The sequence below is a fragment of the Drosophila willistoni genome, unplaced genomic scaffold (genome assembly GCF_018902025.1).
Source record: "Drosophila willistoni isolate 14030-0811.24 unplaced genomic scaffold, UCI_dwil_1.1 Seg169, whole genome shotgun sequence".
NCBI lineage: Eukaryota > Metazoa > Arthropoda > Insecta > Diptera > Drosophilidae > Drosophila > Drosophila willistoni.
In genome coordinates, this window is record NW_025814128.1 from 5,441,673 (window position 1) to 5,585,851 (window position 144,179).

At 37.9% G+C, this 144,179-nt stretch overlaps 4 protein-coding genes across 7 annotated transcripts; 3 read left to right on the forward strand and 1 right to left on the reverse strand.

Moving 5' to 3' along the window:
- Nucleotides 1–31,513: 31,513 nt before the first annotated feature.
- Nucleotides 31,514–32,245, reverse strand: LOC124460947. The gene has a single exon (XM_047012533.1). It carries the CDS (start codon nucleotides 32,243–32,245, stop codon nucleotides 31,514–31,516), a length of 732 nt encoding a protein of 243 aa, XP_046868489.1.
- Nucleotides 32,246–42,288: 10,043 nt separating this feature from the next.
- LOC111519623 (serine/threonine-protein kinase haspin homolog) lies at nucleotides 42,289–43,819 on the forward strand. 3 transcript variants are annotated; one of them, XM_047012563.1, is made up of 4 exons: nucleotides 42,298–42,456; nucleotides 42,517–42,806; nucleotides 42,871–43,481; nucleotides 43,564–43,819. In XM_047012563.1, the coding sequence occupies exons 1-4, from the start codon at nucleotides 42,392–42,394 to the stop codon at nucleotides 43,603–43,605; spliced, it is 1,008 nt and encodes a 335-aa protein (XP_046868519.1). In that variant the 5' UTR covers nucleotides 42,298–42,391; the 3' UTR covers nucleotides 43,606–43,819. The 3 variants fall into 3 exon arrangements, with proteins under 3 accessions (XP_046868521.1, XP_046868520.1, XP_046868519.1); XM_047012565.1 differs by lacking the exon at nucleotides 43,564–43,819 and having other exon boundaries at nucleotides 42,289–42,456; nucleotides 42,517–42,810; nucleotides 42,874–42,925; XM_047012564.1 differs by lacking the exon at nucleotides 43,564–43,819 and having other exon boundaries at nucleotides 42,290–42,456; nucleotides 42,517–42,810; nucleotides 42,871–42,937.
- LOC6652663 (serine/threonine-protein kinase haspin homolog) lies at nucleotides 42,946–45,239 on the forward strand. The gene is made up of 4 exons (XM_023181276.1): nucleotides 42,946–42,999; nucleotides 44,381–44,584; nucleotides 44,647–44,942; nucleotides 44,993–45,239. The coding sequence occupies exons 3-4, from the start codon at nucleotides 44,650–44,652 to the stop codon at nucleotides 45,192–45,194; spliced, it is 495 nt and encodes a 164-aa protein (XP_023037044.1). The 5' UTR covers nucleotides 42,946–42,999; nucleotides 44,381–44,584; nucleotides 44,647–44,649; the 3' UTR covers nucleotides 45,195–45,239.
- A 367-nt stretch (nucleotides 45,240–45,606) lies between these two features.
- Nucleotides 45,607–97,363, forward strand: LOC26528752. 2 transcript variants are annotated; one of them, XM_047012560.1, is made up of 6 exons: nucleotides 45,607–45,721; nucleotides 88,014–88,237; nucleotides 88,298–88,409; nucleotides 88,467–88,622; nucleotides 88,685–88,852; nucleotides 97,010–97,363. In XM_047012560.1, exons 2-6 carry the CDS (start codon nucleotides 88,031–88,033, stop codon nucleotides 97,162–97,164), a joined length of 798 nt encoding a protein of 265 aa, XP_046868516.1. In that variant the 5' UTR covers nucleotides 45,607–45,721; nucleotides 88,014–88,030; the 3' UTR covers nucleotides 97,165–97,363. The 2 variants fall into 2 exon arrangements, with proteins under 2 accessions (XP_046868516.1, XP_046868515.1); XM_047012559.1 differs by lacking the exon at nucleotides 45,607–45,721 and adding an exon at nucleotides 86,267–86,533.
- The last annotated feature ends 46,816 nt before the right edge of the window (nucleotides 97,364–144,179 follow it).

Here is a 144,179-nt window from a genome sequence, read left to right on the forward strand (position 1 = left end):
GATACTGAAATCGCCTACCTGTCACCGGCACATCTTTTAATTGGCAGAACATATACAGCAGTTCCTGAAGACAGCTATTTGCAGATTCCGACTAATCGATTGAGCTACTGGCAGCATGTTCAAGCAATGCTTCAAGGATTTTGGAAGCGTTGGCATCAAGAATACTTGACATCGCTGCAACAGCGCCCAAAATGGACCACCAAGTTACCAAACATTGCGATCGGTAATCTTGTACTGATCAAGGACTCTAACGCGCCTCCATCGGCATGGCTCTTAGAACGGGTAACTCAGGTGTTCACAGGAGATGATGGCCTCGTTAGAGCGGTTCAGGTTCTCACCAAATCAGGAGAAGTCACTCGCCCTATCACAAAGATTGCAGCCCTACCGGGTTCAGAAACGGAGTTTCAGGGGGGGGCGGGATGTTGAGGAACCAATTGTCATATAACTTACATTGCTATACGCAGCAAGGCAAAGACTCATGAATGATCCTGCACATCTCACACTGCTTTTGTTTTTGTATTTTTTCTTAAGTTTTCTAGAATATACTGGCGCCAGTCTGGTATGCTCTGTCTCTGTCACTCTTTATAAACCTATATGACCTGCGTGGTTACGTAAGAATTGAAAATTTAGTAATAAGCAAGCAAACGAACGATCAAGACGTGTTCTGGCAGTGGCAGACACAGTTGAGTAACATTGAAGTAAATATAAAGTTAAGTTCTTATGAGATATTAAACACAGTGGTTTATTGTTCATCATCTTTATAAGAATTTATTTTTTTTGCTAGTGTACTCCATTCCATTGTTCAATGAAACAATTGAGCTTCTAGCGGTGCATGCGCAGCATCAATATGTCTGTTGTTCCCAGTATTGGGTGTGTTTCGCTGATACTCTTTATTACCCCATAGGGTAATGTGCTTAACACGATGCCCTTTTCGATTTTTGTACAACCGAATAAAACACAAAACTCTGGAATGTGTCAATGTATTCGTTTTCGAAATAATATATTGTAATAAATTCTCTATGCTTTTGCAATATTATCAATGAGTTTAACCTGAAATCTGGGTGCTTACTATAAATGTTTTCAATAATTTCTGTCATATAGTGTTTTGTCATATAGTGTTTTAATTGTTTTTAAATCCTGTCTAGATTATTGGCTCTGCTTATATATTTTTTCTTTATTAGTTTGTTATGTTTGAAGTAAAGGGTCAATAGAAATTGACGTACTGACACTATAGTTAGTATAAGCAGTAGCAGCCATAGTGAGTGTTTAAACTGTTTTAGACAGCGCCATCACACAGCAAATCAGTTTATGGCCAATTTACCGGCTGTTCGAGTGCGACAAGCCTTTCCATTCCATGGATGCGATTATGCTGGACCTATCTTGTTGAAGGTTCACAAGGGACGAAACCCCAGGAAGGAAAAGGGCTACATTTGCCTGTTTGTATGTATGGTTACTTCAGCTCTTCATCTGAAGTTATGAGCCGGGTTTTGAAAAACCTCAACATTTTTTCCATCCATGTCACTTTCGCAGTTTTTCAACACGATGTTTGGTACGCGAATATACAATGCGATTATTAACGTTGGTGTCTGTCCAAAAACTGCAGAACGTCTAACGAACATGATTTACACGGATCAAACTACTATTCAATACCGCATTTCAAAAATATTTGAGAATGACATAACTGGGCCAGGGGCACAACTACATATTAAGGAAATATGGTTTGTTTGAGTTAAAATGCAGTACAAAAATGTCTTATAGTAATATTTATAGGCTAAATTTATGAGCCCTTCAGTGGCGTGATCGATATTAATGTGATTTGATTGGCCCGAATTTTAATGCTGAATTAGCGTTCTGACGCTTTTGATTTTTAGGGGGACAATTTGTTGAGGAACCAATTGTCATTTAACTTACATTTCATTTAACTGTCCAAGGAATTCTGCAACAAATGCACAATCAACAGCAACAACTACAGCTCCAGATGCAGCGTCAAATGGAGCACCAGCAACTGCAGATGCAATGTCAAATGGAGCAGCAGCAACTATTGGTTGAGAGATTGCTCTCGCCACAGCAATATTCGTCTTCGTCAGGCTCACAGTCGGTTGCAACGCTGGCAACAAGACATTGTGAGTTACCCAAAATCAACATCAAGTCCTTCGGTGGAGATTACAAGGAATGGCATGAAAGCATTCAAGGACCTGTTTGAGAGTACGATTCATGGAAAGACAACACTGACGAATATCCAGAAGTTTCATCACTTGAAGTCATGCGTCATAGGAGAAGCAGCGATACTCATCCAGCATTTGCCTGTAGTGGATGCTAATTACGAGGTTGCATGGAAATCGTTGAGTGATCGCTACGAAAACCCCTGTTATTTGGTGAATTTGCTGATACATTCACCGCCTTGCCAAAAGCTGTTGGGCAAAACTTATCATCGCTACGCGCTCTGACTTGCGGAGCCAGTGATGTTATTCGGGCTTTAGACGCTTCAGGACACACGGGCCCTGACTGTTGGCTCATATACTTGCTCATCAACAAGGTTGATGAGACTACCCGACGTGAATGGATCGACAAAAGCCAGGATATTGAAAATCCTACCGTTGAAGAGTTGATCATGTAACGATCAAACCGAGGGATGAAAAAGGAAAGGAAAAGGAAAAATCTTGACTGTCAAGCAACGTTACACCTTTGCGAAGGAGAAATATATGTGTTTTCATTGTTTGAGGACTGGAAAGGGAGTAAGCGCTTGTGGCTCGAAGTCTTCCTGCAAGTATTGAAAGCGCAGCCATCATTCTATGCTGCATTCTGAAGGCTATTCTACACACCATAATAGCGCAGAGGAGCACCAAGGCAACTCAGGCCAGGCTTCTGAGGAGGCACCAGTGGCATCAGCGATAGCAACGATTAATGTTACCAGACCCAGTAATCCGAATGGCCAACGAAGAAGCACTCTACCTACTGCATTGGTACACGTAAATTCTTAAGGAGCTTTGCTTACGTGCCGTATTTTATTGGATAGCGCCTCAGACTTGTCATTCATTCGTTGGGGCTTGCACGTTCGCCATTTCGATTTGCCAGAGGTTTCTGCTCTCTTCAGATGATGTCTCGTGTGTCGAGTCATTGCATCGATATTAAAGCTCACATTTTAGGAAAGATCACCTCACCATTGGCACGTGAAAATATTGATGCTTTATTACTGTCGGTATTTAATGGATACCGAATGGCTGACCCTGACTTCAGAACTAACGCTTCAATCGACATTTTGCTGGGCAATGATTACATATGGTTAGTTCTCACCGGTGAGAAGTTATGCGATGGTCAAGGGCACCCTATTGCAGTTAAGACCATATTTGGATGGGTAATCACATCGGTGTACACTACAAGATTGCAAACATCATCTACGTCATTGCTGACTACGGTTAATATAGATGGATAGATGGTAGGAACAAAACCCAAAATTTGCGGATACATTTCAAGGAGCGAGATCGCGCTTTCTCGCAGTCGAGCGTCGTCTATATTTTAAGCTTGAAGTTAAAATATTCTCAGTTTATGAGAGAGTATATCCAGCTGGGTCACATTAAGGAAGTAGCTGCAGACAAAGCCACAAACGTATGTAAGAAGTCATTCTATATGCCACACCATCCAGTCATAGGTGCCAAGCCGCAGCTTACGTGCAGGTGCTGTTCGATGGATCATTTCAAGATCGGGATGGACGATCTCTTAACGACGCACTTCACATTTGCCCATGTATACAATGCAAACTCTTCAACGTTTGTCTGCGTTTTCAAATTCACAGATTCGTAATTTCTGCGGACATCGTCAAAACGTTCAGACAGATTTTGGTGGCCCCTGACCATCAGAATTTTCAACGAATCCTTTGGAGAGAAGACCCTGAGGAACCATTGAAGCATTACAAGTTGACCACAGTCACCTATGGCACGGCATGTGCACCGTTTCTGGCAGTTAGAGTGCTGAAACAACTGGCAACTAATCACGAAGACGAGTATCCAAGGGCGGCTAGGATACTTTTGGAGGATTTCTACGTTGATGACGTACTGACAGGAGCCATGAATGAAGCTCATGGATGGAGCTCACGGGCACAATTGGAGCTAAGCAAATGGGTCTCGAATAGTAAACGAATTGCCAGCAACGAGGGAAATGAAATCGATTTCTCAAGGATGGCAGCAAAGGTGCTTGGGCTGCCTTGGCGTCCTGGAGAAGACGTCCTAACATATAAGTGTTGTCTGACACGGCACGCATCTTTGAACAGCAGAACTTGAGTTCAAAACCAAAATCTTGAGAACCATTTCCAAGGATATTGAGGACTCCCCATTTGAGGTACTACTCGAAAGAACATCATCTTGGATCAGACTGGTTCTAGTGGTCGCATATGTATTCCGCTTCGTTCATCGAATCAAATCAAGCAAGTCTAAATATTCAGGCCTCCTAAAGTTCGATGAAATTACCAGAGCAAGGAAGTTTTGCCTACGATAGGCACAGGAAGCAGTCTTTGGAGCGACGATCAACTTTAAGCAAACTATCTCCCTTCGTTTACGAAGATCGAATTATAAGTGTGGGTGGACGTTTGGAAAAGTCGCAATGCACATGCCTGCACATGCCAAGCATCCAGTAGTTTTGCCGAAACACCATCGCCTCGTGGAATTGCTGCTGAAACATGAGCTGAAAAGTCTATCTTCATCCAGGAGTTTCAGCAATGTTTGTAATAATTCGCCAGAAATATTGGATCATTGGCGCACGAAAACTTATTCGACGTATCACACATGAGTGTTTAAACTGTTTTAGACAGCGCCATCACACAGCACATCAGTTTATGGCCAATTTACCGGCTGTTCGAGTGCGACAAGCCTTTCCATTTGAGCATACTGGTTGCGATTATGCCGGACCTATCTTGCTGAAGGTTCACAAGGGAAGAAACCCCAGGAAGGAAAAGGGCTACATTTGCCTGTTTGTATGTATGGTTACTTCAGCTCTGCATCTGGAGCTGGCCACTGATCTCAGCACGGACACCTTCTTGGCGGCATTAAAACGTTTTGTGGCTCGTCGTGGAAAATGCTCCCAAATGTATAGCGTTAACGGTCGTAACTTTGTTTGTACAGCTTCTCGCTTCACGCGAGCACAATGACGTCGTTTCGAAAGCCCTTGCGGATCAAGGTATCAAATGGAATTTTATTCCCCCATATTCACCCTACTGGGGTGTTAAGTGGGAGTCGGCAGTACGCTCGGTTAAGCTGCATTTGCGACGTGTAATAGAAACCAACGTCCTCACCTTTGAGCAGATGCACACACCTCTCTCGCAAATAGAATCTGTCGTTAATTCTCGACCATTGTGCGCAGCATCGGATACTGAAATCGCCTACCTGTCACCGGCACATCTTTTAATTGGCAGAACATATACAGCAGTTCCTGAAGACAGCTATTTGCAGATTCCGACTAATCGATTGAGCTACTGGCAGCATGTTCAAGCAATGCTTCAAGGATTTTGGAAGCGTTGGCATCAAGAATACTTGACATCGCTGCAACAGCGCCCAAAATGGACCACCAAGTTACCAAACATTGCGATCGGTAATCTTGTACTGATCAAGGACTCTAACGCGCCTCCATCGGCATGGCTCTTAGAACGGGTAACTCAGGTGTTCACAGGAGATGATGGCCTCGTTAGAGCGGTTCAGGTTCTCACCAAATCAGGAGAAGTCACTCGCCCTATCACAAAGATTGCAGCCCTACCGGGTTCAGAAACGGAGTTTCAGGGGGGGGCGGGATGTTGAGGAACCAATTGTCATATAACTTACATTGCTATACGCAGCAAGGCAAAGACTCATGAATGATCCTGCACATCTCACACTGCTTTTGTTTTTGTATTTTTTCTTAAGTTTTCTAGAATATACTGGCGCCAGTCTGGTATGCTCTGTCTCTGTCACTCTTTATAAACCTATATGACCTGCGTGGTTACGTAAGAATTGAAAATTTAGTAATAAGCAAGCAAACGAACGATCAAGACGTGTTCTGGCAGTGGCAGACACAGTTGAGTAACATTGAAGTAAATATAAAGTTAAGTTCTTATGAGATATTAAACACAGTGGTTTATTGTTCATCATCTTTATAAGAATTTATTTTTTTTGCTAGTGTACTCCATTCCATTGTTCAATGAAACAATTGAGCTTCTAGCGGTGCATGCGCAGCATCAATATGTCTGTTGTTCCCAGTATTGGGTGTGTTTCGCTGATACTCTTTATTACCCCATAGGGTAATGTGCTTAACACGATGCCCTTTTCGATTTTTGTACAACCGAATAAAACACAAAACTCTGGAATGTGTCAATGTATTCGTTTTCGAAATAATATATTGTAATAAATTCTCTATGCTTTTGCAATATTATCAATGAGTTTAACCTGAAATCTGGGTGCTTACTATAAATGTTTTCAATAATTTCTGTCATATAGTGTTTTGTCATATAGTGTTTTAATTGTTTTTAAATCCTGTCTAGATTATTGGCTCTGCTTATATATTTTTTCTTTATTAGTTTGTTATGTTTGAAGTAAAGGGTCAATAGAAATTGACGTACTGACACTATAGTTAGTATAAGCAGTAGCAGCCATAGTGAGTGTTTAAACTGTTTTAGACAGCGCCATCACACAGCAAATCAGTTTATGGCCAATTTACCGGCTGTTCGAGTGCGACAAGCCTTTCCATTTGAGCATACTGGATGCGATTATGCTGGACCTATCTTGTTGAAGGTTCACAAGGGACGAAACCCCAGGAAGGAAAAGGGCTACATTTGCCTGTTTGTATGTATGGTTACTTCAGCTCTTCATCTGAAGTTATGAGCCGGGTTTTGAAAAACCTCAACATTTTTTCCATCCATGTCACTTTCGCAGTTTTTCAACACGATGTTTGGTACGCGAATATACAATGCGATTATTAACGTTGGTGTCTGTCCAAAAACTGCAGAACGTCTAACGAACATGATTTACACGGATCAAACTACTATTCAATACCGCATTTCAAAAATATTTGAGAATGACATAACTGGGCCAGGGGCACAACTACATATTAAGAAAATATGGTTTGTTTGAGTTAAAATGCAGTACAAAAATGTCTTATAGTAATATTTATAGGCTAAATTTATGAGCCCTTCAGTGGCGTGATCGATATTAATGTGATTTGATTGGCCCGAATTTTAATGCTGAATTAGCAATCTGACGCTTTTGATTTTTAGGGGGACAATTTGTTGAGGAACCAATTGTCATTTAACTTACATTTCATTTAACTGTCCAAGGAATTCTGCAACAAATGCACAATCAACAGCAACAACTACAGCTCCAGATGCAGCGTCAAATGGAGCACCAGCAACTGCAGATGCAATGTCAAATGGAGCAGCAGCAACTATTGGTTGAGAGATTGCTCTCGCCACAGCAATATTCGTCTTCGTCAGGCTCACAGTCGGTTGCAACGCTGGCAACAAGACATTGTGAGTTACCCAAAATCAACATCAAGCCCTTCGGTGGAGATTACAAGGAATGGCATGAAAGCATTCAAGGACCTGTTTGAGAGTACGATTCATGGAAAGACAACACTGACGAATATCCAGAAGTTTCATCACTTGAAGTCATGCGTCATAGGAGAAGCAGCGATACTCATCCAGCATTTGCCTGTAGTGGATGCTAATTACGAGGTTGCATGGAAATCGTTGAGTGATCGCTACGAAAACCCCTGTTATTTGGTGAATTTGCTGATGGATACATTCACCGCCTTGCCAAAAGCTGTTGGGCAAAACTTATCATCGCTACGCGCTCTGACTTGCGGAGCCAGTGATGTTATTCGGGCTTTAGACGCTTCAGGACACACGGGCCCTGACTGTTGGCTCATATACTTGCTCATCAACAAGGTTGATGAGGCTACCCGACGTGAATGGATCGACAAAAGCCAGGATATTGAAAATCCTACCGTTGAAGAGTTGCTCAGGTTTTTGGACTCACGATGCGATCGCCTTGAGCTCAGTCAAGTTGCCGATCATGTAACGATCAAACCAAGGGATGAAAAAGGAAAGGAAAAGGAAAGCACGCACCATGCTTGCCATTACAGGTAATTGTATTAAATGTCATAGTACTGAGCACATACTGTCGGCTTGTCCTCAATTCCAGAGCTTGACTGTCAAGCATCGTTACACCTTTGCGAAGGAGAAACATGTGTGTGTTAATTGTTTGAGGACTGGACAGGGAGTAAGCGCTTGTGGCTCTAAGTCTTCCTGCAAGTATTGCAAGCGCAGCCATCATTCTATGCTGCATTCTGAAGGCTATTCTACACACCATAATAGCGCAGAGGAGCACCAAGGCAACTCAGGCCAGGCTTCTGCGGAGGCACCAGCGGCATCAGCGATAGCAACGATCAATGTTACCAGACCCAGTAATCCGAATTGCCAACGAAGAAGCACTCTACCTACTGCATTGGTACATGTGCGAAATTCTTAAGGAGCCTTGCTTACGTGCCGTATTTTATTGGATAGCGCCTCAGACTTGTCATTCATTCGTTGGGGCTTGCACGTTCGCCATTTCGATTTGCCAGAGGTTACTGCTCTCTTCAGATGATGTCTCGTGTGTCGAGTCATTGCATCGATATTAAAGCTCACATTTTAGGAAAGATCACCTCACCATTGGCACGTGAAAATATTGATGCTTCATCACTGTCGGTATTTAATGGATACCAAATGGCTGACCCTGACTTCAGAACTAACGCTTCAATCGACATTTTGCTGGGCAATGATTACATTTGGTTAGTTCTCACCGGTGAGAAGTTATGCGATGGTCAAGGGCACCCTATTGCAGTTAAGACCATATTTGGATGGGTAATTTCATTTCAAGGAGCGAGATCGCGCTTTCTCGCAGTCGAGCGTCGTCTAATGAAGGATTCCAGCTTGAAGTTAAAATATACTCAGTTTATGAGAGAGTATATCCAGCTGGGTCACATTAAGGAAGTAGCTGCAGACAAAGCCACAAACGTATGTAAGAAGTCATTCTATATGCCACACCATCCAGTCATAGGTGCCAAGCCGCAGCTTACGTGCAGGTGCTGTTCGATGGATCATTTCAAGATCGGGATGGACGATCTCTTAACGACGCACTTCACATTTGCCCATGTATACAATGCAAACTCTTCAACGTTTGTCTGCGTTTTCAAATTCACAGATTCGTAATTTCTGCGGACATCGTCAAAACGTTCAGACAGATTTTGGTGGCCCCTGACCATCAGAATTTTCAACGAATCCTTTGGAGAGAAGACCCTGAGGAACCATTGAAGCATTACAGGTTGACCACAGTCACCTATGGCACGGCATGTGCACCGTTTCTGGCAGTTAGAGTGCTGAAACAACTGGCAACTAATCACGAAGACGAGTATCCAAGGGCGGCTAGGATACTTTTAGAGGATTTCTACGTTGATAAAGTACTGACAGGAGCCATGAATGAACAGGAGCTCACGGGCACAATTGGAGCTAAGCAAATGGGTCTCGAATAGTAAACGAATTGCCAGCAACGAGGGAAATGAAATCGATTTCTCAAGGATGGCAGCAAAGGTGCTTGGGCTGCCTTGGCGTCCTGGAGAAGACGTCCTAACATATAAGTGTTGTCTGACACGGCACGCATCTTTGAACAGCAGAACTTGAGTTCAAAACCAAAATCTTGAGAACCATTTCCAAGGATATTGAGGACTCCCCATTTGAGGTACTACTCGAAAGAACATCATCTTGGATCAGACTGGTTCTAGTGGTCGCATATGTATTCCGCTTTGTTCATCGAATCAAATCAAGCAAGTCTAAATATTCAGGCCTCCTAAAGTTCGATGAAATTACCAGAGCAAGGAAGTTTTGCCTACGATAAGCACAGGAAGCAGTCTTTGGAGCGACGATCAACTTTAAGCAAACTATCTCCCTTCGTTTACGAAGATCGAATTATACGTGTGGGTGGACGTTTGGAAAAGTCGCAATGCACATGCCTGCACATGCCAAGCATCCAGTAGTTTTGCCGAAACACCATCGCCTCGTGGAATTGCTGCTGAAACATGAGCTGAAAAGTCTATCTTCATCCAGGAGTTTCAGCAATGTTTGTAATAATTCGCCAGAAATATTGGATCATTGGCGCACGAAAACTTATTCGACGTATCACACATGAGTGTTTAAACTGTTTTAGACAGCGCCATCACACAGCACATCAGTTTATGGCCAATTTACCGGCTGTTCGAGTGCGACAAGCCTTTCCATTTGAGCATACTGGTTGCGATTATGCCGGACCTATCTTGCTGAAGGTTCACAAGGGAAGAAACCCCAGGAAGGAAAAGGGCTACATTTGCCTGTTTGTATGTATGGTTACTTCAGCTCTGCATCTGGAGCTGGCCACTGATCTCAGCACGGACACATTCTTGGCGGCATTAAAACGTTTTGTGGCTCGTCGTGGAAAATGCTCCCAAATGTATAGCGTTAACGGTCGTAACTTTGTTTGTACAGCTTCTCGCTTCACGCGAGCACAATGACGTCGTTTCGAAAGCCCTTGCGGATCAAGGTATCAAATGGAATTATATTCCCCCATATTCACCCTACTGGGGTGTTAAGTGGGAGTCGGCAGTACGCTCGGTTAAGCTGCATTTGCGACGTGTAATAGAAACCAACGTCCTCACCTTTGAGCAGATGCACACACCTCTCTCGCAAATAGAATCTGTCGTTAATTCTCGACCATTGTGCGCAGCATCGGATACTGAAATTGCCTACCTGTCACCGGCACATCTTTTAATTGGCAGAACATATACAGCAGTTCCTGAAGACAGCTATTTGCAGATTCCGACTAATCGATTGAGCTACTGGCAGCATGTTCAAGCAATGCTTCAAGGATTTTGGAAGCGTTGGCATCAAGAATACTTGACATCGCTGCAACAGCGCCCAAAATGGACCACCAAGTTACCAAACATTGCGATCGGTAATCTTGTACTGATCAAGGACTCTAACGCGCCTCCATCGGCATGGCTCTTAGAACGGGTAACTCAGGTGTTCACAGGAGATGATGGCCTTGTTAGAGCGGTTCAGGTTCTCACCAAATCCAGAGAAGTCACTCGCCCTATCACAAAGATTGCAGCCCTACCGGGTTCAGAAACGGAGTTTCAGGGGGGGGCGGGATGTTGAGGAACCAATTGTCATATAACTTACATTGCTATACGCAGCAAGGCAAAGACTCATGAATGATCCTGCACATCTCACACTGCTTTTGTTTTTGTATTTTTTCTTAAGTTTTCTAGAATATACTGGCGCCAGTCTGGTATGCTCTGTCTCTGTCACTCTTTATAAACCTATATGACCTGCGTGGTTACGTAAGAATTGAAAATTTAGTAATAAGCAAGCAAACGAACGATCAAGACGTGTTCTGGCAGTGGCAGACACAGTTGAGTAACATTGAAGTAAATATAAAGTTAAGTTCTTATGAGATATTAAACACAGTGGTTTATTGTTCATCATCTTTATAAGAATTTATTTTTTTTGCTAGTGTACTCCATTCCATTGTTCAATGAAACAATTGAGCTTCTAGCGGTGCATGCGCAGCATCAATATGTCTGTTGTTCCCAGTATTGGGTGTGTTTCGCTGATACTCTTTATTACCCCATAGGGTAATGTGCTTAACACGATGCCCTTTTCGATTTTTGTACAACCGAATAAAACACAAAACTCTGGAATGTGTCAATGTATTCGTTTTTAAAATAATATATTGTAATAAATTCTCTATGCTTTTGCAATATTATCAATGAGTTTAACCTGAAATCTTGGTGCTTACTATAAATGTTTTCAATAATTTCTGTCATATAGTGTTTTGTCATATAGTGTTTTAATTGTTTTTAAATCCTGTCTAGATTATTGGCTCTGCTCATATATCTTTTCTTTATTAGTTTGTTATGTTTGACGTAAAGGGTCAATAGAAATTGACGTACTGACACTATAGTTAGTATAAGCAGTAGCAGCCATAGTGAGTGTTTAAACTGTTTTAGACAGCGCCATCACACAGCAAATCAGTTTATGGCCAATTTACCGGCTGTTCGAGTGCGACAAGCCTTTCCATTTGAGCATACTGGATGCGATTATGCTGGACCTATCTTGTCGAAGGTTCACAAGGGACGAAACCCCAGGAAGGAAAAGGGCTACATTTGCCTGTTTGTATGTATGGTTACTTCAGCTCTTCATCTGGAGCTGGCCACTGATCTCAGCACCGACACATTCTTGGCGGCATTAAAACGTTTTATGGCTCGTCGTGGGAAATGCTCCCAAATGTATAGCGATAACGGTCGTAACTTTGTTTGTACAGCTTCTCGCTTCACGCGAGCACAATGACGTCGTTTCGAAAGCCCTTGCGGATCAAGGTATCAAATGGAATTTTATTCCCCCATATTCACCCTACTGGGGTGTTAAGTGGGAGTCGGCAGTACGCTCGGTTAAGCTGCATTTGCGACGTGTAATAGAAACCAACGTCCTCACCTTTGAGCAGATGCAGACACCTCTCTCGCAAATAGAATCTGTCGTAAATTCTCGACCATTGTGCGCAGCATCGGATACTGAAATTGCCTACCTGTCACCGGCACATCTTTTAATTGGCAGAACATATACAGCAGTTCCTGAAGACAGCTATTTGCAGATTCCGACCAATCGATTGAGCTACTGGCAGCATGTTCAAGCAATGCTTCAAGGATTTTGGAAGCGTTGGCATCAAGAATACTTGACATCGCTACAACACCGCCCGAAATGGACCACCAAGTTACCAAACATTGCGATCGGTAATCTTGTACTGATCAAGGACTCTAACGCGCCTCCATCGGCATGGCTCTTAGGACGGGTAACTCAGGTGTTCGCACGAGATGATGGCTTCGTCAGAGCGGTTCAAGTCACTCGCCCTATCACGAAGATTGCAGCGCTACCGGGTTCAGAAACTGAGCTTCTCACAATGCTTTCGTTTTTGTATTTTTTATAAGTTTTCTGGAATATACTGGCGCCAGTCTGGTATGCTCTGTCTCTGTCACTCTTTATAAACCTATATGACCTGCGTGGTTACGTAAGAATTGAAAATTTAGTAATAAGCAAGCAAACGAACGATCAAGACGTGTTCTGGCAGTGGCAGACACAGTTGAGTAACATTGAAGTAAATATAAAGTTAAGTTCTTATGAGATATTAAACACAGTGGTTTATTGTTCATCATCTTTATAAGAATTTATTTTTTTTGCTAGTGTACTCCATTCCATTGTTCAATGAAACAATTGAGCTTCTAGCGGTGCATGCGCAGCATCAATATGTCTGTTGTTCCCAGTATTGGGTGTGTTTCGCTGATACTCTTTATTACCCCATAGGGTAATGTGCTTAACACGATGCCCTTTTCGATTTTTGTACAACCGAATAAAACACAAAACTCTGGAATGTGTCAATGTATTCGTTTTCGAAATAATATATTGTAATAAATTCTCTATGCTTTTGCAATATTATCAATGAGTTTAACCTGAAATCTGGGTGCTTACTATAAATGTTTTCAATAATTTCTGTCATATAGTGTTTTGTCATATAGTGTTTTAATTGTTTTTAAATCCTGTCTAGATTATTGGCTCTGCTTATATATTTTTTCTTTATTAGTTTGTTATGTTTGAAGTAAAGGGTCAATAGAAATTGACGTACTGACACTATAGTTAGTATAAGCAGTAGCAGCCATAGTGAGTGTTTAAACTGTTTTAGACAGCGCCATCACACAGCAAATCAGTTTATGGCCAATTTACCGGCTGTTCGAGTGCGACAAGCCTTTCCATTTGAGCATACTGGATGCGATTATGCTGGACCTATCTTGTTGAAGGTTCACAAGGGACGAAACCCCAGGAAGGAAAAGGGCTACATTTGCCTGTTTGTATGTATGGTTACTTCAGCTCTTCATCTGAAGTTATGAGCCGGGTTTTGAAAAACCTCAACATTTTTTCCATCCATGTCACTTTCGCAGTTTTTCAACACGATGTTTGGTACGCGAATATACAATGCGATTATTAACGTTGGTGTCTGTCCAAAAACTGCAGAACGTCTAACGAACATGATTTACACGGATCAAACTACTATTCAATACCGCATTTCAAAAATATTTGAGAATGACATAACTGGGCCAGGGGCACAACTACATATTAAGAAAATATGGTTTGTTTGAGTTAAAATGCAGTACAAAAATGTCTTATAGTAATATTTATAGGCTAAATTTATGAGCCCTTCAGTGGCGTGATCGATATTAATGTGATTTGATTGGCCCGAATTTTAATGCTGAATTAGCGTTCTGACGCTTTTGATTTTTAGGGGGACAATTTGTTGAGGAACCAATTGTCATTTAACTTACATTTCATTTAACTGTCCAAGGAATTCTGCAACAAATGCACAATCAACAGCAACAACTACAGCTCCAGATGAAGCGTCAAATGGAGCACCAGCAACTGCAGATGCAATGTCAAATGGAGCAGCAGCAACTATTGGTTGAGAGATTGCTCTCGCCACAGCAATATTCGTCTTCGTCAGGCTCACAGTCGGTTGCAACGCTGGCAACAAGACATTGTGAGTTACCCAAAATCAACATCAAGCCCTTCGGTGGAGATTACAAGGAATGGCATGAAAGCATTCAAGGACCTGTTTGAGAGTACGATTCATGGAAAGACAACACTGACGAATATCCAGAAGTTTCATCACTTGAAGTCATGCGTAATGATCGCTACGTAAACCCCTGTTATTTGGTGAATTTGCTGATGGATACATTCACCGCCTTGCCAAAAGCTGTTGGGCAAAACTCATCATCGCTACGCGATCTGACTTGCGGAGCCAGTGATGTTATTCGGGCTTTAGACGCTTCAGGACACACGGGCCCTGACTGTTGGCTCATATACTTGCTCATCAACAAGGTTGATGATGCTACCCGACGTGAATGGATCGACAAAAGCCAGGATATTGAAAATCCTACCGTTGAAGAGTTGATCATGTAACGATCAAACCGAGGGATGAAAAAGGAAAGGAAAAGGAAAACACGCACCATGCTTGCCATTACAGGTAATTGTATTAAATGTCATAGTACTGAGCACATACTGTCGGCTTGTCCTCAATTCCAGAGCTTGACTGACAAGCAACGTTACACCTTTGCGAAGGAGAAATATATGTGTTTTCATTGTTTGAGGACTGGAAAGGGAGTAAGCGCTTGTGGCTCGAAGTCTTCCTGCAAGTATTGAAAGCGCAGGGTTTTGAAAAACCTCAACATTTTTTCCTCAGTTCCGGGAAATGAAAAATTAAGAAGTTTAACATTTAAATATTAACCTAACGCAACTTTTTTCCAAAGAAAGTATCAAGAAATTCACTGAAAATAAGAAAATATGAAAGGAATGTCACACGAATTGTTGTGATTTTAATAGTTTATTTATTATGAACGCCTTCAATGGCAAAAACAATGAAAAACACAAAAGAAACTGGCCTCCAATGGCCATAAATGATTACGATTTTTATTCTTCGTCGTCCATGTCACTTTCGCAGTTTTTCAACACGATGTTTGGTACGCGAAGATACAATGCGATTATTAACGTTGGTGTCTGTCCAAAAACTGCAGAACGTCTAACGAACATGATTTACACGGATCAAACTACTATTCAATACCGCATTTCAAAAATATTTGAGAATGACATAACTGGGCCAGGGGCACAACTACATATTAAGAAAATATGGTTTGTTTGAGTTAAAATGCAGTACAAAAATGTCTTATAGTAATATTTATAGGCTAAATTTATGAGCCCTTCAGTGGCGTGATCGATATTAATGTGATTTGATTGGCCCGAATTTTAATGCTGAATTAGCGTTCTGACGCTTTTGATTTTTAGGGGGACAATTTGTTGAGGAACCAATTGTCATTTAACTTACATTTCATTTAACTGTCCAAGGAATTCTGCAACAAATGCACAATCAACAGCAACAACTACAGCTCCAGATGAAGCGTCAAATGGAGCACCAGCAACTGCAGATGCAATGTCAAATGGAGCAGCAGCAACTATTGGTTGAGAGATTGCTCTCGCCACAGCAATATTCGTCTTCGTCAGGCTCACAGTCGGTTGCAACGCTGGCAACAAGACATTGTGAGTTACCCAAAATCAACATCAAGCCCTTCGGTGGAGATTACAAGGAATGGCATGAAAGCATTCAAGGACCTGTTTGAGAGTACGATTCATGGAAAGACAACACTGACGAATATCCAGAAGTTTCATCATTTGAAGTCATGCGTCATAGGAGAAGCAGCGATACTCATCCAGCATTTGCCTGTAGTGAATGCTAATTACGAGGTTGCATGGAAATCGTTGAGTGATCGCTACGAAAACCCCTGTTATTTGGTGAATTTGCTGATGGATACATTCACCGCCTTGCCAAAGGCTGTTGGGCAAAACTCATCATCACTACGCGCTCTGACTTGCGGAACCAGTGACGTTATTCGGGCTTTAGACGCTTCAGGACAAACGGGCCCTGACTGTTGGCTCATATACTTGCTCATCAACAAGGTTGATGAGACTACCCGACGTGAATGGATCGACAAAAGCCAGGATATTGAAAATCCTACCGTTGAAGAGTTGATCATGTAACGATCAAACCGAGGGATGAAAAAGGAAAGGAAAAGGAAAAATCTTGACTGTCAAGCAACGTTACACCTTTGCGAAGGAGAAATATATGTGTTTTCATTGTTTGAGGACTGGAAAGGGAGTAAGCGCTTGTGGCTCGAAGTCTTCCTGCAAGTATTGAAAGCGCAGCCATCATTCTATGCTGCATTCTGAAGGCTATTCTACACACCATAATAGCGCAGAGGAGCACCAAGGCAACTCAGGCCAGGCTTCTGAGGAGGCACCAGTGGCATCAGCGATAGCAACGATTAATGTTACCAGACCCAGTAATCCGAATGGCCAACGAAGAAGCACTCTACCTACTGCATTGGTACACGTAAATTCTTAAGGAGCTTTGCTTACGTGCCGTATTTTATTGGATAGCGCCTCAGACTTGTCATTCATTCGTTGGGGCTTGCACGTTCGCCATTTCGATTTGCCAGAGGTTTCTGCTCTCTTCAGATGATGTCTCGTGTGTCGAGTCATTGCATCGATATTAAAGCTCACATTTTAGGAAAGATCACCTCACCATTGGCACGTGAAAATATTGATGCTTTATTACTGTCGGTATTTAATGGATACCGAATGGCTGACCCTGACTTCAGAACTAACGCTTCAATCGACATTTTGCTGGGCAATGATTACATATGGTTAGTTCTCACCGGTGAGAAGTTATGCGATGGTCAAGGGCACCCTATTGCAGTTAAGACCATATTTGGATGGGTAATCACATCGGTGTACACTACAAGATTGCAAACATCATCTATGTCATTGCTGACTACGGTTAATATAGATGGATAGATGGTAGGAACAAAACCCAAAATTTGCGGATACATTTCAAGGAGCGAGATCGCGCTTTCTCGCAGTCGAGCGTCGTCTATATTTTAAGCTTGAAGTTAAAATATTCTCAGTTTATGAGAGAGTATATCCAGCTGGGTCACATTAAGGAAGTAGCTGCAGACAAAGCCACAAACGTATGTAAGAAGTCATTCTATATGCCACACCATCCAGTCATAGGTGCCAAGCCGCAGCTTACGTGCAGGTGCTGTTCGATGGATCATTTCAAGATCGGGATGGACGATCTCTTAACGACGCACTTCACATTTGCCCATGTATACAATGCAAACTCTTCAACGTTTGTCTGCGTTTTCAAATTCACAGATTCGTAATTTCTGCGGACATCGTCAAAACGTTCAGACAGATTTTGGTGGCCCCTGACCATCAGAATTTTCAACGAATCCTTTGGAGAGAAGACCCTGAGGAACCATTGAAGCATTACAAGTTGACCACAGTCACCTATGGCACGGCATGTGCACCGTTTCTGGCAGTTAGAGTGCTGAAACAACTGGCAACTAATCACGAAGACGAGTATCCAAGGGCGGCTAGGATACTTTTGGAGGATTTCTACGTTGATGACGTACTGACAGGAGCCATGAATGAAGCTCATGGATGGAAAAATTTATAGGTTATTGGGTATTGACGTTGAATATGTGTCTCCTCCATCCTAAAGAAAAAATAGCCTGTCCTCAGGCGGATACATTGGGATATAGAGAGTGGTTTTTCTCAGCTGTTAAGATTGTAGTATCAATTTTGTTTATAATTTGGGACTCAATTTTTTCAACAATTGGGGTTTCGATTATTTCTGTGGGAGCACGATTGTTATTTGATCGAAAATGCTTAATTATTAATTCTTATGGCATTGCCTTAAACTCATAGATTAAGTATGTAATCAAACTTATTATAGTAAGTATAAAAGTGGTTAATGTAATAGTTTGAAATGCAGTATAATATTTCGTATGTTCGTTAATTATCTCTTTTGTTTGGATAAAGGAAATAGGTTCTAGCCTGGTGATATTGTTTGTTACATAAATGCTTTGGATATAGTCAAGCAATGAATTTATTATTGATATTTCGTTTAATTGTAAGGCACAATCGTAAATTTTTATTATGGTTTTGCCTTCTGTTATTAAGTCGTTGTTTACGCAATTTTGATTAAGTTTAGTTTTTGGTGAATTCCATGTTACAATTATGTTTGGTTCAATGTAATTAGTTTGAAAATTCTTATATGTTTAAGTGTATTTACAAGTGGTTGGGATTTGATTTAAAATGCCTGTTATACATTCGTTAGTTTCTATTTATTTTGTATTTTTATTGAACAAAGTGTTGTTGTTAAAATAGTTTTATCGTATGAATTTTCTGTCAAAATATTTTTATTTTCATCTGGATAAGAAGTATCTAAAAGATAGGAGTTTTTATTATTTCTTGAGTAATGTTTGAAATGATAAATATCTCGGTTGAATTCGCTTTAAGCCAGGTGGATGTTTTTGTATTCAATAGTTTTTCAGAATTAACATGACATAATTGATTATGTTCGTCTTTATCGTCCTGATCAAGAGTAGTAAAAAGATATTTGTATATTGAAACAATTCCGTTAATTAGTCCTCGTTTGCTACGTTTTACAATTTGTATTCCATTAATTTCCCTACTTAGTTTTTCTGTTAAGTATTGAATATGGATTATGTCTTTAAATTCCTGTGCTTGTTGCATTAAATTGTTATATGTAATGTCTATTGGCGTTAAATTCACTTTTAACTAATGATATTCAAAGTTTGTCGGTAAGTCCATTGTTCCTGTCTTAAATATTAAGTAACCGTTCGGTGCTTTTACTGGGTTTATGTCAATGGATTGACTGCATGTTGATTTTTATACCATACACCCACTGGTTTATCTCCCGGAATTTGTTACCTTATGCAATTAAATTTGGCACACTTAAATTTAATACTAATATCTAGCAAAATACCAAATTTGATCAAAATCGGACAAAAAACAGTCGAGTTATGCATATAAACATTTTTCCATAAGGCCGGAGTTGGCCGTTGGCTGGTGGGGGCGCTATTGTGCTCGTATGACTGAGTGAGCGAGAAACTAAGATATGCTTGTAAGAAGCATGTGAAAATGCATTTGGTTAATACAGTTGAAATATTTGCTTTACTGGTGTATGGTATACCTAAGTCGGCGAGACGACTTACTTACTTCATTTTAATGTTAAGAATAGCATAATGCACAAAAAAGTCATCTTGAGTTGTTGACCTGTAATACATCAATTGTCGTATTTGCTTTTTTTAACTTTCTTTTTCTTTTTGTATTTCGATTTGTAGTGTGTGACCTTTTGTCCTCTTTCTTTCTTCAAAATGTTTCTCATCTACCTGATTTATTTCTCCTGTCTTTTTGAATGGATTTTTGGTTTTTGACTTTACTAATGGTGCTTGTTTAATCGATTTCGAAGTCGTGTCTATTTTTATTTAAATTGTTTATTTGATATATTTCATACGTTTGGGTATTATAGTCGGGTGATCCTGCATAGATAAAAATGTCCGCTGGTGTTCGGTTAATTGTTTTATGTTTCGTCTTATGGTTGTATATGTAGAGAATTTTTTCAAATTTGATTAATTTATCTTCGATGTCATTTATAATTTCTAACTTTACATTTCCTTCTTGTAGACAATTTTTTAGTGCTATACACAGAGATGCTGAATCTTTGTCTGATTTTATTTCAATTGGTTTGCCCATTTCAGTGAATACTTTCATAATTGCTCTCTTGGCTTCTAACCAATCTCTAGATTTATTGTAAATTGTCGATCATGTAAAAGTCCATGACGTATTTTTCTCTGATATTAAAAGTTTCTGGTGTTATTTGAAAAGTTAGTTTTGTATTTCTATTTTCTGTGTATGCGATATTGCATACTGAGCATTCGTTAATAATGTTTTGTAATAGATTTTGAAAATCGGGGTAATAATATTTATCTTTAAACAAAGTAATCGTTTTTTCGATTCCTGGATGTTATTTGCGTTCGATCGTATTATTTCAATAAAGACTTGTTGAAATATGGGATAATCTTGTTCATTATGTTATTTTTATGTTTAATTTATAAAAATAGGTTGATGTTTCTGCATTGTCTTCTGAACCTCTAATGAATTCTAATTGCCTGTTGAAGTAATTAATGGGTTTTTCTAATATTGGAATGTAATTTCCATTATCTTCATGAGCACTATGTATTGTAGCTGCTGTCAGTTGATCCTAAAAAGTTTTCATCTGTTTTAATTCTGGAAAGGGCATCTGCTACGTGATTTTCTTTGCCGGGTAAATATTTAATTTTGTAATCAAACTCATTTAGTTTTATTCTCTATCGTTGAAGTTTCCTATTTGGTTCTTTTATACTGCTGAGCCATACTAAAGGCTTAGTCGCTTAGACTTTCGAACTTTCTACCGAAAAGTTATGGTCTGAAATACTTTGTTGACCATACAATTGCTAGTAATTCTTTTTCTATAGCTGAATAATTGATCTCATGTTCGTTCAACGTTCTGCTTGCGTAAGAAATAGATCTATGGTCCAGCGAGATAAACGCACCTAAAGCTATATAGCTAGCGTCGGTTAGGAAAAAAGGTTTTTTAAAATCGGGGTCGTTCATAAGAAGATATTTTAATTTTTCAAAGGATGAAATATAATGTGGGTCGTTTATGTTAATTTAACTCCTTTTTTTAAACCAAGAGTTAAAGGTTTTCCAATATGTGCAATGTTTGGTATGAATTTCCGGAAGAATCCGCATAAACCTAAGAATGATTTTAATTCTTATGGGGTTTTAGGGATCGGAAAATTTTGAATTGCTTTGATTTTATTTGGGTTAGGTTTTATACTTTCTGTTGTTATTATATGACCAAGGAATTCAGTTTCTTTTTTCATAAATTCGCATTCGTCGAGTTAGAGTTTAAGATTAGCTTCTCTTAGATTGTTAAATACCTTTCTGAGTGATAGTATGTGTTCCTCCAATGAAGTGGAGTACACTATTATGTCATCCATATAAACAAAACAATCCTTATAAATAAGGTCTTCCAAAAGATTATTCATGCATCTTTGGAATGTTGCCGGGGCATTTTTAAGACCAAATGGCATACGTGTGTATTCGTAATGGACATGTTTAGTTGAGAAGGCTGTTTTTGCAATAGATTCAGGATTCTTTTGAATTTGATGAAATCCCTTAGCTAAATCAATGGTGGTAAAATATTGGCATTTTCCCAGTTTGTCGAGAATTTCATCCATGACTGGAATTGTGAATTTGTCATCTATTGTGACTTCATATGACTAATCTGAATTTTTGTTTGTTGGAAGCATCTCCTTTTTTTAGAACGATCCAAATGGGTGAACAGTAGGGTGAGTTCGATTTTCGAATGATACCCTCTTCGATCATTTCATTTATTTGTTTGTTGATTTCTATATAAAATGTTTGGGGATATTTGTATGGACGTTTATAAATTGGGTAATCATATTTTGTATAAATAGAGTGTTTTATTGTACTTGTGAAAGTCAAATTTTCACCTTCGCGGTACTGAATGTCACTGAATTCGTACAATACTTTTTTAAGTTTTTGTGTTTCTTCGTTGTTTAAATGGTCAAGTCTATACTCATTGCTTTCTATTATTTAATCGCAATTTTATTTATTTATTATTTATTTATTTCAATCGCAAAATTTGTGTCTGGGTCCCCCTCTGTAGGTGGGTCCAAACATTCTATGTTATGTTCTTCTTCTATTTCTTCAATATCTCTGAAATAAAATGTATAGTTTTCTAGTTTTGCGTATTCTTCTTCATAATTTACTTGGGCTTTACAAGCTTTTAGGAAATTTATGCCTATCAACATGTCGCATTTCCGAGGCATTCTGATGAAAATTTTCTGATGTGTCCATTTTGCTTATTCCACTATTACTTTCTATTTACCTTTTTCTAGGCTGGTTTGCTTCATTATCTTTTGGATACTTATTTTGCTGTTGAGGCTGTTGTTGATTTATTGGATTTTTAGCCCTGTCAATATTTAATTTTTGTTGGAATTCTTGGAAAAGTTGTTGGTTTTGTGTTGTATCGGATTGTTTTGTTTAATACGGAGTTGTACCTACTATTCGGTACTATTTAGTAATATTTATAGGCTAAATTTGTGAGCACTTTAGTGGCGTGATCGATATTGATGCGATTTGATTGGCCCGAATATTAATGCTGAATTAGCGGATGTTTACTTTAAAGTTATAAATTTTAGGGAGCGAAAGTTATTGGGTACAATTGGAGACAACAGCACGCAGTCCAGGCGTGTAAAAAGATGTCACCCTCTTGACCTGCCGTTCAGTCCAGAGCCGTACATAGCGTCGAAACGAAAAAGGCCCGATGCAGCTGCAAGTCCGATTTGTTTAAATAATTTTCTGATATTTATGTGACTGCTAAAAATGTTTAATTTATGTTCATGCCAATGTATTCAATTCTTGACAAAAAATTTAACTTTGCTGTACCCTGTCATGTTAGTGGCAACACTGAAATAAATGAGTATAAATATATGTAAGATATAGTTCGATTACGACCTTTTCGAAATTTAAGTTAAACCTTGCATTTAAGCTGGCTCGAGGTCAATCTTCAAAATGAAGATCATTTCAAAAGCAACACAAAAAAGTGAGCAGGTTGTCTGTAGAGCTATTTCAAGAACCACAAAGTTCTATCAGCAGCACACTTAGTTAAACACTATCTTCCAAAAAAAAAAAAAGTTATTTCAAAGGCAACTCAAGACTATAAGAAAATCGCGATCTTTAAGACGACTAAAAATGGTTTGCGAAGTATCACCACGGTGCATGTATCAGAAAGCTGAGAAATATAAGAGCAAGAAATATATAAGCTAAAGTCGCAAATAAACTAAACACCTAAGGGCAGATCAATCGGCACTACACTTGAGCACACAGATTCGACTTGACAGCAATGAGTACTGCACCGCCACGACGACCAACACGATCAGGTCTATAAGAAATAAAGTTGTTAAAACGGAGGAGTTGAGTCAAGTTTCAGAAAAGATAATATATCAGCCGAAAAGGTTTGTCTGTCACAGAATACTTTCGAGAACTTAGTAAGAAGTGCTTATTGTGTGCGAACTCGTATACAACTAAGACCTCAGGCCAAAAATTAGGGTCTACCATAGCTGAGAAATACTCATCTGGTACAGTAATTTTAAAAAAGGAATTTTCGCGATGCCTAGAAAAGTTAAACTTTTGTATTAATACCTTAGCAGGGCATATTTTACTACATACGTTTCAGAAGTATCTGTAGCAAGCCTGAAGATAAATAATTGTTTGCGATGAGGCACTACAGTTACTGGAGATGTAGGCCAATTGGAGTCCACAAGTAATTGGGAACAAGCATAATCCAGAATTGATAAGAATTCCCGTAAGGGATATATTGAGGTACACCTGGAATCCTACTGGGTACTTCAATGTAAAAAATATCTAAGAAGCTAACATCGGCTATGCTTATAAGATATATACTCTTGCAGTCCATGGTAACAATATTTTTACATATCAAAATGCAACTCAATTCTTTTATACACAAACAAAACATTTAAATTATTACTCTTTTTACTACAATTTTGTCTTCTTCCCTCATTTCCTAAGCAAACCACGACACGCATACACATAGAGTTTATGTAGCGTTAAGTCTGATGTTTTACATCCAACACTACCACATGAGTAAATTTCATAGCGATACTCCAATTGCTTCACCTTCTTTTCGTATATGACTATATGATATTGTGGTCCTATCCATGAGATTTTCATATTTGATCTGACAGGTAATAAAAAGCACAGAACCAATTTCAGCCCTATAGCTTTTAAAATGGCTAAGTAAAACGCATATGCACCGACGGACATGGCTATATCGACTCAGCTTGTCATACTGATCAAGAATATATATACTTCATGGGGTCGGAAACGTCTGCTTCTGTGCGTTACAAGCACCTTATCAATTTTATAATAACCTCTGCAAGACCTTGCAAGGGCTTAAGAATACACAGTACAAAGATAATTATCGATAAAAAAACAATAATTACAAATAAAACAAAGAGACATCTATCGCGCAGAGCCCAAAGAAGAGAGAACACAAAAAAAACACCAGAGGGCTAACTTCGACCACGCCGAAGTTTGTATTACCGTGCTAGTTTCGTTTGTTAATCTTTCATAACCTATCATCAACGTCAATGTGGAAAATGTTAATTTAAACAGTCAAATGTTCGCAAGAGAACAGCCTAAAAGGCTGGAGCAATCTGGGTATGTAGCATTTTATCTTATATTAATCATTTTAATAAAAAGTCAAGTCATTTTTATCAAAAGTAACGAAGTTATTGATATCACTTGTAGAAAATGTTAAGGTTGTGACGTGGGACAGCTCCAAAAAAGTTCGCGAGTCGAATATATATCACGAGCCCTCTAACCAAACAATTAAACGCCGGTTTTGTGTTGTATTGCGCTATATTCAGTTGCACAATTTGCGGTTCAAATCGATCGGTTAGATCGGTTGGCTGAAATCTTTATTTCAATGTTAATTCAAATTTCTCACATGTTTTTATATTATCTTACATTTGTGTTTTTCTCTCCTTTTCACGTCTTTCCTGCTTGCCTAATTTTCTGTGACTAGCGCGCCGTCATAGCGGGCCGCCGCTCTGTCACCAGTGCAAGCAAAGACAAAGTAAATTCTAACTGTTCTTCTTTGAATGAGAGAGAATAAAAACCAGGGGCGCGTTGGGTAAGCCTTTCTACTGCCGCGGGGCGGCAATTAAGCCTGCGCCGCAAAATTCCCCACCCCGTAATTCACCAGCGTCTTCGTGCGGTGGATTACTCTCCAAATTCAGTACGCCCAGCTTCACTGTTGGTCGCGTCACAATTGCATCTACTGTGCGATGAACGTCGATCACTCTTCCCTTTGGCCACGTATTACGTTTAGCGGCATCGTCTACAATTATCACCACGTCACCAACTGCTATCGGCTTGAGCTGCGGTTGGAACCATTTCGTGCGCCTTGTGATTGTAGGTAGATACTCTCTTAGCCACCTCTTCCAGAAACGGCCGGCAATTTGGCTGGCAACACGATACCCTTTTGCAAGTTGCGGACCAGACTGTTCCAGTGAACCGCTCTCACGTAGGCCACTACAACTGCCTTTTAGAAAATGGTTCGGCGTTAATGCTTCCGATTCGGCGCTTTCTAAAGGCACATAGGTCAGAGGCCTTGAATTCAAAATTTGCTCAACGTCAGCAAACGCTCCTCTTAACACCTCTTCCTTCAGGCCGGCCTTTGGCAGTATTTCTGAAAGTATAGATCTAGTAGAACGTACCAGTCGCTCCCAAACGCCGCCCATGTGCGGTGAACTGGGAGGGTTAAACTTGAACTCCAACGTTGGATACTGCTGCTCCACAGCTGAAGTTGATATCCGTTCTATGTGCTCCTTCGATACGTGGCTGGCTCCTCTAAAATTTGTACCATTGTCCGATAGTATGCAGCGCGGCACCCCTCTTCTGGCTACAAACGCCTTCAATACGCAGAGGAATGAGTCAGTTGACAGTGATACAGCAATTTCTAGGTGTACCGCTCGGGTCGTAAGGCATGTGAATAACACGCCCCATCTCTTCTCGTGTCTGCGGCCCACTGCGATTTCAAATGGGCCGAAGCAGTGCACTCCAGTAAAGGTGAATGGTTGTGTGTGCGGCGATAACCTCTCCTTTGTCACTCCTAACTCGTCCAGGTAAGGAGTGCACTTAAATAGCTTAGTTTCCTATTTGTTATGCCATGTCCTTGGTTTAAGCATCTGATCTCTTCTGGAAACTCCTCTTCTTGGCATGCACGAATAAAAACTGCATCGGTTTCCACATCGCGGTTAATAGCCAAAATGTTCCTCAGTTGTTCTCCGCAAGACCTCTTACATATGCCTTGCAAAAAGTTTAGAATTCGCCTTTGTACCGCCCGTAGCTTTTCCAACGTTCCGAATCGTTCCGGATCAGGTGTGATGCAAGCCAAACTAGAATTCCCTTTGACTTTCTCCTACTTTCACTCGTCTTGCTCGGGCTCTGCTCTATGCTAGGCCATTGTGTCTCTTGTTCATACAAGAATCTCGGGCCAACAAACCACCTTGAATTCCCGGTCATGTCTGACATACTGTTACTGAGAGTTCTGGTTCGATGAATTTCGTCAGCCGTAAACCTAAAACAGCAGCCATCAGTTCCATTCGTGGTATTGAGACTGGCTTCAAGGGGGCCACTCGTGTTTTAGACGCTACCAGGGAACATTGGACTATTCCATCCACTTCTGCTTGCAGGTACACAAGCGCTGCATAAGCGTTGATGCTGGCGTCCACAAACGTGTGAAGTTGTACTCGTCTTGCACAACAAACCTTCGGCATGCACCTTGAAATGCTCACTTCACCCAAATTTTCCAGTCTTCTTGGTCCTTTTCCTGAAGAGACTCATCCCAATCCGTTCCTGCTCGCCAGATATTCTGCAAAATAATTTTAACACGAACAGTGAAAAAGCCAAGCAATCCAAGTGGGTCAAAAATTGACATAACCACACTTAACACAGTTCTTTTCGTCGGATAGTCTTTTGATGCTCTTTCCATCAAATTCGGCTTGACTACATACGTAAGTTGATCTGTCACGGGCAACCACCAAATGCCTTAAACCTTATCTTGCGTTTTTTCAAAGAATCCCACCTCCCTAGGCACTTCTCCATCCTGGTTTTTGAGCGCTCTCACTACACTCGCAAAATTCGAGGTCCAGCGCCTCATGTTGAATCCAGCCTCCAAGTGAATTCTCTGCACCTCCATGGCGAACTCCGTCATCTCGACTTCGGTGTTTGTCGACTCGAGCCAGTCGTCGACAAACGTGTTTCTACAAATGGCCGCAACAGCACTTGGAGATTCTTTTCTGAACCGCTCTGCGTTGCGATTCTTTATGTAATTAGCTAAGGCCGGCGAGCAGGAAACCCCGAATGTCATAACCTGCATCACGTACGTTTCTGCCGCTTTTCCACTGCGCCATAGAAACTTCTGAGCCGTCTGGTCCTCTGGGCGCACTCTTTTTTGGTGAAACATCTCACTTATGTCACCAACCACTGCTACTGGTCGCTCATGAAAACGTATTAGCGCGCCAACTAGAGATGCCAGTATATCCGGGCCCTTTAGCAAAACGTCGTTCAATGACGTGCCTTTGACTTTCGCAGCTGTATCCCAGACCAGCCTTGTCTTGTTCTTGTTTGGGTTAGTGACTGTGAATATAGGCAGAAACCATGAACTTTTACCCTTATTTAGCTCACTTTGTGTTAATCTCCGGATGTATCCCATTTCTTCATAGATTTGCATAGTGTCCAACATTAAGCTTCTAAGGTCGATGTCCTTTGCCATTTTCGCTTCTAAACACTGAAGACGCCTCATGGCCATTGAGTATGAATCCGGTAGATCTACTTTGTCGAACCTCCATAACAGTCCAGTTTGCCAAAGTTTGTCAATCGGGCAATAACTTGTGGTCGCCTCCATAATCTGCAACGCGCGCTCGTCGTATTTCGATCTTAATGGCTTGCTTGGCACACGTGTTCCCGAGGACTCCATAGCAAAGTATTCTTTCATTGACGCATCCAAAGCGCGCATGCTGCTCGCTTCATTGCACTCACATATGTGCAGTATGTGTGAGGACGCTGGAGCGGCGTCGCTGTGCCGGCCATACACAGACCAGCCCAATCTACGGCGCGCCGCGACCACGTCGTCTCCTTCGGACTCTCGTATCTCCAAAGGCACACAAACTTTCAAATTATCCAGACCAATAATTAAGCTTGCTTTTACGTTACAATAACATAAATTTGGTAAATACTGTAGATGCTTTCTCGATGTTACTAGTTCGTCGGTAACTGTTTGCGTAGGCAAGTCAAGCTTACGTACCGTGCGCAAACTCTTGAGTTCAAATCGCGTCGCACCTTGACAGTTTCTTCAATCAAAGAGCAAGCGGCTCCCTCGTCCAGTAAGGCATATGTGGCTAAATTTGGCTTCCTTCCGTATAACATGATTGGCATATATCTGAATAAAGCCTTGCTTTTTATATCTCCATGGAATAAAATTGGTGGATGAACTGGTTTATCATCCACATTCGTCTGCCACTGCGATTTGCTTTCCTTGTAGTCCGCTGTCTCATGGATCAACGAGTGGTGTATCTGCCTGCACCCATCGAGACCACAACTTCGTTTACTTTTTGCAATTCCGTATCACGTGCTGATCAAAACAACAATAGCAGAGCCTCTTTTGCCGCACAAACTCCTTTCTCTGCTTTATGCTCATTTCTCAAAAGAGTCGACAGTCTGCAAGGTTATGACTCCCTGCACATTTGGGACACAACCGGATGCGTACTTCCTGCGTTTTCGGTTCCTGACTAGATCCACTTTGCAATTCGTTGTGCAGAAAAATTCGCTCTTTGGTACTCTTTGCTCCATCCTTAGCTAGAACTGTATACGGCGTAACCATTGAGGCACACATTGCAATGCCAAACAACCAATTGTCAAAAATAGACAAGTTAGCCACACATCCAAATAGAGTTATTCGGTGTCTTCCCCAATCGAGTTTCAATTCTCCCGGCAACTTCTCGACGAGCTCGCCTAGTAAAGCTGGATCATGCAGATACTCTTTAAGCCCAATTGCGACCAGTGTCGCGCAATAGTTCTGCACTGCCAAGGCTAGCTGAATAACCGAATCCAAATTATTTGAGCGTGCCGCTGGTTCTTCTCTTAGTTTCATTTGTATGCTCGAGTGAATAATCTCCGGTCTTTCGTAAAGCATCCGTAACGTACCGATTGCATACGGCACCATCTCTGGACACATTAGCTTTCCTCGAACGGCATCCAAAGCCGCTCTTTTTAAGCACTTTTGGAGCCGAATAAGATTCTCTTCGTTACTAATTCCACATCTTTCAGTAGATTGTTCGTAGTGGCTTATAAACAACAACCACTCTTCTGGCTTACCGGAAAACACGGGTAAGTCTTTGTTCAGTACTTGGCGGGCCGCTATCTGTTCCGATGACAATAAAGTTTTCTTGTGTCCTAAATCCGTAGAGTGCACTCCAGGGCTTAACGTCAAGTGTCCGGTAGCCGGCAGTTGGCTTCCAGGTCCATGCTGCATTCCACCCGCGTTACTCATTTGTCCTTGGGTCCACAATCCGTTATGAAGATTAGCTGTATTGGCCAGAAACGGTAGACTCACTCCTTGAATAGTCGATTGCGCCAACGCAGGTACGGACCACGAAGCTGGATCAATTATACTGGGCCGTTTAATTGCCGTACCGATTCCTGCGTGACTCTCGAACATTCCATTAAGAATCGTTTGTTGCACTGACAAACCGTCGCCTCTGGATGGCGTTGACATCGTTGGTGTATCAGTTTCTCTGTCGCCTGAGACCGCTCCATTCTCAGTCGCCTCAGCGCCGTCTTCCTGACTCTCAGCGCTAAGTTGAACTGGTACTCTATCACTGTTGCTCATTGCATATGTTGCGTAACAATGAGGTTATGTTTGCCTGTTTGCACGGGTTCACCATATCCCTCTCTTTTCCTCTCTCAGCGAGCCGGCATGTAGTCTTCTGCCGCGGTCGCTCTCACGAAGGAAGCTTCTGGAAGATTTCACGTTCACTATCTCCCTCTCTCTTCCTCTCTCAGCGAGCCGGCATGTAATCGTCTGCCGCGGTCGCTCTCACGAAGGAAGCTTCTGGAAGATTCCACTGGAAGATTCTGGAGCCAAAGAAATAAATATTTCAGGATGTAGAAAATGTTCAGGTTGTGACGTGGGACAGCTCCAAAAAAGTTCGCGAGTCGAACATATATCACGAGCCCTCTAACCAAACAATTAAACGCCGGTTTTGTGTTGTATTGCGCTATATTCAGTTGCACAATTTGCGGGGCAAATCGATCGGTTAGATCGGTTGGCTGAAATCTTTATTTTAATGTTAATTCAAATTTCTCACATGTTTTTATATTATCTTACATTTGTGTTTTTCTCTCCTTTTCACGTCTTTCCTGCTTGCCTAATTTTCTGTGACTAGCGCGCCGTCATAACGGGCCGCCGCTCTGTCACCAGTGCAAGCAAAGACAAAGTAAATTCTAACTGTTCTTCTTCGAATGAGAGAGAATAAAAACCAGGGGCGCGTTGGGTAAGCCTTTCTACTGCCTCGGGGCGGCAATTAAGCCTGCACCGCAACATCACTGTTATTGACCGATCGTTCCTATGGAAGCTATATGATATAGTTATCCGATCTTGATCAAATTTGGTACAGTCATTAATATAAAAAGCAAACTAACATTTATTTTCACGACAATTGCACAAAAACTAATCAAGTTATTGAGATATGTCGTTGTGCAGTATATACATAAGTTAACAAACAATCTAAAGAACTGCCCCCGCACTAAGCCTTAGAACAGTCTGTGCAGCTGGTTGCAGTGACGAGTTCCATATAAACACAAATACAGTAGCGGACAAAAAAATCCGGACAGTCAAAAAAATGTTCGTTTCGTAAATTTTTAAAAATTGTGTTTATTGTTTCCAAAAATTTTTTATTAAACTTATTAAATAAATGTATTTGCTAACCAAAACAAATATTTTTTAGATTCCAGTAATGTTTTTTTTATAGAAAAAGTCTTAAAGTAAAATTATTGATAATATTTCAAAAGCTAAGGAACACAAACATATATTTTTATTTTTATATTTAAGTGATGTTGATTCATAAATTAACTTTGCTGGTTCGTTTTGTATAAAAAAAATAGGTTTGCGTTTTATTCCATGTGTTGGTCTCTGTTGACAATAAGCAATTAACTAACTCAACATACATTTCTCGTTTTCACCACACGCTTCATATTGCATCAGCCAAAAACGGTGTGACCATGCAACTTAAAGTTAAAAATAATAAAATAAAAAGAACGTTTACATTCAAATAGAATTAAGTTTAAGAGTTCAGCATCCGTTCCTCAACATACCGCCGGGCCCTGAAACAATGTTTCTAAAACTGGCAGGGGAGCCACCTTGGTTATGGGACGGGTGATCTCTCCTGTAGCTGTCTTTAACTTAAGTGCTCGTACTAGACCGTCTGGGCCAGGAATCGTCTCGATAATGCGGGCCAGGATCCATGAAGCCGGAGGAGTATGAGAATCCTTTACTACTACGAGATCATCAGGCTTCGGGTTTGCCGATTTCATTAACCATTTTGGCCTCTGCTGCAACGACGTAAGGTACTCAAGATGCCACCTTTTCCAAAAGCCTTGCAACATGGCCTGAGATTGCTGCCAGTAATCCAATCGGTTTGCCGGCACTTGGTCCAAATCTCCATCTGGCACTGTGGTGTAAGGACGGCCGATCAGCATGTGAGCGGGCGAAAGATATCCAACGTCTGTATCGGAAGTGGCACAAAGAGGCCTTGAGTTGATCACCGCTTCCACCTGTGTTAACAACGTATGCATTTGTTCGAATGTAAGAACGGCGTGGCCGATTACTCGGTGTAAATGAAGCTTCACAGAGCGCACAGCCGATTCCCATTTGCCTCCCCAGTGAGGGGCATGTGGCGGTATGAACTTCCAGTTGATGCCTTCGATCGATAACGCCTCTGCTATCTTGTTATTGTACAGCTGGGATTGAACTAATTGTTCCATTTCGTTAAGACTTCTTTTGACTCCCACGAAATTTCGTCCATTGTCGCTGAACATCGTCACACATTTGCCTCGCCGTGAAATGAAAGTAACTTTACGAATCAGATTTCTGGCTCCCATTATCCAGAAACGTTGACGAACTATGACAAAGAGGGCCGAAACTCCTGGGTGTAGATTATGTTGATGCTCGTGTTCCAAAATCAGGTGAGATATGCGATGCTTCCTCGGCAAGATAAGCGGATGCTTGGCTGAATATGATAACTCTGAATTATTGAGGCGACCTCCTACACGTAGAAGCCCACTGTCATCTAGAATCGGCGTCAGGGTACACAGCTTCTAGCCTTTTGATACGCATCCTTCATTTCGTAGCGCTTTTCGTTCCTTTCGTTGCTGCAAACATGGGTTCCTGGCTGCCTTGTACTCGTCACAGGTTACAGCGAAAGGGGTTTTTCATGGGGGTTTTTCATGTGTTGGATGAATCGTAAAATGTATGCCACAATGCGCACAAGTCTCGGCCAGGAAGAAACACGACCAATGAGTTCTTCGAGGGAAGATGACTCGTTCCTGGTTTCCGCGAGAGTAACTAATACTGTAGCCTTCAACTCTTTTCGGTACTCGTCATCTGAAATTAAGTTAGAGATTTGTATATCATCTTCGTTACCTAAGTTAAGATGTGTCTCAGCCAGCCAGTCGGGACCCTTCCACCAGAGAGTAAACGGGAGTAGGTCCTCAGCCAGCATTCCTCTAGAAGCGCAGTCTGCAGGGTTCTACTTGGTATTAACATGGCGCCACGAGTCCCTTGGTATTACTTCCAATATTTCGGCAGTACGATTGCCAATGAACGTCTTCAAACTAGCTGGCAAGTGATTCAGCCATGCCAACACAATTGTCGATTCACACCAAGCATATACGGTGCTTTCTAGATCCTTCCAAGCTAACTTGATTGATGCGATCAGCCGACTTAGCAGAAGTGCGCCACATAGTTCCAAACGAGGGAGCGATTGCTGCTTAAGTGGAGCGACCCGTGTTTTCGCCGCAATCAGTGAAACCTCTATGCTGCCATCCTGGTTCACGATCCGAGAGTATACGACTGCTGCGTATGCTTTTATTGAGGCGTCTGAGAAGGCGTGTAACTCTATTCGTTTGCCGACATACCCAATATGACGCCGTATCTTTAACTGCCTTATGTTGTTAATGTCTTCGCGATACTTACGCCATCGGTCTGCCAGCTTAGTTGGAAGCGGTGAATCCCAATCCAGATTAAAAAGCCAGAGCTCTTGGAAAAGGATCTTGAATTGAACAATGACCGGCGCCAGTAGACCAAGCGGGTCAAATATGCGTGATACGTCTGATAATACTTGTCTTTTTGAACTTTCTATGCATTCGCTCAACCTTATACCATATGTGAAGATGTCAGACTTTAGTTCCCAATGTATTCCTAATACCTTGACGGAGGAGGCATCTCCAGTCACACTTGTCGATGCTGCTATTTCTAAACGACCGATTTCGTAGGTATTGGATACCCATTTCCCAAGCTCCAGCTGTGCGCTACCTAATAGTTGAATAAGTTCATCCTTGTTACGTATAAGTTGGTGTTCCGTGTTTGCTCCGGTCAGGACATCGTCCACATAGAAATCTTCCAATAGAATCTTGGCAGCTGTTGGATATTTATACTTTAGATCAATGGCAAGTTGTTCTAACACACGTGCGGCTAAATACGGTGCACAGGCTGTTCCATAGGTTACAGTACAAAGCTGGTAATGTTGCAGCTCTTCAGTTGGGTTTTCTCTCCATACAATTCGTTGATAATTTCGGTAATTTTCAGAAATCCATATTTGCCTAAACATTTTAATAATGTCTGCGCAAAAAACAAACTTATAAAGTCGAAAGCGCACGGCCGGGTCGACTTCATCCTTTGGCAATAGAGTGCTTATCTTACCTAAGACATGAGCTGTAATATCTAGTGTATGCTTCGAGAACCTTGATTTAAAATGTACTGCGCTGACCCCTCTTGTAGTATCGGCCTTGATTGACGAAATTCCTGAGACGAGTATTCCAGATGGTGAGCGTAAGAGGCCCAGTGACCGCATGCAATGCTCCGATATGTATGATAGTTCTGATCCACTATCAAAGAGAAAACGACAAGTGGTGTATGATCCCTTTGAATTTAATGCCAAAACTAGAGCTGTGGGCAATACACTCCTTGGTTTCCCTCGCGGCTGTAGATTTACTGCAGAACGTGCTAAATAACTCTGTGATTCTATAGATTGGACTTCCTTTACTTGCTTAGTTTCGGCAATCATGGCTACTGTAGGATTAATGCTCTTTTCTTCGACTTGGCGATGTAACAGCGTGTGGTGTTTGTCCTGACAATGTTTGCATCTATACTTGGATTCACATCTTGAAATACCATGGTCAGGCCTTAGACAACTGAAACACAAACGTTTCTCCTATGCAAATGAGTAGCCAGGAACTGGTCACAGTTGTATACATTATGCTCTTTAGACTCACATTTAAGACACCCTCTTGAGTCTGTGGAAATCAGTATCCGAGTATATTTCTTAACGTTTGAATGGGCGACTTGTTCGCAGCGGCTTAATTCTAAAACTCTGCATCAATTTTATCCAGTAGAAAATAGATCACCCAGCAGTCGCGATTAGTTTGGCCAAGTGCATCTAGGCCACGTACAACTTCACTCGCCCCATCGGCAATCTTTCGTAGAACGGATACATCTGTCACCCTTGTTAATGGTAAACGTCTAAAATTATCCAAAAGCGAGTTAACGACATGACGAGGTCGATCATAACGTTCCATTAGGCCTGCCCAAGCCGTCTCGTACGCCGCTCCTGTTAACGGCAAATGATTTATTAAACTTGCAGCCTCATCACAGAGAAAAGACTTGAGATATTGAAACTTCTGAGCTTTATCCAGATTCACCCTGTTGTGAATGGTACTCTCGTATAAATCCTTGATGTGTAATTTGGGCAGCTGGACCTGTCCCCCTAACTCCGAACAGGCAGCTCCACTTACTGTCATGCTTTCATAAAACTCCCGTTGAAGTTCCATCTGCTTGTGTAGTATCTTGTGTAGTAACTTGAGTAGAATAGCTTATCCCAACAGAATCCAAATCCGGCTCGAAGGACCAAATTTATGTTGATTCATAAATTAACTTTGCTGGTTCGTTTTGTATAAAAAAAATAGGTTTGCGTTTTATTCCATGTGTTGGTCTCTGTTGACAATAAGCAATTAACTAACTCAACATACATTTCTCGTTTTTACCAAACGCTTCATATTGCATCAGCCAAAAACGGTATGACCATGCAACTTAAAGTTAAAAATAATAAAATAAAATGATCGTTTACATTCAAATAAAATTAAGTTTAAGAGTTCAGCATCCGTTCCTCAACAAGTGAGTTACAAATTATTTGAAATTATTATTTTTTTAATATTTGTCTAGATTTCGACCTTATTGAAGTTAATCAAAAAATTTGTTTGAGCGGGGCTTCAGGTCAATCTTACTGATTTATTTGTAAGACTTTAAATCATAGGCAGCACAAAAGGTGAGCAGGTTGTCTGTATAGCTATTTCAAGAACCACCAAGTTCTATCATCAGCAGACTTCGCTAAAGAATCCACAATTGTAATGGCCATACCATATCTTCAACACTAAAACTAGTTGGGAATTACATTGCCAACTAAATGAAGCGAAAAAAGAACGGCAAAGCTTGCAACTGCAGATTCCACCTTTTTTGTGTGCATACCCATGGGCGCCAGCTGAATTAGTGTAAAGGGCTTCGCCTTAACCAACTAATCGTCGCTCCCAAATATTTTGTAATAGTATATTGTACTATATGCAAAAAAGAGGGTTTTTTACAGCAAGTGTAAAACGGCGGGCCTTCCGTTTTTGGTATTTGTCTCGATTTCGACCTTATTGAAGTTAATCAAAATTATTATAAAATATTATTTTTTTAATTGAATATTATTCTACTTAAAAAATTAGGTTTCATTATTTTGATGGACCTCCTTTGTTTTTTATTACCGTCATTATTCGTTTTGGAAGTGAATCCACTAGATTTTGAATTGTTTTTTAGGGTTTTTTGGCAAGGAGCAGAATCGTCCTGAAAAATGATATCATCGGCATATGAAAGATGCTCCTCAATTGACGGTAGAAGATGCTCGTCCAAAATTTGTTGGTAGTTTTCGGCGTTTACTGTTCCATCAATTACGTATGGCCATACCATCGGAACCAAAAAGAGTTTATTTTGGACTCATCTGAAAATATCACGTTTCTTCAATTTTTTAAGGTCCAAGATTCGTGCTCTTTAGCCCATTGTAGCCGTTTTTTGCGCATTTGAGCGGTCAAAACCGGTTTTTGTGCTGGTCTGCGCGCATTAAGTCCTGCATCCTGAAGCCATCTTCGTACTGTTCGAGTGCTAATATCTACTCCTTCCGACTGAACAAACTCCAATCTAATATCTTCTGCAGTTTTGAATCGATTGGCCATGCTTAAGCGCTTCAGAATACGGTCTTCCTGGTCAATCGTAAAATGTATGCCACAATGCGCACAAGTCTCGGCCAGGAAGAAACACGACCAATGAGTTCTTCGAGGGAAGATGACTCGTTCCTGGTTTCCGCGAGAGTAACTAATACTGTAGCCTTCAACTCTTTTCGGTACTCGTCATCTGAAATTAAGTTAGAGATTTGTATATCATCTTCGTTACCTAAGTTAAGATGTGTCTCAGCCAGCCAGTCGGGACCCTTCCACCAGAGAGTAAACGGGAGTAGGTCCTCAGCCAGCATTCCTCTAGAAGCGCAGTCTGCAGGGTTCTACTTGGTATTAACATGGCGCCACGAGTCCCTTGGTATTACTTCCAATATTTCGGCAGTACGATTGCCAATGAACGTCTTCAAACTAGCTGGCAAGTGATTCAGCCATGCCAACACAATTGTCGATTCACACCAAGCATATACGGTGCTTTCTAGATCCTTCCAAGCTAACTTGATTGATGCGATCAGCCGACTTAGCAGAAGTGCGCCACATAGTTCCAAACGAGGGAGCGATTGCTGCTTAAGTGGAGCGACCCGTGTTTTCGCCGCAATCAGTGAAACCTCTATGCTGCCATCCTGGTTCACGATCCGAGAGTATACGACTGCTGCGTATGCTTTTATTGAGGCGTCTGAGAAGGCGTGTAACTCTATTCGTTTGCCGACATACCCAATATGACGCCGTATCTTTAACTGCCTTATGTTGTTAATGTCTTCGCGATACTTACGCCATCGGTCTGCCAGCTTAGTTGGAAGCGGTGAATCCCAATCCAGATTAAAAAGCCAGAGCTCTTGGAAAAGGATCTTGAATTGAACAATGACCGGCGCCAGTAGACCAAGCGGGTCAAATATGCGTGATACGTCTGATAATACTTGTCTTTTTGAACTTTCTATGCATTCGCTCAACCTTATACCATATGTGAAGATGTCAGACTTTAGTTCCCAATGTATTCCTAATACCTTGACGGAGGAGGCATCTCCAGTCACACTTGTCGATGCTGCTATTTCTAAACGACCGATTTCGTAGGTATTGGATACCCATTTCCCAAGCTCCAGCTGTGCGCTACCTAATAGTTGAATAAGTTCATCCTTGTTACGTATAAGTTGGTGTTCCGTGTTTGCTCCGGTCAGGACATCGTCCACATAGAAATCTTCCAATAGAATCTTGGCAGCTGTTGGATATTTATACTTTAGATCAATGGCAAGTTGTTCTAACACACGTGCGGCTAAATACGGTGCACAGGCTGTTCCATAGGTTACAGTACAAAGCTGGTAATGTTGCAGCTCTTCAGTTGGGTTTTCTCTCCATACAATTCGTTGATAATTTCGGTAATTTTCAGAAATCCATATTTGCCTAAACATTTTAATAATGTCTGCGCAAAAAACAAACTTATAAAGTCGAAAGCGCACGGCCGGGTCGACTTCATCCTTTGGCAATAGAGTGCTTATCTTACCTAAGACATGAGCTGTAATATCTAGTGTATGCTTCGAGAACCTTGATTTAAAATGTACTGCGCTGACCCCTCTTGTAGTATCGGCCTTGATTGACGAAATTCCTGAGACGAGTATTCCAGATGGTGAGCGTAAGAGGCCCAGTGACCGCATGCAATGCTCCGATATGTATGATAGTTCTGATCCACTATCAAAGAGAAAACGACAAGTGGTGTATGATCCCTTTGAATTTAATGCCAAAACTAGAGCTGTGGGCAATACACTCCTTGGTTTCCCTCGCGGCTGTAGATTTACTGCAGAACGTGCTAAATAACTCTGTGATTCTATAGATTGGACTTCCTTTACTTGCTTAGTTTCGGCAATCATGGCTACTGTAGGATTAATGCTCTTTTCTTCGACTTGGGATGTAACAGCGTGTGGTGTTTGTCCTGACAATGTTTGCATCTATACTTGGATTCACATCTTGAAATACCATGGTCAGGCCTTAGACAACTGAAACACAAACGTTTCTCCTATGCAAATGAGTAGCCAGGAACTGGTCACAGTTGTATACATTATGCTCTTTAGACTCACATTTAAGACACCCTCTTGAGTCTGTGGAAATCAGTATCCGAGTATATTTCTTAACGTTTGAATGGGCGACTTGTTCGCAGCGGCTTAATTCTAAAACTCTGCATCAATTTTATCCAGTAGAAAATAGATCACCCAGCAGTCGCGATTAGTTTGGCCAAGTGCATCTAGGCCACGTACAACTTCACTCGCCCCATCGGCAATCTTTCGTAGAACGGATACATCTGTCACCCTTGTTAATGGTAAACGTCTAAAATTATCCAAAAGCGAGTTAACGACATGACGAGGTCGATCATAACGTTCCATTAGGCCTGCCCAAGCCGTCTCGTACGCCGCTCCTGTTAACGGCAAATGATTTATTAAACTTGCAGCCTCATCACAGAGAAAAGACTTGAGATATTGAAACTTCTGAGCTTTATCCAGATTCAGATTCAGATTCAGATTCACCCTGTTGTGAATGGTACTCTCGTATAAATCCTTGATGTGTAATTTGGGCAGCTGGACCTGTCCCCCTAACTCCGAACAGGCAGCTCCACTTACTGTCATGCTTTCATAAAACTCCCGTTGAAGTTCCATCTGCTTGTGTAGTATCTTGTGTAGTAACTTGAGTAGAATAGCTTATCCCAACAGAATCCAAATCCGGCTCGAAGGACCAAATTTATGTTGATTCATAAATTAACTTTGCTGGTTCGTTTTGTATAAAAAAAATAGGTTTGCGTTTTATTCCATGTGTTGGTCTCTGTTGACAATAAGCAATTAACTAACTCAACATACATTTCTCGTTTTTACCAAACGCTTCATATTGCATCAGCCAAAAACGGTATGACCATGCAACTTAAAGTTAAAAATAATAAAATAAAATGATCGTTTACATTCAAATAAAATTAAGTTTAAGAGTTCAGCATCCGTTCCTCAACAAGTGAGTTACAAATTATTTGAAATTATTATTTTTTTAATATTTGTCTAGATTTCGACCTTATTGAAGTTAATCAAAAAATTTGTTTGAGCGGGGCTTCAGGTCAATCTTACTGATTTATTTGTAAGACTTTAAATCATAGGCAGCACAAAAGGTGAGCAGGTTGTCTGTATAGCTATTTCAAGAACCACCAAGTTCTATCATCAGCAGACTTCGCTAAAGAATCCACAATTGTAATGGCCATACCATATCTTCAACACTAAAACTAGTTGGGAATTACATTGCCAACTAAATGAAGCGAAAAAAGAACGGCAAAGCTTGCAACTGCAGATTCCACCTTTTTTGTGTGCATACCCATGGGCGCCAGCTGAATTAGTGTAAAGGGCTTCGCCTTAACCAACTAATCGTCGCTCCCAAATATTTTGTAATAGTATATTGTACTATATGCAAAAAAGAGGGTTTTTTACAGCAAGTGTAAAACGGCGGGCCTTCCGTTTTTGGTATTTGTCTCGATTTCGACCTTATTGAAGTTAATCAAAATTATTATAAAATATTATTTTTTTAATTGAATATTATTCTACTTAAAAAATTAGGTTTCATTATTTTGATGGACCTCCTTTGTTTTTTATTACCGTCATTATTCGTTTTGGAAGTGAATCCACTAGATTTTGAATTGTTTTTTAGGGTTTTTTGGCAAGGAGCAGAATCGTCCTGAAAAATGATATCATCGGCATATGAAAGATGCTCCTCAATTGACGGTAGAAGATGCTCGTCCAAAATTTGTTGGTAGTTTTCGGCGTTTACTGTTCCATCAATTACGTATGGCCATACCATCGGAACCAAAAAGAGTTTATTTTGGACTCATCTGAAAATATCACGGTTCTTCAATTTTTTAAGGTCCAAGATTCGTGCTCTTTAGCCCATTGTAGCCGTTTTTTGCGCATTTGAGCGGTCAAAACCGGTTTTTGTGCTGGTCTGCGCGCATTAAGTCCTGCATCCTGAAGCCATCTTCGTACTGTTCGAGTGCTAATATCTACTCCTTCCGACTGAACAAACTCCAATCTAATATCTTCTGCAGTTTTGAATCGATTGGCCATGCTTAAGCGCTTCAGAATACGGTCTTCCTGGTCAGTGGTCTTCTTCTTTCATCCTGTCACAGGATTTCGCTTCAGCGTTCCGGTTTTTTCCAAATTCTTTAAGAAATACCCGACAGAAGACTTACTAAACCCAACTTTAGCGCTTATATCGCGGAGGCTTAAATTTTCTGATCGTAAAGCCAATATGGTGCCTTTATCAGATTCACTCATTTTTGACATTTTTCACTTTTTATTTTTTTTTTCACTTCAAAATCTTAGATTACACCAAACTAGGCGGTATTTTAAAATTAAATACTTAGTTAGACAACGCGAAAAAAGATCCAAACCGATTGAACCTTATTTACATATTTTTCACCCGTTCAAAGTTAGCGTAAAGAGGCCATACGAAGTACGCTCACACAGTGTGTGCCCAAGAGCTCGTAGCATGACCATACGCCTTGCATATGTACTTTTTATGTATTTGGCTTGAGATTAAAATTCCCATTTATGTACTTAGGTTTCGTTTTCTTTTATTTCCTTAAATATATTCAGTTTTGTATAATCACTTAAACAATAACGACACATTTTTTCGGCACTTGGCCGTAAGCACATTTCATAATCTTTAATATATTGCTGAGCCACAAGGAGAGTGATCTAGATACTTAACCCTCTAATGCCCAAGAGTGTCTCAAGACACATATCGATACTTTATAAAATCATTGATACTGACCATTTTTTAAACCATTTTGAAGTTAATTTAAAATTAAAAAAAGTTTCAATTGTTTATTCCCAACTTTAATGAAATTCAAATTTTTCAAAATAGTTTGTGTTCATTGTTTGTTACATAATTTTATGACAATCGATAAAAAACTCACGAGCGTTAGAGGGTTAACCGTATATCGGCCTAATCTCCCTAATTCATTCCTTTTAGTTCGATTCCATCAACGGCTAAGCTAACGGGAACCAACACACCATCTTAATTTATACAAGCTTATAAAAGCAAATAAAATACCCCAAACACTAAAACACAAAAAACACGATTTAAAAAACGATTACATTTAAACTCTTTTTTGGAGTAGTTTTTAGTAATTATAATTAGAATTGTATTGTAGAAAGATTGTTAGTTAGCCATGTGGAGTTGTTGGTTTAATGTGTTAATTTTACACTAAAGCGTTAGCTATGTTTTATTTAAATGTGAATTTATCAGTCATCTTTATTCTTGAAGTATAGATTGGTTTAACCTATTGCATCACAAAAGTATATAATGATTTTCTGAGAGAAAGTGTTTCTGTATGTACACTGGCATAAACCTGTATATGTTCTATGGTTATTAAATCTTTTTATGTTATAACAAATTAAAAATTAGTTTTCGCATTATTTTTTACCATAAGACTGCCTTCGGCAGCTGTAAAACCAGATGTGCTAGGATGGGGGATGTTCACCAGTGGAAACCAGTGGAATTTCGGCACTGTGGATAGACGCTAGTAGGGGTTGGGTATTATTTATCATAAATTGTGGATGATGCTAAGTGGGAATGATATATAAGTTATAGATTTTTTTATCTCAAATATTATACCTTTAGTGACAAAGGTGTTTAAAAGGGTTTTTGAATATAGTCCAGAACTTATTTAAACTAAAACTCGGGATGGACAGTACTTTGTCAAGTAGCATATGGAAAGATTCTTTTGATAAATTGTTGGTTCCACAACCGTATGTATGAATATTTTTGTGCACACACTTCATTATTGTTATTTATTAATTTCTTTTCAGATTGCTTCGTGAGCTAAACATAATAAAAGAAAATGTTCGCGTATCTTATAATATTGATTCTAGTTTGGAGAACACCAATCCTAACATATCCTTAACAAATATTATTGAACCTTTAAAAATAAACGGACGATTTTGTGATAAAGTGGATAATCCCAACAAACCAGTCAAACCAATTTCGACTCCTTGTACTAAAGGTTACAGCACACACCTATTCCGCTGTTCACTGTCTCCTATAACAGGGTCGCAATTAAGCGTACTTAAAGCCTTTAATGCTAGTATTAATACTAATAGTGGGTAACATATAACGTTAATCTGCATTGAGTATACAACCTCTTTTAATACTCATTTTTCCAGAAGAGGAGCCTCAAATGCAAAATAGCAATTTCGAACCATTATTGTGGAGGCCAGAATATATGGAAACCAAATCGGGTGAAGCACGGCAAGGAAAAAGTAGTTTACTCATTTTACAGCCAGGAAAATGGCGTAAGTCTTTGCTTTCTTGGCGTCGTATACACACTAATGACGCTTTATCGGACTTGAAGCAATCCGTGAAATATCCAAGTGTGCACGAAAATAATAACACTGATCAGAAATTTCTATGTGGACGCAAAACTATTTCCAATAATTCTAGTATATCATCAATAGATTATGAGAAACAAGTACTGATGTATTGTCAACAGAGTAAGGCAATATGCTTTAATACCGAATATGCTTTTCCTAACATGAAAAGCGCCAGTAAAATTGGAGAAGGAGTTTTCGGCGAAGTGTTTAAATTCAACGGAAGAACAAAGCCCAAAAACGATGTAGTATTGAAAATAATACCCATTGAGGGAAAAACTGTAGTCAACGGGGAGACCCAAAAGACTTTTGAACAAATCTTGCCAGAAATTGTTATTACGAAAGAGATGTGTCGACTTCAATTTTGTGAACGTAATTCAACTTCGGGCTTTGTGAACATTCAAAACGTAAATAATTTCTTGAATTTTTGTTTTTAAGTAGTACTTGTATACATATTAGTAAAGGTAAAGTGCTATTTACCATTTACAGAAATGCAGAACACAGATGTTTGTAACGCAGAGAAACCAATGAGGGTAGGTTGGGTAGGACACTGCAGCATCTAACATTGCAGATCATTCTGCAATATTTTACCTCTGCAAAAGCTGACAAGTCAGTGTTGGGAGCTACAATTGGATATCCATGTAATATTATCCAAATATCCGCGGTTTTTTTTTTATTAACTTGTGTCAAAAAAATTCAGAATAAAAATGGAAGGTGCAATCTGCAATTTCTTTTTCTTTGCCAATTCTCGTTGCAAATCATTTGCATATATGTATGTACATACATACATCAGTGATCGGCATGCATACACAAACAGTTATTAGCGATGCGAGCAATGCCGAAGTAGTAGCAGAACGGAATTACATATATTGACTGTAACTTGTGCTCTATATATCCGATCTTTTTGAAATTTGGGGATATGATAATTAAAAATGGTTTTTGTCGGGTTTGAATATTCAACCTTTTTATTAAAATTCATTTAAGAAAGAAAACAGTAAAGATACGCCCTCAAAATTTATAGTACATCATCTCAATAGAATGATGAACTCAACGCTATAAATTAACACATCAAAATTTTTGACTAACATATGTACATATAAAAATCGGAAACCAGAATTTAACGTCAAAAATTTTTATGTAAACTCAAAACTTGTTTTTAAGGAAAATTTACAGCTCATCTTAATTTAATTAAACCTTGACTTAAAACACTATGAATTAGTTAAGTTTTACCTTAAACTTACTTTAACTCACAGTTCATTTATCCAACACATTTAATAACCCTAACAAATTGCACTTCGATTCGTAGGTATCGCTCGTAAAAGGTGCTTATCCACAATACTTAATAAATCTCTGGGAGAACTTCGATGAGGAAAAAGGTTCGGAAAATGATCACCCCAAAATCTTTAAGGAACAACAACTATTTGTTCTTTTGGAACTCAAGTTTGCAGGTGAAGATCTGTCGACATTTCGATTTACGAACGCAGAACAAGCGTATTATGCTTTTTTGCAGGTATAATTTCATGTCGGCTTTTTACAACTCGTTACTACATATTTTTAATATCCCCTCTTAAGATAATGACTACGTTGGCTGTTGGTGAAGTAGAATATAAGTTTGAGCATCGAGACTTACATTGGGGTAACATACTTATAAAGGCGGAAAGCATAAAAAAAATACCATTTAAACTAAATGGCAAGATCCTGACGATACCATCGAAGGGAATTAGAACTACCATTATTGATTATACTCTGTCAAGAATAACATTTGACCAATTTTGTTACTATAATGATCTCTCTAGTGATGAGGAACTATTCGAGGCAACTGGAGACGACCAATACGAAATATATCGCAAGATGCGCCAGGAACTTAAGTGAGTAGCAATAATCATCAATAATCGTGTTATAATAAATTTTATTGTAGAAACAATTGGACAACGTTTGCGCCTAAAACTAATGTACTATGGCTGTCTTATATAAACAAAAAAATGATCGATTGTGTGAAATATAAAAGTGTGAACACTAAAACTCATAAATTATATGTTGAAAAACTTAAAGCCCTACAAAGCATTATACTTACGTTCGAAAGTGCAGCTCATGGCGTTAGTTATGTGTTTGGTTACTAATACTTATAGATTAAATAAAGGTTTATAATAAATATTTATAATTTACTTTGATGTTATTATTTTGTTATTAATTCGGGCGGAATAAAGGAATAACAAAAAGCGGCTTTGAAAAAAGCTTTTTGAAGTATATTTATACAAGAACCAGTGTGTACATTTAAAGCTTTGCCTGGGTATTTGACACACTTGAGTTCAAAGGATATTTATATTTCAGTTCTTGGTACAATTTTCCGGGACAAAAAAGTGCAGCACTTGGACTAATTTTACACTTAATTAAAAACATCTTTAAAAAACAAACAGAAAAAAACAATAAATGAATTAAAATTAAAAAAAAAAACTATATACAACAAAAAACAAAAAATTAAGTTTTTTTTTAAAAATTATTGTGTAAATGTTCAATAATACTTAGTGAATGATATTTAACCATATAAAGATTTGATGATAATCAAAAAATACGTGGAAAGTTTAGTGCATAGTTAGGTGTCGGGTAAAACTACGCACAGCGGTAACCTGAGTCAGTGGTTAAAGTAGTTAGTACGGATATGTACACTGAAGAGCTAATATAAACAAATATATAATGAAATATAGTTTTTTCCCTTATTCCTTTGGTGTGTGCACACTTATACGTAGTACACACATGCATGCACATTTCCTGTTATAGAAGTTTATTCTGGCAACGTTTTCAAGCTTTAAAACATACAAGAACCAAAAATTGTTTTTCTTTCACTTATACCTAACTATTTTTTCGTAATCCAGATGTGCAGTTTAGTAGCTTGAAATTGTGTCTACAATAAAAAAGAAAAACTGCTAAAATCCAATATTAACAAGTTAGATCTGCTCATTTTGTATCCGAATTCTGCAGACCCATTTTCTAAACTCTTTGTCTTAATAGATATAATGTACATATACATACATATATCCATACATACATATGTATGTATATACAAATGTAAAAAATTATTTTTCTCATGACTAAGGCTACCTCCATGGAGCACATACATCTACATATTTATGTACATATGTACATATATGTATTTCTTTTGAGGTATTAATGTTTTTTAAGGGTTTTGTTGATATTGATAATGTTTCTGCAATGCATCGATTATTCAAGTTCACTATATGTACATATGTATCTACATACATACATATGTATGTATGTATGTATTTTTGGGCGCGTTCTTTTCATCCCTCTGGTATAAAAAGTTGAGTTCATGTATGTACATATATACATCCATATGTACATACATATGTAAATGCATAAAAATAAGTCGTTAAATTGTAGTTTATCGTTTATTCGTTGAATGCAAACATAAATTTGGACGAGTCGCATTTTTTAAGTACAAAGTAAGATTCAAACATTTCTTAATTAGGGCATATTTAACATACTTTTTCTTTTCGGCAGTGTAAGTATACAAACATGCGCAAATATAATACAATTGGGCAAATGAGGCCACTGCAACTGAGCATTAAATTGAAAGCTGTTTTTGTCGGAATCGGATCTGAGACCTGTTCGCCAAATTAGCCAAATTATTCGGTTTCAAATCGTTTGCCCTTGAATCTGTGGAAAAGATATTGCAAATTTTCTCATAATTTCAAGAAAATTCTGGCTTTTAAATATTTTTCCATTATTCTCCAATAAGTTGCGAAAAATATCTAGAAAAATATATACATATGTAATATTGATCCTTTTTTTATTGTATAAGATTTGTATTAGGCAATCGTAATACTAAGGTATTAAAACATGTAACAAACATCGGAATGGAATCGAACTGATCTCCTTTCTGAACGTTTTCAATCGAAATGCTTATACCACTTTTTATGAATATCAATAAACGACAAATGTTTTTCCATGTGAACTGCATGTTCAAAATTCAAAAAAAGTGTCGCTCCTATCTCAGGCGGTTCGATTGACCTTTATATCGATATTTTCGAATGCTATACTGAAAATTTTGTCATACACTAAAAAAATGTGCCCATTGCACGTTTATATGGAGCCGCGGCCAAAAATACTTCTAGTGGTGGTAGGATGATAAAATTTACTAAGGCTTACAAAAAATATTTAAATTTAGCGGCAAAAAGATGGAAGTGATTTATTGGAGCGCACGCCAGCCAAGCCCCGTATCCCACCCATAACCAAATAAATAAATTAAACAAAAAATATCAAAGAAGCTAACATCAGCTATGCCGAAGTTTATATACCCCTGCAGTCCTAGGTAATAATAATTTTACATGTTCAAAATTTGTTTTCTGCAACTCAATTCATCAATATACAAACAAAACAATTTTACTCTCTATTTTCCAATTTGTTCTTCTTCTTCCCTCATTCCCAAAGCAAAGCAACGCACGCATACACATACAGTTTATGTAGCGTTGCGTCTGTGTGTGTATGCATGTACTCTGTTGATGACGAAAGACGTAGTAGACAGCAAGCAGCGCTGCCGGCAGAGCTAGGAGCAGAGCCGATTCAAGTTTTGGGATCTGGGGTTTTATATTCGATATTATCACATATGTAAATTTCATAGCATACTCCAATTTTTATGAAAATGTTTCTTCTAGTTCTTCTAGGGCTATATGATATATGATATAGGTGTCCGATCCTGATGGTTTTCATACTTTATTTTTCCCCGGTAATAAAAAACCCCGAAAAAAATTTCAGCCCGATAGCTCTTAACACGGCTGAGTAAAACGCATATGCACAGACGGACGGACGGACATGGCTATACTCAGCTTCTCATGTTGATCAAGAATATATATACTTTATGGGGTCGGAACCGTCTCCTTCTGTGCGTTACAAACATCTGACCAATTTTATAAAACCCTCTGCAAGGTTAAAAAGATAACAATTTAGTTCTATGAAATTGAAGCAAAACTTATAATTATTATTAAAAATATTTATAACGAATCCTCCAATAAGCTATATACAGAGTCAAATAACTTTGAGTTATCTTTTTTTGGAACATTTCTCTGACCGGTTATAAATGGGTCGGACCGTAAAAGGAGTGAATGTATTATATCTGTGTTTGTAATAACGCATAACATTTTCCGGCTGTGATTAAGTCTACATTTTTTTAATTCTTTATTATTTGATTCTGCAGCTTCACGTTCAGTTTTTCACAAAAATCCTTTTGAACTTTATTTTTCTTTCCATGACTTTTTGTTTTGGTTCATTTCCTCTAGCTTGCCACATTTTAATGATGGACTTATAGGATATATGCAAAAAGTATTAAAAAAAACGTATTTTTGCATGAAGAGGCGAAAGACCAAATTCAAAATATTTCTTCAAAGCGACTTTATTTAAGCAAACGGGCAAAGAACATAAATTAAAAAATAATTTGAATTATTTAAAAATAATTATGGTTATTTAAACAACATAAATTAAATGACCATTGAAAATTGTAGACAAACACGATACATATGTATACATATGTAACAAAACACAGCCACACAATAACAAGACGACACAGAGGCTTCGCTGGGCAAATGAAACCTTGAAAAACAAGACGATGATGAGTTAGTATATTAAAGGATCGCAAGCACATCCGCAAATTTCCGCAAGTAACTTTAACACTTTTATTATCTTAAAACACAGATAAACAATGTGAAATTAAAGACTTTTTGGGGAAAATGGGGAAACACAAAAACATTCACAAAAACAGTACAAACATATAGGTTTCTTTAAACAATAATTATACGGGAGTTACAAAAAATAATTTAGATTTATTATTTTTTAGTAAAAAGTAAATACATTTAACTTGAAAATCCATTTTAAATAATTAATTTAGGAGCACTCAATCGTTTACCGCACAAATTGCAAGTTCACTTTGCTACAGATTAATGCCATTAAGCGTGCAGCTGTGCGTAAAATGGAAACACGTGTTCAAGCTTTTGGTTCTATTTTTAAAAAGAACCGTTAGAATTTCAGCAAAAACCAGTTTGCACTAGTTGAGAATGGACATTTATGAGATAAATAGTGTGCATTTTTTCCAATATTTTGTGATGATGTTTTCGAATTTTGGCCTATGGGCGGAACCACTGTGCATTGTAAGCAATGAATTTGCCATTCAGAACAAACAGAAAGAAACACAATTTAAATAAATTTTGCAATGGCTCATAAATTCCTGCCTAATCTGGCCAGAATGTTCGTTGCTGACTTTTATTTTGTCAAAGATCGATTTCGTATGACATTTTCGCCGACATCGAAATTAAGAGCATTAGTTACGTTTAAAAACAAAAAATTATCTGAATTTAATTTTAATGATCTTTCATTGTAAACAATACATAAACACTTACAATTATTTTATGTTTACATACATATGTATGTTTAATTTAGTTAAAACGTTACTGAAAGGATGCTTATAAGACATACATATGTACATATGCGGGTGCATGTTGTTGGGCATAAGGTTCATGGGCGTTAAGACACCCTTTTTGTGTGTCATAAAGCCCATGAGCGTAATGACACTTTTCATTTGTGTCATAGGATGCTATGACACGTTTGGACTGGACGTTAAGACACTATAAAAGGGCTTTAAAAATAAGAAAACAAAACAATTAAATTTTTGTAAAAATATTTTATTAAAAAACTTTAATATGATTCTCAACTATTTGTCTACAATATGGGCAGAGCAATAGAGAGTTAGCAGCTCGATTTTTTAAATTTGTGTGGCACTCAAAACATATCTTAAAGTGGTTCCAAGGCAAAAGTACCACATCTCTAGGCTTGTCAATACAAATGATGCATTCTAAAACATCTGTCATTTGGCTTAATTGCAAATTAATGTCAGTTTTCTCCTCCTCAGAATCTGGAGATAACTCTTCATTTTCGAAGCTGGTGTCCCACTTAATTAGGTCATTGTTTTCGTTCAAAAGACAACTAAAAAACTCTGTTACGGATATATTTTTACTCTCCAAATCCTTAAGGTCTTCAATTTTATTTGCTCTTTGCTTTTTGCACTTTGAGCAAAGAACGGATATATCGCCATCAATAGCGCTGGCTAGCGTAACGGACGATGCATAGTCCTCATCTCGAATAACTTCAAGAAATTTATGAAATCGGCCATGCTTCTTTAATTGTCTCGATAATACCGCGTTAAAGGATTCTAAAGAGCTAGTTGTTCGCATTCGTTTGAGAATATCATGCTTAGATTTTGGCAGTTCAAGCAATTGGTCTTTCAAAATGGATAAGCAACTTAATGTGCAGTTTCTCCACACTTTTGACACTCTTTATAAAAGATTTCGCGCACTCCTTTTCTTTTTAAGTTTCTTTGCTCACAATGGCTTTTTACATTATTGATTAGTTCGAGCTTTTTTATTAATTCTTGACGAGTCGAATGATTGTGGTTGTACTCGAGACTCATTTAGTACAAGCGCCAGCATTGGACAAGCTCACGGTCACATTACAGTTTTTAATGTAACAAATACATATAATAACCTCTTTTAACATGTTTTTCGAGGTAATGGTGTGTTCCCGAATCCTGCGCTCCAATAAATCCCATAGATGCTCTATGGGATTCAAGTCCGGTGATTGGGGGGGCGTAGGCAACTGCTTTTTAACATTATAGAGGAGACATAGCTTCACACTATGAGCTGTGTGCTTCGGATCATTATCCTGTTGAAAGTAAAAATCATCCGCAATCTGCAATTATTCGGCACTCTGCTTTAAATTCTACTCCAAAATAACCATATAGTCTTTGTGATCCATAGTAGAGTCGATAAAAGTAAGGTTTCCAACACCACCAACCGCCATACACCCCCAAACCATTACTCCTCCTCCACCATGTTTCACTGTTGGAACCAAATTTTCTTTCTCGAAGGCTGCTCCTCCTTTTCTCCATATCTTTTCTTCCCCTTGATGCCAAATATGCAGAACTTGCTCTCATCTGAAAATATGACTTTGTTCCAGAAGCTAGTCGGCTTGGTTATGTGCTCATTGGCGAGGTCCATACGCTTTACTTTGTTTGTCTTTGATATGTGGGGCTTCCTACGGGCAACTCTTCCATTATACCCCGCTCCCTTCCAAATGCGGCGAACAGTTTGATCGGACACTGTTTTGTTGAAGCGTTCCGCAACTTCAAGACGTCCTTGATGGGCAGTAATCCTTGGATTTGGAGGCACCAGCTGAACAATTCGCTTCTTCTCCCTCTCTGTCAGCAACGAAGGACGGCCAGATCGGGGCTTTGATGCTATAGAGCCTGTTGAAACGTAGTTGTTGTATACTCTCTGACAAGAGGAATGAGTTCTGCCTACTAATCGTCCGATTTCTCGCCAGGATTTGCCCTCCAAACGAAATTTTAAAATTAATTTGCGCTCTTCAACACAAATTTCTTTTCCTTTGGTCTCCATGATACAACGCGTGCCAAAAATTGAAAAAATGTGCTTGCAATTTTCCGAGAAAATATTTAACGAAAATAAGAAGCTGAAAAAGTTAACGGTAATCGCCATTCCCTCATTGTACGCAGAATTCTACGTATGTACGCAGACTTTTGGAAAGTCATTTTTTGTCTTTTTTTTTTTCTAATGGTTAAATTATGCTTAAGATTTTTGTTTTAATAAATGAAATAGTAGTAAATATTAAGTTTAATAATTAAAAAAACAAATAGAAAAAGAAAATATTCGGTATCTTGTTTATACTGAGCGCTTTTAATGGACAAACTTGAAATACAGAAATTTTCTTGGGTGTACGCAGAGATATGAGAGCAAGTGTATAACGCGAACTAGTCTTCGAAGTACTTTTAATTTTAAATATTTGTTGCTGGCTTGTGAGAACCAATAGCTTAGAATTTTTCCGAAAGCCAGCAACAAAATTATATTCATTGCTTTTTAAATGTGCTTTGCTTGAAAATTATTGAACAATTGGCGACAATTATTCCTAGCAAATGCGCCGAAAATGTGAAAAACACAAAAACAAATAAGATAAAATATGACACTGGGCGTTATGACATGTACCCACATATGCGTGTGTATACACGAGATATATGTAATATGCCTATTTAAAGTCGATAAATATTTAAAATATTTTAAGTTACTTACTATACAAATGTATAAAATAGTTTTTTTTTTTAAAATTAAAATAATTGCAGAACTTAAAAGTTATTTTGTTTTCTCGCTGCAGTTAGTAAAAAGTCTGCCTATGGCAGTTGTTAAATCAGCTGTTAGTGGTAATAGCTATTTCGCCGTTATCCACCGTAAATTGCATATAACATTTGAAAGCAATCTTTCGCTTTGACAATCACGTCTTTTATATGATTTGAGAAGTATAGATGTATGTAAACGTAATGAGTTTATTTCTAATAATCAAATGAAAAAGCTGCACAGAAAAAGTAAACGATGTCCCTCTCTCTGCCAAAAGTTTCCTGCAACAACCGCTGTCCTAAATCCAAGCGCATCTCATTCAAAAATAATTCGATGGAAGTTTATTCTATAAAGATTAATATTAACCAAAACTTGTAATTTAGCCTGCTTGAGGTCAATCTTCCAAAAGAAGATTATTTCAAAGATAGCACAAAAAGTTGAGCAGGTTGTCTTTTTTTGAATTTTTCCGAAAGCCAGCAACAAAATTATATTCATTGCTTTTTAAATGTGCTTTGCTTGAAGATTATTGAACAATTGGCGACAATTATTCCTAGCAAATGCGCCGAAAATGTGAAAAACACAAAAACAAATAAGATAAAATATGACACTGGGCGTTATGACATGTACCCACATATGCGTGTGTATACACGAGATATATGTAATATGCCTATTTAAAGTCGATAAATATTTAAAATATTTTAAGTTACTTACTATACAAATGTATAAAATAGTTTTTTTTTTTAAAATTAAAATAATTGCAGAACTTAAAAGTTATTTTGTTTTCTCGCTGCAGTTAGTAAAAAGTCTGCCTATGGCAGTTGTTAAATCAGCTGTTAGTGGTAATAGCTATTTCGCCGTTATCCACCGTAAATTGCATATAACATTTGAAAGCAATCTTTCGCTTTGACAATCACGTCTTTTATATGATTTGAGAAGTATAGATGTATGTAAACGTAATGAGTTTATTTCTAATAATCAAATGAAAAAGCTGCACAGAAAAAGTAAACGATGTCCCTCTCTCTGCCAAAAGTTTCCTGCAACAACCGCTGTCCTAAATCCAAGCGCATCTCATTCAAAAATAATTCGATGGAAGTTTATTCTATAAAGATTAATATTAACCAAAACTTGTAATTTAGCCTGCTTGAGGTCAATCTTCCAAAAGAAGATTATTTCAAAGATAGCACAAAAAGTTGAGCAGGTTGTCTTTATAGCTATTTCAAGAACCATCAAGTTCTATCATCAGCAGACTTGAAGCGAAAAAAGTTGGCAAAGCCTACAATACCGAAGACCACCTTTTTGTGCATACCCTTAGGCGCTATAAAAAATTAGTGTTAGAGCTTCGGCCTTAACAAACTAATATCACAATCTGTTATTTCATACACGGTATATTGTACCATTTAAAAAAATGGTAGCCGCGAAGCGACTGCATCACATCTAAGACCGCTAGTCTGGAGACGGGACGTATCACTCTGTGAACTTTTTTTCCATCGGACATTCTTACGCGTAGCTTACGAACATTCACCAGGTATCCAATCTGCTCAGCTGGTTGTGAGCGCAACATTTCTTGCGACGCACAAGAATCCGCAGGTATTCATGGACCTACCGCTTCCAGAACCGGACCTTCAGTAGTCGTGCCATTGTTTCCTGGTTTCGCACGGGTAGGCTACTCCTCACTCTCCGTGGGTGTATCAGGAATGTTGGACGCCCCTTTCAGCAGGTCGTTGGGCGCCAAATAAGTAGAATCGCTATGTTGTTAAGGTATCCATATTCCATAGGTATTCAGTCCATATTCTTTGTGTTCATGTTGCTGGCGACTGCATCGACGCACGAATTTGAGGACTCAAGTCATAGTCCTCAACAGTCGGTTGTACTCCGAAAATATCTAAATTTTTATAAATTTTTCGATAGCAACAACCAAGGCAAACTCACACGGTGACTCTTCGACATCGGCCGCTATCTCGATGACTGTCATGTCGTTAATTGATTGGGGCCACAAATCTTTCGGTTGCTGGAATTCAGGACCGCACATCCATCACGATCTCAGCTGAAGTCGGCTTGTCTTCTTGACCTCGTCGCCTCATCTTGTCTGTGGTAGTGCCGCGGACAATAGAATAGACCCAAACCTTCTAGCTGATGGCGCCAATTCCGTAAGGCGCTGTTGAGTTCCTTTGGTAATGGTTCATCCCATTAAAACATTCCTTCGCCAAATCTCGCATGGCGGTAATGGTAAAACAACTCAGGAACCCCATTGAGTCGAACGTCGACATGATTAAACTGGGGAATTGCCTCTTGGTAGGCACATCTTCTTTGATCCTCTGGTACTTTAAATAAAACCTAAATTCATCGGCTGCTGTCCATATAATGATAGTCTGACCGCACATGGGTCTGTTTGTCATGACCTGATGTATGGAACTTGGAGAACAGTCAGCTCCACATTAGCCTCTCGTTGTCTATCTCCATCCCGACACAGTAGATCTTTCGCTGATGTGAAACAGAACAGCAAGAAAAAGGCCTATAGTGCTGGGGTTCCTTTTATAACTTTGAGTTGAGTGACAAGTTTCCGACTTTGGTAGTTGCGTCAAAGACTAGCCGGATTTTCCCTGGATTATTCGGGTTCGTCACTGCGAAAAGCGGCAAGTACTAGAGTTTGCTGTCGCCAACTGCAGTGTCTTCTTTTCGCTCTACAAGTTGAGCGTATCATTTGTTTATGTAACCGTAATTATCTACGTCGATGTTTAGGGAAAGTCCTAGAAACATCACTTTCTAACCTGGTGAGGCAACATATGATCCTTGATTGGAGGTTTTCGAGGTGCTAGATGGCACGACAAGATAGTTGTGATCCACGTCTTGTCATGGTGGCGCCTTTTTATTATTAGTATTATTAGTATTATTAGTATTATTAGTATTATTAGTATTATTAGTATTATTAGTATTATTAGTATTATTAGTATTATTAGTATTATTAGTATTATTAGTATTATTAGTATTATTAGTATTATTAGTATTATTAGTATTATTAGTATTATTAGTATTATTAGTATTATTAGTATTATTAGTATTATTAGTATTATTAGTATTATTAGTATTATTAGTATTATTAGTATTATTAGTATTATTAGTATTATTAGTATTATTAGTATTATTAGTATTATTAGTATTATTAGTATTATTAGTATTATTAGTATTATTAGTATTATTAGTATTATTAGTATTATTAGTATTATTAGTATTATTAGTATTATTAGTATTATTAGTATTATTAGTATTATTAGTATTATTAGTATTATTAGTATTATTAGTATTATTAGTATTATTAGTATTATTAGTATTATTAGTATTATTAGTATTATTAGTATTATTAGTATTATTAGTATTATTAGTATTATTAGTATTATTAGTAGGGGAGTTATGACCCGGGTTTTGGAAAACCTCGAAATTTTGTCTTCAGTTCCGGAAAATTAAAAATTAAGAAGTTTAACATTTAAATATTAACCAAACGCAACTTTTTTCCAAAGAATGTATGTTTATTTGAGTTACTCAAAAAATTTTGGAACAGATTTAATTTGGATAACTTTTTTTAGGCCGAAGTTATGACCAGTTATGACTCACCTTAAGAAATTCACCGAAAATAAGAAAATATGAAAGGAATGTCACACCAATTGTTGTAATTTTATGGTTTATTTATTATGCAGGCCTTCAATGGCAAAAACAATGAAAAAAAAACAAAAGAAAATGGCTTCCAATGGCCATCAATGACAACGATTTTTATTCCTCGTCGTCCATGTGACTTTCGCAGTTTTTGCAAGTGAAATTACTTGCTTGCATATTAGCGCACTTTGAATGGTCGAAACTGGTCTCAACATGTAAATTTCCTTTCCTTGTTGTTAAACAACAACAAAAATGTTGGAATTTGACAATTTTACATAGTCCGAGTGCAAAAAAATGGGACATAACTGGGCACCCCAGCTAAGTCATAACCGGGCCTTTTTATAGTTCAAAGTTTATATCTATATTTTTTATAGACATAATCATAATCACATAAATTTTTATAGAATCACAAAATATACGGCAAATACAATACTTTGATGCATTGCACTCACCTTTTCACTGTTGATTTCACAAAATTTTGGTACTTTGAAAAAAATGGAAAAAAACTTTTTCGCACGATTTTCAACACGATGTTTGGTACGCGTATATACAATACGATTATTAACGTTGGGGTCTGTCCAAAAACTGCAGAACGTCTAACAAACATGATTTACAGGGCTCAAACTGTCATTCAATACCGCATTTCACAAATATTTGAGAATGTCACAACTGGGCCTGAGTCACAACTGTTACTCCCCTATTATTAGTATTATTAATATTTTTAGTAGTTCCAATAGTAACTAAGCAGTGTATGTCACCACATTCGATGTTGATTCGGCCTTGACTAGGACTGTGGGTTCAATAGTCCATCCAATAAAACTGCAAATATAACCCACTGTGGTCATTCTTTTCGCTTGTGCCGGAACCGCCGCTTAAATCCAAGCGCATCTCATTCAAAAGTAATTCATTAGAAGTTTTATTCTATAAAGATTAATATTAACAACCCTTCTTGGCCGCAAAAGTTTTAAATAAAAATACAAGATACTAACGGCTATAGCTAGACGAGTAAAGTCACTCCCGCTGCTAATTATTCGGTGATCAATTCCCGTCCGGCGACACTAGTATTAAATCAGTTTACAAAAACTCAGTTCTCAACTAACACGACTTTTACAACGTATTCGGTTGACAACTTTCCAATGACCACTCTATTATAAAGCAAACATTGATTGACTTTCCATACATACATCGATAAGTTTTTTCACATAACAATGTGCCTGTGTACAGTGGCTCCCTCGCATAGACGGACACTAGTTTTGTCATTCATAAAGCGTTATTGTTTCCTGAATAGGTCGGCCGGATATATATTTCTTACTATATTTACACTACATGGTCAAATATATCTAAACAATGACAAAAACCAACACAATTTTATTTGTTTTTTGGTCTCTTCAACTGACGCTTTCAACAAAATGGCTAAGGAATTTTTTAGTGTTCCAGAGTCGTCCTTGCAGTCAGAAAAAACTTTTGGTTAAGCTGGGAAAATCACCAATGTCTTGCTCACATAAACATATGACCATAATAGCGCTGCCATCAGCCAACGGCCATCGCCCGCCATATGGAAACTGGCATAACTTGCCTATTTTTAGTCCGATTTTGATTTATTTATATAAAATACTAGCAAACCCGGCGAACTTCGTAACGCCTAACAGTCAAAGAATTTCGTGTTACCTTTTAGCTTGAAACTTGCCATTTAAAATGGTGGCCTCAATCACGTTCTTCATTAATTTTTTAATAACCAATCGTGTGCCATTGCACAGCCGTGGTGGGTTCAAGTTACGGAGCAAAATCACCGGAGATCCTACTTTCAATTGTAAGTGGTGCGGTGGCATGCCTGGCAAATCCAAGGAATTGAAAAATTCTACTGGGTAATTTACAGCTTCGATAGTATTGCAAACTGTATCAACAGATTTGTATGACACAGAGTCTGTTGGCAACAATTGTTGTATCTTGAAATTTAATCCATGAACGTCCACATTTTTCGCTGCTAAAATGGCTCTTTCTGCCAGCCACTCAAGATTTATATATTGTGTGTGTACATCGGGAAATATACAGTCGATGAGACATCTTGCGAGTGGACGATTGTGCAAAAACCGGTTGGTAATTTTATTGATCCAGTATTTTCATGTACGGCAACTTTCCCATTGCCAATATCTAATAGCTGTTTCGAAAAAGTTTCGGCGGATGGATCCTGAAGCGTTTGAACGCGCATGTTCACATGCCCTGCCACGCTTCGCTGTGCCCGCTTTTGAAAAATTAAAATTGCGGTTGGTAATTTTATTGCTGAAATTCAAGTTAAACCCTTGAAGTAGATGTCTTTGGATATGTTGAACGTCTTATTACTATGTTAAATTCTATTTAACTCTATTGCTGAGTTGCAGTTAAGTATAAATTACAGTCTATTTGTTAAGCAGTATACATTTGAGTGATTTATAAATGAAAAACGAAAGCTGGCATACTACGAAAACATTCAATGTAAAAGTAATTTAGATGGATGGCAAAAGGTTGAGCAAAATCTTTTACTACTCTTAAAGCTTGGGTATAAAAAATAGATGTTGGCCGATTCTCAGTCCTACACGATCTGCATAAAAAATTTCGTGAGAATCGGTCGAGCCGTTTTGGAGTAGTTTGGTAACAAACACTACACACTCGAGAATTTTATATATATAGATTTACTAATACAAAATGTGCGCATTTACTAAGCAAATAGACATACAAAATATGGTGTCTCTAGCTAGAATAGTCTTTAAGAAAAACATTTTTTCAAATTGCGGAGGCGAAAAGGGGCGTGGCAAAAATTTTAAATAAACTTAAGCACTTTACATACTATTTGAATCTATATACCAAATTTGGTGGTTTTATCTTTCATAATCTCCGGGATCTAGGCGTTCATACGGACGAACAATCGGACAGACGGACATGGCTTAATGGACTCGGGTGTTGACACTGATCAAGAATATCTACACTTTATGGGGTTGAAAAAGCTTCTTTCTGCCTGTTACATACATTTTTGCGGCTTTAATATACTATTTCACCTTATGGGTGTATGGTGTTATAAATTAAAAAACTTTTTTATATATTTTTTGAAAGATACGGCTAACATTTGGAAAGGAGACCTGCCTGTTTCAATGTTCTATAAATACTTTGTTCATTAAAAATTAATTTAAAATACTATTATGAAAGTAATTTATTTTTGTTGTTGTTGTGTGTTTTAATACTAACAATATTATCTTTTTCTCTCTTCTTTTTCGTGTGCATAGTGCATTTAGCTTATGTGTTGATTTGTATACGCCTCTCCTTTTGAGTTACATATTCATTTCTAAATTTTTGTTTTTTGATTAATCAATTATATTAAATAATGTCTGTCTGCTGCAAATATAATTGCAACAATCGCAGCAAGACAAGTGAAGACTTTCTTTACTGTTGTCTGTGTGACACGTTTTAAATGTGCCGGTTCCCTTGTTGTAGTTCAAAGAGCAAAGATTTGTTTCGAGGCTTGATGCTAAAACTACATCTGAAGAAGTCATACATTGTGGTGGAAAACATCAGTTTTACCTATACTCGGCACATTTCGTCCGTCAAAAAAAGTATCTCTGAGATCTTTTTGGCCAAATATATAATAAAGATTTTTGGCCGGAACAACTTATTATAAAATATTAAAATATTCGGCTGTGCCGAAGTTTTTATACTCTTGCAGTTCTTGGCAATAATTATATTTAAAATAAAAATATTTTTGCATGTTCCAAAACTTTCAAGTATCATTCCCATTTTTTTTTCATCTTCTCCTTTGTATGTGTATATGCATGCACTGATTGGCACACATATGTAGCGTTACGACTGTATGTGTAAGTGTATGTTTTGCTACTTTGGTAACCGCGAGCAATAACGCAGCGTTTGAGTAGAGTCGATTTATATTGACTGTAACTTGTGTTATATACAACCGATCTTGTTCAAATTTGGTGATTTGATGATTTACATTAAAAACTCACACTTGTTTCATAGAGATACTTAATGATATACTGGTCCGATCCTGATAATCCGTCACATCTTCCACTTTCCCATCTACTTTAAAGGAACCATATATTACTTGTCTTCATAAAAAGGTAAGAAATTCGAAGCCTCGAATTTTAGGGGTATTTACAAATTGTCTTTCATACGTAAAGTATTTGAGAAAACATCTTAATTGCAACATTTTTGTACTTCTATTATTTCGTCATCCCAATATGGGCTTACGAAACGTGTGAGTACTTCGCACTTTGCATCCCCAGCCTTTTGCTCGATTGGATTCTAAGCGGGGTCAAAAAAAAAGCTTCTGCTCTCTGACGTGACGGTCGTGTTTTTGCATAGCTCCTGAGTTTTTATTAATATTTATTGTTGTTATTATTCTCTTAATTTTTAATTGTGTTTAGTTTGTTTACGCTTTCGCTGGTGTTGTTTGCTTGACAGCCTTGTGTTTTATTTCCATAATTCGCCAAATTAAATAGTTTAAACAGTTTTTTCTGTTTCGTGATTAGTGTTTGGTGCATTTAATTTTTTTGTCTTTTTATATTTCTCCCTCGTCATTGCTTCTGCAGTTGTTCCCCTCATCGCGCCATCATACCATCAGTGCTAGTGGTTTGGTTTTTCTTTCTGCTTTGTGCTTGTGCTTAGCTTCTCTCCCGCGTAATCACTTTTGTAAGGCCGCCTCTCAAAGCTCGGCTTATAACTGTTCTTGTACTCTCTCTTGTGCTGTGCACTCTAGCTGTCTCTTTATTTGTTTTATTTGTAATTATTGATTTTTTATCGATAATTATCTTTGTGCTGTGTATTTAAATTTTTCTATATATTCTTATATATACAAATTTATTTTTTTTTTTTGTCTTGGGTTTGTTTTGGATTTTCAATGGCTTGTTGTCTACCTACTTGCAAGCATTCTGATCGTTTTGATGATCAGTATAGAGCAATATCTTGTTCGCTTTGCGATAAACTTATTCACTTAAAATGTGATTTGTGGTTTTCTGGTTTGTATGTGTCTAAGCCTGAGCTTGGCTTAATGCGCTGGACTTGCCCATCTTGCCCATCTTCGTTTAAAGTTTCTTTCTTTAAACAAACTGGCCAAACAGTTGTCTAACGAGTGTGACTCTACACAATCTTCTTGTCCTTCTATATGCTCTTCTTTTCAGATTGAAGTATCCATTACAAACCCTCTTGTACCTCAATCTATCCCTCACGGGAACTCTGATCAATCACAGGATCATGCTGGCTCTCAATCACTTGCGGATCCGAATGCTCCCATCGCAAACAATTATTTATATCTAGGCTTGCTCCAGATACTCCTGAGTCGTCTGTGGCAGCTTACATTGCTAAGGTTTTAATTCAAAAGTTTAAGTTTTCTAGGCCTCGTGAAATCTCCTCTTTTAAAATTACAGTACCAAATGAGTATTTCTCAGCTATGGTTGACACCAGGGACCGTAACTGTTATAAGATAAATGTAAAAAAATCAATAATAATAATTATTTTGAAATTTTTCCCATTTAACTCAAAAATAACTCTTATTGTTGATTTTTAAAATAAAACTCAAGAATAACTTTTATTTTAGATTTTTATTTTTTCCCTCAACCCATAACTGTTATTTTTGAAAAAAAAATAAATAGAAATCATTTGTGATTTATATAAAAAAAAAAAAAATTATAAAAATCATTTAATGATCTCAAAAATAAAAATCATTGCGTGACTCAATTTGAATTATTAATAGGATTCTTATCAAACGATTGAAGTTGAAATTGGATATTTTAAAATTTTTTTCAGATTGGATGTGTATTTTTGCAATAAAAACTATTAATAATTCAAATTGTGTCACGCAATGATTTTTATTTTTGAGAAAAAAAAATAATTTTTGAGAAAAAAAAATAAATCTGTAAAAATAAATAAACATGTAAAATTATTATTACCAAGGACTGCAAGGGTATATAAACTTCGGCATAGCCGATGTTAGCTTCTTTGATATTTTTTATATAAATCACAAATGACTTTTATTTATTTTTTTTTTCAAAAATAACAGTTATGGGTTGAGGGAAAAAATAAAAATCAAAAATAAAAGTTATTCTTGAGTTTTATTTTAAAAATCAAAAATAAGAATTAAGATTGAGGGTTTTTGTAACAATTATTACATAGATGATTTTTTGGAAAATTTTTTGGGAAATAATAATTATTTTCGGTATCTGGTTGACACTGATTTCTGGCCAGAGGGCCTAGTTGTACACGAGTTTGCGCCCAATAAGCGCTCCCGTCGGTTGCCTGTCCACCTTCCTAATTTATCTTCTGCTTCAAAAAACTAATAACGTCTAGTCTTTGCATTCATTATCAAAATGTAAGAGGACTTCTTACCAAGCTCTCGAACCTGTTCTGTGATAGCCACACCTTTTCGGCTGACATATTAGCTTTCTCTGAAACTTGGCTTAACTCCTCTGTTTTGGATAATGAAATTCTTTCTAATAACTTTATTTCTTATAGGCTTGATCGTGTTGGTCGTCGTGGCGGTGGAGTACTCATTGCTGTTAACTCGAATCTGTGTTCAAGTGTTGTGCCGATTGATCTGCCCTTAGGTGTTGAGTTTATTTGCGTCGAAGTTACATGTTCCAACTTTAGTTTATATATTTCTTGTTCATATATTCCTCCAGCTTCTGATATCATGACCTATATGCACCATGCTGCTGCTTTGCAAACTATTTTTAATCGTCTTAAAGATCGTGATTTCCTTATAGTTTTAGGTGATTTCAACTTGCCTAATATTTCTTGGCTTCTTGTTGATAATCTATCTTTCTTAATTCCTTCATCTTAACATGTTTTTCTTGATAGCCTACTTGAATGTCCGCTATATCAGTTGAATTCTATCCTTAACTCTTCTAAAAGAATCCTTGATCTTGTTTTTGTCTCTGATCCCACTGTTAGTGCTGTATCCCGAACACAGCCCCTAGGGAAACCTGAAGATCGTTATCACCCTACCATTGAAGTTACTATTTCTTACAATTCCGTTACTCATTCATTATATAACATCGCAAATTCTCGTCGTAGATGTTTTCGTAAAACAAATTTCAATCTTCTTAATAGCCTTATTTTCTCTTTTGATTGGTCATTTCTATTTGAGTGCGGCAAAGTAGATTGTGCAAAGGAAAAATTTTTCTACTCTGCTCTTAATTCTCTAATTGATAAATGCGTTCCTTATGTGAATGTCTCTACCGTCTCCAGCGCGCCAGTCTGGTTCACACGTAGGCTCTCTAATCTCCGTAACATTAATCGAGATATTTTAAAAGATTTAAAAAAACTGGTTCGCGACTTGACTATGCAAATTACTGTATAGCCAAATCTCAATTTTGTCTTTTAAACACTCAATGCTACAATAACTATATCGTTCGCTGTAAGGTTAAATTTTATAAGAACCCCAAAAGATTTTACAACTTTGTTAATTCCAAAAGACGCTTTAATGTACTACCTTCCACCTTCAGACTTAATGACCCGACTGCTAATAATGATTCAGATATTGCAGATCTGTTTGCTAAATTCTTTCAGTCGACTTATTCTACTACTGTTTCGGATCCCACACCCTATCCCTTTTCAATCCCATATTTAAATTGTATGTTTTTTCCTAGTATTACTGAAGACTGTATTATCTCTAGCTTGTCATCTAAGACGTCTTTCTTCGTTCCCGGTCCTGATAATATACCTAGTTGCATCCTTAAAATGTGTTCGACTTCCCTATCTAAGTCTTTATCTCTGTTATTCTTTATATCGAGTGAGACTTGTAGCTTTCCCGATATTTGAAAGGAGTCTTTTATTATTCCGCTTTTTAAAAAGGGTAGCAAATCGGATGTTTCTAACTACCGTGGCAATACCAAAGATGTTTGAGAAAATTATTACGTCTTCCCTTCAACACCTATCCAGATCCACTATTTCTCCTTGTCAGCATGGCTTCATGAAAGGTCGTTCGTCGCTTACTAACCTTTTAGAATTGACTACCCTTGTACACCATGGCTTCCGTAAAAAGTGTCAAAATGATGTTATTTATACTGACTTTAGTAAGGCTTTCGATACGCTTGATCATTCTATGCTTCTCGCGAAACTTAACATAATGGGTTTTTCCCTAAAACTATTGGCTTGGTTAAAGTCGTATCTTATTGGCAGAACCCAAAAGGTGTCTTTTCGTTCCTCAATATCTAAAACTGTTCAAGTTACGTCAGGTGTACCCGAAGGCAGTCATCTGGGCCCACTGTTATTTACACTGTTTATAAATGATTTGCCTTTGGCCTTGGCTCATTCACGCGTGCTCATGTTTGCAGATGACGTCAAGATTTGTTATTCCTATAATGATCCTTCTTTCCAACAGTACTTGCAATCAGATCTCGATGCGTTCTGTGATTGGTGCCACGTTAATAAATTACACCTTAATGCCTCTAAGTGTTCTTTTATGACTTTCAGTCGTTTGTCTCCGTTCCTAGCTCATTACTCTATTAAGTCTGTTCTGTTAGATTGTGTACCATCGTTCCTTCTTGGCTTCATAAAACGTTGGGTCAAAGAATTTGATGATCCCTATGTAACAAAGGTTTTCTACACTTCGTTAGTTCGCCCTACTCTTGAATATTGCTCGCCAGTGTGGAACCTTTTTGTGTTCTTTGCCAATCTTTTAACAACCTTTCTCAACTAATTTCTCCTCATCTTTCTGTCACTTCTCCTCGCGCTATACTTTTTAATCATCTACAGCGAAACCAATGAAAATATTCTGGACGTGGATTGGCTGCAACTCATCCCTGACCACATCGGCTGTGAATCGGGGCATAGCTGGCACCTTATGCAAATAAAACACCTCCACCGGGTCGGGGATGTTTAGTTGTGTATATAGCTAAGATATCTTCTTCAGTTAATTACTATCTGTCTTTAGCTTAAGCTTTTTCGTCGACTGCTGTGTTAGTTGACGTAAATAAATAAATAAGCGTACACAAGGTCCACTTTCCAAGTGACCTCTGGAGTACCTCAGGGTAGTCATTTGTGTCCATTGCTATTCACTCTTTTTATAAAAGATCTTCCATTGGTAGTGACATATTCTCGTGCGGTTATGTACGCGGATCATGTTAAGCTATACCTTAGTCACAAAGACATATGTATTCTTGTCTGCTTCAATCCGATCTTAATAACCTTCAGAGTTGATTTGAGATGTACCTAATAATAATCATTAACGGATCCAAATGTAAGTTATGTTTTTTTATAAACGCACTCCATACTTAGCAACTAGTTATCTGAACGATACTCCCTTAGAGCGCTTAAATATTATTAATGACTTAGGTGTTCCTATTGACCAAAAATTAACTTTTAATCGTAATTTTTCCACTACTGTTATTAAAGCTATGAGTGTTCTATGTTTTTCTCATTAGTCAGTCTTATTTTAGAGTACTAAACCAGTTAAACCTACCTGTAGATATAGCAGAAATTTTATTCCTCTATCTTCAAAACACTGTATCTCTAACTACGCTTTGCATGAACCTATAGAACCGAGTTCTATGCTCTGATTACAATCTTTTTTAACTCGTCATCAGGTCAGAAGCATCTCTTTCTTTTCTGAAAACATTTGGCTCGTTATTCGCTGTAGTTATTTATATTTTAATTGTTTTTCTGTTTTTGAAGTGAAAACTTCTTTAGAATCGTTGGGAGTGATTTGAGACTCGATGAAACGAAAAAGCGACACTAAAAAGAGACATACATATAGATCTTATAGTATATGGCCTGCGAGAGAATGAGATGCGAAAATGAGATGAGTGCTTAACTACAGAACTCGACGGCAATTTACAAACGTCGAGGCTGGCTCTGTTGTTAGTGTGCTCGCTTGGCGATTGGGCGGCCGGGGTTCGACTCCCAGCTTGGTCGAAGTTTTTCATAATGCTTTTTATATATTTTGTGATACATTTTTATTTACTTTTTATACCCTTGCAGAGGGTATTGTAAAATTGGTCAGATGTTCGTAACGCACAGAAGGAGGCGTTTACGACCCCATAAAGTATATAAATTCTTGATCAGCATGAGAAGCTGAGTTGATATAGCCATGTCCGCAAAATTTTTTCTTCTAGAGCTATATGATATAGTGGTCCGATCCTAAGGATTTTCATACTTTATCTTACCCGGGTAATAAAAAACCCCAAAAAAAGATTTCATCCCGATAGCTCTTAAGACGGCTGAGTAAAACGCATACGCACAGACGGACGGACAGATGGACATGGCTATATCAACTCAGCTTCTCAGGTCGTAAACGCCTCCTTCTGTGCGTTACGAACATCTGACCAATTTTACAATACCCTCTGCAAGGGTATAAAAAGTAAATAAAAATGTATCACAAAATATATAATGAATGAATGCATAGCAACTAGAATCACTGTCTGTTCAGCTCTCTAAAGTGGGAGAAATATGTGCATGTGAAACCAGATTGAGCAATGGAAAAACAGTTTTAATTGTGGCAATTTATATTTCACCGAATCAATCAATAAATAGCATCACGGAATTCATTCATGAAAATTTAATAAAGTATACACCAGAAGTATCACGGATACTTAGAAAAGATTACGATAAAGTTCCAATGATTTTAAGTGGCGATTTGAACGTAAATTTTGCATTGGACACAGCGGTTCCTTTAATTGACTTTCTTAATACAATATTCAGTTTAAAAATGTGTAACAATCACACTGAATGAACAACACGATCAAAAACAACAATTGACGCGATATTTCAAAGATATGTTGACAACCTCGAAACCAAAGCATTTGTATCATATTTTAGCTATCATAAGCCACTCGTATCATTTGTTGAAATTGAAAACATTGAGGATGAATAATAATAAAATGAAGAAAATAAAATATGACCTTTATAGCAATATTATAATGAACTATAATTATCCCGCTCCTAATGCTGCTTTCGTCTCATTCTCTCTCAGTTTGTTTTACGGAAGGTTTCACTTCTATCGTGTCTAACCGTTAGACGCACTTTTTTTTATTTGTATTTGCTCATGCGTCCACGATCGGTCAGGCGGCAGGTGAACAAATCTGTGCTGCGGTTCGCTCGAAACAGGCTACTGGTTATCTTAACGCAACTGGATTACGATTTAACATATTTACTTTGGTATTATAACCATAAGCAAGCTTTTCCAACCCCATAAAGAATATACATGTAGGAACCGGTGATGAGGCACCGATAGACAAAAAGAGAACCAGAAGCGGTCATCGTTTCTGAAACCAGTTCATAGTGCTAAGCCAGCATAAAATAATAAAAGACGGTCACACTTGACTTTCAAGTTTGGAATGACAGCGAGCACACGTTTCGACACAGATCTGCAATCAGCTTTATTTTTGTAAAAGCCATAATATTAAATAGTAACACTAATATCATTGCCAATATAGAAACCGGATTATAAATAAATACCACAAATTGGGGGCTCACCCGGAATGGCAGATTAAAAGTGAAATAATTAATATTGTCTATTGAATTTCACAAATTCGTTAAAACTTGTGAAATTCTAAAAAGGAGGGAGACAGCAAGTGACGCTGCCTCATTCAAGTAAGAAGGAGCGAGATATCTGCAGTGAAAGCGTGGTATCGGCGAACAATAATTCGGCCGTCGAGGGAGACAGCAAGTGACGCTAACATAAGGCAATTGTAGAAGGAGTGAGAAAGCTAATCAGAAAGGTGGTTCTGGAATTTTTGGCAGCAGATTACTGAACATTCGTGAGAGGTTTGGCCACCATTAGGATACACCAGCAATCAAAAGGCAAGGCAGGAACGGATCGAAGTGCACAATGGAGAGCGCTAGAGAAGTGTACGGCGCTAGAGAGGATTATGGATACAACGATTCCGGTTGCAAGATTGATTCAAGGTTGCAAAATCGGTTCAAGGTTGCCACAACAGAGACTGTGTAAATTGCTGGAGAAGTGTACAGTAGTTTATCAGTGTTGGTGGCAACAACGTTTCGAGGCTGTGTTAACTGCTGGATAAGTATACAGCGGTTAGCCAGGGCTGGACCCAACGAAACTTGAAGTTTACAGAGACTAGCGTTGAGTTCTAGAAGTGAATTGCATTTGTGGTGGCGGTGGACAAAACCTGGTGGTAAACGCTGTGTTAGCTGCTGGAAAAGTATACACTGGTTAGCCAGGGTTGGAGAAAACGGATTTTGGAACTCTACTGAAACTAGCGTTGAGTTCTAGGAGTGAACTGCTTTGGTGGTGGCGGTGAACAACAGAGACGAGCGTGGAGGAGTGAACTGCGTTGGTGGCGGCGGCGTGGAAAAATTGGGCAGTGGCAACAATTCAAAGATTGGCAAGAAATTTTGATAACGTTGGTGAGAGAGGATTATAATTTTAAGTCCTTGTAACTGAGATGGAGCTTGCAGAGATTCTGGCTCTAAGCGTAGTTGCTTCTCAATCGAAATTATCCGAACTGGCGCTCTCTACAACTGGCAGAAAACGGGACTTGCAGAATGGTTTGCAGCAGGAAGATGAGGAGTCAGCCAGTAGTAATATCAAACGGGGGAGTAGAGATGGCAGCAGAAAACGTAGTTAGATCCGAGATGGTTTACTTTGAAAGATGTTGAGGACAGTGTGTCACAGTATTCTGGTTCAGATATTCCTAACATTGCTCAATGGATTGAAAAACTAGAATAATGTGCAACCACGGTACAATGGAATGAGTTACAGTTATTTGTGTATGGAAAACAGTAATTCTGTGTGGCGGCAAAATATTTCATAAGAAATGAGAGAAATATTAAAAATTGGAGTTGTTTGAAAACAGCTCATCGCTGAGTTTAGTGTAAGAATTTTTTCAGCTGTAGTTAAAAAAAATTTAAATCATCGCAAACAGAAGAAAGGCGAAACTTTAAATGAATATTTATACGCATTGATGGAAATTGCGAAGCCGGTAAACGTAATATTTCAGAGTTAAAGTTTCAAATCGAGGTTTTAAGAACAAGGCAACAAACAGATGTGAAAGAAAGGTATATGGTTCAAGTGAAGCACAGGTAGTACAGTCCCGAGTGAAGATAAAATTTTTCAGTCGAAAAATGAAGGCAATTGTGAAATTATCATTCATACGAGTTAGAAGTTCTAGCCATAATTGAAGCTCTAAGGAAGTGGCTAGTTTACATTCTTAGCCTACAGTTCACTATAGTTACAGACTGTAATGCCTTTACTATGACCATAAAAAAACAGGAAGTTCCCTTAGCCCGGTGGATCATTTTTTTTTACAAGATTTTAGTTACAGTCTAGAACATCGGTCAGGATCAAGGTTGAGGCATGTAGATGCTTTGAGTCGAGTCGCTTGTTATTCAATAACAGATAGTGTCATTCATCGTCTGAAAGAAGCTCAATTCGTTGATGATTGGACAAATGCTGTAAGAAGTTTAGTTGAAAAGGGCGCATATGAGAATTTCTATATTTTGAATGAGGCCTTGTTCAAAGATGCCAATAAGAAGTTAATCGTAGTACCCGAGCAGAATGAAATTATCTTACTTGCCCATAAACAAGGACATTTCTCAGCAAAGAAAACACAGTTATTGGTCAAAAAATCATATTTCATTTGCAAATTGAAAGAAAAAGTAACACGATTAATTGAGATTTGCGTACAGTGTATTATAACAAATGCGAAAATGGGTAGAAAAGAAGGGTTTCTGACATAAGGGAGATCAGACTCTACTTACATATAATGTTGATCATGTGGGTCCGATGGACCTAATTAAGAAGAAGTACAATCATTTGTTGGTAGTTGTCGCTGTTCGGAAAAACAAGCAAATATATTCGGTAACCCAGTGAGAGTAGTGACCGATAGGGTAACGGCGTTTACGTCACATTTGTTTGAACAGTAGTGTAAGGACAATAACATATAATATTTATAAATTACAACCGGTCATCCGCGCGGAGTCCAGCAACCTGGTATAAGCACATGCCTATTAGCCAAGGTGCAACAAATGATAAACAATACTGAGCCAAGAAGCACAAAAGTGAGTTCGTTTACTGACAGGTTTGGATATGAGAGTTCCTGAACATGCAGAGCTAAGAGAGCGTATTTTAGAATACATAGCGGAAGAGTTGAATGAGGACACAGTACATATGTTCTTGATCAGGATCAACAGCCAAGTCGATCTTGCCATGTCCGTCTGTCCGTCCGTCCCTTCGTCCGTCTGTATAAACACTCAAATCTCGGAGACTATAAGAGCTAGAGCAACCAAATTTTACATGTAGACTTGTGTATTTATTTATTTATTTACGTCAACTAATACAGCAGTCGTCAAATAAGCTTAAAATAAACAGATAACAAATAATTGAAAAAAAAGCTTGGTCTTATACGACACCAAACATCTCCGACCGGTGGAGGTGTTTTATTTGCACAAGGTTCCAGCTATGCCCCCATTCATAGCTAATGTGGTCAGGAAAAGCAATGCGATGCCTAAAATATATTTAGCGGTTTCGTTTTATATTAATGAAAAGTATAGAGCGAACTGAAAAGACAGAAAGATGAGGAGATATAAGGTGAGAAAGGTTGTTAAAAGATTGGCAAGAAGACGAAAAGGTTCGTGTAGAGAGTTGTTAGTGAGACATCTGTTAAGGTGAATAGGAAAAGTCTTCTGGTCCGACATGAGGAAACACAAAAATATAGAGTATCTGGTAAATTAGTAGAAATGACTTCGCCGTTGGTTAGCTAATGGAGAAAGAGAAGTGAAGAGAAATGCCAAATACGAGCCTATTGTTGAAAAGTAAAGGAGGATTAATGAGAAGAAGTCTGTCAGAATAAGAAGGTAGGCGAGGACTCGGGTCTTAATTAAGACCGCGGAACGCGAACTTAAGGAATTGCTTCTGAACCGATTCAATGCTAAGCTGGTGAACATTATATTGAGGGTTCTCAACATGAACACAGTATTCCAGAGCAGAGGGAACTAACGAAGTGTACAAAAGTGTACTTAATACAGTAATGTGCTAGGAACGGAGGTAAACGACTGAATGACATAAAAGAGAACTTTAAGGCATCAAGGTGTAATTTATTACGTACTTACTGATTGGAAGTACGGTTGGAGAGCAAGATAACAAAGGAATAACAAATCTTGACGTCATCCGCAAACTTGAGCACGCGTTTTGGGTTCTGCCAATAAGGTACGATTTTAATCACGCCAATAGTTTTGGGGAAAGGGGTATAATGTTAAGATTCGTTAGAATTTCAGAATGCTCAACCATATCGAAATTCTTACTATAGTCGGTATAAAAAACATCAGTTTGATACTTTTTACGGAAGCCAAGGGTAGTCGATTGTAAAAGGTTGGTAAGCGACGAACGACCCTTCATGAAGCCTTGCTGACAAGAAGAAATGGTGAATCTGTATAGATGTTAAAGGGAAGACGTAATAATTTTCTCAAGTAGCTTAGGTATTTCAGAAAGTTTGGCGATGCCACGGTAGCTATAAATATCCGATTTGTTGCCCTTTTTTTTAAGCTAAATAATAAAACCTCCTTCCAAACATCAGGAAAATTACAAGAATCACTCGATATAAAGAATAACCGAGATAAAGGCTTCGATAGTGAAATCGAACACATTTTAAGGATGCAACTTATCAGGCCCGGGTACACAGGAAGACGTTATAGATGATAAGCTAGAGATAATACAATCTTAAGTAATAATAGGAAAAACATTTCCAATTTAAATGTGGTATTGAGAAGGGACTGGATGTGGGAGAAGAAGCTGAAGGATTTTAGCAAACAGATTTGCAATTTCTGGATCATTATTAGCTGTCTGTCATTAAGTCGTAGGAAGGCAATAGGTTAGAGCGTAGTTTAAAAATAACAAAGTTGTAAAATCTTTTGGTTTTTTGATAGAATTCAACCCTACAGCGCACGATATAATTATTGTAGCTGTATTGTTTTTTTTAATCTTTTACAATATCGCGATTTATTGTTACGGAAATTAAATAGCCTGCGGGTGAACCAGACCGGCATACTGGAAATGGTACAGACATTTACATAAGGAACGCATTTGTCAGTTAGAGAATTAAGAGCAGAGTAGAAAAAATTAACTTCTCAATCTATATCACAGCACTCAAATAGAAATGACCAATCAAAAGAGGAAAAACATCTACGAATAGAAACTGGATATTATTGAATGAATTAATAACGGAATTGTAAGAAATAATAATAATAACTTCAGTGGTAGGGTGATAAGGATCTTCAGGCTTCGCAAGGGGCTGTGTTTGAGATAAAGAAATAACAGTAGGATCCGAGACAAAAACTAAATCAAGGATTTTTTAGTAAAGAAGTTAAGTAAAGAATTGAACAGGTAAAAAAAAAAACATGTTAAGACGAAAGAATTAAAGTTGGACCGAACTTGAATTGCGACAATAAATGTACGCTAGAGTCACACTCGTTAGACAGCTGTTTGGCTAGTTTGTTTAATAAACTATACTTTAAACAAAGATTCCTATACATACGGCTAAAATCTAGCTGCTGGCTGGCATAAGATGGGCAAGTGCAGCGCATTAAGCCAAGCTCAGGCTTAGACGCAGACAAACCTGAAAATTTTTCATAGTCGCGGCCGTTAAGGCCAGCATATCTTAAACCTTGAACTCCTTCGACCAGCGATTTATAAAGCAAAGAACACTCTTAGACCTACGAACAGTAGTCGATATATGCTGATTAAAACTAAGTTTGTGGTCTATTAAGACCCCCAAATCTTTTACAACCAAGGAAGTATTATTAATTCTTTCTAACGGCAAATTATTTAAAAAGTGACTCGTTATTTGGGGAGAACCTCTATAAAAAGACATAACTTTGCACTTAGAACAGTTTAGGGATAACAAGTTAGCACTACACCACCCCTGAAAAGCATTCAGGTCAGCTTGCAAGGTATGACGTGAGGGAGAGTCTACGATGCGATTAGCGATCGGCATCATCGGCATACATAAGAACTCTGGAATTTAAAAGAACGGTGGGGAGGTCATTAATAAAAATGGTGAATAGTAATGTGCCAAGGTGACTGCCCTGTGGGACTCCCGATTCAACACAAATGATCTTAGAAAGAGAGGACCTAAAAAGAACCCCCTGCCTCCTATTGCTTAGATATTGTGAAATCCAAGTAAGCAGAGCATCCGGAAAGCCAACTAAATTCAGCTTATGTAATAGTAAGGCATGGTTTACCGAATCGAAAGCCTTACTGAAATCCGTATATATAACATCAGATTGCTTTTGTTTCTTAAAAACTTGAATTACAAAAGATGTAAACTGTAAAAGGTTAGTTGTGGTAGACCTATTCTTGACAAACCCATGCTGGTATGGCGAAGAAATAGATTTACATAAATGCTGTATTTGAGACGTCATAATTTTCTCAAACAGTTTAGGTATCGCTGACAATTAAGAAATTCCTCTGTAATTAGTGACGTCGGATTTATTGACACATTTGTGAAGAGGTAAAATAAACGAATCCTTCCATATAGTTGGAAACTCGGACAGTGCAACGGACAACTCAAAAACCTTAAGTAGAGGCGAGCACAATGACTCCGCACAGAACCTCTGACCACAAGCGGGAATACCGTCTGAGCCCGGTGAGTATACCGGCTTAATCGTCATGAGTTCTTTAGCTATCGAACTTTGCGCTATAATAGAATTAAGAATGCAGTTGGATTTCATTATAGGATATGGATATGTCTGACTGGAGTTGTACTTAGTGGATATGTACGTAGTCGAGAAGAAGTTGCAAGTAATTATTATAGCATTCAGAATTAGAAACAATAAAATTCGATTTAGCAACCAAGTAACGAGAAAGATCCGATGATAGACCCGTGACTTTATACTTTTTGTAATACCTAGACTTAAGATTCTTCAGTTTTGACAGCCCCCGCGTAAACTATGGTGATTTTTGCGTCACCACAGGAGACACTAGGGGTACACAGTCATTAAAGATCGAGTCAACAGTGGTATAAAATAAAGAAATGGCGGAATTCATATCCGTACAAGTGTATAAATTAGTCCAATCGGTATTAAGAAAGGCATTGTTTAGTGCGACAAAGTCAGTCTTCCGAAAACATCGGGTGCGTACCGTAGGATCACACTCGGAGATGGGCTTGCGGCTGGGAAACTCAATTGATAACTCTAAAGATGAAAGAAAACTATCCTCTGGTAACACCATTGGACTAGTTCTAGATACTTTACAAACACTAGGATCAGAAGTAAAAATCAGATCCAGAAATCTGCCAGACGTATTAGAAATCGAATTCAGCTGGGCCAACGAAAGCTAAAGCAGACCATCAATAAAATCGTGACATCGAGGGCAGCAACGTTTTGCTACCATTAAGTGTTGACCAAGTCATAGTAGGCAGGTTAAAGTCCCCAAAGACAATTAATAAGTCTCTGTCAGAAAGTAGTTCAAGTATAAATTTAATAGAATCTAAGTGTAGTAAGTAGGTTGGTCATTCCGATTGGGGCGGAATGTAAGAACAGGTAACCAAAACGAAAAACCGGAAAAACGAGTAAAAGATACCTTAACGCATATAAATTCGATACTACTTGACAGGTATTGTTATCAGACCCGATGATAGGGCGGAATCTACAGCAATAAGAACTTCACCACCCCTACGATCAGTACGACCACGTGTAAAAATATTGAAATTAGAGCGTAAAAATGTGGCGTCAAAAACGTCAGATTTTAACCAAGTCTCAGTAAAGACAATTAGGTCAAAATCAAAAGACAGACTATCTACAAAGAGTTTAGTAAGATTAGCATTAAGGCCTCTGACATTCTGATAGCCGACATAGAAGGAAGTTGTTAGTTTTTTGATAGAGTAGAAGAAGGAATAGATAAGGAAGGTGTGGGAATAGATGAGGAAGAAAGAGGAATAGATGGTGAAGGAATCCTTGTTTGGCCCCGTGACTTCCTTTTTCTGGATGTAAATATGAGAATATGAGATAATTATGAGAAATAATAAATATAGATCAAAAAAAATTAGGAGCTATCAAAAACATTACCGTCACTTCAGAGAGCAGAAGCTTTTAAGTAGTATATAGAGATAATTTTCTTAAATAATATAACAGATAGAGACATTAAATTTAGTAGTCATACTGGCTTAATTTTGCCACGTCCACTTCCGCCCCGGCAAATTTGATTTTCTCGAAAACTGTCAAAGTTGTTAAATTTGGTATGTTTGGTGATTAGTAAGCGCGCAGATTATGAGATTTTAAATTTTTTGCCAAGCCCAATATTCCGCCTCCATATTTTGAAAAAAAAAACCGAATGTGAATAGGGATTCCCGGAGAGAAGGAAAAATAACCCAATCTTCATTCGTTGAATTCAAATTATGAACTGATTTTATTTACAAAAGTGTTGTGTATACCATGAACTCTTAAACTCTAGGAGGCGACAATTGTTCATAAAAACACTTATTCTAATGACCACGTTTTTCGGGGGTTGAAAATTGTTCATATTTCATGCTCAGCGTTGGCCACTCTATACCGCGCCGCTGTTAGAGTGTGGATGCATGTTTTGTTTGGTTTTAAGAAATAATTGTCATATGAATCTTAATGACTTGATTTTGTGTTATGTTTTTGTTTCGTTTTGTATATTTCTTGGTGCATCTGATTTGGTGAAGCCATTTCAGATGAACACGATGTTTAATCTTAAACATTCTGCAAAGGGCCGCCAAATGCGACGATTTGGATTCTTTTATTTTCATTAAGTTGTCTAAAAAAATTATTATTATTAATATTACCATTAGTAGCTATTGTTAAAGAAGCATAACCAGCTACATAATGGAAGTTTAACTCTAGCAAATCAATATTATGTTCCTTTTACGATTATAACCGACGTCCTTTTGTTTTCCTATTCTGCTGTATGGTTTACTCAATTGGCTTCTACTGAATTTTATATTATATTTGGCTTTTTATAATGCAGATTCGGACAATTTTATAACGGAATCTTTTTTGACAGTATTTTTTAGATAATCATTATCTAATTGACCCATTGCCTTCTGACTGTTGTCATTTTGTACTGGCTCTGGGATATACACTTTTTCTTTCGCACTTTTCACTTTACCTCCAATATGAGGTCCTGCCGGGGGCCATAAATATATTTCTTGAGTTTTGTTGTTGAGTTTGTTTTGGCATTATGTTGTATTTATTCTGACATTTACCTTTCTTGTTCTCCTAACGCTATTCAAAACCTGTGACATCTATTGTTGTTGCCACTACAGATTTATTCTGATTTGATTTGGTGCATCACGAGACGATCCAACCAAATTGAGTATTTTGCCCTAGTAGCTTATCAATTTTTGTAACTCCCCCTTTTGAGATTTGGGTATATACGTTTAACCTTATTATTATATCAGCCTTACCAGGTTTATTAAAAGAACGATCAGCTAGTACGTAGGATTGCCATTTTGACATATTAACGTTTACCCTTTTTAATGGAAGAGCTTTCATTAACTTTGGCAACACAATTGCCTCAACCTTAAGATGTCTTTTCCAGGGATTTCGCGTCTTTACATCTATTTTTACCTTATATATTGATTTTGTGGCTTTTATTGAGGACACGCCACTTATTTCTGTATTTTGTTTAATTTTAGGTAATTTTAATATTTGAGCGGCCTCTTCAGACAAAATGGTGCTCTGTGAACCACAATCATTAAGGGCTCTTATATCCCTCATGTACATTTTTTACTTGTATTACAGCTGTGGACAACAGTGTTGGTTGTGCCGTTACACAAGTATTAACTCTCTCCTGTTTTTCTTCAAAATTTAGTAAGGTATGGTGTCCCTTACTGCACAAAAAACAGACCATTTCATTAGTGCACACTTTATTGCTTGAATGGTTTAAGCATCTTGTGCAAAGCTGTACGTTTTTGGCTGTTTCCAAAGTATTCCTTGACATCAGATAGCTTTTGAATTGCCTTATTTTTCTAATCTGGCTGTCATACAATTGTAGAGCCTCGCCTTCAAATTTCCTTAGTAAGAATTGTGCCAATATGACGTCAACTTCATCGGACAAATTTGCTTTTATTTTAATTAAGTGCACTGACTGATTAACTATGTCAATCACTTCCTTAACATTTTTTGCGGATTCATTGTTGATCATCGGTAAATCAACGATCCGACTTAATTATTTGAAAAATTAACAGTTTCCAAGCGGCACTATAATTATCAGCTAAACCTAACAGTAAATGACCATGCTACCATGCTCCTTGCTTCGCCCTTTAACGCGGATTTTAAATAATTGCACTTAAGAGCCAGACTTAAATCCTCTCTTTTTTCAATTAATTTCGTAAATAATTCCACAAACAGATCCCATTCTCTAGGTTCTCCAGAAAATGTTGTATTTTTGGCAACACCGGCAGTTCGCCTCTCACGGTAACTACTACATATAGTGTATATACATATACACTAGTAAACTTTTTTTCGATATTAGGGCTTTGAATACGCCACACACCAACTCCGTAATTATTTTTTTTTTTTGATCGCCGCCGAAATTATTGCAGTTGCCCGACTGCATTGTGGACGGAAAGCCCGATTTTTGGCATAAAGTCTAAAAAATCATGGAACGATATGATGCCTTTTGTTATTTATTTAGAAACTACACACTTTAAGCTCAATATATCGATGAACTATAGATTAGTTGTTGCAGACCTGCATGAGAACCAGGGCCCCAAAGACAAGCATGTGCTCAGATCTTTGTTTACATTTGCAAGCTTTACAAATTTGCTTAAGTTTGAGGTGACTTATTTTAGAGAAAGTAAACATTAATAACATAATTACCTATGGAAAATACAGAGCCAGGTATGCTTAATATAAATTCCAGTTTAGAATTGTGTAGTATGTGTTCAATGTTGTTCATGTGTCTTATGTTGTAGTATATGTTTTTCTTAAAAACTAGACCCGAGTCCACGTGAATTATGGAGTAGAACTAATATGGGGCCACTTCCGGCCAAAAAGTAAATATGTGAAGTCATAAATAAAAGTACATACTTGTTCGAGGTAATAATCTTATTTGCGTCTTCTTGCATCCCTCTTTGCACATAACACATATTGCAGCCACTTTTGAATTCAGCAATGCACAGTTGCTTAATGTATGGCGCAACAACACAAACAAAAAAGAATCAATTTATGATTGGATTGTTGATCATATCGGCAGAAAAAATATAGACGATCAACAAATTGGTTCGATAAATAAAAAAGCTGCTACTATTCACGACTTCATTCGAAAAAATTGGCCGAAATGTCATAGAAGTGTGGCAAACAAAAAAAAAACATTCCGATTGGCTATTAATACCATCTTCAGTCAATAGGAATCCCTACAAACCACATACATTCCAAATAATGGAAGCCTCTATTCTGCCAGTAGGATGCCTGGGCGAAAATACGTCAGAAGCGCGAAATAAATATTATAAGAGCGATAGGCTCTCCCATGCTCGCCAGAATAGTCGAAAAAACAATTTGATGGATGTTTTTAACAGAGCAATCGATACATCCTCTGCTGTCGAGCATATTTTTGAACTAAAGATCGCAACACAACAAATCAAAAATATTACCTCCAGCTAATAACTGCTGCCTCTTAGAAAAACCCGCATTTAATTGTAGTGAAACCATTGACGGTTCAAAATATTATGCTAGCGATGAGGAGTCAGACTCAAATTATAGTCCATATATTTAAATGCTTGAGATTTCTAATAATGAGTATATTTAAATAATATTGTTATGTTTTGGATATTTTATTTTTGTTTATATTTTTTGTTATTAATATGTTTTTTAAAATAAATTTTGTAGTTTACTAAGAAACGCACATAATTAAAATTGAAAAATAGCTCATTAGCAAGATTACTTATATGGGCAGTCTGAGTGGGCGTGGTCGGATCCGTTTCAAATTTTAAAGGCTTACTATGTATGATATTAGTATCACCTGTACCAATCAACTCTCTATATTCAAAAGTTGACTTTATGCAAAAAAATCGGGCTTTCCGTCCACATTGCAATGTCTTTGTCGAATAAATTTTTGGCCGAAGCATATAATAGTGAAGTAATATACTGTTGAAGGGAAAACAACATCTTATACTAACACTATTCCTACCACATCAGCGTGTCAAAAAACTAGGTTCCTCCTTAAACCTGGATTATGGAAAAATCTTATAGCAACGGAGTAATGTGCTTATGATGCGGTACACCAACAATGCATATTCCGTTTATCCATAATCAGCATAACCTTGGCTTTTATGTAGGTACAAATTTATTAATAAATAAGCAATATCAAGCATTATAACTACCATGCACCCATAGGGTGAAATGGTATATTTTAGTCGACAAAATGTATGTAACAGGCAGAAGGAGGCATTTTCAACCCTATAAAGTATATATATACTTGATAAGGATTAACAGCCTAGTCTGTTTGTATGAACACGTAGATCCTGGAGGCTATAAGAGTCACCAAATTTAGAACTTAGACTCCTGTAATACCTACGGTGTTCAAGTGTATTTCAAATAAAATAAAAAAAATTAGATAAAACTGACATACTAGCTATAAACACTAAATTCGGAATGTGCACTGGCGTAGTACACGCGCAGATTTTGAATTTTTAAAAATTTTACTACGCCCACTTCCGCCCCCGAAATTCAAATAAAACTGATTTTCTCGAAAACTAACAAAGCTAGAACCACCAAATTTGTTATGTAGATTTGTTTAATATGCGCGCAGATTATTAATATTTAACACTTTTTCCGCCTTCTTTTGCCTCTAAAATCTAGGAAAAACAGATTCCCGGCTGCAACTTTTTGATTATCCAAACCAAATTCAGCACATCACCTACCAAATTTGATTAAAATCGGACTAGAAACATGAAAGATATACTCATAAACAAGTTTTGCTAGGCCGTCGATAAGTGTTTTTGTGGAACCGTGGGCGACATAGCTTATGCTTTTAAGGACATACATTTGTTGTTCAAAATTTAAAATACTTTTTCATACCGAAGTATACCGAAGTCGGCCAGTCGACTTACTTCATTATACCCTTGCAAAAATTCGTATATTAATTTTGGTCAGAAGTGTGCAACGCATAGAAGGAAGCATCTCCGAGCATATATATAGCATATAGCATCCGTCCGTCCGTCCCATACAAACGGCAAAGTCACAGTCCCTTAATAACTGTGCCGAATTTGATAAAGATCGGATAACTATATCATATAGTTCCCATAGGAAGGATCAGTGGAAAACAGTGACTTTGATCAATATCTTAGTTTTTCCTATGGTCAACTTAGTTTAATCCGTTTTTTCACAGACTTTGTCGACAAAATCTTAAATAACACAGGAAGAAGTATAAACTCTTTGAAGAAGTTGTAGATCTAGCAAAACTAAGATAAACAGCATCACACAAATTTTTAATTAAGCCCCAACTTTCGATTGCGAGCCAATTGAAAAGCTGAATTTTGTATTGAAATTGTAGACCTTTAGGCGAGACACTAGTTTGTACTAAAGAATTTTTTTCCTTGAACTACGAAAGAAAGTGAATTGAATCTCGTTTTGAATGACATATTGTTCATGCCGGCTAAAGATTAGACAGCTTTTTTTGCCTATCAATAAGGGACATTTGCAAACCATCTATTCTCCATCTTTTCCTTTTTCAAACGTATGAACCTTCCGATGGCTGCCCGTAAGGTAAAAGGGACGAAATCGCAGTTTTACCCAAAAATTTAAAATGGCGAACACCCAATGTATCTATCTCGCTCACTGTACAAACACATGAGCACTCTAGGGCCGCGGCGCGCTGCTGCTACTCGTTTATAGTGTTTATAGTCCTATTTTAATCAGTCTATTTCGTTTGGTAGGCTGGCAGAAATTAATAAGACAAATTAGTGTGCTCAATTTGATTACGATAGGCAAAAATTAGCGAAAGCCAATCGGGTTTTTTTTATAAATTATGGAGACGGAGACGGCAAAAATTTGGAATAATCATAAATTTGGCGACTTTAACTTCGTTAGCTTTCGAGAAAATCAGTTTTATTTAATTTGCAGGGGCTTAAGTAGCCGATGCGAAATTTTCACGCATACAAAATCTACGCCTTTACTACCCAAGTATATATACCAAATTTTGTGTCTCTAGCTAGTAAAGTCTTTGAGGCAATCATTTTTTTTATTTGCAGTGCGCACAGTTGTGCCCGGAGAGCGTTGCAAAAATCCATTTTTGCATGATCGCGTTTATATTTTATCGATGCAATCGATAGGGAATAGAGACTATGAATCCAAAAACTGTTTGAAATCGGTTGAGATTCATTGCTAGAGGCGCCTAAAGTTGTGACATATTTAGTAAATCGGAACAAATGATAATTTTTCAAAAAAATCACAACTTTAAAACTGTATATTAAGCGTTTTCAACAATCGATCTTGGATTTTGTTTCATATGAAAAGTATGTTCTTTATTATTTAATACATAGGTATAATACTTTATTAATAATACATTTTAATAATTACTTAAATCGTTATTGAACTAAAAGAGTTGAAAAAAATACACTAAATATTGGCTTTTTTTAACTTTGGTGGAACAGAACTAACAAGGATCAAGTAGTATCAATACCGGAATACATACACTAGGTAGGTGAAATATTTACTATGAGAAAATTTGCGACACCGCTTCGTAAGCCACAAAACTAGAGAAACATCGCCTCAAAATGCGCTGAAGGTATAAGGAAGAAGAAGAGCGCAGGCGTATTTGCCTGTGGTTTCTTTGTAATTAAATGATAACATTGCGTAATGCTGTTTTGTAAATACTAGCTGTTTATATATGTACATGCCTTTCTACAATGTTAGATTGCTAATTACCTGCTTTGGAAAACTGAAAAGGCAGGTAAATGACGTTTAAGTTATCAAAAAAAATACAAACCAAAAGTGAAAAACCTTTAAGTTAAGTTTGGTTGATGAAAAAGTATTAAACGAAATTACAAACACCTGTTCAATCTAGACAAAATAAAACCTTATCAACATTCTGGTAGTCTGTTTGGATCCACTTATTGCATCGCTGAGACACGTGCGATCACGAAAGGATTTGGAAAATAGCAACTATAGTCCCGAAATGTTGAGTTTATTCGATATTGATGTAATAATTGAAAATTATTTTGAAAAAAATCAGCCATCAATAGAAAATTTTTAAAATTAACCTAAAAAATTCCAAAAATTGTTATTTTTGATCGAATTAAAACGTTAAATATCAAAGAAGCTAACGTCGGCTATGCCGAAGTTTATATACCCTTGCAGTCCTTAGTAATAATAATTTGACATGTTCAAAATTTGTTTTCTGCAACTCAATTCATCAATATACAAACAAAACAATTTTACTCTCTATTTTACAATTATTTTACAATCACATATGTAAATTTCATAGCATACTCCGATTTTTATGAAAATGTTTCTTCTAGTTCTTCGTGAGCTATATGATATAGTGGTCCGATCCTGATGGTTTTCATACTTTATTTTTCCGGGGTAATAAAAAACCCCGAAAAAAAATTTCAGCCCGATAGCTCTTAAGACGGCTGAGTAAAACGCAGATGCACAGACGGACGGACGGACATGGCTATATCAACTCAGCTTCTCATACTGATCAAGAATATATATACTTTATGGGGTCGGAAACGTCTCCTTCTGTGCGTTACAAACATCTGACCAATTTTAAAATACCCTCTGCAAGGGTATAAAAAATGTTACATAGTCGTTTTAAACAATAAAAAATTCCATTTGTGATTGAAAAAAAAACGGGTTTCATTCCATTTTTAAAGGAAAAACATGCTTGGAAATGATTTCTGACTTTGACCTTGAATGTTACAGCGCCACAGACACCCATCACTCTTGGCACACATTCATTTTGAAACTTAAGGAATTCTTTATCACACGCTTTTCAAATTTTTTTTAGTCGCTTTACCGGTTTAGAAGCTATGATTTTTGCAATGTAAAATGCCAAAAGGCCCCACTGTACACTGTCGGTTATCTTTTCTGCTAATTTGCCCCTCGCTACCAGCGAGTCCAAAAATGAAATGTCTTTGATTTCTGCGATACCAACATTTCATATGGTATATTTTAAAAATAAACTGTCTTAAAAGCTCAAGAGATTTCTGCGAAACTGATAGTCTGCGAGATCTAGTTGTTCATACAGACAAACATACGGCTGTTGGTGCTGATAAGGAAAATACATACAAGTTAGGAGTTCTCATTTCCTTCATTGGTGGATTCTTACCATATCCTTCCTTGGGGATAAGGATTGGACTTTGGGAACTCTTTTTATAGTGACTTACAACACAACACTTGATTTAGAACGTTATAAGATTTTTATTTAGTTGTACTAGACATAACTAGTTCTACGTCTAAACTAATACTGCCCGCTCTGTCGAGCGTGGTTCCTTAAATATACCCTGAGATGCCCTAAAGGCGCTGGCCGCGGCGTCAGGCCGTTGGCAGCGGCGTTGGGATCGTCTCCCAAGTAGGTCGCCTCTTCCGGCGAATTCTGCTTATCGGCGATATTCAAAGAACGGCTAGGCTAGATGATACAAAAATGCTTATGCTAGGAAAGGGAAGCGAAGTGTCTAGTGTGACCCAACATGGGTCGTCTTGGTCACATATCTGCTTGGGTCGCACTAGGAAATATACTCTGCTTACTTGGCTAAGTGTGTTAATGTTTACAGGAAATGAAAGATGTGGGTTGCTTAGTTGACTAAAGTGAGAAGTGATATAGGTCGCGATGCACTTAGGTCATACGCGTGTGTGTTGTCTGTTAGTGTACCTAGAATGTATAGGGGTGTGTGTGTGGTCAAGGGCTAGTGTTACTTAGATTGAGGGAGGGTATTTCACCCGATACTCGTTCAGGCGTTTATGGTAGAGTGTGCCGATCGAGTCCCTTTGTAATGTGAGAGGCCGGGGTGCGGGGCATGGTTTGGCTTGTGAAGGGAAAGAGGCCTCGTGTGAGGATGGGTGTGCTAACTTACATATATACTTTATGGGGTCGGCGAAGCTTACATTTACCATGGTATAAAACACAACAAATTGTATATCTTCCTGAAACACACACATCCCAAAAACATGCAAAATTTGCTTTTTGTCTGTTTAGGATAGATCGCAAATAAAAATAAATATGTGTGAAAACCTCCCAAGTGAGCCACCTAAAAAACTTTTGCGTATTTTTTACTCAAAAGTACCTATTTCGATTCATATGAATAAAGGAAAACTTCATTTCGAAGATTCGAACTTGTACCGAAGTTACTAGCAGCAATACTTCGTTGCATGCTACTTTGAACACTTTTTTCTCCTTACTCGCTGCTTTTATCTAGAATTTTTTTTAGCCTGGCTGTTTATTAGGCAAATATCTAAAAAAAAGTGTTTTTGAAAAAAAAATTCCCCAGGTAACGCTGTCGAGTTTTTATTTTAAAATATTTTTTTTCCCGATTTTTAAAGGCACTTAAAAGTCAAGACCCCGGTTTTCGCCCAAAAAACCGAAGTATTTGTTGTTGTAAAAATAAAAAATATTCAAAAAAAAAAAAAAAAAAAACGACACCGTTACCTGAAGAAGTACTGTGCAAAATTTCAAAACGGTCCTCGACTTTGAAAATGGCAACTTTTCAGGAGAGCGCTGTAAAGTTTGGACACCCAAAAATCCAATATAAAACGGTAGCCCGACCTGCGTTCAACTGCCAATAACTTCAGAAGTTTTACTCGGACTGACCTAAAATTTTAATACACAATTCTTGACATGTTGTCCGTTCAGAAAAAAAATAAAAAATTTTAATACTACTGTTCCCAACCGTAATAAAAGATTAAAAAATTACTTTGTTTGGACAGCTTCAGAATAAATTACCCAACCTTGTGAAACCTTAGGAATCTCGGTATTACCCATATTTTGGCTCTTAAATCTCTTACGTCAGGTGCCCAAATAAACCAACTCAGCAATTCATCATTTCATACTTATATTCAATTCAAAGAAAAAAAGTGCATAGGCCTTTAAGATAAGAAGATAACATCGGATTTCGTATCCACTTATATAATAGCAGTAATTCGGTGAGAGTAATCGTACAAAAATGTGTGGGTAGTTTTATAAGTATAAATTTGATCTAAACTAAATTTTACGTTAGGCATTTATTTCAATTTGAAAAATGAAAAAAAACCAACTAACTCTGCGTCACGGCAAGCGGTTATATTTCGCCAATAGATTTTATGCGGCTATGCCGTACATACAGTTTGTAGAGTGCAATCCAGACAACAGGCCTGATGATGGGTGGAGCACTAGAGGCTGTTAAAATTATTAGGAAGAGTGGCACCAAAATACCAACTCGTTACCAACGTTATGACTTTTAGAACCTACTATATAGAAATTTCATTACAAATTTTACGCTTATAAATTTGAACACATGTTTATACGATACTTAAAGGAAAAAAAACGGCTGTTTGAGGGCCCACTACGGGCTTGAGGTGAGGTGGTGGTCATCAATGCTGGGTTTCGAATCTGCAGCAACGTCTTCCCACAAAAAATCTCCAGTCTTCGTTGCGAGGGGCTATCCCGTGTCCTAAGGTGAAACATCCACTCCAACGAGGGTTCGCCTAGGAATTAGGCTGGCTGGCTACGCTCCACACAATTATATGTATGCGCACTTATGGCCAAATAGCTCTCCAACAATTTATCCTCTGGTCAGTTCATGGACCGGGTCGACATTTAATTGGTCGTAGTCCCAAAAGTCCATGGATGGGGTCGTCGTCTGGCAATGGTCGCCTTATAGTGGCCAACACCGTGGACATGTGACATGTATGTATGTACATATGTGGCTGGACGAAACGGCTCACAATATTTATAGGAATATTTGAGTCATGTGTCCAAAACAAGAAAAATAAAGACACTATTCATTATAAAGTTACTCGACTTCAGGTTATTGTAGATACTTTTTATTTCGGAGGTCCACTTTTGGCATACATCATTTTATAATTCATTTAATACATCAATTACCCTTATAAGTGAAATTCTGGAGTATAAGTTTTTTTCGATCCCATAATGTAATGTAGCAGGAGAGACGTTCTCACTCGTTCTTGTGCTACTGTTTGATACCGGTACTTTTAATTAATCTCTGAGAGTCAGGTAAGTTTGGCGCGTCTGGCGTATTTATCAGTCGTTGCTTAGTGTTAATTGGACCAAGAGAAATATTGAGAAACAATTACTCTGTTAAAATTAAGAATAACTATAAATACAGTAAAGATCATAATAAAAACTACTACTACTTTAAATCGACAACAACACGAATTTCTGATTTATTCTGACATCGGTTGATATATGTAACGCCCAAAGTATATAGATTCTTGAAAGGCACAAGAAGTCATGTCAATACACAAATTTCAAAATTGTCCTAATTGGAGCATTATTTCAGCAACGTGGCTGCCTTAGAAATGATGGTCATAGTATAGAAAATTATTTGAATCATTTTTGTGAGAAAACATCCCAAATTTAAACAATTTGAGTATTTGAGAATAAGAGCTTATTCTTTAAAAATTTTAAAGAAATTTAAGGTTTTAAAATTGCCAACCTCATCGATCTGGGTCAACGCAAACTGCACGTTTTATATATCTCGGATTCAGCCAGATCGGATAAATATATGGTATAGCTTCCACACAAACGGCAAACAGTGATTTTCTAAATAATTATTTTTTAAGTCATTTTCATAGAAAGGCTGTATCAAATACGATTAAAATCGGATAACTAAACTATATAGCTGTCATATAAATAAACGATAAAATAACATGCTTCATGGACCGGATTACTACAGCCTAAGGTTGAAGGCTATTATTACACTTCTTATATAAAACCTTTTTTATTGTTGACGGCTATAGTAAGGCAAAATTAAGAAAAAAAAACTTGCAAGGGTATACAACGAGCGGCGCGGCCGAAGTTAACCCTGGCCCTATGGTTTATGTATAGACTTCTCCACCGCCGACCGCCAGACAAACACACCTTAGAAGAGTATAAGCCTCACCACTAAAATTAAAGTCGAATGTGGGAGTTAGGGTGAGAGTGCTACCCCTTTGAGTGGGATACAGTGCGGAACCTTATATCTCTTAGTAAAAAGAATCAGGTTCGTATTATCACGGGCCCATGAGAGCCAACCGCGAGAGAGTAAATAATTAGAGTACTTAATGTTGATTAAGCTTATTTTGTTCCAATAGGCAGTAGTTATGTTGCGGTTTTCTTGGTAAAGTTGAGTTAGTTGTCATTTAAATGATGCAGTGACGTGTAGATCTTTTTAAACGTCTTGATCAGGAACGAGAGTTTATCGCTCACTCTAATATCCCCTCTTTTATCATTCTTGGAGGAATTGGGCTCTTCTCCGTTGCTAATTGGGAAGTCATCTGTCCTCCAGAGTACGAGCAGCAGTTCCACTTAAACAGGGGACCGAGAGCTTCCACTGCACCACCGTTCGTTACCGGTCCCAGTTCGTGTTTTTGGAGTTTCTATGAGTGTTTTGAGTTATGTCTTGCTCGAAGCCAATCTCGAAGACGGATGGTCTGCTTAAACCTTCCTTTATCTTTCCCATAATGAGTGTTAGGTCTAGCACGTTATGAGGTAGGCCAATATATGCTGGGTCACTCCCCACATTAGCTACTATAGTGTTAGTTAAAAGAAGGAAATCACTTCATACAGCTGGTGACCATGAAAATTCGTTTGCTTTCTAGAATTACAACCGTGATGTCATCGGTGCTGTATTAGGAAACTAAACGCAACTTTTATCAGATGAGCTCCTGTCCTCCGTCGATAATAGCCGATGAATTGGCCGCATGCATTACCTTCCAATCTGAGATTGAAACATCAGGATTTTGATACATGTGAAGTGAAGTTGATTTGTTGTTCGGTACGATCCGAGGGAGAAGTAGATTCGCTTTGGTACTGCCGGAATGCTAGTTCCGCCCCATCAAATGTGGGTGGTGTCGTAACTGGAAGTGCTGTCGCTTCGAAGTTAGCATTGAAATTAGTCTTCTATCTATCCCTTTTTAGAGGATTCGGGCTCCACCGGCCCTGGGTGGGATGAGGGTTTACTGTTTTTTGCTCTAAAATTATAGTCATTTTTCTCTTTTCATTGAAAGATATATTTAAAAGCTTAATGCATTCAGTTGGTATACATTCCGCTATGGCCATAAAGCGCCAACGGAAGCGGCGTGATGAACAGAAAAGAGCCCGAGAGCGACGTTATAGTACTCAAAGCTCAGAAAGTGGTGAAACGTTTCATTCTCCAAGTGGATCCGTAAGACGTAGATATCACCATTCCAGTCACTCAGCTAGATCTGGACCTGGTATGCTCGACAGCCAGGTAAAAAAATTTACTTTGAAATCTATACAAATCAATATTAAAACTTCTTACTATTTCTAGGTTGTGACTAGCATTGGAATGTTGCACATTGGTATTGTGTTCATCGTTTTTGGAGTGTTTTTGTGTGGTGCTGGAATTGTCCCGGACGAAACAATGTCATGGAACGTGTTTAGTAAGCGTAGACAAGAAATATTTATTCATGACGCATTCTAATGTTTAAATTAAAAAGGCTCTAGCTCTGCGTGGTGGAATGAAGTTACTTGTACTGGGCTATTTTCTTTCGGATTAGGTCTGTTTTTATTAATTTTAAACTGTTTGATTAGTCGAAAGGAAGAAGAAGACCTTGAAGACTACGTACAGAGACAACTGACTAGATCTCGTTCTGGTATTATATAAATTTGATTGCCTATTACATTTTGAATTTAATTTCATCCCTTCTATTGCTAGGTCATCGCCTAGAAAGAGATATAGAGACTGGAGTTCTAACAACGCGACATACGCGAAAAGCAGTAGCCTTGCAAAAAAATGCACGCAATAACTCAAATACAGATGTAGCCGTTGTAGCTTGTGGTGTTGGTGAAAGTATTACAGATGGCTCGATTTCCGGTCGAAATGGTACGTGATGTTTTAATTTATTGGTCATGCCCAGTATAAACAGTATATTAAAACGATTTGATACTTTCTTCTGCTGCAGACAGTTTACCAAAAATACTCCGATACAAAAGTGTTTTTAATAAAAACTTTTTATTAAAAAATGTTTCTCCAATTGATCAAAGTAGTCAGCTCCTAACAAAACATTTGTGATAAGCTTAGTCCAAAAAAAAGAGTAAAAGAGTTTTTTCAAACTACGGGGCGTAAAGCGGCGTAAAGCGGCGTGACAAAATCTTTATACATACAAAATATGCGCATTTACTAACAAATATAATATTCCAAATTTAGTGCTTTTAGTTAGTATAGTGTTAAATTTGCGAGGACGGTAAGGGGCGTGGCAAAGATTTGAAATGCACTCGATAGCTGTACATACTACAAGATACTACATACCAAATTTGCTGGCTCTAGCTCTTATAGTGTCCGAGATCTGGGTGTTCATACGGACGGCCGGTCGGTCGGACGGACATGGTTAGATCGTCTCGGCTGTTGATGCTGATCAAGAATATATATACTTTAAAATTCCTTTTGCCTACATACATTTTGGTGACCTTAATATACCATTTCACCCTATGAGTGTATGGTATTAAAACAACATGCGAGGGTATAAAATTTTCGGCTTAGCTGACATTAGCAAGAAAGTTGGTTTTATTGACATTCAGGGGCATGGCAAATATTTGAAATATTCTTGATTTGCTTTTACAGTATCCCGTGAACCCACAGGGTGTCCGCCCATCTGTCTGTATAAACACCTTGATACAAAAATCCGTTTTGTAAACGGTTCAAGACTGAAGGCTTTAATTTTCTTATCTTCTCATGAGTACTATAAATAGTATAAGTATGTAAGCCAACACTTATGAAAGACAGGTGAGTTAAAATTTGCCCGTTTTGGTAAAATAGAACAAAATACAACAAAAAAACACTGTAATAGAACAGAGTATACTATTAGTACAATGTTATATTTTAAAAACATACATAAATATCAAAGAAGCAAACTTCGGATTTGTAGCTCTTAGCCATAATATTTTTACATGTTCCAAACTCTTTTCATGTGTGTCAACGCATAAGTGTTCTCTCTGTTCTGTTCTATTCTCCATCTTCATATTCGAGGGCAGTCGGATAAGCACTTAGCCTACAAATGGAAAACGAAAATTTTGGAGAAGTGTCGATTTATTTGTCAACATAGTCTTCTTTAAGGTTGATACACTTAATACAGAGATGCTGCAACTTTTTAAAGTTGAAAAATAATCTGAAAAAAAGTTTTCTCGAGTTATGAAAAATGGGCCTCTGTGGCGGCGATGTCTTCCTCACTCGAATCAAATTTCTGCCCGGCAAGTGACTTTTTAAAGTTTGGAAACAAAATGAACTCGCACGTGGCCAAATCTGGAGAATACGGTGGATATCGCAGCAGTTCGTAGCCCAATTCGACCAATTTGGCCATGGTGACTGCGGAGGTGTGAACCAAATGGAACCGTTTTTTCTTCAATTCAGCGTCGAATCGAGTCAATTCGAGAATAGTAGGCCCCTGTGACTGCTTTGCCTTTCTCCCACATAGGGCAGTCTTCGCATTCTTCGGAGAATATTCGCCTGGTGAAGTCCACTGTTTCGACTGTTATCCAGTGTTGTTGGACTTTTCGGGGCACCTGGACATGGCTCATCAAAAACCGAAACTCGCGACCACGTTGAAACTCGCTCGCTTCTACACGGAGTCAAAACAAAACCACAACTCGATTCGACTGAAATTTTGAGCTTTGTCGTCTATAAGATGGTTCTACACGATAATAAGCTTTTCTTGCCATAGTGACGCCACTGGGCTGTGAGACTAAATATTAATCGGACCACCCTCGTATATCACCCAGACTCACATAGTCCTAGCTTTTTTTTAGTTCAAAGATAATGGTTTAAAGATAAAAAGTACAAAGGACGAAAAGCATGTGATCGTCATCTACACCAGTTTTGATGGTGTGGGTGCTACTCCAAGAACTCCAAAAAGTTTGCAGTTGCCCTTCGATTTCGAACCTCATGCGCTGAAACATTTAATGATAATCATAATAGATGAAATATTCTGGTATGCCTTGTCTGCATAGGGTGCATTCACCACTTGCGCTACAAGACGGTATGTTGCCTCTACTTATCGTCTGTAAGACTTCATCTGTATCGCATGCGTTCATATTGGTCCATTCAGCATGGTAAATCTGACGAGATTCATCAATAGCAATCTTTGTGACTGTCTCGGCCCTCGTGTTTTGAGCATGATCACCCCAATTCTGCTGTTTTGGTACTTACATATTAGTACATGTAAGTTGTTCCCTGAAGCAGGTGTTGTATCTCATTGCTCTTGTTAAGTGGATTATGCAGGGGTCTAGCACAATTTTTGCCTGCTATACGATTTTTCGGCTGCTGAAACAAATTGCTTCCGTTTTTTGGTTTGCAGGTTTTAGCCCTGCATTTGCAAGTCACTGTTTAGCTACTTTAATCAAAAAAGCCGCCTTTTATTGCACCCAGCTTATAAAAGGCTTGGTATTACCAAGTTTAATCCTAATAGCTTTAAAAAGTGCATTCTTCATACGTACATCAAGAATATAAACGTTTACCCTCTGAATAGGGATTCCGGGAGAATAAAAATAATTTAATCTTTATTCGTTGAATTCAAATTATGAACTGATTTTATTTACAAAAGTATTGTGTACATAAATGAACTCCTAGATTCTAGGCGACAATTGTTCTTAAAAATACTTATTCAAATGACCCACGTTTTCGGGGGTTGAAAATTGTTTATATTTCATGCTCAGTGTTAGCTACTTAATACCTTAAGTGTTTTCCACCGAGTGTGGATGCATGTTTTGTTTGGTTTTAAGCAATAATTGTCATATGAATCTTAATGACTTGATTTTGTGTTATGTTTTTGTTTCGTTTTGTATATTTCTTGGTGCATCTGATTTGGTGAAGCCGTTCAGATGAACACGATGTTTAATCTTAAATACCCTCTATAGTAATGTTAGATTTTTTTCATGTTTGAACAGATGCAATAAAATTAAACTGAATTTGAGCAGAAAGTACGCTTAGAAGTAGAACTTGAAATTCGTCCTGCAAGGGTATAAAAAGGTTTTTTCCGTCGTTTATGATAAGATAAATTTGGATGAATACGTTCATAGAAATTATAAGATATACATTGCTCATCGAGGCTTTTAAATTGGTCCTGCAAGGGTATAAAAAGGTTTCTTTGCCGTCGTTAATGAAAAGATAAATTTGGATGAATACGTTCATACAGATTATAAGATATACATTAGGAGTGTTAAAAAAATCTCAAAAAAAAGGGGTCGAGCGGATAATGTTTAATGGGCGCGGAAAGTTTTCAGTGTGATGCTCCCATATAAGCATACATAGCACCATACAAATATCATACGAGTGAGCGAGATGACAAGGTTCGTTTGTCCCTAGTACTTAAGAGCGCAACCTCCTCTCAAGTTTCAAATTAACCTAAACAACGTATAACCTAAACAACATAGCCGCAGACCAGCATAACAACAGCGTTTCCCACACCATTGGTACGGTACATCACGGTACATACGGAACATCAGCCGCCTTGCCGCCACATATCCCAATATCCAGAATCCACACAGTGTATCTAGGCTAACAAAATTCGTCAAAAAGCAGAAGATTAGTCCCACAGATACATTTATGGTATAGTATTTCCTATGCTTATTGGTAGTAGTCATGGCAGAGCCTTTTCAAATTAATCGCATATACTCGTGGTTGTGAACAACTGTAACAAGCATAATCTTTTTGGCGGCTTTAAAGTTAGTGCCATTGTCGCTATAAATTTCTTGTGGGGTTCCGCGCCGATTGATGAAGTTCCGAATGCAGATTATACTAAAAGCACTCCAGTTCTTTATGCACTGCCCTTATGGTTAGGCATTGGTGCATTTTCTGATGATACAAATTCACTATGACCATTATTTCGTTTCTACTTGCCCGCGGCGATATTCAAAGATATGAGTTTAGAATTTGTTTTCAAAGGTTTACCTCTCGTTATATTTCGATTTTCTGGCTTGAATCCCGATGACTGTGCGTGTTTGGGTATGAATGTGCGTGCTTGCTGAATCACCTCGTAAGAAATCTCTGTAGGTGACGGCGCCTTCTTTCGTTTTGCCATCAGTTTCTCAATGTAGAGTATAAAGTGCGGCGAAGGTCGATAGAGCCTGGACAGTAAAAAAAATATTCCGGGCTAAGTTTTAGCTCCATCGGCGAATAGTCTGCTAATTTAAATTGGTTGGTGCCCAGTTCGTTCAATTAACATTGGTAAATTCCAGTATTTCGCACACGCAGTGTATTAGAAAGTGCTGAAACTTTCGTGGATCTAGCCATTTGAGAACAGTCTTTTAATCGAACAAGTAGCAACTCGAATTAACTGGCAATATCTGATTGCGTTGGTTTCGGTTACTCTGCAGTGGTATTCAACAGTGCCACTTTAGCCTTGGAGGTCACGAAACTGATGCCTAGGTTGCAGACTGCTTCTGATGCCAATTCGATGGCGTCAACGAACGTGTGTATCTGGACATCATTGATACGGTTGCTGCTGACGAAATAACATCTTTTGGATACCATTCCATCGCATTCATTTGGGGAACAATTCGTTGGGTAAACCAGCGTTCCAACCAATGCGGCTTTCGCAGAAGTTGACGACTTTCAGCCTTATTGTAAGGCATGAGATGAATCCGAGTGAGTCGTAAATTGCCATAATTACTTGAAAGAGTTCGCGTTTGGTTGGTGTTTCGTCACCTTCCAAAACGTTGCGCTTCAGCGTGGCGAACTTAAATATAAACGTGTATGCATCTGAGTTCGGCTATGTGGCTCTGTGTCGGTAATTTCGACAACTTCGGGTAGTGGCGAATCGCTCATTAGTATTTGCAAAACATTTCAATTCGAAGACCAGTTGCGGTTGTGGAAACCATCTGCTGTGTAGATATTTCTGACTTCATTTGTGTTTTCGCCGTTTCCGACTTCCACGAAGTCGTCGCCTCTGTATATAAAATCATCCACTTAGGGGTAGTCCTTCACAGTTTGTTGCTGTTCACAGAATCGATCTGCATTTTTGTCACGAATAAAATGTGCAATTCAGGGTTTGGAATTGATTCCCAAAGTAAAACGTTCCATAACATGGACGGTAGGCGCTTTCCTAAACTAAAATAAACCTTTGTCTGCTTATGATGAATTCTCACTCTCACTCGGATCTGGTAAAACATCTCGGCGATATCACCTCAGATCGCCACTCGTCCCACTCGGAAAGAGAGTAGTAGGAGATCTGGACAGCTCAAGATGTAGTCATTCAGTGCCTTGCCGCCGGATTGGGTGCCTGAATTCCATACAAGCCGGACCTTCTCTGGTTTATTTTGATTCTTGATTATGAAGGTTGGTAGATATCATGTTCGATTGTGTGATGCATCCATTTTCTTCGTCTTTAGTCTGCGAATATAGCCTTTTCGAACAGGGTTACTCATTCAACTGTGGTTGTTGGGAAAATTGTTGTTGTAGACATTTTAGTGCACTTGCGAAGCTATCGGGCAATGTAACTTCAGGATGTTTTCACAATAGGCCGACCTCATACCTGCCATTCTTTAAGGCTGTAGTAGATTCAAGTCTTCAGACGCACATGTAAACGCTCACTTTTGCTCCAGTAGTCTTTGATGGGTTAGTGCCACGCCCTCTGTTTGATTTTAAGAGGTACGGCGAGGTTCCAGTTGTTTGTGCCTTTCAGAATGCTAGGGCTTGGGTTGATGCTATCGGTAGTTCGGCTAAGAAAGGGAATACCTTGGCGAGAGCCCTCATATCGATGGACTAAACAGGTAGATCCGGGGTATTTAATCGCTTTCAAGTAGAATTTGTCCATTTTAGGCACTGTGGATCTGGAACGTCATTTAAGACGAGCTGCTTTAAGATATTGTTGTCAATAAACATTAGTGCTGATCCCTCATCTAGGAATTCAAAAGTGTTAGTAACTTTCGTTTTATTTATGATTTGGGTGAATATTTACTTAAGCTACACGGGCCAAAAACGCGTTTAAGCTACATAACTTTGGTGTCAAACCAACGAGAAAAATTCCTCGCGTTCGACCTCATGCGATTTCTTTCAAAGTTTTTGTGTATTTAATAAAATAAAATTTATGGTTTAGCGGCATTATAGCAAAAAGTAGGTATTTCGGGCTAATAAAAAAGTTATAGCAAAAAGTAGGTGTTTCCAGCTAAAAAAAAATTGTAAAATTTTTAGATAGTGTTGTCAGATGCCACATTTCGGATACACAATCATGCGTGCTTTTTGAAACTTTTGTAGGCAGCAATAATCTGGCTCACCTAGGCTTAAATTAACGGTGTTCAAACATAAATGCCAAAATAAACACAGTTTAAACAACGTGCCAAATAAAACGACAGACTGGCAACGTTATAATCCATTAAAAAAATACCGTTTACCAACACTGAAATATGGCTCTAGCTGATTTGTTCACTATTCAACACTGAAATCTCGAGAAGCTTAAGCAAATATTTAGCATGATTTGTATTGGAATGACACGGAAATAGGTTGAACCAAAATTTCTGCGTCGTTGGATGTGCTTACCCTCCGGCGTATGTACGTTGGTGACCAAGATTGTGCATTTCGTGGATCAATGGGTGATGTTTGACTCGTATGCCGCAAGCCTCTTTACGTTGGCACTTTTGGTGATGATGGTTTAAGCACTGTTAACAGAGCTTGTAATTTTTCAGAAGAGAAATCTTTCGTTGCAGAGAAGTGGCCTTGAACGATGGGCAGCTGTGTCTTTTGTTTCCAGATTCCTTACGTTATGGCCTTGACCTGCTCTCTAGATGGTTCTGCCATCTTTGGGAGCAGCGTTTTTTCAGTAGGTTGTGCAGAATATGTCGTGGCCGACCGAAACACATACGTAATGTTTGTATAATTTAAGAGACTATTGCTCGCAAAAAAAAGTTTTGATTAAACTAACTTAGGCTAGCTTGCAGCCGCATAGAATATCTGCTTTCGTATATCCAGCGATTTCCGTACTTGTCTAAAAACTACTGAAGATCGTACGATGCAGCCCTGTTTTGGTTTTGAGTATTTGTTAAATTCCATGGAGCTATCGGCGTAGCATTTACATAAGTGTCGTAACGGGCTTGTTGTTTGGGGCTTAGAACGTCAACAGCGGTGCCTAGTGATCGTAAACGCTTTTTCTTTGGCAGAAGGAAAAATAGGAATATACAACAGTTTTTGGCGAATATAGTCCAAAATTTCAGTCCAGTCGTGGTAGCGGTCACTTTGGTTTTGCTGGAAGAAGCGTGAGGTTCACCTGCTTGTGTGGTATTTGCATAGTTCTGCAGATCGTTAAGCAATATAGTTGTACTGACTTCCATTGACACGTAGACGCAATCACAGTTCCAGTTGTTCTCATATTTCCCTCAGTCAAAATAATATATATTTCACTTGATAGGTCTGGTGTTGCCATGTCTTACCAGTGAGCTTATACTCTTTAGGCTGTGGTGTTTACTGGGTAATAATGATAACAATTGGCAACTTAAATGTCGGGTTTTCTGTACTGCTAATTTATCGGCTTCTCTTCTGGCTGCTGCTTACGACAGCTGTCTGCTGACATTTCTGAATGCTAAACACTGGCTAATCACTTCGTATCTTTTGTATGCACACATGGATATACAGTCATACATAACCTTTAAACTCTTCTTCTGACAAGAGGATTTTTAATTCTAATCTCTCACAGATTATAAATAGCTTAAATTCCAAGTTTAATCCCAATAGCTTTCAAATTAATGGAGTGAAGTCCATACGCACCGATGGACAGACGGGTATGATTTTGTTACTCGGTTTCTCATGCTGATTAAGAATATATACATATATAATTTATGGAGTGCGTTACAAATATGTGACCAATTTAATAGTACCCTATATATAAAAACTTGCTAGGCTATACGAAGTTAGTCACAGTCCCTGTATGTATGTGCAGGATCTTAAATAGAAAAGTCGATACCGTGGATCGGTACCTATTATCCCTACGCTACACGTATCACATATAAATAAAAATTTAACAAGTTTTATTACTTATTATTATTAATATTTTTGTAGCTCATAACAATGGTGACATACTACTTGAAAAAATAGTTGAGGAGGATGCTCATTATTTAAACGATCGCAGCGCTGGCATTTCACCAATCGAAAATGATACTAAACAGCTCTTAACAATAGAACATGTAAATGCAATCAATGTAACTCGAATATAAGATATATCAACTTTAAAATATTTTTTTCCAATTCTATATGTAAGAGAATAAGAATAACGCATAAAATCTGTTTAACTTTACATTTACTAGACTTTTTTACTATTTTGTAATATATTAATTACTACTATTAGCAACATCATATTTATAAGTATATGGATACTGTCACATACTAATAAAAAAGAGAAATTTGCCTTGCACTAAAATTTAAAAAACAACGATTTACGTTTGTACCATAATATAAAGAAAAACTAAACACACAGACGCATAGTCATACGACTTTTTCCTTATTTTCTAACTTTTTTGGATGAAATAAACTTTTATTTTATTAAGCAAATCATAATCTATTGATAATAAAAGTTCCTGGTATTCTTGTTCTCAGCATCAAGCAATGCACTATACGCCAGAATGGGCGCTACATGTTCAAGAATGTCTCGAAAAATTTTTATAAAAATCTCCTGAGCAGTTTTTGAGAAAATCGCCTATCAGTGGAGCAACCCATGATTTTGCTTTATAAAAAAATCGTAAAAAAATTACATTCGTGTTTCAGCTCGAATATCTCGGCTCAGAACCAGCACCAAACAATGCACGGTAGCTTGTTCGATTGGGGGTATTTCAAGTTTTATGAAAATCTACAGAGCGGTTTTTGTGTGCAAACTTATTGATAAGGTTGTCGCGAGCTTCGGAATCAGTAGACTTAGCACTGCAAATGCACGGTAGGTCATTCGATTGCGCAAAAAAAATCTATATATGGGCGAACTAAAATCAAAATCTACTAAGCACTTTTTGTGAAATTCGCAAAAAGAAAATTGAAAAATAATGAAGATGATTTTTTGAGCCAGCATCAAGCAATGCACGATAGTTCATTCGAGTAGGCATAAAATAATCTAAATATGAGCGAAGTTTAATCAAAAGAAAATTGAAAAATAATGAAGACGGCAGTTGGTGCATATCGATTTAAAATGGCACGGTGGTCGAAGTATATTATCGAAATATCCGCCCACTTGAATACAAAGGCGCTCATTTTGGCGTACAATGCATTGCATGATGCGGACCCTGAGTGGATCTATAATCCAAAATGTGGGGAACTGATTTTTCCCGTGGAATTATTTAATACTAGAAAATAGTTAACAGAGGGTTGACAGAGGACCGTCGCTAACTCAAATTTGACATCGTCTCTAACTTTAACACAACAATTGTGTTTGTGTCTGTCTAAAACTTAAAATCGTGGAGAAAAGTATTTTTACTTTATTTTGTCAAGTCTAAAATCGCTTTTTCCTAGAAACTGAGAGAAGTAACGGTATCATTCAAATTTTTAATAGAGATATGGTATCAAAGCTTATAGAAAACGAAAAGCATGAAGTGATAAGTGATAACAATGAAATTCCTGTAATTATTCGAGTTAAAGATTACGCTTATAAGGCTGGACAAAAGTATTTTGACATTGCTTTTCACATCGATTTTCGTTGATGCTTTCGCGCTACACATCACGTGTTTAATTTTTTTTTAATCAGTTTAATTGTCTTTATCTTTTTTTTTTGTTAAAATACGGACAAAACAAGTAAATTAAGCAACTCATTAGAAATTAAATGGTCACAAAGTATAAAGGGGGTATTTCTGTGGATTACTTTAGCAAATTATACAAAGTGCCAAAACAAACTATTGTCAAATAAATAAACGAAAAAATAATCAACTACCGAACCGAACGGGAAGACCACATAAGGCAAAGCCTATTCAAGAACGCATAATATTGAGAAAGTTCAAGGAAAATGTGCTAATTACACCACAAGCAGCATCCATTGAACTACGTGAGCAATTTAACATACCAAGAAGTAGAAAAACTGTCGAAAGACGGCTAAAGAAGACCAATTTCTCAACCTATATTGCTCGTCTAATTTCTTTTATTTCACCAAAAAATAAGCTCAATTGTTTACATTCGCCAAAACATATTTAGACAAGCTAGAATACTTTTATGCACAAGCAATATGGACATACGAAAGCTCTTTTGAGTATCATGGATCGAAAAATAAAGTTTATTGCAGATTGCCCCGAAATATTCGCAAAAAAATAAGGCCTGTGTGCGAGCGAGTTGCGTGTCTTTTAATGGTGTGGTTGATTTGGTTCCAGTTGATGGAACAACGAACAAGAACAAATAATGACAACGCATTTACATTCGGTGACCAGCTCATTGGACGGTGATTTGTACTGCAACAGGACAACGCTCCATGCCACAGGGCTTATATGATAACAAAGTTTTTAAGAGATGTCGAGTGTGAGGGCTTACATTAAAAGAAAAAGCCGCGCTGACTTATCCAGAACACGTGAGCAGACGATTGATGAAGTTCAAAGACTTTGACAGGAAATATCCTTGGAAACGTTTCAAAAATTGGTCGAATCAGTTCCTGTACGCTTACAAAGGGTCATTGTTGCCAAAGAGGGGTTTACTTTTTATTAATATACCTACACATATTTTTACCAAAGTTTACTTTATCTCACTTTCTGTTAAGCAACATTGAAATGTCAAAATACATTTGTACAGCCATATAAGCATAATCTTTAACTTAAATAAATACAGTACATTTCATTGTTACCATTATCACAATTATAGCTTTTCGTTTCTTATTACCTTTGATACCACATCTCTATTAAAAATTTAAAGGATACCGTTAATCCTCTCAGTTTCTAGAAAAAACTTGACAACGTGAAGTCAAAATACTTTTGTCCACGATTGTACATATATGTAAGTAGATATAAGTAAATAGGGTACTAGTGCTGTAAAAAAATAAAATGGTCACACTTTGCGTTGGCGTTGGATGGGTAAGTGGCATGTTTGTTAATTTTTGAAAAATTTGTTTAATTTTATTCCCCTAAAAAAGAATATGGATAGATTTCTGGGCATGCATAATTGGTACGATTAACAAATCATTATAAATGAAGTAAGTACATATGTCGTCTCGCCGACTAAGGTATATTGTTGTTTGGCTCTCATTTTTTCTAAATAAAAAAACTTATGTTTATTTGGCCAATAAATTTCTTAATGTTTTATATTTTAGCGGACGTTGACGATACTATGCGCAGTACGTTCAAGTGGCCCCTACGACACCAGGACAAAGCCTGTTACGCGCGAGCCCAAGCAGATAACTGCCCACCTCCCACCCGACCGACCGAGGGGTGCAGCCGTATAACGCACGGCACGAATCGCGTGGACAAAATACACAATATAAAAGACAGACAAACACATAATACTATAGCTATCTATTAACTAAATGGGATAGGATAGATGTTTTAAGCATATTAATAGAAAACTCTGAGCCGATTACAGGGGATAGAAGATTGTAATCAGAGCAGAGGACCCTAAAAGGTTCATGCATAGCATAGTTAGAAGAACAACGACTAAAAGATAAAGGTATTAAAGGATGTCTACTCCGTCTACATGGTACCGACAGGTTCACCTGAGCTAATAACTCAGGCAAGTCGATATCACCAATTAGGAGCTTGTGCATAAAAATGACACCAAGCATAATTCTACGATTAGTTAGGTACGGAAGGTTAATCAAGAGAAGTCTACTAGGATACGAAGGCAAATTGACATTGCGATCCCAGCTTAAGCCTCGAAGAGCAAATAGCAAGAACTGCTTTTGAACGGATTCTAGTCTAATCTGGTGCGACTCATATTGAGGTGACCAAATGCAAGATCCATACTCTAAAATAGGACGGACAAGCGAAGTAAAAAGAACTTTAGTTGTATAGGGGTCATTAAATTCTTTTGACCATCTTTTAATGAAACCCAGGACACTCATGGCCTTTGCGACCGTGGTGGAAATATGGGTGTTAAAATTTAACTTATGGTCCATAAGTACGCCCAAATCATTCATATTATTTAGACGTTCTAAAGGGCTGTTGTTTAGAAAATAAGTGACCAGTTGAGGAGAGTTACGAAAAAAAGTCATTACCTTACATTTGGTAGTGTTAAGATTTAGTAGATTAAACTGGCACCATTATTGAAAGTTTTTAAGATCAGCTTGTAGCCGACTAAATAAATCTGTATCTTTATAAGTAAGACAAAGCTTGACATCGTCAGCATACATAAGCACACGCGAATGAACAATGACTGATGGAAGATCGTTAATAAATAGTGTGAAGAGCAGAGGGCCAAGATGACTACCTTGAGGTACACCAGAAGTCTCGAATCAAATTTCTGCCCGGCAAGTGACTTTTTAAAGTTTGGAAACAAAATGAACTCGCACGTGGCCAAATCTGGAGAATACGGTGGATATCGCAGCAGTTCGTAGCCCAATTCGACCAATTTGGCCATTTGACTGCGGAGGTGTGAACCAAATGGAACCGTTTTATCTTCAATTCAGCGTCGAATCGAGTCAATTCGAGAATAGTAGGCCCCTGTGACTGCTTTGCCTTTCTCCCACATAGGGCAGTCTTCGCATTCTTCGGAGAATATTCGCCTGGTGAAGTCCACTGTTTCGACTGTTATCCAGTGTTGTTGGACTTTTCGGGGCACCTGGACATGGCTCATCAAAAACCGAAACTCGCGACCACGTTGAAACTCGTTGAAACTCGCTCGCTTCTACACGGAGTCAAAACAAAACCACAACTCGATTCGACTGAAATTTTGAGCTTTGTCGTCTATAAGATGGTTCTACACGATAATAAGCTTTTCTTGCCATAGTGACGCCACTGGGCTGTGAGACTAAGTATTAATCGGACTACCCTCGTATATCACCCAGACTCACATAGTCCTAGCTTTTTTTTAGTTCAAAGATAATGGTTTAAAGATAAAAAGTACAAAGGACGAAAAGCATGTGATCGTCATCTACACCAGTTTTGATGGTGTGGGTGCTACTCCAAGAACTCCAAAAAGTTTGCAGTTGCCCTTCGATTTCGAACCTCATGCGCTAAAACATTTAATGATAATCATGATAGATGAAATATTCTGGTATGCCTTGTCTGCATAGGGTGCATTCACCACTTGCGCTACAAGACGGTATGTTGCCTCTACTTATCGTCTGTAAGACTTCATCTGTATCGCATGCGTTCATATTGGTCCATTCAGCATGGTAAATCTGACGAGATTCATCAATAGCAATCTTTGTGACTGTCTCGGCCCTCGTGTTTTGAGCATGATCATCCCAATTCTGCTGTTTTGGTACTTACATATTAGTACATGTAAGTTGTTCCCTGAAGCAGGTGTTGTATCTCATTGCTCTTGTTAAGTGGATTATGCAGGGGTCTAGCACAATTTTTGCCTGCTCTACGATTTTTCGGCTGCTGAAAAGAATTGCTTCCGTTTTTTGGTTTGCAGGTTTTAGCCCTGCATTTGCAAGTCACTGTTTAGCTACTTTAATCAAAAAAGCCGCCTTTTATTGCACCCAGCTTATAAAAGGCTTGGTATTACCAAGTTTAATCCTAATAGCTTTAAAAAGTGCATTCTTCATACGTACATCAAGAATATAAACGTTTACCCTCTGAATAGGGATTCCGGGAGAATAAAAATAATTTAATCTTTATTCGTTGAATTCAAATTATGAACTGATTTTATTTACAAAAGTATTGTGTACATAAATGAACTCCTAGATTCTAGGCGACAATTGTTCTTAAAAATACTTATTCAAATGACCCACGTTTTCGGGGGTTGAAAATTGTTTATATTTCATGCTCAGTGTTAGCTACTTAATACCTTAAGTCAGTGTTTGCATTTGCTGCTACATAGCAGCAATTTCAATAAAAATATTGCTCTGCTCCCGCTACTGCTGTGATTTCGAACGGCTACGTAGCATAGCAGAGAGCACAAACGGAAAACGATTGCTCTTCTGCTCTGCTCCGTAGCATACATTGTCGGAGCACAGAGCAATAGCAAGAGCAAAAAAAATTCGATACGCTATTTGTAGTTGTAGCAATAGCACAAGCATTAAAAGCGAGATGAGAGCGGAGCAAACAAAATAAATTTTTGTGCTACTGCTACGGAGCATTTCCTTTTCTGTTGCTCTCGTAGCAATTTCGTAGTCGCTCTCGTAGCAACTTCGTAGTCGCTCTCATAGTAGATCTGTACTAGAGGTGGGCATGGGCCGAAATGTTACATCCAACCCAACTCAGCCCATGGGCTTAAAATTTCATCCGCACCCGAAAGCTAAAAAAAATTTGGACATTCAGAGGAAACTGTAATTCCACAAACTAGGAGCACAACAGTGGCATCACTCCAGAGTTGATCCTTGGACTTTCACCTTGCGAAACACATTGATGCTTATCGCCAAGCAACTGTGAATGTAAGCGCCAAATCCAAGAACCATAAGCATTGGCTGACTCATGTTACCCAGCGATCGTGGCCACTGCTAATATTGCAGATGCATCCGCTATACCCTCTTGTCCATGTTAACTTGCATGTTGGATTTATCCCTGTTGTGCTCCTAGTTTGTGGAATTACAGTTTCCTCTGAATGTCCAAATTTTTTTTAGCTTTCGGGTGCGGATGAAATTTTAAGCCCATGGGCTGAGTTGGGTTGGATGTAACATTTCGGCCCATGCCCACCTCTAGTACAGATCTACTATGAGAGCGACTACGAAGTTGCTACGAGAGCGACTACGAAATTGCTACGAGAGCAACAGAAAAGGAAATGCTCCGTAGCAGTAGCACAAAAATTTATTTTGTTTGCTCCGCTCTCATCTCGCTTTTAATGCTTGTGCTATTGCTACAACTACAAATAGCGTATCGAATTTTTTTTGCTCTTGCTATTGCTCTGTGCTCCGACAATGTATGCTACGGAGCAGAGCAGAAGAGCAATCGTTTTCCGTTTGTGCTCTCTGCTATGCTACGTAGCCGTTCGAAATCAGAGCAGTAGCGGGAGCAAAAAAAAAAACTCCGACGTAGCATAGCATTTTCAATCCCTGCCTTAAGTGTTTTCCACCGAGTGTGGATGCATGTTTTGTTTGGTTTTAAGCAATAATTGTCATATGAATCTTAATGACTTGATTTTGTGTTATGTTTTTGTTTCGTTTTGTATATTTCTTGGTGCATCTGATTTGGTGAAGCCGTTCAGATGAACACGATGTTTAATCTTAAATACCCTCTATAATAATGTTAGATTTTTTTCATGTTTGAACAGATGCAATAAAATTAAACTGAATTTGAGCAGAAAGTACGCTTAGAAGTAGAACTTGAAATTCGTCCTGCAAGGGTATAAAAATGTTTTTTCCGTCGTTTATGATAAGATAAATTTGGATGAATACGTTCATAGAAATTATAAGATATACATTGCTCATCGAGGCTTTTAAATTTGTCCTGCAAGGGTATAAAAAGGTTTCTTTGCCGTCGTTAATGAAAAGATAAATTTGGATGAATACGTTCATACAGATTATAAGATATACATTAAGAGTGTTAAAAAAATCTCAAAAAAAAGGGGTCGAGCGGATAATGTTTAATGGGCGCGGAAAGTTTTCAGTGTGATGCTCCCATATAAGCATACATAGCACCATACAAATATCATAAGAGTGAGCGAGATGACAAAGTTCGTTTGTCCCTAGTACTAAGGAGCGCAACCTCCTCTCAAGTTTCAAATTAACCTAAACAACGTATAACCTAAACAACATAGCCGCAGACCAGCATAACAACAGCGTTTCCCACACCATTGGTACGGTACATCACGGTACATACGGAACATCAGCCGCCTTGCCGCCACATATCCCAATATCCAGAATCCACACAGTGTATCTAGGCTAGTAGTCGTGGCAGAGCCTTTTCAAATTAATCGCATATACTCGTGATTGTGAACAACTGTAACAAGCATAATCTTTTTGGCGGCTTTAAAGTTAGTGCCATTGTCGCTATAAATTTCTTGTGGGGTTCCGCGCCGATTAATGAAGTTCCGAATGCAGATTATACTAAAAGCACTCCAGTTCTATATGCACTGCCCTTGTGGTTAGGCATTGGTGCATTTTCTGATGATACAAATTCACTATGACCATTATTTCGTTTCTACTTGCCCGCGGCGATATTCAAACATATGAGTTTAGAATTTGTTTTCAAAGGTTTACCTCTCGTTATATTTCGATTTTCTGGCTTGAATCCCGATGACTGTGCGTGTTTGGGTATGAATGTGCGTGCTTGCTGAATCACCTCGTAAGAAATCTCTGTAGGTGACGGCGCCTTTTAAAGTGCGGCGAAGGTCGATAGAGCCTGGACAGTAAAAAAAATATTCCGGGCTAAGTTTTAGCTCCATCGGCGAATAGTCGATGAAGAGGATGTTACGCCTCACTTCAGCATTGTTTGGTGGCTCCAGATCTTTGCATTGGTGTTTCAGTAAAAAATTTGGGCCGTGTAGCCATACTTTGAATTTATTGGCATTGTATGTTTCAGTAGCGAGATCTGCTAATTTAAAATGGTTGGTGCCCAGTTCGTTCAATTAACATTGGTAAATTCCAGTATTTCGCACACGCAGTGTATTAGAAAGTGCTGAAACTTTCGTGGATCTAACCATTTGAGAACAGTCTTTTAATCGAACAAGTAGCAACTCGAATTAACTGGCAATATCTGATTGCGTTGGTTTCGGTTACTCTGCAGTAGTATTCAACAGTGCCACTTTAGCCTTGGAGGTCACGAAACTGATGCCTAGGTTGCAGACTGCTTCTGATGCCAATTCGATGGCGTCAACGAACGTGTGTATCTGGACATCATTGATACGGTTGCTGCTGACGAAATAACATCTTTTGGATACCATTCCATCGCATTCATTTGGGGAACAATTCGTTGGGTAAACCAGCGTTCCAACCAATGCGGCTTTCGCAGAAGTTGACGACTTTCAGCCTTATTGTAAGGCATGAGATGAATCCGAGTGAGTCGTAAATTGCCATAATTACTTGAAAGAGTTCGCGTTTGGTTGGTGTTTCGTCACCTTCCAAAACGTTGCGCTTCAGCGTGGCGAACTTAAATATAAACGTGTATGCATCTGAGTTCGGCTATGTGGCTCTGTGTCGGTAATTTCGACAACTTCGGGTAGTGGCGAATCGCTCATTAGTATTTGCAAAACATTTCAATTCGAAGACCAGTTGCGGTTGTGGAAACCATCTGCTGTGTAGATATTTCTGACTTCATTTGTGTTTTCGCCGTTTCCGACTTCCACGAAGTCGTCGCCTCTGTATATAAAATCATCCACTTAGGGGTAGTCCTTCACAGTTTGTTGCTGTTCACAGAATCGATCTGCATTTTTGTCACGAATAAAATGTGCAATTCAGGGTGTGGAATTGATTCCCAAAGTAAAAGGTTCCATAACATGGACGGTAGGCGCTTTCCTAAACTAAAATAAACCTTTGTCTGCTTATGATGAATTCTCACTCTCACTCGGATCTGGTAAAACATCTCGGCGATATCACCTCAGATCGCCACTCGTCCCACTCGGAAAGAGAGTAGTAGGAGATCTGGACAGCTCAAGATGTAGTCATTCAGTGCCTTGCCGCCGGATTGGGTGCCTGAATTCCATACAAGCCGGACCTTCTCTGGTTTATTTTGATTCTTGATTATGAAGGTTGGTAGATATCATGTTCGATTGTGTGATGCATCCATTTTCTTCGTCGTTAGTCTGCGAATATAGCCTTTTCGAACAGGGTTACTCATTCAACTGTGGTTGTTGGGAAAATTGTTGTTGTAGACATTTTAGTGCACTTGCGAAGCTATCGGGCAATGTAACTTCAGGATGTTTTCACAATAGGCCGACCTCATACCTGCCATTCTTTAAGGCTGTAGTAGATTCAAGTCTTCAGACGCACATGTAAACGCTCACTTTTGCTCCAGTAGTCTTTGATGGGTTAGTGCCACGCCCTCTGTTTGATTTTAAGAGGTACGGCGAGGTTCCAGTTGTTTGTGCCTTTCAGAATGCTAGGGCTTGGGTTGATGCTATCGGTAGTTCGGCTAAGAAAGGGAATACCTTGGCGAGAGCCCTCATATCGATGGACTAAACAGGTAGATCCGGGGTATTTAATCGCTTTCAAGTAGAATTTGTCCATTTTAGGCACTGTGGATCTGGAACGTCATTTAAGACGAGCTGCTTTAAGATATTGTTGTCAATAATCATTAGTGCTGATCCCTCATCTAGGAATTCAAAAGTGTTAGTAACTTTCGTTTTATTTATGATTTGGGTGAATATTTACTTAAGCTACACGGGCCAAAAACGCGTTTAAGCTACATAACTTTGGTGTCAAACCAACGAGAAAAATTCCTCGCGTTCGACCTCATGCGATTTCTTTCAAAGTTTTTGTGTATTTAATAAAATAAAATTTATGGTTTAGCGGCATTATAGCAAAAAGTAGGTATTTCGGGCTAATAAAAAAGTTATAGCAAAAAGTAGGTGTTTCCAGCTAAAAAAAAATTGTAAAATTTTTAGATAGTGTTGTCAGATGCCACATTTCGGATACACAATCATGCGTGCTTTTTGAAACTTTTGTAGGCAGCAATAATCTGGCTCACCTAGGCTTAAATTAACGGTGTTCAAACATAAATGCCAAAATAAACACAGTTTAAACAACGTGCCAAATAAAACGACAGACTGGCAACGTTATAATCCATTAAAAAAATACCGTTTACCAACACTGAAATATGGCTCTAGCTGATTTGTTCACTATTCAACACTGAAATCTCGAGAAGCTTAAGCAAATATTTAGCATGATTTGTATTGGAATGACACGGAAATAGGTTGAACCAAAATTTCTGCGTCGTTGGATGTGCTTACCCTCCGGCGTATGTACGTTGGTGACCAAGATTGTGCATTTCGTGGATCAATGGGTGATGTTTGACTCGTATGCCGCAAGCCTCTTTACGTTGGCACTTTTGGTGATGATGGTTTAAGCACTGTTAACAGAGCTTGTAATTTTTCAGAAGAGAAATCTTTCGTTGCAGAGAAGTGGCCTTGAACGATGGGCAGTTGTGTCTTTTGTTTCCAGATTCCTTACGTTATGGCCTTGACCTGCTCTCTAGATGGTTCTGCCATCTTTGGGAGCAGCGTTTTTTCAGTAGGTTGTGCAGAATATGTCGTGGCCGACCGAAACACATACGTAATGTTTGTATAATTTAAGAGACTATTGCTCGCAAAAAAAAGTTTTGATTAAACTAACTTAGGCTAGCTTGCAGCCGCATAGAATATCTGCTTTCGTATATCCAGCGATTTCCGTACTTGTCTAAAAACTACTGAAGATCGTACGATGCAGCCCTGTTTTGGTTTTGAGTATTTGTTAAATTCCATGGAGCTATCGGCGTAGCATTTACATAAGTGTCGTAACGCGCTTGTTGTTTGGGGCTTAGAACGTCAACAGCGGTGCCTAGTGATCGTAAACGCTTTTTCTTTGGCAGAAGGAAAAATAGGAATATACAACAGTTTTTGGCGAATATAGTCCAAAATTTCAGTCCAGTCGTGGTAGCGGTCACTTTGGTTTTGCTGGAAGAAGCGTGAGGTTCACCTGCTTGTGTGGTATTTGCATAGTTCTGCAGATCGTTAAGCAATATAGTTGTACTGACTTCCATTGACACGTAGACGCAATCACAGTTCCAGTTGTTCTCATATTTCCCTCAGTCAAAATAATATATATTTCACTTGATAGGTCTGGTGTTGCCATGTCTTACCAGTGAGCTTATACTCTTTAGGCTGTGGTGTTTACTGGGTAATAATGATAACAATTGGCAACTTAAATGTCGGGTTTTCTGTACTGCTAATTTATCGGCTTCTCTTCTGGCTGCTGCTTACGACAGCTGTCTGCTGACATTTCTGAATGCTAAACACTGGCTAATCACTTCGTATCTTTTGTATGCACACATGGATATACAGTCATACATAACCTTTAAACTCTTCTTCTGACAAGAGGATTTTTAATTCTAATCTCTCACAGATTATAAATAGCTTAAATTCCAAGTTTAATCCCAATAGCTTTCAAATTAATGGAGTGAAGTCCATACGCACCGATGGACAGACGGGTATGATTTTGTTACTCGGTTTCTCATGCTGATTAAGAATATATACATATATAATTTATGGAGTGCGTTACAAATATGTGACCAATTTAATAGTACCCTATATATAAAAACTTGCTAGGCTATACGAAGTTAGTCACAGTCCCTGTATGTATGTGCAGGATCTTAAATAGAAAAGTCGATACCGTGGATCGGTACCTATTATCCCTACGCTACACGTATCACATATAAATAAAAATTTAACAAGTTTTATTACTTATTATTATTAATATTTTTGTAGCTCATAACAATGGTGACATACTACTTGAAAAAATAGTTGAGGAGGATGCTCATTATTTAAACGATCGCAGCGCTGGCATTTCACCAATCGAAAATGACACTAAACAGCTCTTAACAATAGAACATGTAAATGCAATCAATGTAACTCGAATATAAGATATATCAACTTTAAAATATTTTTTTCCAATTCTATATGTAAGAGAATAAGAATAACGCATAAAATCTGTTTAACTTTACATTTACTAGACTTTTTTACTATTTTGTAATATATTAATTACTACTATTAGCAACATCATATTTATAAGTATATGGATACTGTCACATACTAATAAAAACGAGAAATTTGCCTTGCACTAAAATTTAAAAAACAACGATTTACGTTTGTACCATAATATAAAGAAAAACTAAACACACAGACGCATAGTCATACGACTTTTTCCTTATTTTCTAACTTTTTTGGATTAAATAAACTTTTATTTTATTAAGCAAATCATAATCTATTGATAATAAAAGTTCCTGGTATTCTTGTTCTCAGCATCAAGCAATGCACTATACGCCAGAATGGGCGCTACATGTTCAAGAATGTCTCGAAAAATTTTTATAAAAATCTCCTGAGCAGTTTTTGAGAAAATCGCCTATCAGTGGAGCAACCCATGATTTTGCTTTATAAAAAAATCGTAAAAAAATTACATTCGTGTTTCAGCTCGAATATCTCGGCTCAGAACCAGCACCAAACAATGCACGGTAGCTTGTTCGATTGGGGGTATTTCAAGTTTTATGAAAATCTACAGAGCGGTTTTTGTGTGCAAACTTATTGATAAGGTTGTCGCGAGCTTCGGAATCAGTAGACTTAGCACTGCAAATGCACGGTAGGTCATTCGATTGCGCAAAAAAAATCTATATATGGGCGAACTAAAATCAAAATCTACTAAGCACTTTTTGTGAAATTCGCAAAAAGAAAATTGAAAAATAATGAAGATGATTTTTTGAGCCAGCATCAAGCAATGCACGATAGTTCATTCGAGTAGGCATAAAATAATCTAAATATGAGCGAAGTTTAATCAAAAGAAAATTGAAAAATAATGAAGACGGCAGTTGGTGCATATCGATTTAAAATGGCACGGTGGTCGAAGTATATTATCGAAATATCCGCCCACTTGAATACAAAGGCGCTCATTTTGGCGTACAATGCATTGCATGATGCGGACCCTGAGTGGATCTATAATCCAAAATGTGGGGAACTGATTTTTCCCGTGGAATTATTTAATACTAGAAAATAGTTAACAGAGGGTTGACAGAGGACCGTCGCTAACTCAAATTTAACATCGTCTCTAACTTTAACACAACAATTGTGTTTGTGTCTGTCTAAAACTTAAAATCGTGGAGAAAAGTATTTTTACTTTATATTGTCAAGTCTAAAATCGCTTTTTCCTAGAAACTGAGAGAAGTAACGGTATCATTCAAATTTTTAATAGAGATATGGTATCAAAGCTTATAGAAAACGAAAAGCATGAAGTGATAAGTGATAACAATGAAATTCCTGTAATTATTCGAGTTAAAGATTACGCTTATAAGGCTGGACAAAAGTATTTTGACATTGCTTTTCACATCGATTTTCGTTGATGCTTTCGCGCTACACATCACGTGTTTAATTTTTTTTTAATCAGTTTAATTGTCTTTATCTTTTTTTTTTTGTTAAAATACGGACAAAACAAGTAAATTAAGTCAACTCATTAGAAATTAAATGGTCACAAAGTATAAAGGGGGTATTTCTGTGGATTACTTTAGCAAATTATACAAAGTGCCAAAACAAACTATTGTCAAATAAATAAACGAAAAAATGATCAACTACCGAACCGAACGGGAAGACCACATAAGACAAAGCCTATTCAAGAACGCATAATATTGAGAAAGTTTAAGGAAAATGTGCTAATTACACCACAAGCAGCATCCATTGAACTAAGTGAGCAATTTAACATACCAAGAAGTAGAAAAACTGTCGAAAGACGGCTAAAGAAGACCAATTTCTCAACCTATATTGCTCGTCTAATTTCTTTTATTTCACCAAAAAATAAGCTCAATTGTTTACATTCGCCAAAACATATTTAGACAAGCCAGAATACTTTTATGCACAAGCAATATGGACATACGAAAGCTCTTTTGAGTATCATGGATCGAAAAATAAAGTTTATTGCAGATTGCCCCGAAATATTCGCAAAAAAATAAGGCCTGTGTGCGAGCGAGTTGCGTGTCTTTTAATGGTGTGGTTGATTTGGTTCCAGTTGATGGAACAACGAACAAGAACAAATAATGACAACGCATTTACATTCGGTGACCAGCTCATTGGACGGTGATTTGTACTGCAACAGGACAACGCTCCATGCCACAGGGCTTATATGATAACAAAGTTTTTAAGAGATGTCGAGTGTGAGGGCTTACATTAAAAGAAAAAGCCGCGCTGACTTATCCAGAACACGTGAGCAGACGATTGATGAAGTTCAAAGACTTTGACAGGAAATATCCTTGGAAACGTTTCAAAAATTGGTCGAATCAGTTCCTGTACGCTTACAAAGGGTCATTGTTGCCAAAGAGGGGTTTACTTTTTATTAATATACCTACACATATTTTTATCAAAGTTTACTTTATCTCACTTTCTGTTAAGCAACATTGAAATGTCAAAATACATTTGTACAGCCATATAAGCATAATCTTTAACTTAAATAAATACAGTACATTTCATTGTTACCATTATCACAATTATAGCTTTTCGTTTCTTATTACCTTTGATACCACATCTCTATTAAAAATTTAAAGGATACCGTTAATCCTCTCAGTTTCTAGAAAAAACTTGACAACGTGAAGTCAAAATACTTTTGTCCACGATTGTATATGTAAGTAGATATACATAAGTAAATAGGGTACTAGTGCTGTAAAAAAATAAAATGGTCACACTTTGCGTTGGCGTTGGATGGGTAAGTGGCATGTTTGTTAATTTTTGAAAAATTTGTTTAATTTTATTCCCCTAAAAAAGAATATGGATAGATTTTTGGGCAAGCATAATTGGTACGATTAACAAATCATTATAAATGAAGTAAGTACATATGTCGTCTCGCCGACTAAGGTATATTGTTGTTTGGCTCTCATTTTTTCTAAATAAAAAAACTTATGTTTATTTGGCCAATAAATTTCTTAATGTTTTATATTTTAGCGGACGTTGACGATACTATGCGCAGTACGTTCAAGTGGCCCCTACGACACCAGGACAAAGCCTGTTACGCGCGAGCCCAAGCAGATAACTGCCCACCTCCCACCCGACCGACCGAGGGGTGCAGCCGTATAACGCACGGCACGAATCGCGTGGACAAAATACACAATATAAAAGACAGACAAACACATAATACTATAGCTATCTATTAGCTAAATGGGATAGGATAGATGTTTTAAGCATATTAATAGAAAACTCTGAGCCGATTACAGGGGATAGAAGATTGTAATCAGAGCAGAGGACCCTAAAAGGTTCATGCATAGCATAGTTAGAAGAACAACGACTAAGGGATAAAGGTATTAAAGGATGTCTACTCCGTCTACATGGTACCGACAGGTTCAACTGAGCTAATAACTCAGGCGAGTCGATATCACCAATTAGGAGCTTGTGCATAAAAATGACACCAAGCATAATTCTACGATTAGTTAGGTACGGAAGGTTAATCAAGAGAAGTCTACTAGGATACGAAGGCAAATTGACATTGCGATCCCAGCTTAAGCCTCGAAGAGCAAATAGCAAGAACTGCTTTTGAACGGATTCTAGTCTAATCTGGTGCGACTCATATTGAGGTGACCAAATGCAAGATCCATACTCTAAAATAGGACGGACAAGCGAAGTAAAAAGAACTTTAGTTGTATAGGGGTCATCAAATTCTTTTGACCATCTTTTAATCAAACCCAGGATACTCATGGCCTTTGCGACCGTGGTGGAAATATGGGTGTTAAAATTTAACTTATGGTCCATAAGTACGCCCAAATCATTCATATTATTTAGACGTTCTAAAGGGCTGTTGTTTAGAAAATAAGTGACCAGTTGAGGAGAGTTACGAAAAAAAGTCATTACCTTACATTTGGTAGTGTTAAGATTTAGTAGATTAAACTGGCACCATTATTGAAAGTTTTTAAGATCAGCTTGTAGCCGACTAAATGAATCTGTATCTTTATAAGTAAGACAAAGCTTGACATCGTCAGCATACATAAGCACACGCGAATGAACAATGACTGATGGAAGATCGTTAATAAATAGTGTGAAGAGCAGAGGGCCAAGATGACTACCTTGAGGTACACCAGAAGTCACAGAAATGGAAACGGAAAAAGAAGACTTAAAAAGTACCTTCTGTTTTCTATTTGTTAAATATTCTCGAACCCAAGAAAGGAAAAGGGGTGGAAAACCAATGTCGCTCAGCTTAGAAAGTAATAGGGTATGATTAACGGAATCAAAGGCTTTGCTGAAGTTAGTGTATATGACATCAGTTTGTTTACCATTTTTGAACCCCTTGATAATTATTGATGTAAATTCTAAAAGGTTAGTGGTTTTAGATCTACGTTTCACAAACCCATGTTGGGATGGCGAAATAATAGAGCTGCAAAAATGTTGCAATTGAGAAGTTATAATTTTCTCAAAAGCTTTCGGAATAGCGGTCAATTTTGAGATACCCCTATAGTTAGAGGCTTCGGACTTTTTGCCATTTTTATGTAGAGGAATAATATACGACTCCTTCCAAATAGATGGAAAAGAGGAAGATTCTACAGACAATAGAAACAATTTTAAAATGGGTTTACATAATGCGTTTGCACAGAACCTGAGTACACATCCCGGAATACCGTCTGGCCCCGGAGAATAAACAGGTTCAACTAATTTAAGTTCGCTAAGAATAGAACTTTCATCAATCACTGGATTGAAAATGCAATTAGCCTTTTTTAAATGATAAGGATACGGACTTGCTCGATATTCCGTTGAGGAATAAGTTGTTTTGAAAAAACTCGCAAACATATCGGCAATTGCCTGATCAGTGCTCGCTTTTTTATTTTGAAAAGACAAAAAAGATGGGTGCACAGAGGTCTTACGTTTAGAATTAACAAAATTATAAAATTGTTTAGGGTCAGAAGAAAACTGAAGCTTACACCGCTGAAGATAATTCTTATAGCATTGTGTATTAAGCATCATGAATTTTGAACGAGCGACTGTATACAGAGCATAATCTGATGAACGACGTGTTTTTTGAAACTTCTTATAATATCGTGTCTTCACATTTTTCAAATTGGATAGCTCGCGAGAGAACCAGGGAGGTTTGTTAAGCCGCTCCAGCCTACCAAGAGGCACACAAATATCAAAGAGTGAATTCAGAGTATCATAGAAAAAACGAACAGCCGAGTTCATATCACTACAATTGTACAGATAAGACCAATCGGTAGTAGCAATGTTTTCATTAAGGCTGGCAAAGTCAGTCTTACGAAAGCACCTAGTTAGTGGTAACTCATTTGAACCAAGTAATGGTGAAAGCAAGGGTAAATCAATTTTTAAATTTAATGTAGGATGAAATTTGTCTTCTGGAAGAACAAATGGTTCGATCCTAGAAACCTCACAATAAGAAGAATCCAATACAAAAATAAGATCTAACGATTTTCCATTAGAATTTAAGACAGGATTGACTTGGGATAAAGATAAGCCTAGAAAGCCATCAATAAAGTCAAGTGACAAAGAGGGCAACAACGTGGTAGATTCATCTGTTAGTGACCATGCTAAAGCGGGTAAATTAAAATCACCTACAACTATGAGCATGTCTTGACTCGAAACTAAAGAGGAGACAAACTGAATTGCCTCTAAATGATTTAAATATACCACCATGTCTGACAATGGTGGAATATAGGAACAAGTAATGAAAGCATTAAAAGATTTAAAATTTACTTCAACACCGACAAACTCAATCTCCTGGGTACTAGAAAATTGAATCATTTCAGATGATAAAGCAGCATCAACAGCTATCAGAACGCCACCACCTATGCGAGAAATCCGGTCACGTCTGAAAATAGAAAAGTTTGTGGAAAAAACCGATGCATCAGCAATATCAGGTTTTAGCCACGTCTCTGTGAAAGCTAGAATGTTATGCTCAAAAGAAAGACTATCTACATAGAGATTAGGAAGTTTAGATTTCAGTCCTCTAACGTTCTGGTAACCCAGGTTAAGGGACGAAGCTAGTTTTTTGACACACCAGCAGATGCTGATGTGGCAGGAATGGTATTAGTTGTTGTTGTAGGCAAGCGAATCGGTTGCCGATTTTTCTTTTTTACAGTATATTCCTTAACTATTATATGTTTAGGCCAAAAATCTTCTCGACATATAGTGTCGAAGATATTGGTATACTTTAAGAACTATCGGCAATTTCCATTGGAATGGGTAATTGCCCAGACACATCGGACACTACAATAGGCATCGTTTTTAAGAGATCATTCCCAGGTGATACCGGTAATTCATTACTAATAGCATTCACAACCGGGCTCTTAAACGATATCAATTGCTGTACATTAGGAGTGGACGGTGCATGAGACCGGTCGGGGACGATAAGAGACGCTGGCGGATCTACAGATACAGAAACACCCCAAGGACTGGTCCTTTTACGTTTCGGAGACTCATTCATAAGCGATAAACTTCTGAACTGATTCTCCACCGCAGTAAACTCCGCTTGGAGTTTATTAAAACCTGCCCTTAAAGTGTCAAAACTATCTCTAGTCCGCCTCATGAAAGAGCGCATCTCATTCTCGACCTCCACATCCATATTTTAAGCCACCAGCTTTAGCAATAGACTCCTTGATTCTGCCTGTGTAACCTGCACACTTAACGTGAACCGCATTGTCACACAACCAACAAAGAATATAATCATGGGAGTCAACCGCATTAGTGGCAACTATGCAATTATTTTTTGAGCAGACAACCATTTTATCAAAAGTTTAATTTAATTACAAAAGGAAATACAAAAAAATAAAAAATAAAATTTCTAAAGGTAAAAAATCTGTGTATTAGAATATACTGACCAGTTCTGACACAAGGGTTAATGTGCAGAGTAAGCCTTCACAACTAAAGAACAAAAAGAAATGAAAACACAAAAACAAAAACACGTATCACAGAGTCGCGGGTAGGCAAAAGACGAGAGCGCAAATCAATCAAGAATAGGAAAGAGCGGGAGAGCGCGTCAAGTTGAACACATGCAACAACAATTTGTACGCAAGAGCGCGAGAGTTAGTTAAAACGGTAAAGACACAAAAGCAAAAGAGATAAACAAAACAACAACACCGCTAATGCAAGTATTGTTGTAAGTTTTGATTTTATTTAAATTTAAACAAAAACGACAGCAAGAATTTGCGAAATGAAAATAAAATTCGGATGTTGTAATTATTATTAATTAAACCGATAATTTAAGAGTTATGTAAAAGTATTTAATCGCGAGAAAAAATAAAAGTTGATAAGCGCAAAATAAACACGTCCGTCCTCTGCAACGAGTGAAAGTTTTTTTTTTTGAAGTTTAAATAAAAATAATTTAAAAACAGAATCAAAGTTTTTATAAAAAAAAAATTAGAGCCAAACAACATCGGATGACTTCTTTTGGCCCGGATGACTTCCTTTGCGCCACCTTGTACAAATATTTGAAATTTATAATAATAGTTTATATGATTATATGATATAATAATTTCACATGATTTTACAGGCATATCTTAGTATCTCCGGCCAACTCCTGTGTTATGAAAAATCGTTTATATGCATAACTTAGCTATTTTTAGACCGATTTTGATCAAATTTGGGATATTCATGGATATTAGTATCAAATTTAAGTGTGCCAAACCACGGGAGACATTTGTTTTTTTCCAAATTACGGGGACGGAAAGGGGCATGGCAAAATCGTTATACATACAAAATGTGCCCATTTACTAAGCAAATAGACATACCAAATATGGTTTCTCTAGCTAGAATAGATTTGAGATAAACGCTTTTTTTTAATTGCATGGGCGGAAACGTACGTGTCAAAAATATGAAACAAACTCGTTAACTGTACATACTACACGAGCCTACATACCAAGTTTGGTGGCTCTATCTCTTATAGTCTCCGAGATCTAGGCGTTAATACGGACGGACGGACGGACGGACGGACGGCCATGGCTAGATCGACTCGGCTGTTGATGCTGATCAAGAATATATATACTTAATAAGGAAAAGCTTCCTTCTGCCTGTTACATACATTTTGGCGACATTAATATACTATTTCACCCTATGGATGTATGGTAGACAAATCAGATGTTACGCACAGCGATGAACAAAACGTTTGACTCCGATGAGAAGTTATTACATTTTTAGGTTTTACTTAAACCTATTTTAAGTCGAGTTTCGTACACTTAAGGCCCGATCCAATTCGACCTATTTGTGGAAAACGGTTGGATTAATGGAGGATGTGAAGTAGTGATTCCCACAGGCACCATCCACAATCTCTTTACAGCTGCCACAGGCAGATCAGTTGCAAAGTGCAGCGTTAAAAATAATTAATTTTTTATTTCTGCAATTGTTTAAACATTAAAGGGTTCAATTTTATTAGTAATTATTGATTTCTTATCGATAATTATCTTTGTGCTGTGTATTTAAATTTTTCTATATATTCTTATATATATAAATTTATTTTTTTTTTTTTTTTTGCCTTGTGTTTCTTTTGGCTTTATAATGGCTTGTTGTCTACCTACTTGCAAGCATTCTGATCGTTTTGATGATCAGTATAGAGCAATATCTTGTTGGCTTTGCGATAATCTTATTCACTTAAAATGTGCTGGCCTCAATGGCCGCGACTACGACAAATTTTCTGGTTTGTCCGTGTCTAAGCCTGAGCTTGCCGTATGTATAGGGATCTCCGTTTAAAGTTTCTTTCTTTAAACAAACTGGCCAAACGGCTGTCAAACGAGTGTGACTCTAGCGTTCAATTATTGTCGCAATTCAAATTTGTTCCACCTTCTGAGAAATTGCACAAGAAATGTACCCTTGAGTTGCCTCGTAAGCAGTCGCCAGCTCTCTCTATTACTTCCTCTCCGATTTTACTTTCGCCTACACCATCTTCTTGTCCCTATTTATGCTCTTCTTTTCAGATTGAAGTACCCATTACAAGCCCTGGTGTACCTCAATCTATCCCTCACGGGAACTCTGATCAATCACAGGATCATGCTAGCTCTCAATCACTTGCGGATCCCAATGCTCCTCCGCCTCCACTAACTGTAGTGCCTCATCGCAAACAATTATTTATCTCTAGGCTTGCTCCAGATACTTCTGAGTCGTCTGTGGCAGCTTACATTGGTAATATATGCCCTGCTAAGGTTTTGATTCAAAAGTTTAAATTTTCTAGGCCTCGCGAAATCTCCTCTTTTAAAATTACAGTAATAAATGAGTATTTCTCAGCTATGGTTGACACTAATTTCTGGCCAGAGGGCTAAATTGTACACGAGTTCGTTCTCCCGTCCGTTGCCTGTCCACCTTCCTAATTTATCTTGTGTAAGAGGACTTCTTACCAAGCTCTCGAACCTGTTTTGTGATAGCCAAACCTTTTCGGCTGACATATTAGCTTTCTCTGAAACTTGGCTTAACTCCTCTGTTTTGGATAATAAAATTCTTTCTAATAACTTTATTTCTTATAGGCTTGATCGTGTTGGTCGTCGTGGCGGTGGAGTACTCATTGCTGTTAACTCGAATCTGTGTTCAAGTGTTGTGCCGATTGATCTGCCCTTAGGTGTTGAGTTTATTTGCGTCGAAGTAACATGTTCCAACTTTAGCATACATATTTCTTGTTCAAATATTCCTCCAGCTTCTGATATCATGACCTATATGCACCATGCTGCTGCTTTGCAAACTATTTTTAATCGTCTTAAAGATCGCGATTTCCTTATAGTTTTAGGTGATTTCAACTTGCCTAATATTTCTTGGCTTCTCGATGATAATCTATCTTTCTTAATTCCTTCATCTCAACATGTTTTTCTTGATAGCCTACTTGAATGTCCGCTATATCAGTTGAATTCTTTCCTTAACTCTTCTAAAAGAATCCTTGATCTTGTTTTTGTCTCTGATCCCGAAGTAAAGTAAAGTTTTTCTACTCTGCTCTTAATTCTCTAATTGATAAATGCGTTTCTTATGTGAATGTCTCTACCGTCTCCAGCTTGTACACCATGGCTTCCGTAAAAAGTGTCAAACTTATGTTATTTATACTGACTTTAGTAAGGCTTTCGATACGCTTGATCATTCTATGCTTCTCGCGAAACTTAACATAATGGGTTTTTCCCTAAAACTATTGGCTTGGTTAAAGTCGTATCTTATTGGCAGAACCCAAAAGGTGTCTTTTCGTTCCTCGATATCTAAAACTGTTCGAGTTACGTCAGGTGTACCCCAAGGCAGTCATCTGGGCCCACTGTTATTTACACTGTTTATAAATAATTTGCCTATTTTTTTTTCTTTTTTTTTTACGCGCGAGCCCAAGCAGATAACTGCCCACCTCCCACCCGACCGACCGAGGGGTGCAGCCGTATAACGCACGGCTCTCTGAAAGCCCTCTACCAAAAAAGAAAAAGCCAGTTCCGATGCTAAATTTTTTTTTCCCCCAACTCCCTTCAATTACCTTTGAAAACCCTAAATATATAGTTATCGAATCCATAAATAACTTAAAAATGTCTGAATTTTCCTGCATTGCTGTTTATAAAGCATTACGTCTATTGTCTAAAAACATTATATCAGTCACGGATTTACGGGACGGCAACCTACTCATACTGGTTAAGAACCAAAGTGAGGCGGACAAATTCATCAACTCCCCTTTGCTTCCAGGCATCTGCGAAATAAAATGCAAGCTTCATAGCACTCTTAATCAGGTCAAGGGTACCATCTACGCCCCTACCTTTCCGATATCCCCGATGAGGAAATCTTGGAAGAATTAAGAGCACATAAAGTCAGCGGCATTTACAAATTCACCAAAACTTCAGACATGACCCCCAAATCAACCGGAGTTATTCTTCTCACCTTCGATCTCTATCATCTCCCCAGCAAAATCGATATTGCTTGGCACTCAGTAAACGTACGTGAATACATCCCCAACCCCATGCGCTGTAAAAAATGCCAACTACTTGGCCATACGGCCAAACATTGCAAAAATGATGCTCTCTGTGGCAATTGTGCCCTACCCCCCCACACGCCAATTGAGTGCACACAGCTCAAATGCGTTAACTGTACCGAAGAACACCCCTCCTCTTCTCGTCAATGCCCAAATTATCAGCAACATAGGGAAATCTTAAAAATAAAGACAACAAAGAAGTGCACAATCCGCGAAGCCAAGACAATATACAAGGCAAACACTCCGAAGCTCTCTAGTGCTCCTTCTTATTCGTCGGTAGCGACAGCCGCTCACAAAAGAAACGAAAGAACTGATAAAAACATAACAAGCGTCAACCCTACTCCTACGCTCATAAGAGATAATAACGAAAATACCAAACCATCCACAACCAAACCAATAAACACACAGACACAGACCAAAGGCGTAACGTCGCTGCCCATTCAGCAAAAACATCACAAAAAATCAAAACTCGATGCACCTAACGATGGTGCTCTTGCAGGCATTTCGCCTGAAAGTAACAAACAACTAAAAGAAAACACCCAAACTCATTTTAACAACAATACACCATCTACCTCTAACCTTTCAAATCAAAACAAATTAAACCCCCCCCCCCAAAAAAAAAAAATTTTTATCGGAGACTCTGATGATTCTGATACATATTAACTATTCCCAACTCTTACCAGTGCATATAATATTATTTCTTCTCTACATTTTCAATGACTCTTTCTTTCCTACAATGGAACATTAACGGCTACGTAAATAACTATATTAACCTATTATTATTAATAAAGGAACAAAAACCTGATATTATATGCTTACAGGAGACGCACATAATACATAACAGCAATAATATTCCTACACCCAAACCTTTTTTAGGTTACTTCTTTAATAGCGCAAACAATCTTAATGCAAAGCACGGAGTTGGAATACTAATACGCCAGAACATTCCTCACAAGGCTATTCCACTAAATACGACTACTTGTTCTATAGGAATTGAAATATTATCCCAGCCCAACATGACTATTCTTAATTACCCCCTAACGTCAGCTTCTCTGCTAATGATCTAATACATATCGTTGAATTATCGCTCATTATGGGGCTCCAGCTCTCAGAACGCCAGAGGATTAAAGATGGAAGATGTCATAAATAAAACAAATTTAGTTCTACTTAACAACGGATCCCCCACCCATCTCTCTACCCACAACACATTAACCCATATTGACTTAACTATGATCTCCTCACCTTTACTCCCCTTTTGCAATTGCAACTTACATGGGAGTGATCATTTTCCAATAAAATTGGTCTTTCAGACCCATTTTAAAACCGAAAAATGTATGCCTAATGTAAAATTTATAACAGATTATGCGAATTGGGATTATTTTCAATCAGAATGCAGTAAACTATTTTCCTTCACGCCCTCCAGCGACCTTAATCTAACCACAGCTAGAATAACTAAAGCCATCAGAACTGCAGCTCATGTAGCCATCCCGCAAACCCGTCCAAAAAAATACAGCAGTAAACCCATATGGCTCAACTCCCAACTGAATGAGTTAAGAAACCAAAAGCAGTCTCTCTGGCACAATTTCAAAAGTTCCCAAACGATAGAAAATTTAGTCGCATATAAAAAAGCCAGAGCCTTGTTTAAACGGGAAGCTAAAATTTCTAAACGAGTTGCCTTCCATAACTTTACCGCTAACATTAACCCCCGTTCCACTACAAAAAAAATATAGACTGATATCAATAAATTAATCGGCAATTTTTCAGTCCCTCTCAAAGCAATCAAAGACCAAAACAACATAGACTTAAATACCTCAGCTGACATTGGAAATTCCTTAGGTCGTATGTGGTCCTCCTATTCTATGGACAACAACTTTTCTTCCGACTTCAAATCATGTAAAAACAGAACTCTCTCACTATCTTATCAGCCCTCCCACATCTCTCCAGACAGTACTGACTTAGATTCTAATTTAACTTATAAAGAACTGGAGCTAGCTCTTCAGCACGCAAAAGGAAAAACCCCTGGTTTCGACCGTATTTCCTACGCAATGCTTCGGAAACTCCCCAATTTTAGCAAAAACAAAGTATTAGAATTATTCAATTTAATGTTTAGTACTGGGAAATATCCTCATGTCTGGAAAACTTCCACCATCATACCAATCTTAAAACCCAATAAACCTCCTAACGAATTGTCTTCATTCCGGCCCATATCTCTACTACCTTGTTTGAGCAAAACTTTAGAAAAAATACTAGCCAGACGTATTATGTGGTTTGTCACCAAAAATAAACTCATTTTCCCTCATCAAACCATGTCTTCACTTTGGCAACTGATTTGAAAAGGCATTCGATCGCGTGGGAGTGCACACTGTTCTCGATCAACTTTCTCGCTGGGGGTAGGTCCGAAAATCTTCGATCTTGTAAAGGCATTCATGACGGGACGCTCCATTAGAGTCAGAGTTAACAACAATCTGACTAACTTCCATAAACTACATAATGGTATCCCTCAAGGGTCACCGCTCTCAGTAGTTTTATTCATGATTGCTTTTGAATCCTTAAACAATATTGTCTTACGACACAGAAAGATCCAGCTTTCAGTTTACGCTGACGACGCTATTATATTTAGTAAATGTAAGGACTTAAATTCCCTCTTCAATACATTTCAAATCATACTTACAGACATCGAACAATGGGGAAAGTCCTCAGGAGCTACTTTAGCCCTGGAAAAATGTAAATTATTTCACATTTGCAGGAGAAAACTTTGTTCATTTACAGCAGTATGAACTGCCAATTTATGGGTGGTGCGCCCACTCCAACTTAAAAATAATATTGCCACCGTATCACAAAGCTGTGAGACGGAGCATCGGAGCTTTTCCTACAACACCATGTAAATGTCTACTAGCCGAAGCGGGTCTTCCAGAAGTGCCTACGAGAGTTGCTCAACTGACATACAAACTGATCCCAAAAATACTGAACTGCCTGTATACGGAAGCTGCCTGTACCCTCCATCAATTTAACGCTACACTCTTTCCAAAAGAGCATCACTAACAAGGCCATATACCACCAATTGTACGCCTCTGAAATTAGTAAATATCCCAAATGGAAACAGCTATAAACCGATGGCTCTAAAACGGGCACTTCCACTAGTTTCGCAGTCGTCGATTGTAACGGATTGACTATCTCCTGCGGACTATTGCCCTCATACTTTTCAATCTTCACAGCAGAAGCAGTTGCCGTACTAAAATCAATCCAATACGCCACCAAAGTACGAGGGAAGTTTGTCATCTGCAGCGATAGCCTATCTACGTTACTTGGTGTAAAAAACTCCAACACTCCAAAAAATTAAAACTTCTCTGGATCCCAAGGCATATGGACATTAAAGGAAACGATCTCGCAGATGCAGCTGCCAAACTTGCTGCACGTTCCCCATGTACCACAGTCATACCTGGTGCGCCACTAGATATGTGGCGAAATATTAGAAACATATTGAAAGAAATCGAATGTGCTGACTGGGATATGTTTGACCATAGTTGGTACAAAAAATGCAACCCACATTAGGAACCCGTACGACATTCATGCTCCCAACATAAATCGGAATGCAACATACTCACGCGTTTGAGAACTGGCCACACTGCCCTAACTCACACACACATCCTAAAAAGCCAAATCAAACCCTCCTGCCCAAACTGCGGAAGGCAACTAACAGTCCAACACATCTTTGAACAATGCACCCAAACCCTTAATATTAGATTAGGTCATTTTGCCCTAACCCAACCCCTCCAACTCCTCTCTAACTCTACCCCACACAACAACAATATCATCTTTAGGTTCTTAAAACAATTAAAAATATACAACTCTATATAATAAATAATGAACATGTCGAGTCGATGGCCAAGGTAGCTAGCACTCCCCATTTTAATATTAGTTATTATATTATAATCCCTTATGTATAATAGCTTATAAATAAATAAATATTAACTAAATGGGATAGGATAGATGTTTTAGGCATATTAATAGAAAACTCTGAGCCGATTACAGGGAATAGAAGGTTATAATCAGAGCAGAGGACCCTAAAAGTTTATGCATAGCATAGTTAGAAGAACAACGACTAAGGGATAAAGGTATCAAAGGATGTCTACTCCGTCTACATGGTACCGACAGATTCACCTGAGCTAATAACTCAGGCGAGTCGATATCACCAATTAGGAGCTTGTGCATAAAAATGACACCAAGCATAATTCTACGGTTAGTTAGGGACGGAAGGTTAATCAAGGGAAGTCTACTAGAATATGAAGGCAAATTGACATTGCGATCCCAGCTTAAGCCACGAAGAGCAAATAGCAAGAACTGCTTTTGAACGGATTCTAGTCTAATCTGGTGCGACTCATATTGAGGTGACCAAATGCAAGATCCATACTCTAAAACAGGACGGACAAGCGAAGTAAAAAGAACTTTAGTTGCATCTTTTAATGAAACCTAGGACACTCATGGCCTTTGCGACCGTGGTGGAAATATGGGTGTTAAAATTTAACTTATGGTCCATAAGTACTCCCAAATCATTCATATTATTTAGACGTTCTAAAGGGCTATTCTTTAGAAAATAAGTGACCAGTTGAGGAGAGTTACGAAAAAAGTCATTACCTTACATTTGGTGGTGTTAAGATTTAGTAGATTAAACTGCCACCAGGATTGAAAGTTTTTAAGATCAGCTTGTAGCCGACTAAATGAATCCGTATCTTTATAAGTAAGACAAAGCTTGACATCGTCAGCATACATAAGCACACGCGAATGAACAATGACTGATGGAAGATCGTTAATAAATAGTGTGAAGAGCAGAGGGCCAAGATAACTACCTTGAGGTACACCAGAAGTCACAGAAATGGAAACGGAAAAAGAAGACTTAAAAAGTACCTTCTGTTTTCTATTTGTTAAATATTCTCGAACCCAAGAAAGGAAAAGGGGTGGAAAACCCAATGTCGCTCAGCTTAGAAAGTAATAGGGTATGATTAACGGAATCAAAGGCTTTGCTAAAGTCAGTGTATATGACATCAGTTTGTTTACCATTTTGGAACCCCTTGATAATTATTGATGTAAATTCTAAAAGGTTAGTGGTTGTAGATCTACGTTTCACAAACCCATGTTGGGATGGCGAAATAATAGAGCTGCAAAAATGTTGCAATTGAGAAGTTATAATTTTCTCAAAAGCTTTCGGGATAGCGGACAATTTTGAGATACCCCTATAGTTAGAGGCTTCGGACTTTTTGCCATTTTTATGCAGAGGAATGATATACGACTCCTTCCAAATAGATGGAAAAGAGGAAGATTCGACAGACAATAGAAACAATTTTAAAATGGGTTTACATAATGCGTTTGCACAGAACCTGAGTACACATCCAGGAAGACCATCTGGCCCCGGAGAATAAACAGGTTTAACTAATTTAAGTTCGATAAGAATAGAACTTTCATCAATCACTGGATTGAAAATGAAATTAGCCTTTTTAATGATAAGGATACGGACTTGCTCGATATTCCGTTGAGGAATAAGTTGTTTTGAAAAAACTCGCAAACATATCGGCAATTGCCTGATCAGTGCTCGCTTTTTTATTTTGAAAAGACAAAAACGATGGGTGCACAGAGGTCTTACGTTTAGAATTAACAAAATTATAAAATTGTTTAGGGTCAGAAGAAAACTGAAGCTTACACCGCTGAAGATAATTCTTATAGCATTGTGTATTAGGCATCATGAATTTTGAACGAGCGACTGTATACAGAGCATAATCTGATGACCGACGTGTTTTTTGAAACTTCTTATAATATCGTGTCTTCACATTTTTCAAATTGGACAGCCTACCAAGAGGCACACAAATATCAAAGAGTGAATTCAGAGTATCATAGAAAAAACGAACAGCTGAGTTCATATCACTACAATTGTACAGATAAGACCAATCGGTAGTAGCAATGTTTTCATTAAGGCTGGCAAAGTCAGTCTTACGAAAGCACCTAGTTAGTGGTAACTCATTTGAACCAAGTAATGGTGAAAGCAAGGGTAAATCAATTTTTAAATTTAATGTAGGATGAAATTTGTCTCCTGGAAGAACAAATGGTTCGATCCTAGAAACCTCACAATAAGAAGAATCCAATACAAAAATAAGATCTAACGATTTTCCATTAGAATTTAAAACAGGATTGACTTGGGATAAAGATAAGCCTAGAAAGCCATCAATAAAGTCAAGTGACAAAGAGGGCAACAACGTGGTAGATTCATCTGTTAGTGACCATGCTAAAGCGGGTAAATTAAAATCACCTACAACTATGAGCATGTCTTGACTCGAAACTAAAGAGGAGACAAACTGAATTGCCTCTAAATGATTTAAATATACCACCATGTCTGACAATGGTGGAATATAGGAACAAGTAATGAAAGCATTAAAAGATTTAAAATTTACTTCAACACCGACAAACTCAATCTCCTGGGTACTAGAAAATTGAATCATTTCAGATGATAAAGCAGCATCAACAGCTATCAGAACGCCACCACCTATGCGAGAAATCCGGTCACGTCTGAAAATAGAAAAGTTTGTGGAAAAAACCGATGCATCAGCAATATCAGGTTTTAGCCACGTCTCTGTGAAAGCTAGAATGTTATGCTCAAAAGAAAGACTATCTACATAGAGATTAGGAAGTTTAGATTTCAGTCCTCTAACGTTCTGGTAACCCAGGTTAAGGGACGAAGCTAGTTTTTTGACACACCAGCAGATGCTGATGTGGCAGGAATGGTATTAGTTGTTGTTGTAGGCAAGCGAATCGGTTGCCGATTTTTCTTTTTTACAGTATATTCCTTAACTATTATATGTTTAGGCCAAAAATCTTCTCGACATATAGTGTCGAAGATATTGGTATACTTTAAGAACTATCGGCAATTTCCATTGGAATGGGTAATTGCCCAGACACATCGGACACTACAATAGGCATCGTTTTTAAGAGATCATTCCCAGGTGATACCGGTAATTCATTACTAATAGCATTCACAACCGGGCTCTTAAACGATATCAATTGCTGTACATTAGGAGTGGACGGTGCATGAGACCGGTCGGGGACGATAAGAGACGCTGGCGGATCTACAGATACAGAAACACCCCAAGGACTGGTCCTTTTACGTTTCGGAGACTCATTCATAAGCGATAAACTTCTGAACTGATTCTCCACCGCAGTAAACTCCGCTTGGAGTTTATTAAAACCTGCCCTTAAAGTGTCAAAACTATCTCTAGTCCGCCTCATGAAAGAGCGCATCTCATTCTCGACCTCCACATCCATATTTTAAGCCACCAGCTTTAGCAATAGACTCCTTGATTCTGCCTGTGTAACCTGCACACTTAACGTGAACCGCATTGTCACACAACCAACAAAGAATATAATCATGGGAGTCAACCGCATTAGTGGCAACTATGCAATTATTTTTTGAGCAGACAACCATTTTATCAAAAGTTTAATTTAATTACAAAAGGAAATACAAAAAAATAAAAAATAAAATTTCTAAAGGTAAAAAATCTGTGTATTAGAATATACTGACCAGTTCTGACACAAGGGTTAATGTGCAGAGTAAGCCTTCACAACTAAAGAACAAAAAGAAATGAAAACACAAAAACAAAAACACGTATCACAGAGTCGCGGGTAGGCAAAAGACGAGAGCGCAAATCAATCAAGAATAGGAAAGAGCGGGAGAGCGCGTCAAGTTGAACACATGCAACAACAATTTGTACGCAAGAGCGCGAGAGTTAGTTAAAACGGTAAAGACACAAAAGCAAAAGAGATAAACAAAACAACAACACCGCTAATGCAAGTATTGTTGTAAGTTTTGATTTTATTTAAATTTAAACAAAAACGACAGCAAGAATTTGCGAAATGAAAATAAAATTCGGATGTTGTAATTATTATTAATTAAACCGATAATTTAAGAGTTATGTAAAAGTATTTAATCGCGAGAAAAAATAAAAGTTGATAAGCGCAAAATAAACACGTCCGTCCTCTGCAACGAGTGAAAGTTTTTTTTTTTGAAGTTTAAATAAAAATAATTTAAAAACAGAATCAAAGTTTTTATAAAAAAAAAATTAGAACCAAACAACATCGGATGACTTCTTTTGGCCCGGATGACTTCCTTTGCGCCACCTTGTACAAATATTTGAAATTTATAATAATAGTTTATATGATTATATGATATAATAATTTCACATGATTTTACAGGCATATCTTAGTATCTCCGGCCAACTCCTGTGTTATGAAAAATCGTTTATATGCATAACTTAGCTATTTTTAGACCGATTTTGATCAAATTTGGGATATTCATGGATATTAGTATCAAATTTAAGTGTGCCAAACCACGGGAGACATTTGTTTTTTTCCAAATTACGGGGACGGAAAGGGGCATGGCAAAATCGTTATACATACAAAATGTGCCCATTTACTAAGCAAATAGACATACCAAATATGGTTTCTCTAGCTAGAATAGATTTGAGATAAACGCTTTTTTTTAATTGCATGGGCGGAAACGTACGTGTCAAAAATATGAAACAAACTCGTTAACTGTACATACTACACGAGCCTACATACCAAGTTTGGTGGCTCTATCTCTTATAGTCTCCGAGATCTAGGCGTTAATACGGACGGACGGACGGACGGACGGACGGACGGACGGCCATGGCTAGATCGACTCGGCTGTTGATGCTGATCAAGAATATATATACTTAATAAGGAAAAGCTTCCTTCTGCCTGTTACATACATTTTGGCGACATTAATATACTATTTCACCCTATGGATGTATGGTAGACAAATCAGATGTTACGCACAGCGATGAACAAAACGTTTGACTCCGATGAGAAGTTATTACATTTTTAGGTTTTACTTAAACCTATTTTAAGTCGAGTTTCGTACACTTAAGGCCCGATCCAATTCGACCTATTTGTGGAAAACGGTTGGGATTAATGGAGGATGTGAAGTAGTGATTCCCACAGGCACCATCCACAATCTCTTTACAGCTGCCACAGGCAGATCAGTTGCAAAGTGCAGCGTTAAAAATAATTAATTTTTTATTTCTGCAATTGTTTAAACATTAAAGGGTTCAATTTTATTAGTAATTATTGATTTCTTATCGATAATTATCTTTGTGCTGTGTATTTAAATTTTTCTATATATTCTTATATATATAAATTTATTTTTTTTTTTTTTTTGCCTTGTGTTTCTTTTGGCTTTATAATGGCTTGTTGTCTACCTACTTGCAAGCATTCTGATCGTTTTGATGATCAGTATAGAGCAATATCTTGTTGGCTTTGCGATAATCTTATTCACTTAAAATGTGCTGGCCTCAATGGCCGCGACTACGACAAATTTTCTGGTTTGTCCGTGTCTAAGCCTGAGCTTGCCGTATGTATAGGGATCTCCGTTTAAAGTTTCTTTCTTTAAACAAACTGGCCAAACGGCTGTCAAACGAGTGTGACTCTAGCGTTCAATTATTGTCGCAATTCAAATTTGTTCCACCTTCTGAGAAATTGCACAAGAAATGTACCCTTGAGTTGCCTCGTAAGCAGTCGCCAGCTCTCTCTATTACTTCCTCTCCGATTTTACTTTCGCCTACACCATCTTCTTGTCCCTATTTATGCTCTTCTTTTCAGATTGAAGTACCCATTACAAGCCCTGGTGTACCTCAATCTATCCCTCACGGGAACTCTGATCAATCACAGGATCATGCTAGCTCTCAATCACTTGCGGATCCCAATGCTCCTCCGCCTCCACTAACTGTAGTGCCTCATCGCAAACAATTATTTATCTCTAGGCTTGCTCCAGATACTTCTGAGTCGTCTGTGGCAGCTTACATTGGTAATATATGCCCTGCTAAGGTTTTGATTCAAAAGTTTAAATTTTCTAGGCCTCGCGAAATCTCCTCTTTTAAAATTACAGTAATAAATGAGTATTTCTCAGCTATGGTTGACACTAATTTCTGGCCAGAGGGCTAAATTGTACACGAGTTCGTTCTCCCGTCCGTTGCCTGTCCACCTTCCTAATTTATCTTGTGTAAGAGGACTTCTTACCAAGCTCTCGAACCTGTTCTGTGATAGCCAAACCTTTTCGGCTGACATATTAGCTTTCTCTGAAACTTGGCTTAACTCCTCTGTTTTGGATAATAAAATTCTTTCTAATAACTTTATTTCTTATAGGCTTGATCGTGTTGGTCGTCGTGGCGGTGGAGTACTCATTGCTGTTAACTCGAATCTGTGTTCAAGTGTTGTGCCGATTGATCTGCCCTTAGGTGTTGAGTTTATTTGCGTCGAAGTAACATGTTCCAACTTTAGCATACATATTTCTTGTTCAAATATTCCTCCAGCTTCTGATATCATGACCTATATGCACCATGCTGCTGCTTTGCAAACTATTTTTAATCGTCTTAAAGATCGCGATTTCCTTATAGTTTTAGGTGATTTCAACTTGCCTAATATTTCTTGGCTTCTCGATGATAATCTATCTTTCTTAATTCCTTCATCTCAACATGTTTTTCTTGATAGCCTACTTGAATGTCCGCTATATCAGTTGAATTCTTTCCTTAACTCTTCTAAAAGAATCCTTGATCTTGTTTTTGTCTCTGATCCCGAAGTAAAGTAAAGTTTTTCTACTCTGCTCTTAATTCTCTAATTGATAAATGCGTTTCTTATGTGAATGTCTCTACCGTCTCCAGCTTGTACACCATGGCTTCCGTAAAAAGTGTCAAACTTATGTTATTTATACTGACTTTAGTAAGGCTTTCGATACGCTTGATCATTCTATGCTTCTCGCGAAACTTAACATAATGGGTTTTTCCCTAAAACTATTGGCTTGGTTAAAGTCGTATCTTATTGGCAGAACCCAAAAGGTGTCTTTTCGTTCCTCGATATCTAAAACTGTTCGAGTTACGTCAGGTGTACCCCAAGGCAGTCATCTGGGCCCACTGTTATTTACACTGTTTATAAATAATTTGCCTATTTTTTTTTCTTTTTTTTTTACGCGCGAGCCCAAGCAGATAACTGCCCACCTCCCACCCGACCGACCGAGGGGTGCAGCCGTATAACGCACGGCTCTCTGAAAGCCCTCTACCAAAAAAGAAAAAGCCAGTTCCGATGCTAAATTTTTTTTTCCCCCAACTCCCTTCAATTACCTTTGAAAACCCTAAATATATAGTTATCGAATCCATAAATAACTTAAAAATGTCTGAATTTTCCTGCATTGCTGTTTATAAAGCATTACGTCTATTGTCTAAAAACATTATATCAGTCACGGATTTACGGGACGGCAACCTACTCATACTGGTTAAGAACCAAAGTGAGGCGGACAAATTCATCAACTCCCCTTTGCTTCCAGGCATCTGCGAAATAAAATGCAAGCTTCATAGCACTCTTAATCAGGTCAAGGGTACCATCTACGCCCCTACCTTTCCGATATCCCCGATGAGGAAATCTTGGAAGAATTAAGAGCACATAAAGTCAGCGGCATTTACAAATTCACCAAAACTTCAGACATGACCCCCAAATCAACCGGAGTTATTCTTCTCACCTTCGATCTCTATCATCTCCCCAGCAAAATCGATATTGCTTGGCACTCAGTAAACGTACGTGAATACATCCCCAACCCCATGCGCTGTAAAAAATGCCAACTACTTGGCCATACGGCCAAACATTGCAAAAATGATGCTCTCTGTGGCAATTGTGCCCTACCCCCCCACACGCCAATTGAGTGCACACAGCTCAAATGCGTTAACTGTACCGAAGAACACCCCTCCTCTTCTCGTCAATGCCCAAATTATCAGCAACATAGGGAAATCTTAAAAATAAAGACAACAAAGAAGTGCACAATCCGCGAAGCCAAGACAATATACAAGGCAAACACTCCGAAGCTCTCTAGTGCTCCTTCTTATTCGTCGGTAGCGACAGCCGCTCACAAAAGAAACGAAAGAACTGATAAAAACATAACAAGCGTCAACCCTACTCCTACGCTCATAAGAGATAATAACGAAAATACCAAACCATCCACAACCAAACCAATAAACACACAGACACAGACCAAAGGCGTAACGTCGCTGCCCATTCAGCAAAAACATCACAAAAAATCAAAACTCGATGCACCTAACGATGGTGCTCTTGCAGGCATTTCGCCTGAAAGTAACAAACAACTAAAAGAAAACACCCAAACTCATTTTAACAACAATACACCATCTACCTCTAACCTTTCAAATCAAAACAAATTAAACCCCCCCCCCCCCCAAAAAAAAAAAATTTTTATCGGAGACTCTGATGATTCTGATACATATTAACTATTCCCAACTCTTACCAGTGCATATAATATTATTTCTTCTCTACATTTTCAATGACTCTTTCTTTCCTACAATGGAACATTAACGGCTACGTAAATAACTATATTAACCTATTATTATTAATAAAGGAACAAAAACCTGATATTATATGCTTACAGGAGACGCACATAATACATAACAGCAATAATATTCCTACACCCAAACCTTTTTTAGGTTACTTCTTTAATAGCGCAAACAATCTTAATGCAAAGCACGGAGTTGGAATACTAATACGCCAGAACATTCCTCACAAGGCTATTCCACTAAATACGACTACTTGTTCTATAGGAATTGAAATATTATCCCAGCCCAACATGACTATTCTTAATTACCCCCTAACGTCAGCTTCTCTGCTAATGATCTAATACATATCGTTGAATTATCGCTCATTATGGGGCTCCAGCTCTCAGAACGCCAGAGGATTAAAGATGGAAGATGTCATAAATAAAACAAATTTAGTTCTACTTAACAACGGATCCCCCACCCATCTCTCTACCCACAACACATTAACCCATATTGACTTAACTATGATCTCCTCACCTTTACTCCCCTTTTGCAATTGCAACTTACATGGGAGTGATCATTTTCCAATAAAATTGGTCTTTCAGACCCATTTTAAAACCGAAAAATGTATGCCTAATGTAAAATTTATAACAGATTATGCGAATTGGGATTATTTTCAATCAGAATGCAGTAAACTATTTTCCTTCACGCCCTCCAGCGACCTTAATCTAACCACAGCTAGAATAACTAAAGCCATCAGAACTGCAGCTCATGTAGCCATCCCGCAAACCCGTCCAAAAAAATACAGCAGTAAACCCATATGGCTCAACTCCCAACTGAATGAGTTAAGAAACCAAAAGCAGTCTCTCTGGCACAATTTCAAAAGTTCCCAAACGATAGAAAATTTAGTCGCATATAAAAAAGCCAGAGCCTTGTTTAAACGGGAAGCTAAAATTTCTAAACGAGTTGCCTTCCATAACTTTACCGCTAACATTAACCCCCGTTCCACTACAAAAAAAATATAGACTGATATCAATAAATTAATCGGCAATTTTTCAGTCCCTCTCAAAGCAATCAAAGACCAAAACAACATAGACTTAAATACCTCAGCTGACATTGGAAATTCCTTAGGTCGTATGTGGTCCTCCTATTCTATGGACAACAACTTTTCTTCCGACTTCAAATCATGTAAAAACAGAACTCTCTCACTATCTTATCAGCCCTCCCACATCTCTCCAGACAGTACTGACTTAGATTCTAATTTAACTTATAAAGAACTGGAGCTAGCTCTTCAGCACGCAAAAGGAAAAACCCCTGGTTTCGACCGTATTTCCTACGCAATGCTTCGGAAACTCCCCAATTTTAGCAAAAACAAAGTATTAGAATTATTCAATTTAATGTTTAGTACTGGGAAATATCCTCATGTCTGGAAAACTTCCACCATCATACCAATCTTAAAACCCAATAAACCTCCTAACGAATTGTCTTCATTCCGGCCCATATCTCTACTACCTTGTTTGAGCAAAACTTTAGAAAAAATACTAGCCAGACGTATTATGTGGTTTGTCACCAAAAATAAACTCATTTTCCCTCATCAAACCATGTCTTCACTTTGGCAACTGATTTTGAAAAGGCATTCGATCGCGTGGGAGTGCACACTGTTCTCGATCAACTTTCTCGCTGGGGGGTAGGTCCGAAAATCTTCGATCTTGTAAAGGCATTCATGACGGGACGCTCCATTAGAGTCAGAGTTAACAACAATCTGACTAACTTCCATAAACTACATAATGGTATCCCTCAAGGGTCACCGCTCTCAGTAGTTTTATTCATGATTGCTTTTGAATCCTTAAACAATATTGTCTTACGACACAGAAAGATCCAGCTTTCAGTTTACGCTGACGACGCTATTATATTTAGTAAATGTAAGGACTTAAATTCCCTCTTCAATACATTTCAAATCATACTTACAGACATCGAACAATGGGGAAAGTCCTCAGGAGCTACTTTAGCCCTGGAAAAATGTAAATTATTTCACATTTGCAGGAGAAAACTTTGTTCATTTACAGCAGTATGAACTGCCAATTTATGGGTGGTGCGCCCACTCCAACTTAAAAATAATATTGCCACCGTATCACAAAGCTGTGAGACGGAGCATCGGAGCTTTTCCTACAACACCATGTAAATGTCTACTAGCCGAAGCGGGTCTTCCAGAAGTGCCTACGAGAGTTGCTCAACTGACATACAAACTGATCCCAAAAATACTGAACTGCCTGTATACGGAAGCTGCCTGTACCCTCCATCAATTTAACGCTACACTCTTTCCAAAAGAGCATCACTAACAAGGCCATATACCACCAATTGTACGCCTCTGAAATTAGTAAATATCCCAAATGGAAACAGCTATAAACCGATGGCTCTAAAACGGGCACTTCCACTAGTTTCGCAGTCGTCGATTGTAACGGATTGACTATCTCCTGCGGACTATTGCCCTCATACTTTTCAATCTTCACAGCAGAAGCAGTTGCCGTACTAAAATCAATCCAATACGCCACCAAAGTACGAGGGAAGTTTGTCATCTGCAGCGATAGCCTATCTACGTTACTTGGTGTAAAAAACTCCAACACTCCAAAAAAATAAAACTTCTCTGGATCCCAAGGCATATGGACATTAAAGGAAACGATCTCGCAGATGCAGCTGCCAAACTTGCTGCACGTTCCCCATGTACCACAGTCATACCTGGTGCGCCACTAGATATGTGGCGAAATATTAGAAACATATTGAAAGAAATCGAATGTGCTGACTGGGATATGTTTGACCATAGTTGGTACAAAAAATGCAACCCACATTAGGAACCCGTACGACATTCATGCTCCCAACATAAATCGGAATGCAACATACTCACGCGTTTGAGAACTGGCCACACTGCCCTAACTCACACACACATCCTAAAAAGCCAAATCAAACCCTCCTGCCCAAACTGCGGAAGGCAACTAACAGTCCAACACATCTTTGAACAATGCACCCAAACCCTTAATATTAGATTAGGTCATTTTGCCCTAACCCAACCCCTCCAACTCCTCTCTAACTCTACCCCACACAACAACAATATCATCTTTAGGTTCTTAAAACAATTAAAAATATACAACTCTATATAATAAATAATGAACATGTCGAGTCGATGGCCAAGGTAGCTAGCACTCCCCATTTTAATATTAGTTATTATATTATAATCCCTTATGTATAATAGCTTATAAATAAATAAATATTAACTAAATGGGATAGGATAGATGTTTTAAGCATATTAATAGAAAACTCTGAGCCGATTACAGGGGATAGAAGATTGTAATCAGAGCAGAGGACCCTAAAAGGTTCATGCATAGCATAGTTAGAAGAACAACGACTAAGGGATAAAGGTATTAAAGGATGTCTACTCCGTCTACATGGTACCGACAGGTTCAACTGAGCTAATAACTCAGGCGAGTCGATATCACCAATTAGGAGCTTGTGCATAAAAATGACACCAAGCATAATTCTACGGTTAGTTAGGGACGGAAGGTTAATCAAGGGAAGTCTACTAGAATATGAAGGCAAATTGACATTGCGATCCCAGCTTAAGCCACGAAGAGCAAATAGCAAGAACTGCTTTTGAACGGATTCTAGTCTAATCTGGTGCGACTCATATTGAGGTGACCAAATGCAAGATCCATACTCTAAAACAGGACGGACAAGCGAAGTAAAAAGAACTTTAGTTGCATCTTTTAATGAAACCTAGGACACTCATGGCCTTTGCGACCGTGGTGGAAATATGGGTGTTAAAATTTAACTTATGGTCCATAAGTACTCCCAAATCATTCATATTATTTAGACGTTCTAAAGGGCTATTCTTTAGAAAATAAGTGACCAGTTGAGGAGAGTTACGAAAAAAGTCATTACCTTACATTTGGTGGTGTTAAGATTTAGTAGATTAAACTGCCACCAGGATTGAAAGTTTTTAAGATCAGCTTGTAGCCGACTAAATGAATCCGTATCTTTATAAGTAAGACAAAGCTTGACATCGTCAGCATACATAAGCACACGCGAATGAACAATGACTGATGGAAGATCGTTAATAAATAGTGTGAAGAGCAGAGGGCCAAGATAACTACCTTGAGGTACACCAGAAGTCACAGAAATGGAAACGGAAAAAGAAGACTTAAAAAGTACCTTCTGTTTTCTATTTGTTAAATATTCTCGAACCCAAGAAAGGAAAAGGGGTGGAAAACCCAATGTCGCTCAGCTTAGAAAGTAATAGGGTATGATTAACGGAATCAAAGGCTTTGCTAAAGTCAGTGTATATGACATCAGTTTGTTTACCATTTTGGAACCCCTTGATAATTATTGATGTAAATTCTAAAAGGTTAGTGGTTGTAGATCTACGTTTCACAAACCCATGTTGGGATGGCGAAATAATAGAGCTGCAAAAATGTTGCAATTGAGAAGTTATAATTTTCTCAAAAGCTTTCGGGATAGCGGACAATTTTGAGATACCCTATAGTTAGAGGCTTCGGACTTTTTGCCATTTTTATGCAGAGGAATGATATACGACTCCTTCCAAATAGATGGAAAAGAGGAAGATTCGACAGACAATAGAAACAATTTTAAAATGGGTTTACATAATGCGTTTGCACAGAACCTGAGTACACATCCAGGAAGACCATCTGGCCCCGGAGAATAAACAGGTTTAACTAATTTAAGTTCGATAAGAATAGAACTTTCATCAATCACTGGATTGAAAATGAAATTAGCCTTTTTAATGATAAGGATACGGACTTGCTCGATATTCCGTTGAGGAATAAGTTGTTTTGAAAAAACTCGCAAACATATCGGCAATTGCCTGATCAGTGCTCGCTTTTTTATTTTGAAAAGACAAAAACGATGGGTGCACAGAGGTCTTACGTTTAGAATTAACAAAATTATAAAATTGTTTAGGGTCAGAAGAAAACTGAAGCTTACACCGCTGAAGATAATTCTTATAGCATTGTGTATTAGGCATCATGAATTTTGAACGAGCGACTGTATACAGAGCATAATCTGATGACCGACGTGTTTTTTGAAACTTCTTATAATATCGTGTCTTCACATTTTTCAAATTGGATAGCTCGCGAGAGAACCAGGGAGGGTTTTAAGCCGCTCCAGCCTACCAAGAGGCACACAAATATCAAAGAGTGAATTCAGAGTATCATAGAAAAAACGAACAGCTGAGTTCATATCACTACAATTGTACAGATAAGACCAATCGGTAGTAGCAATGTTTTCATTAAGGCTGGCAAAGTCAGTCTTACGAAAGCACCTAGTTAGTGGTAACTCATTTGAACCAAGTAATGGTGAAAGCAAGGGTAAATCAATTTTTAAATTTAATGTAGGATGAAATTTGTCTTCTGGAAGAACAAATGGTTCGATCCTAGAAACCTCACAATAAGAAGAATCCAATACAAAAATAAGATCTAACGATTTTCCATTAGAATTTAAAACAGGATTGACTTGGGATAAAGATAAGCCTAGAAAGCCATCAATAAAGTCAAGTGACAAAGAGGGCAACAACGTGGTAGATTCATCTGTTAGTGACCATGCTAAAGCGGGTAAATTAAAATCACCTACAACTATGAGCATGTCTTGACTCGAAACTAAAGAGGAGACAAACTGAATTGCCTCTAAATGATTTAAATATACCACCATGTCTGACAATGGTGGAATATAGGAACAAGTAATGAAAGCATTAAAAGATTTAAAATTTACTTCAACACCGACAAACTCAATCTCCTGGGTACTAGAAAATTGAATCATTTCAGATGATAAAGCAGCATCAACAGCTATCAGAACGCCACCACCTATGCGAGAAATCCGGTCACGTCTGAAAATAGAAAAGTTTGTGGAAAAAACCGATGCATCAGCAATATCAGGTTTTAGCCACGTCTCTGTGAAAGCTAGAATGTTATGCTCAAAAGAAAGACTATCTACATAGAGATTAGGAAGTTTAGATTTCAGTCCTCTAACGTTCTGGTAACCCAGGTTAAGGGACGAAGCTAGTTTTTTGACACACCAGCAGATGCTGATGTGGCAGGAATGGTATTAGTTGTTGTTGTAGGCAAGCGAATCGGTTGCTTTTCTTTTTTATTTTTTCTTTTTTACAGTATATTCCTTAACTATTATATGTTTAGGCCAAAAATCTTCTCGACATATAGTGTCGAAGATATTGGTATACTTTTAGAACTATCGGCAATTTCCATTGGAATGGGTAATTGCCCAGACACATCGGACACTACAATAGGCATCGTTTTTAAGAGATCATTCCCAGGTGATACCGGTAATTCATTACTAATAGCATTCACAACCGGGCTCTTAAACGATATCAATTGCTGTACATTAGGAGTGGACGGTGCATGAGACCGGTCGGGGACGATAAGAGACGCTGGCGGATCTACAGATACAGAAACACCCCAAGGACTGGTCCTTTTACGTTTCGGAGACTCATTCATAAGCGATAAACTTCTGAACTGATTCTCCACCGCAGTAAACTCCGCTTGGAGTTTATTAAAACCTGCCCTTAAAGTGTCAAAACTATCTCTAGTCCGCCTCATGAAAGAGCGCATCTCATTCTCGACCTCCACATCCATATTTTAAGCCACCAGCTTTAGCAATAGACTCCTTGATTCTGCCTGTGTAACCTGCACACTTAACGTGAACCGCATTGTCACACAACCAACAAAGAATATAATCATGGGAGTCAACCGCATTAGTGGCAACTATGCAATTATTTTTTGAGCAGACAACCATTTTATCAAAAGTTTAATTTAATTACAAAAGGAAATACAAAAAAATAAAAAATAAAAATTCTAAAGGTAAAAAATCTGTGTATTAGAATATACTGACCAGTTCTGACACAAGGGTTAATGTGCAGAGTAAGCCTTCACAAGTAAAGAATAAAAAGAAATGAAAACACAAAAACAAAAACACGTATCACAGAGTCGCGGGTAGGCAAAAGACGAGAGCGCAAATCAATCAAGAATAGGAAAGAGCGGGAGAGCGCGTCAAATTGAACACATGCAACAACAATTTGTACGCAAGAGCGCGAGAATTAGTTAAAACGGTAAAGACACAAAAGCAAAAGAGATAAACAAAACAACAACACCGCTAATGCAAGTATTGTTGTAAGTTTTGATTTTATTTAAATTTAAACAAAAACGACAGCAAGAATTCGCGAAATGAAAATAAAATTCGGATGTTGTAATTATTATTAATTAAACCGATAATTTAAGAGTTATGTAAAAGTATTTAATCGCGATAATTTATGATCACTTAGGATTTCAAAATGTCTACCGAAGAGGTATGGCCTAAAATATTTGGTTGCCCATACGATAGATAGTAGTACCTTTTCTATGGCTGAATAATTAAGTTCATGTTGGTTTAGTGTTCTACTACCATAAGAAATAGGTCTATGGTCCTGTGAGAGGAAAGCACCTAAAGCTATATTGCTAGCATCAGCGGTTAGAAAAAATGGTTTTTTAAAATCGGGATATGCAAGTATGGGATCGTTCATAAGGAGGCATTTTAATTTTTCAAAGGATGAAATATAATGTGGGTTGTTTATGTTAATCTTAGCTCCTTTCTTTAATCCAAGGGTTAAAGGCTTTGCAATGTGTGCAAAATTTGGAATGAATTTACGGAAGAATCCGCATAAGCCTAAGAATGATTTTATTTCTTTCGGGGTTTTCGGGATTAAAAATTTTAGAATAGCTTTGACTTTGTCTGGGTTTGATTTGATTCCTTCTGTAGTTATGACGTGACCTAAAAATTCTGTTTCCTTTTTCAAGAACTCGCATTTATCTAATTGTAGTTTTAGATTAGCATTGCGCAATTTAGCAAAGACCTTTTTTAGTGATGCCAAATGTTCTACTAATGAGGTGGAATAAACAATAATATAGTCTAAGTAGACTAAACAATCTTTATAGATTAAATCTTCTAATAAATTGTTCATACATCTTTGGAATGTTGCTGGTGCATTTTTTAGTCCAAATGGCATTCGTGTGTACTCGTAATGACCATGTTTAGTTGAAAATGCGGTTTTTTCGATTGATTTAAGGTCCATTTGGATTTGATGGAATCCCTTGGCGAGGTCAATGGTTGTAAAATATTGACATTTTCCAAGTTTGTCTAATATTTTATCCATTACTGGTATTGGGAACTTGTCATCGACAGTGATCTCATTTAGACTACGATAGTCGATTACTAGGCGGAACTTTTGTTCCTTGGATGCGTCCTCTTTTTTAGATACGATCCAGATTGGTGAACAATAGGGCGATTTCGATTTCCGAATGATTCCCTGTTCTACCATTTCATTAATTTGTTTATTGACTTCTTCGTCAAAGATTTGTGGGTATTTGTATGGGTGTTTGTAAATTGGTGTTTAGTTCTGATGTTGTGTTTTATTGTACTGGTAAAGGTCAAATTTTGACCTTTCCTATACTGGATATCGCTAAATTCATGCAATATTTTCTTTAACCTTTCTATTTCTTCTGAATTTAAATGATCAAGTCTAAATTCGTTTCTTTCCTCGATACTGTTATTTATTTCATGTGCGAATGCTTCATATTCGAACTCTGGGGGAGGATATTGATTCGTCTTTTTCTTCTTTATTGGTGTATTTGAAATAGAATTTGTGATTTGATGTTACACTATTTTCTCCGTTATTACGGCCTGACATGCTTTGAGATATTTTCTACCTAATAGTATGTCATATGTTGATGAAAATTTATGGCAATAAAATTGTTGATGGTTGGGGCAAAGTTTGCTTGGTGCAAAAGATACACTTTTGTTAAGCTCAATTATTCCTTTTATTGTTTGAACATTTAAATTTTCTGATGTTTCTGGAAAGTTGAAATAATTTTCGTTGATAATATTTATTGAAGAGCCTGTATCTATAACGCACTTTAAAGGAATGTTATTGATTTTTAGTTGGACATAGGGATTTGATTGGAGGTATTCTGTTGATCTATTTGATACAACTGTTCTGTCTGAGCTATCTGATCCGAGGCTGATTGATGAACATTTTCGGACCATTCCATTTTACTCTGACCACTGGTACTCTCTCTTTGCCTTTTAGTGGGTTGATTTACCACAGGGTGTTGATTCTGAGGTTGATTCTGAATCTGATAATTAAGGGGATTTTCTTGTCTGCCCTGATTAAGATTTTGTTGAAATTCTTCTCGACGCTGTTGGTTATTTTGGGAATTGGTATGATTTGAATTATTGTATTGGTGGTTTTGCTTATAATAGTTCTGCCCTGAATTGTTTTGGTTTGATTTGTAATTAGAATTTCCTGAATTACTTTGATTGTTAGTTTTGGAGTTTCTCTGTGGAGCTGTTTTCATATTGACCCTCTCTCTGGGCTACTTGTTTCAAATTAGACACTGTTGAAATATCAAACTTCGCTAATGTCATATAAAGCTTGTCTGGTAATCTTTTAATAATGACTTCTTTGACTGTGTTGTTCAGGGCATTTGTGTATAAAATGGTATTGGCGGCATCGCCTTCTAATTCTAACTTATTAATTATAATAAAAGACTTATGTTCTAAATCTTCAATAAACTTACGAAGGTTTCCTCCAAAGGAAGTATGGTATAGCCGTCGTAGTAACTCTTCATAAGGCGTTTGCACCTTATATTCGCTGATGAGGGCGGCCCGCAACTCGTTCCAATTGTTGGCGTGCGCTAGTTGTGATATCCGTTGTGAATCTCCAGTGAGCTGCATCTCTATAGTACCATACATCAAACTATGTTGACGGATGTCCGTCGTCGGGTAGAGTTGTAGAATGTAGTCAACTCTCCGTATGAACGTGCTCAATGTCAAAGCGTTACCATCGAAATTGGTCTAAGCATGGTAAGCGCCTGGTTCAGATGTGTTTCTGATAGTTCTAGTGTCATCTTGGATTAGAATATATTTAGAACTTCAAGATTCGATGTCGCGCTTTTGACTGCACGAAAGGTTCTTTAGCGGATAAAACGAAAAAAAAAATTTTTTCCGAGGGCTTTGGGCTTTAGTTGCTTACAGCTCCTTTACTTGTTTTTAGCACAAAAAGTCTTGATCACGGGCCAACCCTAGATTAGATATCTGTAGCGGTGGCTTATTTATTTAATGATACAAAAAAAGTTTTGCTTATTACGCAACCTTCGATATCCGTAACGGTCGCTTATACACAAAGTTTTGCACGCACTAAATTATTTCGTTTTATCCTACCGACTGCGCCGGTTAAAAATCCAATTCTTTTATTACTTAAAAAAATATGGATTGGTGAGACTCAAAAACGATCTTTATTGAAACAAAGAGTCTTAAGAACTAACTTATGATTATTCATACAGATATGATTAAAGTTCGGTTAAAAAGCTTTTGACATTAGTATTGGGAGCTTTTTATCTGGTGACAAGGGATCTGGATTTTGATTGGCTTATTGATTTTTGCTAACTAAGCGTTCTCACGCTTGGAAGATTTTTTGGGGACATTTGTTTATAGGTTTTTTTGTTTAGTCTCGGTTGCAGTAAACATCCGCTGTTTTCTAGACTAAAGGGGGGTCAAGTTATGTGGGTGATTGGAGTGGGAAATTGAGTGGTGTGAGTGAATGGAGTGGCGGATATATTACTATATATATAAAAGAAAGTCGTGTTAGTTACTCCACTTATAACCCCCATCATACCATCAGTGCTAGTGGCTTTGTTGTTCTCTCTGCTTTGGGCTTGTGCTCAGCTTCTCTTTCGCGTAATCACTTTTGTAAGGCCGCCTCTCAAAGCTCGGCTTATAACTGTTCTTGCACTCTCTGTTGTGCTGTGCACTCTAGCTGTCTCTTTGTTTTATTTGTAATTATTGATTATTTATCAATAATTATCTTTGTGCTGTGAATTTAATTTTTCTATATATTCTTATATATATATAATTTTTTGGCCTTTCTTTCGGCTTTTCAATGGCTTGTTGTCTACCTAATTGCAAACATTCTGATCGTTTTGATGATCAGTATAGAGCAATATCTTGTTGGCTCTGCGATAATCTTATTCACTTAAAATGTGCTGGCCTCAATGGCCGCGACTACGACAAATGTTCTGGTTTGTCTGTGTCTAAGCCTGAGCTTGGCTTAATGCGCTGGACTTGCCCATCTTGTGCCAGCCAGCAGCTTGATTTTAGCCGTATGTATAGGGATATTTGTTTAAGGTTTCTTTCT

What these genes read in the sequence shown, in the direction of transcription:
- LOC124460947 (XM_047012533.1), bottom strand. Translation starts at nt 32,245, where the DNA reads ATGTTCAGCGACAATGGACGAAATTTCGTGGGAGTCAAAAGAAGTCTT.
- LOC111519623 (XM_047012563.1), top strand. Translation starts at nt 42,392, where the DNA reads ATGGACAGTACTTTGTCAAGTAGCATATGGAAAGATTCTTTTGATAAA. An exon ending in TGCTAGTATTAATACTAATA is followed by an intron (nt 42,807 to 42,870) that starts GTGGGTAACATA and finishes TCATTTTTCCAG; the next exon opens with AAGAGGAGCCTCAAATGCAA. An exon ending in GCTTTGTGAACATTCAAAAC is followed by an intron (nt 43,482 to 43,563) that starts GTAAATAATTTC and finishes TACCATTTACAG; the next exon opens with AAATGCAGAACACAGATGTT.
- LOC6652663 (XM_023181276.1), top strand. Translation starts at nt 44,650, where the DNA reads ATGACTACGTTGGCTGTTGGTGAAGTAGAATATAAGTTTGAGCATCGA. An exon ending in AAGATGCGCCAGGAACTTAA is followed by an intron (nt 44,943 to 44,992) that starts GTGAGTAGCAAT and finishes ATTTTATTGTAG; the next exon opens with AAACAATTGGACAACGTTTG.
- LOC26528752 (XM_047012560.1), top strand. Translation starts at nt 88,031, where the DNA reads ATGCATTCAGTTGGTATACATTCCGCTATGGCCATAAAGCGCCAACGG. An exon ending in CTGGTATGCTCGACAGCCAG is followed by an intron (nt 88,238 to 88,297) that starts GTAAAAAAATTT and finishes TACTATTTCTAG; the next exon opens with GTTGTGACTAGCATTGGAAT. An exon ending in ACTGACTAGATCTCGTTCTG is followed by an intron (nt 88,623 to 88,684) that starts GTATTATATAAA and finishes TTCTATTGCTAG; the next exon opens with GTCATCGCCTAGAAAGAGAT.